Source organism: Paroedura picta, chromosome 4, assembly GCF_049243985.1.
Source record: "Paroedura picta isolate Pp20150507F chromosome 4, Ppicta_v3.0, whole genome shotgun sequence".
Taxonomy (NCBI): domain Eukaryota; kingdom Metazoa; phylum Chordata; class Lepidosauria; order Squamata; family Gekkonidae; genus Paroedura; species Paroedura picta.
In genome coordinates this window covers 115327753-115462870 of record NC_135372.1, presented here as the reverse complement: position 1 = coordinate 115462870, position 135118 = coordinate 115327753, and the positions used below count along the sequence as shown (strand labels likewise).

At 44.9% G+C, this 135118-nt stretch overlaps 3 protein-coding genes and 1 long non-coding RNA gene across 4 annotated transcripts; 1 reads left to right on the top strand and 3 right to left on the bottom strand.

The window, feature by feature from the left end:
- The first annotated feature begins 20222 nt into the window (after positions 1-20222).
- Positions 20223-114539, top strand: NECAB3 (N-terminal EF-hand calcium binding protein 3). Its single transcript, XM_077335286.1, has 13 exons — positions 20223-20544; positions 60408-60432; positions 62031-62139; positions 78047-78072; positions 78525-78622; positions 97805-97941; positions 98616-98725; positions 100199-100278; positions 102299-102352; positions 103440-103552; positions 107820-107897; positions 109836-109927; positions 110645-114539. Exons 1-13 carry the CDS (start codon positions 20428-20430, stop codon positions 110671-110673), a joined length of 1068 nt encoding a protein of 355 aa, XP_077191401.1. The 5' UTR covers positions 20223-20427; the 3' UTR covers positions 110674-114539.
- LOC143836859 (uncharacterized) lies at positions 87553-92705 on the bottom strand. Its single transcript, XR_013230789.1, has 2 exons — positions 92515-92705; positions 87553-87983 (listed from the first exon to the last, which is right to left on the bottom strand). It is a non-coding gene; the product is annotated as an uncharacterized LOC143836859 (long non-coding RNA).
- Positions 114540-118866: 4327 nt separating the features above from the next.
- Positions 118867-122443, bottom strand: LOC143836858 (BPI fold-containing family B member 3-like). The gene is made up of 5 exons (XM_077336342.1): positions 122301-122443; positions 120841-120883; positions 119701-119764; positions 119320-119396; positions 118867-119011 (listed from the first exon to the last, which is right to left on the bottom strand). Exons 1-5 carry the CDS (start codon positions 122390-122392, stop codon positions 118988-118990), a joined length of 300 nt encoding a protein of 99 aa, XP_077192457.1. The 5' UTR covers positions 122393-122443; the 3' UTR covers positions 118867-118987.
- A 535-nt stretch (positions 122444-122978) lies between these two features.
- LOC143836681 (uncharacterized) lies at positions 122979-129046 on the bottom strand. The gene is made up of 5 exons (XM_077336227.1): positions 128804-129046; positions 127986-128153; positions 124140-124181; positions 123274-123429; positions 122979-122990 (listed from the first exon to the last, which is right to left on the bottom strand). Exons 1-5 carry the CDS (start codon positions 129044-129046, stop codon positions 122979-122981), a joined length of 621 nt encoding a protein of 206 aa, XP_077192342.1.
- Between the last annotated feature and the right edge of the window lie 6072 nt (positions 129047-135118).

The following is a 135118-nucleotide window of genomic DNA, read 5'->3' as shown; positions in this document are numbered from 1 at the left end:
CTACCCCTGATCTAAAGAGCTGGAGGGATCCTTGTGGAATCTGAATCCTGGGGCAGGGCCGGATATTCTGCCTCCATGAGCATTCCAGCCTTTCTGCTGAGCTCTCACAGTCTGGTTGTGCCACTGCAGCCCCCTGCCTGCAAAACATGGATTTTTTGTGCCACTGCAAAACACCCTCTTGAGTAAGGATGTTCGACCACCTGCCAGCTTGGCTCGCATGCTGTTCCCCAGCCATGAACAAGGAGTTAATTTTTTGATCAGGTTGATAAATGTTTTGTTGTTGTGTGGCAGGTTCCTTCGCTGTATTCTTTCCTAAGCATGCAGTAGAGCAAACTGGCTTTCTGTGCATGTGCATTCCCATGCAGTTCAAGGGCATTCAACAACCCTCCTATTCTCTTAGCTTACTTCAGCAGCCAGTTTGGCGTAGTGGTTAGGAGTGCGGACTTCTAATCTGGTGAACCGGGTTCCATTCTGTGCTCCCCCACATGCAGCCAGCTGGGTGACCTTGGGCTCACCACGGCACTGATAAAGCTGTTCTGACTGAGCAGTGATATCAGGACTCTCTCAGCCTCACCCACCTCACAGGGTGTCTGTTGTGGGGAGAGGAAAGGGAAGGCGACTGTAAACCGCTTTGAGCCTTCTTCGGGTACAGAAAAGCGGCATATAAGAACCTTCTTCTTCTTCTTCAGTTGCTTAAATAGACCAGGCTCCCTCAACCAGGGTTTTGTGAAACCCTGCGGTTCCTCGATGGCCTTGGAAGGGTTTCCCAAATGGGTGGGAGTTAAGTTTTTATATATTTTTAAACATTTATCAGGTGATATGACCATGTATGGTCGTATCAGCCTGCCACCCCACCCCCAGTAGCCAATGATGGGCCTGGAGGGGGTGGGAAGGGGAGGTGTCCCAGGTGGGCATGTACACAGCTCTGCTTCCCAACCATATTCTGCATGTTCGCTCCACTTCTGGGGTTTCTCGAAGCCTGGAGAATGTTTCAACAATTTCTCAATGGTAAAAAAGTTGAAAAAGGCTGAAATAGACAGTCTGATCAGTCACAAATCAGTCATGAATAAACGCTGCTTTGAGAAAATCTTAGCCTTTGGTGTTTGTCTAAGTCAGGGGTAGTCAAACTGCGGCCCTCCAGACGTCCATGCACTCCAATTCCCACGAGCCCCTGCCAGCGAATGCTGGTGGGGGCTCATGGGAATTGTAGTCCATGGACATCTGGAGGGCCGCAGTTTGACTACCTCTGGTCTAAGTAGTCCTCAATGATACTGATGGCTGTCAATCAATTTGATGCGCAGCATCCTTGCAGAAGCCCGATGCAAACCTGCTCGGCAGGCATTCCTGAGTGTTCGGCAGCAGCGAAACCAGCTGAGCGATAGGCCCTCATCCAGTCCAGACTTACCATGAGGGTTTAATTTGCAACATTTTGACCATCAGGGCATCAGGTTTGGCTGCAGCTCCCCACTGAGCGTATGCTTTATGACAAATCTGATTTTATTGCTGCGTCACACATAAGTGAGAAGCTGCCCAGAGGGCCAAATAACCACCCAGCACAGCACTCCCCCCACCAGGATATCCTGCTCACCTATTGTGCGCATCCTCTTCTCTTGCCACAGTTTGCCTGACATCTGTGCTAATTACGGATTGTCAGTCTCCGGAGCCTGGAGTCTGACACTTTTCATCAGCACTCAATCCATTTAATGTCAGTTTCAAAAAATGTGTCTCAATTTTCTTCAGCTCATTGGACACAGTCGACAGAACCCAGTCTGTTTGCTAGAGGCTTAGCATGTAATTAAAACAGGAGAGAGAGATGGAAAGGGATTTGAGGGTTCACTTGGAATTAGGAGGAAGCAGCAGAGAGGCCAGCCAAAGCTACAGAGAGAAGATGTCTTTCGGTTTTTGTTGGCAATGCCATTCAGACTGGTAAAATTTTAAATCTTCTTTTCCTAGCTTGGTTACTTTGGCCACATGAGCTACACCTTGGGCTTAACAAACTTTGTTCTTTCTTCAGCTCTGTTTGCCTCATATTATAAACAGTATGCTCATGGCTCTGAAGGATTCATTATCTTGCGGTCCCTTTGGTATAGTGCCTGTCCAGAGAAGACAGAAGGCTTGTGTAGATGTTAGATTTGCAAAAACTGGAAGCCCACCACTTGCATGTATTGGAAGAAATACAAGAAGTTGGTTTTTATACTCTACTTTTCACTACTAAGAGTAGTCTCAAAGCAGCTTACAATTGCCCATGCTTCCTCTTCCCACAACAGACATCCTGTAAGGTGGGCTGAAAGAACTATGAGAGAACTGTAACTGGCCCAAGGTCACCCAGCTGGCTGCATAGCTAGTTCAATGCACCCAGGCCCTAGAAAGCAATATGGAATCAGTCCTCACCAGCCTGGATGGGTCACCACCATCTGGAAGAGGGATGAAGAATCACAGGTTGAAACTCAGGAATCCAATAAAACTTTCTGTTGGAATTCAACTCCCAGGCTAGTGCAAAAGACTTTAACAGGAAGTGAAATAAATGGCAATAGCAGAAGCACCTAGAGGTGTCACTAAGTACCACTCATGAGATTTTGGAGTTTTTTTTTTCCAGCAATGAGGTGGTGATTCTCCATGCAAGACACAAAACTCCATATTTGCCTAAGTATAATTGTTGGTGCAAGAGGAGAACTGATTCATTTGAACTCTGATGCTGGAGAAGGCTTCTGAAGATGCCATGGAAAGGAAAAGTCACAAACGAGGAAATACTAGAATGTATAAAACCTGGAAGGCAAAATCACAAAACTCCGGCTAACTTACTTTGGCCATATCATGCGATCCAACTCGATGAAGAAAGCAATTATGTTAGGATGGGTCAGTGGAAAAAGGAAACCAGACCGACAATGAACATGATGGTTACACATGATCACAATGGACACTGGCCATAGCATTATACAACTAAAAGAAACTATGCAAGATTGAAATTTGTGGGGACAGCTGAGCCATAGGATTGCCAAGATCCAACTGAATGGCTAATATCATTATCAATTGGACCGCTTATGCACTGGAGGTTTCATGCCAGGCTGCAGGATGGATTTTTAGTCATGGCAGGTTGTCCCACCTCTTCCTGCACTCACATGGGGGAGCATTTGGCCTGGTGCACCTCATCCGCCCCCGATTTGTGCTCCTGCACGGGAGCTGCGGCAATGAAGTCCTCAGTGCATAAACGGTCTTGTTGGTGCACAGAATATACACATTCAACTTCCAGAGCCTCCTTCCAATTGCCTTGTCCTCAAAGGTTATGGGACAAAGTAGCTATTTCCCCAGCTCACTCAGGTCATTGGAGACGGCCCATCTGTGGCTGTTCCTGCTGTAGAGACCAGAAATTTTTCAGCAGAGTTTGTAGAGTTTCTTGCCAGGATTTTAAATTGTGTGTTTGAATTCTACATTTAGGGGAGGGACCATGTTTTAGCCGTAGAGCATCTTCTTTGCCTGCAGAAAGTCCCTCCCTGGTTAAAATAAGCTGACAAATGATGTGAAAGACCTTTTCTTGAGACCCTGGAGAGATGCTGCCAGTCAGAGTCAAAGAACTATCCTTCAGTGACCAAGCCTGTCAGTGTATAACTGTTTTCCTGTGTTCACATGAGCCTCCCAAAGAGCCTTGCAGGAAACACAGTACTTGGGAAACCAGTTGGTTTAGTTAAATTTAGTTTTGCAACTGAGGCTAATCTGCATTGGGTATTCATTCTATATTAAAGTTTTGATCTAATTTGTATACTCTTAATCTGTCTGAAATGGCCTATGGCTGATCAATAAATTGGACTGATCTAATTTGCATTGGGGTTTTGCTTACTGATTATGTAGGTTGTACTTTGCAGAACATTCTTTACTTACTACAGTGCCTCTGTGGCATCATCTACACCAATTCTAGTGGCAAAAAGTTGCAAAGAATTGGCCATAGAACAAACCACGGGAAATATTCCTTGTGAAAAGAAATGACCTCCATCATTACAAACCCAGGCTCTGCGAAATAATATGGTTTGCCTCCAGCATGTGCTATAAATCAACTATTTAGACTGCCACGGCTGATTTGGTTGGACACTGATCTAGTTTAGTGCTGGTCTCCTGGGCTTCTAATAGAGGAGTTTAGAATTTGATTCCAAGCGCTGGTACGAAATGCTATAGCAATGCATGTATGTTGATTATATGGTGAATCAAGGCTCCTTTTCAGGTGGATATTTCTTGCTAGATAGATTCAGGTGAATAGCCATGTTGGTCTGAAGTAGCACAACAATATTTGAGTCCCATAGACAAACAAAATATTTATTCAAGGTGTGAGATTTTGTGTGCACTGTGCATGCACACGAAAGCTCACGTCTTGAATAAATCTTTGGACTCAAATTTCTTGCTATAGTTTTCTTCTTGTCAATTTGTTTTTCAACAATATTAGAGCTACTGTGGCTCCAAAGAAAGGAATAGTAGTGAATATGCTCATCCCTGACATTCATATGTTTCTCTCAGTCATTGAACTAGTAGTAGTAGTAGTGGTTGATTGCATGTAGCCAAAGGTCTTGCATACAAAGCTGGTCTAATAAATAAGACAGAAAAAACATAAGAATGTATAGAAGCAAAATGTCAAGTGCCTTCTTAGCATCCAAGAGCTATAGGAATGTTGGAGGCTACTGTTCCTTCCTGACCAGTGAGGACAGAGAAGAAAATTGAAAGGGGGAAAAAACACAGATCCATATGAAATGTGATGTTGGAGGAGAGTTTTATGCATAGAGCCAGTTTGGTGTAGTGGTTAGGAGTGTGGACTTCTAATCCGGCATGCCAGGTTCGATTCTGCATTCTCCCACATGCAACCAGCTGGGTGACCTTGGGCTTGCCACAGCACTGATAAAACTGTTCTGACCGAGCAGTGATATCAGGGCTCTCTCAGCCTCACCCACCTCACAGGGTGTCTCTTGTGGAGAGAGGAATGGGAAGGCAACTGTAAGCCGCTTTGAGCCTTCTTCGGGTAGGGAAAAGCGGCATATAAGAACCAACTCTTCTTCTTTTTCTATATAATCGACAGCCAAAGAGATAATAACTGGGTTCTAGATTGAATCAAGCCTAAATTCTCCCTGGAAGCTAAAATGATTAAACTGCGGCTATCACATGATAACCTGCTGGATCAGGCCAATGGTCCTAATTCAGCAGCCTGTCTCACACGGTGGCCAACCAATTCCTCTGGATGGCCAATGACAACAGAGGCTGAGGCCTTCCCCTGTTGCCTCTTGGCACAGGGGTTCAGAGGATTGGCGCCTCTGAATATAGAGGTTCCCCTCAGTCACTATGGCTGGTAGCCATTGATAAGTCAGGGGTAGTCAAACTGCGACCCTCCAGATGTCCACGGACTACAATTCCCATGAGCCCCTACAAGCAAACATTGGAAGGGGCTCATCAGAACTGTAGTCCACGGACATCTGGAGGGCCACAGTTTGACTACCCCTGGATCATAAGCTTATCCTCCATGAATCTATCTAATCCTTTTTTAATGTTATTTATTCCTGTGTCCATCTCTGCATCCCCTGGCAGCAAATTCTATGTTTTAATCACTCTCTGTGTAAAGTAGTACTTCCTTTTGTCCATCCTGAACCTACTTCCCATCAGTTTTGTTGGTTGTCCTTGAGTTCTAATATTTGGGGAGAGGGAGAACAATTTCTCTTTGTTAACTCTTTCCACTCCATGCATAATTTTATACACCTTTATTATGTCCCCCCCTTAGTCGTCTCTTTTCTAAACTGAAAAGTCCCAGACTCATAGGGAAAGTGCTCCAACCCCCTAATCATGGTCACATACATGAACAGACAAGAGCCACTGGAAAAAACAATAATGCCAGGAAAAGTTCAAAGCAGCAGGCAAAGAGGAAGACCCAACACAAGATGGGTTGATGCAATAAAGGAAGCCAAGGCCTTCAGTATGCAAGACCTGAGCAATCCGGTTAATGGCAGGGTGCTTTGAAGGTCATTCATACATAGGGACTCCATACTTTCGAAGTGGCTTGATGGTACTTAACATACACAAGGTGGTGGCAGTTGGTGTTGCTGACAATGCTTCTGGGTCTGGGCATCTGTTTTATTTAGTACTCTCATACTAGAAGTATATCTTGTTAGGGCTCATTGCCTTTTGTTTTGCCTCCTAGGCTGAAAAGGAATCTAGGACCTGTCTGGTTTTGAATGAAGGAATAGAGACAACTCTTGTTTTTCTAAAGGATGCTCTTTCCAGCTAATTCTTCTGTGGGGAAGCTGACTTCACTGCCCTTTTCAACTGTCTGAGGACAAAGAGCAGCTAAATTATTCTTGGGTCTTTCAGATTGCTTGCTTGAGGCCCAAGTCAAGATCAAATCCTCCAGGGAGGAAAAGACAGAGGAATGTCAGTGAATGAAGCGGGGAGATTCAGTTACTGTATTAATTGAAAGATTTTCTCCTTAACAGGACCCAAAGAGGTTTACAACAAATGAAAAGAAGTACAATTTAAATATGCAAAAAGACAACACAAGCAAATTGCACCCTGAGGACGGGGCTGGTTTGGAACCCAGTGAGCCCCTTGCCCAAGACCACAGGAGATGCCAAGAGCCCTTTGGCTCACACCCAAGGGCTCAAGCCTCCTAGCCATATCAAAGGTGTGCATACCTGAGACAGGAAGCGCAAACAAGCTTTCAATCAGAATAGCACAGCACAGAATAGCACAGAATAGCACAGCAGAAGGAAGTGCTGGTGGGAAATAATAGTTCAAAATATCTTTTGCTTGGAATCAATTTGCACAGGAGCATATGGCAAGACAGGTGTTCTGCTCAATGACTAACTGCATTACAGGTATTACATTTCATGCCGCAAGACATTGTATCCTTTGTAGGCATGCTGTGGTCTGATAAAAGTAGAATCCAAACAGAAGGTGCATGGAACATTACCAATTCCAAACTGCATTGTTTTCGATATCTTTGAACGTAGATACACACAGCCTCTTTGGCACCCCTTAATTTCAGGCAAAAACTGAGCGCACCAAGAACAATGTCTCCGTCTACCTAAAATATACCATTAATGAAGAGTTCTAACCAGGACTGGGCTTCTACCTACCCAAAATATGATTGTTGGTTCTTTCTTTAGTAATACCTCTATCCCCGGTCTGGGGACTGGTCCGTGGATCAGTCGGTACTGGGCCGTGGCTCCTGCTCCCCGGCTGCTTCCTCGGGGGCTGCTCTGCCACTCTGCCACCGGCTCACCTTTGGTGCTGCCCAGCGGCCGCCATGGCTGGGGCTCCCCCTTGGTGTGGCACTGCGCAGCTGCTGCTGGCAATGCCCCCCAGCGGGCAATGGGAAGTCAGGGGCGCCAGGGTTCAGGTGGTGGTGACGTCCCTCGGCAAAAGACTCCCCCCCCCCGGGCCTCAGTAAAATTGTCAAGCATTGACCGGTCCCCGATGATAAAAAGGTTGGGGACCACTGCTCTAGGTTATGGTAGGGCCTGCATTCTAAAGGAAGTGTTTCATACATAATATTTGGTGCCAGTTTGGACAACATGTTATCCCAGTGCATGGTGTGTCATTGGGGGTAGATTTTGCCATATTAATTGCAGCAGTTGTCTATATGTTGCTGCATCATACAGTTCAGCCCACACAGACTCCATGTGAATGAGTTCCTTGTGATGATGGAAAGGGTTATCAAGTCATAGCTGAATTATGGCAAACCTGTAGGGGTTTCAGGGTGAGAGATGTTTAGATGTGGTTAAGAGACCCACTGGTAGTCTTCAAGCAGTGGCTGGACAGATCCTTATCCTGGATGTTTCAGGCTGATCCTGTTTTGAGCAGAGGGTTAAACTTGATGACTTCTATGGCCCCTTTCAACTCTATGATTCTTTGAGTCTAGGTGGCTTGCCACTGCCTTCCTCTGCGTACTGAGCCTGGACCTCCTTGGTGGTCTCCCATCCAGATATTAACCAGGGCTGAGCCTGCTTAGTTGTTGAGATCTGAAAAGATTGGGCTAGAGAGCAAGCTTGGTGTAGTGGTTAGGAGTGCGGCCTTCAAATCTGGTGAGCCAGGTTTGATTCCCCACTTCTTCCCCACATGCAACCAGCTGGGTAACCTTGGGCTCGCCACAGCACTGATAAAGCTGTTCTGACCGAGTAGGTAAGCTGCTTTAAAACTCCTTCAGGTAGAAAAAAGCAGTATATAAGAACCAACTCTTCTTCTTCTTCTTCTTCTTCTTCTTCTTCTTCTTCTTCTTCTTCTTCTTCTTCTTCTTCTTCTTCTTCTTCTTCTTCAGTTTGGTGTAGTGGTTAGGAGTGCGGACTTCTAATCTGGCATGCCGGGTTCGATTCTGCGCTCCCCCACATGCAACCAGCTGGGTGACCTTGGGCTCATCACGGCACTGATAAAACTGTTCTGACCGGGCAGTGATATCAGGGCTCTCTCAGCCTCACCCACCCCACAGGGTGTCTGTTGTGGGGAGAAGAAATGGAAGGTGTCTGTAAGCCGCTTTGAGCCTCCTTTGGGTAGGGAAAAGCGGCATATAAGAACCAACTCTTCTTCTTCTTCTTCTTCTTAGAATCATAGAATCATAGAGTTGGAAGGGGCCATACAGGCCATCTAGTCCAACCCCCTGCTCAACGCAGGATCAGCCCTAAGCATCCTAAAGCATCCAAGAAAAGTGTGTATCCAACCTTTGCTTGAAGACTGCCAGTGAGGGGGAGCTCACCACCTCCTTAGGCAGCCTATTCCACTGCTGAACTACTCTGACTGTGAAAAACTTTTTCCTGATATCTAGCCTATATCGTTGTACTTGAAGTTTAAACCCATTACTGCGTGTCCTCTCCTCTGCAGCCAGCAGAAACAGCATCCTGCCCTCCTCCAAGTGACAACCTTTCAAATACTTAAAGAGGGCTATCATGTCCCCTCTCAACCTCCTTTTCTCCAGGCTGAACATTCCCAAGTCCCTCAACCTATCTTCATAGGTCTTGGTCCCTTGGCCCCAGATCATCTTCGTCGCTCTCCTCTGTACCCTTTCAATTTCTTCTGCTTCTTCTTCTGCTTCGGCTGCTTCTGCTGCTTTTGCTGCTTTTGCTGCTTTTGCTGCTTTTGCTGCTGCTGCTGCTGCTTCTAGCCTGAGCTTGCATGCATTGCGTTGCATGGTGATACGGCAACACGTGGATGTCTGCTGGTGCCTGAGACTGGCTTGGGGCACTGAGGATGCAATGCAATTGAAGCTGCCTTATGAACATAACCTTTGCTTCAAGGGAGCTGCAGGGCTAGAGATCAGTTCTAGTTCCAGGGCACCTCCTGGATGCACCTGAGCAGGCCATGATAATGCACAAATTTTCAATGCATTGTAAAGGAGAGATCTCTCATTGGGCCCTCAGCAGGCCGAGAATGTAAGTTGTGACTTGCTTCCTTTTATCTGTATCGATTTGTAATTTTGATGTGAGATATTGGTTTTCAAATTTATGTAAGCCTCTTGGAGTCCCATTGATCAGAATAAAAGTAGGATATAAATATTTGAAATAAATCTATAATGTTTCCTCTTTGTGCTGTTTTACATTCTAAGTGAAGGTAAGGAAGCATTCTGGGGAAAGGAAGCATGTCCCTCTCCTTGCAAGATGCTTCTTGTATCCCTGAAATATTACATCTCACTACACTCTTTTTGTTGTTGTGGTTTGATGCTAGCTTGGTAAGCCTCAGGCATGGGAGGGCAAGCTGAATCACAGCAGCAGTAGCTTGTTATTCTGCACCCGGAATTCCCCTTGGAAACATTCCAGTGTTCATTGTAAGTCTAGTCCTTACCCCATTGTCCTCTACTTCTGCGGCTCCATCTTCTGAATTGTCTGCGGTCTTTTACGTCTCATACATATTTTTCTTTTTTTCGTTGTTTTTTCTAACTTTATTGCACTGTCCAGTTGCGTTGCTGTTCTATTCTGTCAATCCACCTTGACTCTTAAGCAAGAAAGAGGGGCTATACCTGAAATAAATAAATAAATAAATAAATAAATAAATAAATAAATAAATAAATAAATAAATAAATGTACCACTTCAGGCATGCGGCTGTTCAGTTCCCTAGCTGGTCAGTGTTCCTCCTCGTTATGAGGAATGAACACCAGAGATTTGCAGCAACTATGATATCTATTTGTCCATGATGAGCAGGAAAACAAAACATCCAGATTTAGTCTTAAAGCAGCATTTCTATTTTCCACCAAAGAAAAGAGCTTCTGAGTGGAGCAAACCCCACCCCACCCCACCCCTGGCTACTTCGTTCCAGCCAGCTGCAATAGTCTGTTTCCTTTGCTCATTACCTTGGAAAAGGTCAAAATTATTTCCCCCAGCAAATCTGCCGGGAGTCTCACAACACATCCCCTAATGTCACCCTTTCCAGCCTATTGCCTTCAAGGGAGACAGCTGTATCTCTGCTTGGAGTTGCACTGTTAGGCTTCCAGCTCTGCCTATCGGGGAGGTATTTCTCCACTGCACAGTGCTTTCCTCGAGAATAAGGAGCTCTTTGAAAAACTCTGTTCTTGTGTGAGGGGAAGCTTAGAGAGCTGGAGCTGCTGGGAGAAAAGTATGATCATTGCCCTTAAGTATCAATAAGCTCCCAGGATGAAGCCCATATGAACCAGGACTGGATCAAATGTGTAACAGCAGTCGTTTTTGACATGAAATGGGTCAGGGAGGGACCGTTCCCTTGCTCTCTCATGCTAGCAGTCCTGATTGGATGGCTCATGATGCCATTTTCTTTGATCAAACCATCACTTTCCCCCCTGAAAACAGTGGGGTGAAGATAAGCAGTATGATGGGGCTATGTGCCTATCACTGTGGGCAAATGTAATGAATGCAGAATGCCCTTAGTGATGTCATCATGTAACTCAGTATCACTGACAATGGGATAATATCATTGTTCCCTGGAGGAGCAGACATGTTTTAATAAAAGAGAAGGGCACCAAGGTTATAGCTAAGGGAGGTGCTGCCACCTAAAGGTCTGGGATGGCTACTGCATTAAACTGTACCAGGATGCAGGCAGGGAAGATGGATTGATGCTGAGGAAGGGTTACCAATGGGGAGAGGAAGCACAGTGGTCTGAATGTGTGTGTTTTGTCATCAAGTTGCAGCCATAGGATTTTCAAGGCCAGAGACTTTCAGAGATGATTGCAACTGCCTGCCTCTACTTGCTTGGTAGTCTCCCATTCAAAAACTAATCGTGGCTGATCCTCCTTAGCTTCTGCAGTATGATGAAAATGGGCCAACTGAGGGTATCAAGGCCAGGGCTGAATGGATATGGGGTGATTAAATGGTCAATGAAGAGCAGGGGTGGATTTCATAGACCACAAAGAGGATTTGGGGGTAGGGTTGCCAGCTCTGGCTTGGGAAATACCTATAGACGCTGGGAATGGGCAAGATTTGGGGTGGGGAGGGACCTCAGTAGAATATGATGCTATGGAGTCCACGCTCCAAAATAGTCATTTTCTCCGGAGGAACTGAATTCTCTAGTCCAAAGACGAGCTATAATTCCAGGGCATCCACAGGTCCCACCTAGGCAGTGGCTTCCCTATTTTGGTGAAATATACCCCCCCACACACACACACACATTCAACCCTAATATAGACAATCACCCTGTCATCAGAAGCATCTTTTGATGCTGTTTCAGAATCTCTCTGGCTTGCAGCTATTTGTGCAATATCCCAGGACAGGGAAATGGTCTTTTTCAGTGATGAGCTTGCATTTCAAAAGAGTCAGACTTGCAGATGTATTCTATACATCTGAGATGTATTCTATACAGATGCATTCTGGCTGATGTCACTGGAAACCCTATTATTCATAGAAGCCATTACTGGGTTTCATTGAATAATAGAGCAATGTCATGTGGCACCGTGCTCTACTGGTTAAAGCGAACACCACCTGCCTTAAAATAGCATGGCTTTATTCTTGTTCTTTCAATCGCCTCTTCTTCAGACATTGCCCCTTTTGGTGCTTCATTTCAGTTTATCTCCTGCTCAGTGAAATCCACGGTATTTCCTTTAGAACTTTGCTTTAAGAGCAATTGAATTAAAGTAACATATTTGACCCAGCATGCAAGGAACTGTTTCGCTGGTTTGTGCTTCCAAAAGTAGGAAGAAAATCAGTGTGCTTTGGCACATGTGACAAACTCTGCTTTAGCAGGGATGGAGAGGTACAGCCACTTTTCTTTATTAGGTGGTGGAAATAGAAGAATATTTTTCCCTTCACAATGGCTGGATTTTTTACAATTAAAAACTGAACATTTTGAACATACAAATTGAAAACTTGATTACTTAATACATATGAAGCTGCCTTTTACTAAATCTGACCACTGATTCATCAAGGTCAGAATTATTTACACAGACTGGCAACAGTTTCAAGCAGAGGTCTTTTATACAATAAATTTTATATATCAATAATTTTTTAAGGACCAACCAAAACGGTTTCTAGATATACTCCGTTTTCACAATTTTTCTTCAGTGGTTGAGTCCTTATACTCTTATCAACCAATTTTTATATATAGATAGGCCACCGGCTCTGTAAAGTATTGTGGGGAATGTCAGTCAAAAAAAAATAAAAAACTTGATTACTTAATACATATGAAGCTCCCTTTTACTAAAACTGACCACTGATTCATTAAAGTCAGAATTATTTACACAGACTGGCAACAGTTTCAAGCAGAGGTCTTTTATACACCTGGTCCTTTTAAGTGGAAAAGCTGGGGATTGAACCTGGGACCTCCTGCATGCCAAGCAGATGCTCTACTACTGAAGTGCTCTCAACTCTCAGGTTCTCCAGAAGTGAAATTTTAAGTGAAATTTTCTTTCTTATTTTTCTTATTTCTTATTGACATTTTCTTTCAATACAAATTTTGAGATGTCCTAGCACTGTTGAAGAGCAATGTCAGCCCCGAGGATCTGGGTATTTTTGTGGAGCCAACCACAGCGTACCATATAGAATCATAGAGTAGGAGGGGCCATATGGTCCAGCTAGTCCAACCCCCTGCTCAATGCAGGATCAGCCTAAAGCACTCTTGAAAATATCTTTTACAGCCCTGTCCTAAGGAATCCTTCTTTGCATTGATGCAGCAGAGGCGTGGGCCTTTCAAAACAAGGTTTGATCCCAGGTGGAAAAAATTTACTCAGTTTTGCCCCTGAGTTCATCCTGAGATCCTTGTGTGGTAAAACACCCACTGTTATTTATGCCCTGATTATATCCAGCTTAGCACTGTGATGTGTACTGTCTGGTACTACTTTTGATGACTATTTGGAAGCAGCTACTAGGTTGCTAAGAGCCTCTTGTGGCGCAGAGTGGTAAGGCAGCCGCCTGAAAGCTTTGCCCATGAGGTTGGGAGTTCAATCCCAGCAGCCGGCTCAAGGTTGACTCAGCCTTCCATCCTTCCGAGGTCGGTAAAATGAGTACCCAGCTTGCTGGGGGGTAAACGGTAATGACTGGGGAAGGCACTGGCAAACCACCCCGTATTGAGTCTGCCATGAAAACGCTAGAGGGCGTCACCCCAAGGATCAGACATGACTCGGTGCTTGCACAGGGGATACCTTTACCTTTACTAGGTTGCTAGGGGATATAAGTTACAGGAACCACTTCCCACCAATTCATAACGTTCTGCACTATGTGACAGCTTACTTCTGGGCACAATTCAAAGGGGAAGTTGTTTCTCTAAAGTCAGTCTGAAACCAGGTGAGAAGGCGGCAATGGCTTATCTGTTTGGCACGCAGAAGATCCCATGTTCAATTCATGGCACTTTTATTTAAATGGATCAGATAGCAGGTGAGACCCTGAAGAGCTGCTGCAATTCTGAGTGGATAATACTGGCCTGGACAGGCCAATGGTCTGATTCAGTAAGTTACTTCATGTGGTACCTGAACAAAGGCATCTTGTCTAAGCCTACCCAGCTCTGAGTCTGAGGGCCAAACTTGATAAGCATGAGCCACACAAATCTGCTTCAATTTGTGGTTTGTGGGTGAACCACAAATTGAACTTTGAACCCCACAAACCTAGTTGGGTAATTTAAGAAGAGGAATAGGTGTAGGAGTTGGTTTTTATAGATCCTTGGTTCCTTCAGTTAAAAGCAGCATGTTTCCTTCCTGCCTGTCTCCAAAATGCGAGTCAGAGAGCGGCTGTAGGACTCTTGTTCTTCTCTCTATACAAAGTCGTTTCTCTCTTCACAACAAAACTGTTTTATTCTTTTAAGCAGCCTGCTATGTTGCTCCTCGTTGCAAATTTAACTCGGCCAGGTACCTAACACCAGCTGGTAAATAACAGCCAATTAAGCCTCTTATGAAAGGGACATGGCACTTTTCTTCCATGCTGTTGGCAACGTTATAAGCGGGGCAAGGAAGTAATGCCCCCCAGCCCATAAGGCATTCTGAGGTACGCTTTTTCCAAGTGTTACGTTTCCATCGCAACTAGAGGCCTCAGGCCTGACACAGCCCATTGCGAGTCATTCCCAGGTTGCTTAAGACGGACGATACCAAGAGCTGCTGGCATCGCTTCCCAATGGGATCAATGGAAGAGTCAGTTTGTCTTCTGATATTGTCTCAAACTGTACTGCCAGGAAGCCCAGGCACCAGGAGTACCTCACTGAATTGTTTTGGGATCTGGCCAGGCAGGCAATATGTTTGACACCTGTGGGCTAAAGGGAGCACAGGCTATGGGAGCCAGCACAGCCGACAGGCTAGCGGAGTGAACACAGATCAGTCAGGCTGCAAAAAATATTCCAGTTTGATGTGACTGGATGCTCTCCAAAAGGCTACATAAAATGGTATGCAAGCTCTGCTCAGTGGGGATGGGGAAACTGTGGCCTATTTTGAGACTTAGCCACAGGGCTCTGTAATAAAAAAAGACAATGAGCATTCTAGAAATGTGAAATTACCTTTCCCTGTGAATGACCAAAACAATTACGGAAAGGGGGAGTTGCCACACAAAAGGAAAGGTTTGGCCCTTGTTGATCTAGCTCCTGCCAAGATGACCAAGGTGTTTCTGGACCTTGGGACAGTTGCTTTCTTTCTCTTATATGGTGGGTGTTATTATGAGAATAAAATGGAGCAGCGAAGAACAGTATTGTCAACTGCTTTATTCTCCATGGGGGAGAAAAGAGGGACATAATCTGGCGTCCCCCCCTGCTCCAAGCAAGGAGAAAGGAGCCTGTATTTCTGTATGGGTATTATGTTGCTTTGCCTTTTGAGGGTCCTCACCATCTTTGTTCCTGCTCCCCTCTGCAGGGCGGCTAGTCTGTATCACAAGCACAAGTTGCTGACTGTGATTGCGGTCTTGTGCCCATTTACTTGGGAGCTATCTTAATGCGACAGTGTGGTGTAGAGGTTAGAGTGCTAAGATCTGGGAGAACCAAGTCTGAATTTTTGCTCCAGCATCGAGGCAGTTGCTCTCAGCCTCACCTACCTCACAAATGGGTAGCAACGTTGGTCTGAAGTAGCACAATAAAATCAGAGTCCAGTAGCACCAGGCACAAAAAAGCTCATGGCTTAGATAAATCTATGTTGGTCTTAAAGATGCTACTGGACTCTGATTTTATTGTGCTACCTCACAAAGTTACTGTTGTGATAATAAAATGGAGGAGGGAAGAGTTATGATGTCAACCACTCTGAATCCCATTCAGGAGAAAAACAGGGTCTGAAATAAGAGCCCAGGGTTGGGCTGTGAATGACTTGTAGCCCAATCTTCCATGATGTATCAGTGGCAGCAATGTGGTGCCATTCCTCTCAGCTGTGAATTGGGTTGAATAGCCGACATCATGTTATCTGAGAAAAACATGTCCTATTGTACTTTGTGTTCAGTGTTTTATTGATGATTTCTGGGGGAGAGAGAAGTGCACTTCTTTCACCCAAATGCTTTTTCTGGCAAATGGAAATAGCAGTGTAATCCTAAATAGAGCTACTGTCTTCTAGAGCCATTGAAATAATTGCACATTATTCTGATGGGTGTCATCTCTGCGTAGATACTTTGGGTGTAGTAGTTAAGCTTGGTGTGGTCTGGAGACTTGGGTTTGATTGCCTGTTCCTCCACATGCAGCCAACTGGGTAACCTTGGACTAATCACAGTCCTGCTAGAGCTGTTCTCACAGAACAGTTTTATCTGCTTCACAGGGTGTATGTTGTGGGGAGAGGAAGGAAAGGGGATTGTAAGCTGCTTTGAGGATCCTTCAGGTAGTGAAAAGTGGGGTATAAAAATCAACACTTCTTCGTCTTCTTTACTCCAGGTTTCTTAGCTGCTTGCTGGGATTATTACAGCAAGATTTTTACTTTATCAGTAGTGCTTAAGAGTTAATTGTTATCTATAAACACCCAAAGATCTGTTGGAAAAGCCAGTGTCTGGTGTTCAAAGAAGTTTAGAAGACCTTGCAGTGGGCAGCAAGAAGACAATTAGATAGCATAGTGAGGTCAGGACCTTCTCTCCTGTTAAGTGTCAGGGAATGGTGGGTAAGGTTGGTTGGTTCTGGTTTTAAATTGTTTTTATCTGTTGTAGACCACCCCAAGCACAAACAAACAAACAAACAAACCCCTTGCCTCTTTCCAGATTGGTACTAGTAGGGCAATTTCCCCCTTCTTCTCTGAAGTACCACACTTCACTCTGATTTATAGTTAGGAGCCTGTCTCTGTCTCTCCTCTTTCCTATCAAGTATGTTTATTCCTAAGCAAACCTTTAATCTTTAATCAGAATGTGCACTGTTGTTAATTACCCGGCCAACATGGTCCCGTAGTCATTATGAACACCCCATTGGAAACAGCATTAGATGCACAGGTTGCTGTTCTTGTGATGGCAAAAACAAATGCTTTAGGTTGCTGTGAGTAAAAAACACCCCCCCCCCCCAATTAGGAAACAACCGCCAGTTTCCTGTAGTCAGTCCATATGGCTGCTGCTTCAAGGACAGCAGGAGACAAAACTGTGAAAAAAAGGTTAAGTGTTTATCAAGGCCCTCTGGTCCATGCAAACAACTTGCCAATAATCAAATGGTTCACCTTGTCATTCCTATTTGTATTTAGAAACATTTAAATTGTTATTTCTTCTTGCAGAAATAAAGCACGGTGAAAGATCTCCACTACCATAACTTCAGTGCATCTCGAGTCTTTCGTGGTAATTTTCACAAATGTTGTTGATAATTAGAGCATTCCAGGTCAATTTATCTAGAACAGCATGTAAACGAGGAGTAATGCTGATCCATGAAAAAAGATGTGCATTTTTAAAGGGAAAAAGCTATTGGGCAGAAGCATGATTCATACCTGTGCCAGCAGAAGGTGGGTGGGTGGTCTTCTTCAACCAAAACAAACCCTCCCAGGCTGTATACCTGGGAAGAGAAATAAACAGGCCAGCAGAGGTTCACAGTCTTTCCCCTTATACCTAATAATAGTGGAGGGGGGATTTTCAATGGGGAAAACTCCATGGGGTGGAGGAGTTAAAGTGCCAAATCATAACTCTGCTCCTAATAAATACTGGCTGCTATTTTCTTTTTAAAACAATCCATTCACAGCTTACATCTCATCTAGTTTTCCCATAAGAATAACAGTTTAATAAGATATCCTGAATACCCTCCAATGAGAATGTTAGAAACTATTTATAAACTAGGGGTAAAAAATTTTAAAAAATTTCTGAAGCCCGAATGCTACAATGTTGAGTGGTATGTCGTAAAGATCGGGGGCAATCTATTTTGAAAAATAGCTGTCCTACTTCCATAGTGTAGGATTCATTTTTAAGCAGGAATATATTTGTTTGTTTGTCAATTGGATACCCCTCTCCCCCTTGGGGAGGCTAACAGTGTATAGAACACACCTAATAAAAATAATACAAAAGATACAATAAATAAACCTTTAAAATATAACATAAAATATAACATGATTATCCCCATTAAAAATCTGTCAGCGCAGGATGTATGGATGGTGATCTGAGGCATACCAGCTGCCTGGTGGATCATAATCACCCAAAGGTTCTCCCCAAAAAGAGCAGCCTTGCATGCCCTGAGGAACCAAGGGAGGAGGTCCCGTAAGGCATGTGTCTCTTTGGGCTGCTTGTTCCGTAGGATGAGAGCCACTACTAAGACGGTCTCACCCTTGATAACCCAACGTGGACAGCTTGTGTACCAGGGACCTTCAATAAATGCCACATGAAGAGTGAAGAACATGAGATGCATCAGGGCAGGAGAAGCAAATATTTCTATGGAGCACTGCATCTTGTTTCGCTATAAAACACTAGAGAACTAGGAGCATACTCACTCTGAATGCCATTTGTGTAGAAGACTACTACTGAGAAATGAAGAGCTTTTCCAAGTACACTTTTATCCATTCATTGGGGATAAACTTGAGGAAATGGGAGTGTTCCCACATTTAAGGCCCCACTTAAGTTGTTTTGTTTTTTAGAAACAGGATACTAAATTTATGACATAAAAAGCTTCTATTAAGGAATGTTCGAAGATGGGTGCCTTTTAACAATAGCAATTGTGGGCACCCTGCCCACCCCCAAGATTCCCATTGGTGGATTTTTCAAGATCGTCATCACCACCCCCCAGTACCACATGCATGGATTTCTACCACATCCACCTTTTCCCCAACAGTCCCTTTTCATTCCCTGAAAGATGAGGCTTGACTAGGATCTGGCGCAGAGTGGTAAGGCAGCAGTCATGCAGTCTGAAAGCTCTGCCCATGAGGCTGGGAGTTCGATCCCAGCAGCCTGCTCAAGGTTGACTCAGCCTGCCATCCTTCCGAGGTCGGTAAAATGAGTACCCAGCTTGCTGAGGGGTACACGGTAATGACTGGGAAAGGCACTGGCAAACCACCCCGTATTGAGTCTGCCATGAAAACGCTAGAGGGTGTCACCCCAAGGGTCAGACATGACTCGGTGCTTGCACAGGGGATACCTTTACTTTTAGGATCTACATACACAGAAACACATAGGGGGCAGGGGCTTGCAGTGACAAGGGGGGTCTACCATACTCCTCGTCTTTGGCTTCTGCTTACAGAAGATGGAGATGATTTATCCTAATCATCCCTCCTCTCTGAAGCCCCCACCCAAGGAGGTCCTACAAAGACTGCCATGATTTTTCCTGCTGATAAAAGGCACTTTTCCAGAAGGGGATTGAGGGGGAAACCTGCCCCCACCAGTGACGTCCACTGGCAGTTGTCAGGATATATGCCCATCATGTATAAGCCATCCTCAAAATATCAGCTAGGAATGGGTAAATGAAAGGAAATTATTAATTTTTGCAAGAACGGTGTTCCTTACAACTCTACAATAGCTTTCAAAGTGGTTTGGTTTTGCATTTTTTTACAAAACAACATACATTAAATGCTAAGAAATATAGTCATTTGAATTTGGAAAAAGGATTCCAGAAACTTATTTTGGCTATGTAAACATTTTGATTCACATATTTGAACTCCTCCCCCCTCCCCAAACTGTGACATCCATGCCTTGCAATGAAGGCTATCAGCCCTGGGCTAGATGCTCTTGGCAGCCTTGCCAGAACTCAGTGGAAGACATGACTCACAAGCCCTGCACCCCATAACCAAGTAGGCACAGGGGAGCAATATTCCAGTTTCACATGGGCACCCCTCCATCCTCCATGTCCCCAATTGGGTTACCAACTGGATTCACTGGCTGTCTTTAAACAGCGGCTGGAGAGATCCTTATCCTGGATGTTTTAGGCTGATCTGCATTGAGCAGGGGGTTGGACTAGATGGTCTCTATGGCCCCTTCCGACTCTAGGATTCTACGGAGAAGAAAGGTCCTGCCCCTTTGACTCAAGCTTAATGAGAAGTTTTTTTATCTTCATGCCATGCCAAGCTTCCACTGCCCATGGGGGAGGGCGTTTTCTCCAGCCCAGCTGGCAACCCTCGCCTCCAGAGCTTCAAGCCATGCCTCCGCAGCCCTCTATCTCCCCAGCTCATCCATCTTTTTCGGGGGGACGGGGACGCCAGCTTTTCCCCACTCCGCGGTCAACCGAGTGCCCCCCTCGTCTGCCCTCCAGATGTTAATTCTCCTTAGAAAAACGACACGCGGCCTGTTTCCCGAGTCCTTGCCCTTGCTCGTTGGCACCCCGTTCAGACGTGAGCGGCCGCCAGCGCTCTTTGGCGACCGCGACCCTCGGCGCGAGCTCTCCTCTCTCCAGGCATCTCTCCGGCGGAGTCCGCGGCCGGCCGGGGCCAATGGCGAGCTCCAGGCGGGAAGCCGCTCCTGCCAGTCAAACAGCGCCGGACCAATGAGCGCCCCTCGAAGGCGGGCTTGAGGCGGGCCGCGAAAGTTGCCTGGCGGCTGCCCGGAGCTTCGCGCAGTGCCGCCGCTTTCGCCGACTGCAGAGCGGAGAGCAGCGAGGAAGACGCCGCGGACTGGCTGGCTGGCTGGCTGGCTGGGACCCGCCGCGCCGTGTGAGAGCGAGTGTGCCTGCGGCAGGCAGAGCACGCGAAGATGCTGGCGTGCACGGAGATGCTGACGAGGTGCCTGCTCTCGGCCAAGCACGCCTACAGCGCCCAGGCGACGGAGCCCGCGCCACACTTGGCCCAGGGGTTGCCCATCTTCCACGACGTGAGTAGGTCCCGCCCGGCTCGGGGCGCGCAGAAGGGGTGGGCGTGGGGGGCCTGCGCGCAGCAGGGGCTCCCGTCTTCGGGGCTGCCGAACTCGTCCCGTCCCTCGGCTGCGCTAAGAAACTTACTCGCGTCCCGGGACGCCGGGCAAATGGAAATCAGGGGCGGGGGGGGGGGTGTCCTGGCAGTGAGGGACGCGGGGAATGTGGCTTTGGAGAGCCTCGGAGATGGGGGCGGGGAGAGTGGACAGAAGGTAGAGATGGGGCGGGGAGGGGGGCATACTTAGGGGATCTTGTCCCGCCGGTGGCCGGAAGTCATTTATGTGGACGACGACAAAACAGGTCTTTCCAGATGGGAGGCTAATGTCGTCTCTAGACCAGCACTCTTGTTCTGTTTAAGTTGGGGTTACTCTTGTTCCATACGGAAACCTTGCCTAGGATTGTACTGTAATAGTTGGAATTACTGAAACCACATTGGCTTCATAGCACCAATTTAGTGGGTGTTCCCCTCTCCCCCTCCCCCCCAAAACTGGATCATTGTGCCCCAAACTGTCCCAAATACTAATCTCAATTTTCATCCTGGAATTTTGAGGTTGGGAGTTCAATCTTTGTTTTCTGAAACAAGGGTGAAATCATACATTCAGTCTGTTCACCCATGTGAACACCAGTCAATGTGGTGCAATGTGTAAAGCAGAAGGACCTTGAGACTGATCCTGGCACGCTCAGGATTAGTTTGCGCTAAAATAATCTAGCCATAGAGCCCTGTGCAGAAACTGTTCCAGTCTCAGCCCATCAAATTGGACAGGCATAAGTGAGCACAGGAGTGCCGTTGGAATTTTCAACATCGATGGCCATATGGGTTAAATGGCATAAACAGAGCATTTTTCAAAAAGTCTCCTTCGACAGAACAGGTAGAGCAAGAAAAGGGCAGCAAAGAAGAATAAAGCAAGATTTCTAGAGCAAGAACAGTATGGCTTGTACCCAGAGCTGCCAGCTCCAGCTTAGGAAATACCTGGAGATTTTGGGGGTGGGGCCCAAGGAGGATGGGGCTTGGACAAGGGAGGGAATTCAGTAACCCAGAGTTGCCACTCAAGGTGGCCATTTTCTCTAGGTGAGCTGATCTCTATTGCCTGAAGATCAGTTGTAATCCCAGGAGATCTCCAGCCACCACCTGGAGGTTGGCAACCATGTAGTCCACTTTCACAACTATCAGTCGGTTGTAGGAGAGAAAACCATGTTGATCTGAATGCCGTCCCAGCAGAACATCATATCTTGGAATCAGTTGCTTATGCTTACAAGGATGGTAAAGTCATGAGAACTCAAGATGGGTGTGGTAGTCTGTAGAAGCAAAAGTGAAGATTCGTAATGTGTAGGGAGACGGGATGCTGTGCAATGACAGTTCCCTCTGGGGATAGGAAAGTACATTTGCAAGTCCTGTCATTACTGGACATTACTGTCATAAGGCAGCACATGCAGCAACACAAATTCCCATCCGGCATGCTACGGTTCTCTCATACCTTGTCAAATTGGCCCTCATTGAGACCTTCCTTGCAAACTGTTGTGAAAGTAAGTGCAATAAGGATGGTTTGACTTTTAGACAATTTTCTGAGCACTAGTTTTGACATTTTGGAAATAATTTATTAGTATTATTTATTAAATTTTCAGGTACTTGTGTGGTGTCTTTTTTTAAAAAAATGCATCCAAGGCAGTTCATAAAAGAAAATTTGCAATTGAAAGCAACTGAAAATTCCCCCACTTAAAAATATAAAGCCGTAAATCAAGCCACTTAAATTTACTGATTAAAGTAATAATGCCAGGAAGCATTTGTCACCTCTAAATCTTTTTGTTCCTGAAGGATACCCAATGGCATGATTTTCGTGAGACTGGAGTGAACATTTAAATTCTGGAAAAACAAAATGAAGTATCTGTGAACTTGGGGAAATTACTTTTTATTTCCCCCCATTTAAGAGATGGTATTCATCTGTTAAATGTACCCCCTGAGACCAGGGCTGTACGCACATTTATGTGTGCATGCTGAAATAGCATTTGAGGAGGCAGGATCATACCTTCTGACCACACTTCCCACCTCTGTGTACATCTGTCATAACTTCTGAACCAGTCTGTGAACAGTTACGCTGAACACAGCAATGGGCTTAGAGCTAGCAGGACTGATCCCTTTCCTTGCTGTGTACATTCTGTTTCTCAGCAGTGCAATTTAGTTCTAAATCACTGAGACAAGTCTCACTTTTCTTTTTTTTTTGAAAAGCAACCAAAATTTCACTTCTTTTATCAGTCATCATTGTCAACAAAGGATAAGCTGTTAACATGTTATGCCTGGGCAGGAAAATTTTCATTACTAGATTGTACGGGTTTTGAAATTCTAACAAAATGAGGCAGAAGTCTTAGATTTAAAGTGAGTAATTAAGTTTCCCCATTTCCCCACTGTAGTTATGGGGGCAGGGAAGAGGGGAAGACTGCCAGATGGGAAACATTTCAAAATGGGTGTGTTTTAACATGCATAATTTGTCACATTTGCATTATTTTCTAACCCTTATGCACATCATGATCGTTTTTTATAATCTCAAGAAATCCAAACAGCTCTAAATAATGGCCTTTACATGTCTGAGAGAGCAGGACCACTCATTTGTATCTCTAATACAATAGTTGCAATATTATTTATTAAGGGATGTTATGAGATGTTCTATGAGCCTCTTGTGGCGCAGAGTGGTAAGGCAGCGATATGCTGTCTGGAGCTGTCTGCCCATGAGGTTGGGAGTTCGATCCCAGCAGCCGGCTCAAGGTCGACTCAGCCTTCCATCCTTCCGAGGTCGGTAAAATGAGTACCCAGCTTGCTGGGGGGTAAATGGTAATGACTGGGGAAGGCACTGGCAAACCACCCCGTATTGAGTCTGCCATGAAAACGCTGGAGGGCGTCACCCCAAGGGTCAGACATGACTCGGTGCTTGCACAGGGGATACCTTTACCTTTACCTTTATGAGATGTTATTGTGTTTTATCTTTTTATTATTGTAAACTGTGAGCCCACCAGGGAATGGCTGTATATAAAACCAATTATAAATAAATACATACATACATATAGGGAGGGGTGGCATAAATATGAAATGAATGACTAAATAAATGTTATTAAGTGGGGCTTATTCCCAGGAAAGTTTCCTTATAATTACAGTTTTAGACTCATTAAAAAGAACAAATGATACAGACAGCTCAGAGTATTGGTCAATATTTCTTGCACCTGTGGGTACAGGAAATAAATCTTCTCCTGATATGTTTAATTCTTATAATAAAAGCCTTTATTTGTGTTTGATTCTCTGCTCTCTTCAGTGCACTTTTATAATTCAGGCACCAGTTGTTATAGCCTTGTTGACTGCATGTATGAAAGCAAATATATAAGGATCCAAAGATTGCAGGCTACTTTTATCGATATGGCAATGAAACACAGATCTCATTCTAGGATGGCTGTCCTTGAAACAAGCTCTAGTATAGTTAAACTAACTAGTCAGCTATCAATTGCTAAAAAGATGTTATCAGAGCATGATCCCTTAGAAGTGATGTGCCTGGGGAAATTAAATACAGGGATATTCTCATAGTGAATGAATGGGATACTGATAAAATCAAGAAAAAAATAACAATTTTACTTTCAGACTGATGTTAAGAGAAAAAAAGAGTTGAATTCTCAGTAGAAAATGACACAACAAATTACATTATTGTTCTGTCGCATCTCCAGATATTTAATAAAATAAAGCTTATGTACATTTTGTACTCTTTATAATATCTTCTCCTTGTTGCGTTAACGTTTTATCATTTTTTGTATTTTTCCTGTTCATTTTATATCCTGAGAAAGATCTGAATTCTTCAATGTGCTCCTTTATATACTGTAACGATTTTTGTGGGTCCAAAATGGTTAAAACAACCTTGTCTCCATAGCTTTACATTTTGAATTCTGTGTCACTTACATTTATTCCATTCATTCTTGTATCTATTCTTATCTTCATAGCTAGAATCTATGTCACTAAAATAAAAGAGGTGACAGGGGACAGCCCTGGCATGTTCCTTTTTCAATCAATATCATTTCTGTTTCAAAATCTTCAATATCGTTTCTGTTTCAAATATATGTTTTGCATCCAAGACAGTATTCCAAGTCACAGTCTATATTCCAAAGTATATTCAGCAAGAAAGGCCAAATTACACTATGAAATACTTTTTATGGATCCAAAAACTAGAAATGCCGATATTTCTTTCTTATTCACAAATTCAATTGCATTTATTATAAATCATATGTTATCTTTCTTCTATCTCTTTGGTACAAAGCCTGTTTGATCAATATGTAGGAAGCCTGATATGCATTTTCTTAATCTTTTTGCCATTATTGTAGTGAAGATGTTATAGTCTACATTCTGTATGGGTATCAGTCCATATGACTGTGGTAGTGTTGCTTCACTGCCTTCTTCATATTATAATGTTATATATGCCTCATGCCGTGTTATTACATCATCAGTCAGTTTCAGTATTAAAGAAAACAATATGGAAGGTGGAACTCTAAGAGAAAATAGTTTCAACAGTTGATTATAAAACAAAGAGATGATTGATTATGATTGATATATAAGTTATTCAGTTTTGAAACAGAAGAACAAGTGAAATAAATCGTCCTGACAGTCTGACTCTCAGAGGGTATGTGGGATACATACCTGCTCTGGAGCAACGTGGTCAGGGCCCCCTCACACAGACAGACAGACAGACAGACAGACAGACAGACAGACAGACAGACAGACAGACAGACAGACAGACAGAGACTCCCTTCCCTCCCCACCTTACCTGTTGGTTTCCCAAACTTCTCCTTGCTTCCTCTCCCCTCCCTCACTTGCACACACAGATGGAGACTCCCTCCCCTCCCCCCCCATTTTCCTCTTTACCTACTGGGTTCCCAACCTCCCTCCCTCCAAGCAAGCAAGGAAACTCATGCGTGCGTGCACACGCACATGCATACACTCCCTCCCCCATCCTGCTTACCTGCTTGTCTGCTGCTGCCTTGGCCCACATGGCTTGCTCAATGGCTGCCTAGGCCCTTGGGGCGGGGCAACAACTGCCTTGGACCCTGCAGGTTGTACAGCAGCTGCCCAAGCCCCAGGGGGCACAGCAGCTGCTGGCTGGGCCCTCCTTATCTTCTGGTGCTCTTCATGCGTGAGACGGCACATGTCATGTCCATCTATATTTCTGTTTCCTGAGATGTGGCAGAAGATGCATCCCACATCAAAAATGTATGATTAAATGGATGCAGAATTTTAGAGTACAAATACCTATGTATCAATGGGAACAATTATGGCAAAAAGAAATTAAGTTCACAGCTAGCCAGGTGTTACAAGAAAATTGGTATAAAATGTTCTCCATATTGTATATTACTCTAAAGGGCATTGAGAAAATAAATAAAAACTATAAACAGAAATGTTGGAAACGTCAAGAAATAGATGGAATCTTTTTATCATATGTGGTAGTTTGGCGTAGTGGTTAGGAGAGCGGACTTCTAATCAGGCGAGTGGGGTTCAATTCTGCACTCCCCCACATGCAGCCAGCTGGGTGACCTTGGGCTTACCACAGCACTGATAAAACTGTTCTGACCGAGCAGTGATATCAGGGCTCTCTCAGCCTCACCTACCTCACAGGGTGTTTGTTGTGGGGAGAGGAAAGGGGAGGCAACTTGTAAGCCGCTTTGAGCCTCCTTTGGGTAGAGAAAAACTCCTTCAGGTAGAGAAAAACCAACTCTCCTTCTTCTTCTTCTTCAAAAAAGCAAAACAATCCTGGAAGGAAAAATGCAAAATGTACTGAAATTTAAATTTCCTATGCAAGCCAAGAATATTATAGAATCATAGAGTTGAAAGGGGCCATCTAGTCCAACCCCCTGATCAATGCAGGGTCAGCCTAAAGAATCCTTGATATCTGTCCAGGTGCTACTTGAAGACTGCCAGGTAATGGGAATTCACCACCTCTTTAGGCAGCTGATTCCACTCCTGAACTACTCTGACTGTAAATCCCCTCCCCCCGCTGACATCTAACCACAGTTTAAAACCATTACTGTGGGACCTATCCTCTGCTGCCAACAGGAACTATTCCCTGTACTCCTCCAAATGACAACCTTTCAAATACTTAGACAGCAATCATGTCCTCTCTCAACCTCCTCTTCTCCATAGTGAACATTCCCCAGGCCCTCAGCCTTCCCTCGTAGGGCTTGGTCCCCAGGCCCTGGATCATCCTCATCGCTCTCCGCTGAACCCTCTCTGTTTTGTCTACCTCCTTTTTGAATGTTCTCAGAAATATTGGCTGACAAATTACTAAAAACTTTGGAAGAGATATTTGAATATATATTGACATTGGCTAGAATTATCTATGCAGCAAATTGTAAATCTGATGTCTTTCCAAGCTTAGAAGAATGGAGTAACAAACTGGCCAACTATGCAGTAATTGCAAAACTAATACCATACCTGAAAAATAAGATCAATTGCAGAATTTGAGGAGATATGGAGAATTAATTATGAAAGTAGGAGATGATTCTGGAATGAGAAGCTATCTAAAACAGTATATGAATATATAGCAACTACAGCAAAGCCCATTTATAAAAAATGGGCTTTGAAAGGGGAGAAGGGGGAAGGATAAGGGAAGAAGGAAGGGCTCCCCTCCCCCAAGCTTACCTGGTCGTCGGCTGTCTGTGGTGGAGAGCTGGCCCCCTGGCAGGAGCAGGCTGATAGGCGTCTGGTGGGGCGGGAAGGCCTCTTGCCACATCTGCGATGTGGCAAAAGGCCTTCCAGGGCCAAGGGGCTGCGGAGAGGCTCCCTCCTGCCGGGCACACCGGTGGAGAGCGACCCCTTGATATATGAAGAAGAAGAAGAGTTGGTTCTTATATGCCGCTTTTCCCTACCCGAAGGAGGCTCAAAGCGGCTTACAGTCGCCCTCCCATTCCTCTCCCCACAACAGACACCCTGTGGGGTGGGTGAGGCTGAGAGAGTCCTGATATCACTGCTCGGTCAGAACAGTTTTATCAGTGCCGTGGCTAGCCCAAGGTCACCCAGCTGGTTGCATGTGGGGGAGCGCAGAATCGAACCCGGCATGCCAGATTAGAAGTCCGCACTCCTAACCACTACACCAATATGGAGCATATTGAAGACCCAAAGTTGTGAAGTATTTGGCCTAAGGGCTTCATATAGGGAGGGATATAAAAGCATGGGAGATAAAATTGAGCTCAACATGATTTACTTGTGAATAGACATATTTAGGATTACATTGTGAGACTGATGCTAAGAATACCTCCTTAGGAATAAATCCCACTGAAATAAATGGGACTTTGTTCTGAGTAGATTTACATTGGGTTGCTCCCTAAATGTACTTATGGAAAACATGTTTAAAGGAGATACATGGAAATCTAAATCAGATTGAGCCCTACTAAGCGAAACAATATTCAACTACAATTGAAAGTATGGATTGTTTTCTAGTTCAGAAGCCCCATGGTTTGGAAGATAAATAACTATGGAAAGCTGGCAATTTTGGATTCCTTCCCTCTAGGTGGGGCCTGGAGTTCTGCTGGAATTAGTGTGATCTCCAGATTACAGAGATCAGTTCCCCTGGAGGAAATGGCCATTCTGGGGTGACATCCCCCTCGTCCCCAGACTCCATCACCCCCAATATCCAGGGAATTCTCAAGCTGGTGTTGCCAACCCTAGCTGTCATAGACCTGTCAAGTTACCTGTTAAACCACTGGACTGGGGTTTAAGACGAAGAGCTGTTTTTTTTTATATTAAAAGCTTTATGCTACCCCGTAAATTGGGGTGGAACCCGGGGAGAGCAAGATTTGGGGAAGGACCTTGGCAGGGTGTAATGCAACAGAGCCCATTCTCCCAAACAGCCATTGGGAACTAATCTCTGTAGTATGGAATTCCACTTTAATTTTGGTCTCCACACCCCGGTTGCAGATTGACAATTCTAGTGACACCCATGTTGCATTCATCACAGACTCCCTCCTCCTCATACGTTTACCTTCTGAGGTGAAGTTGAAGGGCAAGAGACATGGGATCTTTCCCACTGTGGCACCAAACCTCTAGAACTTCTTCCCCGCAGTCATCTGCTTGGCACCAAGCCCAGCAAGGTTTTCTGTGCCAGGTAAAACTCTTCCTGTCCCTCCTAGGCTTTTTGGCTGATTTCCCCATTCCCTTTCTATATTGCTATCATACTCTGGTCACATTATGAGGAGACAGGAGTCATGGGGAATGGGAAGACAGGAGTCACGGGGGAAGAGCCTGCTAAGAAAAGTTGAAGGAAGCAGGAAAAGAGAAGGACCCAACAAGAGATGGATTGACTCAATCAAGGAAGCCAGGGCCCTCAACTTGCAACACCTGTGCAGAATTATTAACAACAGGACATTTTGGAGGTCATTAATTAATAAGATCACCATAAGTTGGAAGCAACTTGACAGCACAATGCACATGTTGATTGATATGGACTTTAATATTTTGCTGCTACCAGTCCTTTCAAAAAGTATTTTAGTGCTGTTTATTCTGTTATTTTTTTGTTTCTGATCCTTCAATTCCTTCTGTTTGCTATGTTTGTTTTAATTATGTTGAAAGCTGTGGGACTGATACAAAGGTGATATGTATGCTGATGTAAGGCTGCATGTATGTGTATATCATCATCATCATCATCATCACTCATAAAAAGCATCTGGTCCTTTCAATGACATGCTAGGGCCTCTGGCCCTCACTGGGGGGCATGCCCCCAATACAGTGGTTGAGGGCCAATTAGAGGCTCTTCATTCCTGTTGTTGTTGTCGTTGTCCTCCTCCTCCTCCATGCTACTTCGCAGCATTTGGAGTGAGGAGAAAGAGCTGGCAGGAGGTAAGCCAGGGAGCTGGGTACAGCTATCCAGGTGTGCTCTGCCACAGCTACCCCATGCCTTCTCCCCTCCTGGGTTCACTGTGCCAGCCCAGGTTGCCAGCCTTGATACCTGGACTGCTCAGGTGGGCCTTTCCACCCTCCCTCTGTCTCTCTATGCCCCATTTTTAAAAAGGGCTTTGTTCATGTTCCTATATCTTTAAACCGCCCGTGGCGCCATGGGCGCCACGGACTAAATAAATGGTTAAGGGCTGCCGAGGTGGGATGTGTCCGTGATGAGGAAGGGTCTGGATTGGACCCTTCCTCACGACAGACAATTGGAGGGACCAATCGGCAGGTGCGAAGCGCCTTCCGATTGGTCCCTCCGATTCCCAGCCTCAGCAACTGCGAGCCGCACACAGCGCGGCTCGCAGTTGCTCCTGGCCTGATGCAGCTAGAAGCGCGAAGCGCCTCTCGCCGCATCAGGCCACCGCCCGAGGGAACCCCCGGCAGTCGCGCGGAGCGCGGCTGCTGGGGGCTCCCTGCCAGGCGGCCTGACGCGGCGAGAGGCGCGACGCGCCTCTCGCCGCGTCAGGCCGCCGCCGCTGAAGAACGCCGCCCAGGGCGAAGCGCGGCTGCCGGGGGCTCCCTGCATCGGGCCGCCACCGCTGAAGAACGCCGCCCAGGGCAGCCACCGCCCCATCGGACCGCCGCCGCCGGAAGAACGCCACCGAGGGAGCCCCCACCCACAGTGAGTCCCTAGCGCCCGCTGCATTTAGCTGCAGTGGGCTTGATTTCTAGTATATATTTAAAAGCACACCTGATCAGGAGAAAAGAGGGTTGTAAATGTTTTAAATAAACACATTTAAATAAGATAGTTGAAGTGTTCTCAAGCCTTTCTATTGATACAGCAAACGTTGCCTCCCACCAGGGACAAACACATTCATAAAATAAGTATGACACAGGCAGTGACTGAACTAAAAACATCTTGTGGTGAATTCACTGAAATGAGCAACATCTGCATTGGTACCAGCTTCCATTCCCATGCTTACTTCCACACAAGGTTCTTTTTGTGCTTCTCCAGTCAAGGAGGGTTGCCCACTGTGAAAAACGGTCCTGTCCCTTTAATAGATGCCTAATGGACGTCATTACCGGATGATGTTATTTACCTCCATGCCATGAAAAAGCTCCGGCAGCCCATTTCCGCACTGTAGGCCTTTATTAAAGAGACAGGACATTTTTTCTACAAGCCTGTGGGTAACCTTAGCAATCGACTGGGAGAGGAATTATCACAACAGATTGCTGGTCTTTCTATAAAGACTGAAGGACAACAGCAGGAACATTGGAGAAGAATGTTTTAACAGCAGCATAGTCTGTGTTCTGAATAATAACTGAATGGACAAATAATATGGAAGAATCATAGAATTATAGAGTTGGAAGGGATCTCCAGGGTCATCTAGTCCAACCCCCCCCCGTGCACAAATCAGGAACTCACAACTACCTGCCCACCCACCCACAATGACCCCAATTTCACACCCAAGTTCAGTAGGCATTTCCAGATGTTCCCCATGTCAGGACTGGCCTGCAAAGGAGCCTTCCTTAGAGAGCCCCCTCCAGATTCCACTTCAGGTTGCCCATAAGTCTGTAGGAAAATGTCCCTTTAGACTGAGGCTTGGGTTGGGGGGGGGTGTGCATGGGGGAGAGGCAGCTGAAGCTTTTCAGTATTTATATTTTGACTTTCATACCACCCCTCGGACTGGCTGTCTCAGGGCAGTGTAGAGCATGAATCTAAAACACTGATTACAAAGATAAAACAATTAAATATATTAATAATTTGAAATTAACATGTGAAAACAGATAACAAAATATCAGCACCAATAGGTGTTAGGTTCTGGTCTGCTGATGGTACAATGATATGAAGAAGCAGGTGGGGGGGAGGCCCAATCTCTGCTGACCTTAACCATAAGCCTGGTGGAAGAGGACCATGTTGCATGCCCAGTGGAACTTAGTAAGTTCCATCAGGGCTTTGATCTCCCCTGGGAGCCTGTCCATCAGCCCAAGGCAACTCATAGGTGTATTTGGCAGAAGGAGGTTGAATACTGAGATCTTGTCAAGATCGGGGTCTAGTAAGGGAAACGGGAAGGATGGGACAGCTGGGCCCATTATGAGACTGTTCAATGGAGGCCTGATATTCATTGCTGTGACACATCTGGAGAGTAGCTTATTCTTCAATCCCCTGGCTAGACAGATTCCCTACTGTACTATATTTAGCTCTCCACCCAACTTACAAACTTCTGGGCAGTTGTGCCTTGGATGATAGTTGACCCACGTGTGAGAATTGCCTGCCCTGAATATATCATTGTACTTGTAGTTTGAACCCATTACTGCGTGTCCTTTCCTATGCAGCCAATGGGAACAGCATCCTGCCCTCCTCCAAATGACAACCTTTCAAATACTTAAAGAGGGCTATCATGTCCCCTCTCAACCTCCTTTTCTCCAGGCTGAACATTCCCAAGTCCCTCAACCTATCTTCATAGGGCTTGGTCCCTTGGCCCCAGATCATCCTCATCGCTCTCCTCTGTACCCTTTCAATTTTATCTACGTCCTTCTTGAAGTGAGGCCTTCAGAACTGCACACAGTACTCCAGGTGTGGTCTGACCAGTGCCGTATACAATGGGACTATGACATCTTGTGATTTTGATGTGATGCCCCTGTTGATACAGCCCAAAATGGCATTTGCCTTTTTTACCGCTGCATCACACTGCCTGCTCATGTTTAGTTTACAATCCACAAGTACCCCAAGGTCTCGTTCACACACAGTGTTACCTAGAAGTGTATCCCCCATCCAGTAGGCATGCTTTGCATTTTTATGATCCAGATGCAGAACTTTACACTTATCTTTATTAAATTGCATCTTGTTCTCATTTGCCCATTTTTCCATTGTGTTCAGATCTTGTTGAACTCTGTCTCTATCTTCCGGAGTATTTGCCAGTCCTCCCAATTTGGTGTCATCTGCAAACTTGATCAGTAGTCCCTTCACCCCCTCATCTAGATCATTAATAAATATGTTAAAAAGTACCGGACCGAGCACCGAGCCTTGAGGTACCCCGCTACTCACCTCCCTCTAGCCTGATGAAACACCATTGACAACAACTCTTTGAGTGCGGTTTTCTAACCAATTCCCTATCCACCTAACTATCTGAAAATCCAGATTGCAGTCCTGCAATTTATCCATCAGAACATCATGGGGAACCTTATCAAAGGTATTTCAGGGGGGCCTGATCAGGACTGGATAGCCGGAATGTCTCATTCTGTAAACCTGAGGGTCAGAACCTTGAGGGCCACAGCTAATGTAGCAACATCATCTATAGTAAAAACAACACATATCTAACTGTACATGACAGAATGGACCAAACGGGTTTTGACGGGTGGTGAGCTCCCCCTCACTGGCAGTCTTCAAGCAAAGGTTGGCTACACACTTTTCTTGGATGCTTTAGGATGCTTAGGGCTGATCCTGCATTGAGCAGGGGGTTGGGCTAAATGGCCTGTATGGCCCCTTCCAACTCTATGATTCTATGATTTTATGACCCCAAAGGGTCTTCCTCAGTGATCAGATTATTGTGTGAAATGCTCTTTTGTACAAGATCAAAATCTAAAGGCTTGCTGGGTGGCAAAGAAAAATCTGTTAGATATGTGTTTTTACTATGTTTTAAATCACTGAATCAGTGCACTTTGTATAATAAATATTTTTAAATATTTCTTAATATTGTTGTTACAGCTCAGCCTTTGGGTTCCTGACTTTCTGTTCAGGTTGTGTTTCAGTTTCCTTTTTTGGTTTTGCAACATCGTATATAACCATCTATGCTGCCTGTGTTTTAGGGGTATATATTAAATGAGGTTAAAATTGTTGAAGTACTGGTGGATGTCAGATGGGATGGGGCTCTCTGCCCGGTACCTATAGTAAGAATCTGAACAATAGAGACAGATGGTCAAGGCTATGGGGATTTTAAGAAAACATTTGCTAGGGTTTCAATTTCAAACCCTATAGTTTTGCAAGTTGTATAGAAGGGAGACTTTAACAAGATATGGATTTACTGTCTTAGCAGAGAAGGAAAAATCTTTATTTTCTGGAACACTACTTCTATATAACTCTTTGAGGTACAGGACACCTCTCAGGAGACAGCAGCTTCTGATCTTGGAATATCAGGCCACAGAGCCAAAGGTGATGCCATCTTTAGACAGGCTCAGTACTTGGTAGTTCAGAGGCAAAAAATATAACTGAAGGAGAAACAGCATCGTTTTAATGTCTCATAGAATCATAGACTTGGTCATCCAGTCCAGGGGTAGTCAACCTGTGGTCCTCCAGATGTCCATGGACTACAATTCCCATGAGCCACTGCCAGTGTTTGCTGGCAGGGACTCATGGAAATTGTAGTCCATGAACATCTGGAGGACCACAGGTTGACTACCCCTGATGGTCCACTCCCTTGCAGAATGCAGGAAACTCACTATTACCTGGCTACCCACACTGTCGTCAAAACACATACAAATACATAAGCTAGTAAGTTATGAATGAATTATGCTAAAGGCTTTTGTTGAATACACTCCAAGAGCAAAGCATAATACTAATTAACTCTTCTGTTAACACTGTTCAAGACCCTTCCTTGACTATCCCCCTGGTGTGTTCAATGGCCCATTTTGGCTAACAGAGAGCCAGTTTGGTGTAGTGGTTAGGAGTGCGGACTTCTAATCTGGCATGCCGGGTTCGATTCTGCACTCCCCCACATGCAACCAGCTGGGTGACCTTGGGCTCGCCACGGCACTGATTAAACTGTTCTGACCAGGCAGTGATATCAGGGCTCTCTCAGCCTCACCCACCTCACAGGGTGTCTGTTGTGGGGAGAGGAATGGGAAGGCGACTGTAAGCCGCTTTGAGCCTCCTTCGGGTAGGGAAAAGCGGCATATAAGAACCAACTCTTCTTCTTCTTCTTCTTCTCCCCCATGTACCATGCCCCTCCTGTTTCTGTTGACAATGGCCTGCACTCGGAGCTGAAGAAGACCTAGATTTTTGTACCCCTCTTTTTATGACCCGAAGGATTCTCAGAGTGGTTTACAGTCACCTACCCTTCCTCTCCCCACAACAGACACCCTGAGAGGTAGATGAGGCTGAGAGAGCTCTGAGAGAACTGTGACTAGCCCAAGGTCACCCAGCTGGAGGAGGAGAGAGGAATCAAACCTGGCTCTCCAGATTAGAGGCTGGTGCTCTTAACCACTGCACCATGTTGATTAGGTGCTTCAGCTTGAAGTGACTGAGCAGGTTGCATTGCATTGCACTGACATGTACAGCAGGCATCAAAGTTGATAGGAAATGCAAGCACTCAAGTCATGAGACTGCAGCACAGCTCGTCAGTATGGCTCAGTCATAGTGAATGAAGCCTGTACAATGAAGGCACTCTGTTTGTGGCAATTAATCAGTCTACACAATTATCGGTAATTAGCTCTGAACATCTTGAATTTTGGCTAACATCCCTGCTATCATGTAAATTACATTTGCCTCCCTAGCAGTTAGAGATTCTAGGGGAGTGTGCATTATTTTGGGCTAAATTTTGAGACTGAGTGTCTTCTGTTGTGAGGACATGTATATTTTTATGGAAGGGGTTGTTGTGGCTGAAGGACTGTGCACTGTGCATGCAGGAGGTCCTGCCTCCAATTCCTGGGATCTCAGGCTGTAGATGCTAGGAAGCATATTTCTTGGGACTATCCTGGCTGTCAGTGGATAATATTGAGCTATGGACCAGTGATCTTAAAAGGGCAGCATTTGTTAATGAGAGTAAGATGGCACAGTGTTTTGCATGGTAAAATAACAAGATTTAATGTGTGAGGCTTAATGCATATCCTCAGTATCGGTGTCAGTGATTAATGAAGTCGTGTCCAAGGACAATGAAACATGCATTTGCCCACCATATCAATGAAATTACAAATGTAAAGCAACATGTCAGATCTCCAAGCTCAGCAAAATTAAGTGGTGTAACCAGAGTGACAAAAGATGAATATTTTAAAGTGATACCTATGGGTTTTTTTTACAGAGCTGAGATGCTCAAATATTTGCATCTTGCCTGTTTGTCCACTCCAGTTGCAGCATGGTTGAAACACACTGAAATGGATAGAGACAGATGATAATATTTTTCCAGCTGCAGAATGCTCTGAACTCAAAGTAATGAAACCACCACTCTAAAGGTTCTGCTAATTTTGTAGGGCTTAAAAAACTGCAAGGGAATAGTGTGATTATATTTCTTCATTTACATGTATAGTCTGCTTTTATTACTGAGACTCAAGGCAGATTATTAAGGAGATACATTATTAGAATCCCGCAGTGCCAAAAATTGTGTGTGTGTATGTGTGGTAATCTAAATCATGCTTGTGATGCTAGAGAGGATTGTTGGTTTTGCAATTTGAATCTCACCCCAGTTGTTATTTGTCGAGCCTGGCCAATTATTTGAATGGGAGACCACCAAGGAATATTTGCAGATAATAACAAACCACCTCTGAGTGTCTCTTGCCATGAGTGTCTCTTGCCACCCTGCACGGTTGCCAGAAGTCAGCTGTGACTTGACAGAAGCAGCAGCAACAACAAAATTGGTCATTTTCCCCATCTAGGGGAAAGACGTCTCCCATACCTCATGCTGCTACCTCAAGTGGCTGATCTTGTTGTTGTTGTTGTTAGGTGCGAAGTCATTTCCGACCCATCGTGACCCCATGGACAATGATCCTCCAGGCCTTCCTGTCCTCTCCCATTCCCCAGAGTCCATTTAAGCTCACATGACTGCTTCAGTGACTCCATCCAGCTACCTCATTCTCTGTCGTCCCCTTCTTCTTTTGCCCTCGATCGCTCCCAGCATTAGGCTCTTCTCCAGGGAGTCCTTCCTTCTCATGAGGTGGCCAAAGTATTTCAGTTTCATCTTCAGGATCTGGCCTTCTAAGGAGCAGTCAGGGCTGATCTCCTCTACGACTGACCGGTTTGTTCGCCTTGCAGTCCAAGGGATTCGCAAGAGTCTTCTCCAGCACCAGAGTTCAAAAGCCTCAATTCTTTGATGGCCTTCCTTATGGTCCAGCTTTCACAGCCATACATTGCAACTGGGAATACCATAGCCTTGACTAAACGCACTTTTGACTAGGCTGATCTTAGCACTTTGAAAAACCCAACGGTGATTTGATCACAGATCTCCAGCAGTTCTCAGGTGTTGACCCTGGACTTGACAAATGAAATGTGTGGGCATTGAACCAAAAATGTCTTCCCTGATGTAACATTCTTGCGATAACCAGTGTTGGTTTGGATCCTGCGGATCTATTTGCCTGGTGCTGGAGTCTTCCTCCTATGTGAGGAGCCTTCCCGTATGTAAGAGATTCTTTTGCTGCTGGAAGAAGCAGGAGGTTCTAGCTAAATTGATCTGAAGAACTCAACTCCCTATGCTGGAGGAAACCTATTGGGTTTAAATCACATCCATTAAACCTGCCTTTACCCAAATGACCACGTCTGTCCTTTCAAAACCATCTGTGTGGAGATCTAGGCACATGGATATCACCCAGGATGACTGTGGTCAGCTCTAATTTATTTTAGCTGTGACCTTCAAATATCCAGAAGGCTATGAAGATGAGCAACATCTTTTCCTGGACAACAGAGTTCTAAAAAGATTAAAAATTCAGGGTCCTCATCTCAAACGAATGCAAGATATTAAAATCTTTAATTGCTACTTTACACTTAACATTGGATTGCTCTCATTAGGCTTAGGTAACATTTTCTATGTGATTATTGAGAGAGAGAGAGTGAGGGAGGGAGGGAGGAAGGAAGGAAGGAAGGAAGGAAGGAAGGAAGGAAGGAAGGAAGGAAGGAAGGAAGGAAGGAAGGAAGGAAGGAAGGAAGGAAGGAAGGTGGGGATATTCTTGGAGGTCTGGAACTGACAACACAAATATCAGGCTATGGACTATTCTGAATACTTCCATTGCAAGATAATGAACCTAAAAACTAGGAGTGCCCACAGACGCTTCTTTCTAGTTGTATTCCAGTTGCTTTATTTTTCAATATTTGTACTTATTTTCTTTATAATAACACCAGATTCTTTATTCTATTATTTATTAGTTCTCATGTATTTAAATGGGAGAATCATTTCCATCTATGATTTTTTTCATATTCATCCAACTGGGATGAAATTATCTGTGCTTGTACTCTACTCCTGAAGAATTCTCCTTGCCTGATCTCAGGCATCATTTGAGATACGGTACAATGATTGGCAGAAAGTGGGAACACTATGCACATAAACAGCAATTGGAATAAGTTAGTTCAGCAAAAATGCCAACAGAGACTTCTGGTTGGACAAAACCCCTGGGAATATCTGCTAAGACAACCTTTCCCCTTTACCCTTTGCCCTCTTGTGAACTCAGCAGGGATTGGGTGCCATAGAGTCCACCCTCTGAAGCTGCTGCTTTCTCCTGGGGAACTGACCTCTGTAGGCTGGACATCAGTTGCAATTCTCAGAGAACTCAAATTGGCAACTCTATCATACACCCCTGGCATAGTGCCTAATGAAATGGAAACAGAAATGGCACCAGCAATATACAGGAGGATTAATGACCTTCCATCATTATTTCAGAATGCAGCTAGCTTTCCTGTTTAGACTAGCATCACAAAACAGGACCTACCGTTTAATTAGCAATGCCCTGCTCCAACCACCTCCCACTGCCAGCTCGGTATAGTGCTTAAGAGCAGCGGCGCCTAATCTGGAGAACCCTGTTCCCCATTCCTTCACATGCAGCCAGCTGGGGGACCTTGGCCAAGTCACTGCTCTCTAGGAGCTCTCTGTTCTCATAGAGCTTTCTCACCTACCTCACGGGGTTTCATGGGGAGACGAAGGCGATTGGAAGCCACTCTTACTCCTTTGGATATTGAAAAGCGGGATATAAAAAAACAACTCTCCTTCTTCTTCGTAGTTCCTGCTTTCGCTCCATGACTCCAGTTGACCTTGCTTGGCTGTCCTCTTCCATGGCAACTGTCCTATTCAGAGGGAACACGATGCTTTTTATGTGCAGAAGCCACCTGCCTGTCATCCCTTGATGCATTTGTGCTTTTTCACAAAGATCACTAAACAAGGCAGACAAAACAGCCTTACTAGAAAAAAAAGAGAAACAGTTGGCTGCAGGTGTTACTACTAAGCAGCTGGAAGGAGGTAGAGGGGAGGCGGCTGGGCTGCCAGGGGACAAAGGAGCAGGCAGAGAGGTTGGATTGTTTAAGCCTAATTTGCCTTGTTTTTGCTGCTCCCGCACTTTTAGAGTGCAAAATATTTCCCAGTCTCCTTGATGCTGTAATGGGAGCAGGGCTAGAAGGGGCGGGGGGGGGGGGGGGGGCTCTGGCAGTGCAATGCTAACAACACTTTCCTTGGCGTAAGACCTGAGTAGGAATCTGAGTAGACCTGCTTAGGGTTGTACTCTGAGTATGGGATAGTGTGTCTGTGTCCTTGATTAGGAATGCCAGTTCACAGGTGGGGCCTGGGGATCCCGCAAAATTACAGATAATCTCCAGACTAAAGAGATCAGTTCCTCTGGAGAAAATGCTTTGACATTATACAACAATTAAGTTCTTCCCTGCCCCAAATCTCCACCCACTCCCGACTCCACCCCAAAGTATGTAGGTATCTTTCAACCCAGAGCCGGCAATCCTATCCTTAATACTTGTGCTGGAAAACAAATATGTATGGGTTTCCCCCCCGTCCTGCTAAACAGATTTCAACTTTGAGGGTGGGTAGATTGACACCTGAAACAGTGTGGCAGAAACAGGCTGTATACGTCCCTCCCCAGGTCGGGTTTTGTGAACTTCAAGGGAGCTTTTCAGGGCTCCTAGTTAGTAAAAACGACACAAAAAAGTACCTTGCAGGAAATAAGTCTTGGGAGTCCTGTGCCTTAGCTTAGGCATGAAAATACTGGGTGACTCTAAGCAAGCTGCTGTCTTTCAAGCTCCATCCCCACCTCTTCTCCCAGTCTGTAGTATCAACATACAAATATCATTGGCCTACCTTACAGAGTTGTTGTCAGGATTACATGCAGTATGTGTCAGATGCTTCAAGTACCCTGGGACTATTTTCTTAATGCCGAATAGCAAGGCTGGATAGGTCAGTTGGCTGAAAAACCTGTTTGGATTGATGAAACTCGGCTTTCAGCTAATCAGAGAGCAGAGCTATAACCTTATAGAAACCATTTTTATCGAAGTCCTTTTAATAGCCACAGAAGACTAAAGCTGACTTAGAGGTGTTTTTCCTCCTCTCTGGCACAAATGATAATGTTACCTCTAAGATGAGGACTTTGACAAATATGTGCATCTGGTCAAAACAAGCTATGCCACTATCAAAGCAACTGGTTTTGCTCCCATCAAAATGAATATAGATTTGATTGGATTGCAAATGGCAAAATTTTATTGGCCAAACGGCATCTTTGGGGAACTGTGATAGTAATTGCAATCCCCCCCCCATTTATATTGTGGACATAGCACCTGGTCAGGAAGTCAACCTAGTAGTCTTAATCCTATTAGGGAAAAATATATACAATCCTATATTCCTCCCTGGTCCAGGACAAATATCAGCTGAGGAGGGCCCCGATTTCTATTGGGGGAAACGTGGCGGGAGAAAAAGTTTAACCTTTCTGTCCAGGGCTCTGCCTCCAATCATTATCAGACCCCCATGGCTTCTTTGGAAGGTTAAAATCAAGAAAACCAACCACAGACTCCGGTCCCCACCCCCATGGAATGAATGGTCCGTCTCTTGGACATGTTTTATTTGTGTGACACTTAATAACAGAAATGCATTCAGCAAACATGGCAAATGATAGATGGCCCCCATTTATATGTGCATAAAAATGAAGTGCAACACTTGGCATTCATGCTATCAGATCATACTTCCAACAGCTAAAACTGTTGCTGCCGATAGCCCTCTGCAGATGTTACAGTAGTGTTCCATTCGTGCACTGCAAGAACCTACCAGCTGCATATTTCAGGACCATGATGTGCATGAACTTGAAACGGATGAAGAGAACTTTGACCCTCAAAAGCTTAAAGCCTGGAAATCTTGTTGGTCTTTTAAGGAGATGCAGGTCTCATATCTTGCTTTTCTACTGCTCACGGGCACAGCTATTTAGCTGAATTTATGAGCTTATTTCACACCATGTGAAATCGGCATGGTGTGGATTTTCCATGTACGTATAGCTTCCATTCATGTGAACTGATTTGTGTAAATGAAAGTTGTACCGGCATGGAAAATCTACACAGTGTCCAATTCACACACTGCAGGATTGCACATGTCAGGTACATCACAGAAGCTTGCAAATTTTTGAGATGTGAGATTGGTAAGCTCCCACAACATAAGAACAGAACATCACCATAATATCTACTTAAAGCTCTAATCTTTTGAAGATTTATCACCTTGTTAAGCTACCGCGGTCTGAATATAACCTTTGGGTTCACTGTATGGTGTCAGTTCAGGCTGAGGTGATTGTGTGAGTAATCTAAGATGATGCACCACAGAGTGACAGGGGAACAAATGTTCTGGTACAAAGCTCAGTTTTCACAGACTCCCTTTTCTGATCATCTCTGCATCTTAAGGTCAGCCTTCAGGTAGCCCTGGTGTTCACTTTGTAGTTCTTAGAAGCTAAATAAGAAAAATATAAAAAGATATATCATACCGAATGTTCTGCCTCATCCTTTGAATGCCTTCAGGGTTTTGAAGTTTTTAGTACATTTCTGCTAAGAAGGTAGAGCTTTGAGGATGAAAATAATCATGTCAGGGATCTTGTATTTTGTAACAATACAGCAAATGGTGGGTGTAAAGGGCTTCCCTCTGTAGAAAATGGGAGAAAAATTAGAGAAACGCCTACCAGTACATCTTGCTGATACCCTGGAACAGCTGAAACGAGTATCCTAAGAAATTCACCATTCATTCTTTATTATTTGCTTGTTTTAGATTCTCTGTTTTCTGCTCTTCAGAATGCTGTTGTGGGTGGCATTCAAAATAGAATGATAAGATTAATCAAACTTCCTTCATGATTAAGATAGTTACAGATAGCACACTTGGCACAACAGAACAAACTAGCATAACACAATAAAAGCATATTCAAAACTACAGCAGTAATGCTGGCCTTTAAAAAAAAGCATTTATGCCAGCATTTAAATACCATTTAAAAAGCAGCATTGAATTGAGACAAAAGGGGAAGTTCTGGAAAACAGTTGCAGATAATACCATTATGGCAAATAAAGCTTAGAGAGCTAGGCCTATTCTGCACACAATAGATAATGCACTTTAGAAGTAGATTTTCCTGTTCCGCACAGGCAAATCCAGCACATTGAAAGTGCATTATCCTATGTGTGCGGAATGGGCCCTGTTCTGGGAGAGACTCAGGTTTAAATCTCTCATCAGAAAGTTGGCTGGGTGACCTTGGGCCAAACATTCTCCTTCATCCTAACCTATTTAACAGGGTTAATGTGAGGATAAAATGGGGAGAAGATAATCAAACCTTGAACTCCCGAGGATGCAAATTGCATAAAAGAAAACAAGAAAAGAAATGCTGATGTAGCAATCAAAATCTGAATATGTTAAATGTCCTGAAAATATAATTGATTTAACCTTGCAGAATGGAACTTTCCTACCTCCTACAACAGAGTCCATCACTCATTCTCTCTCCTGACCCAAATGTTGCTCCTGCAAAGAACATGGGAGGACTGCATTGAGTGGCAAACTGGCAAAACTTACCTTTTCACCTCTACTGTATCAGTGGAACATCACAGTTGGAGCCGGCCCCATGAAAAGCGATAGCTAGCAAATATGTTTCCTAGCTGGGCTCCCTTCTTTATGAAAGGAAAGCGTTAATATTTGCGATGAAGAAGGAATCAGTGGAGCTTTTTCAGGACAGAGGGGCTAAGATTCTAGTGGTTTGATGAGGTTTAGGTAACCTGCTGTCATCCACATGTACTAACTTTAGGAGTCAGGAGACATTACAGGATTTCTGTCTCGAAGACCAATCAACTAGAGAGGCTAGTTCTTGTATATATGTCTCTCTCTCTCTCCAGGGTTTCTACATTTGAGATTTTGCCAGGCATCCTTTAACATCTGCTTTATTTACAGCTGGAGAAATCAAATGTTTAATGCATGGAGCACAATTCAAGATTTGCTTAGTACTCCATGTTGTTTGCCACAAGAATATAAAAGTAACATGGAAAGGATGGGATGCCAGTTGCAGCTTGTTTCCCAGAAAAAAGGCCTCTCAAAAGGGAACAAGGCTGGAGGTGAGAGGAAATCATGACTGTGCCTTAAGGTACTTTGAGGCTGTGTGCAGACAATGGCTTTTCATTGGGGGGGGTATTGTACAGCTGTCCATGCCCTGTGGCATACAAATTCATTTTTGAGCCTCACTAAACTGTTAAATTAGTTACCATTTCTAAACTACACAGTCATTTGACTGTCTTGGCAGCCATAACAAACAACATTCCTTCCCACTGTGTGTATGGTTTAGTTTTGGAAATAGCACTCCATTTATTTAGTATATGAAATGATGAACCCATCCGCACACGTAGCATTTAAGAAAATGTCTCTTTCTCTCCCCCCCCCCCCAGTGGGACTTTCTCGCATAAAGAATTTTTGCAGCAGGGCACTACTGAATTGTCCCGGGGTTGAGCTTAAAGATTCTTCTCTGGCTGTTAACTTGGCAAACTCATCCTGGGAATGAAGCTTCATGCTGTGTTCTCTCTGACTCACCCACTATTATCTGTAAAATAATTCTGCCTTCGGAGCAACATTATGGATGATGAAGGGGCCTGAATAGAATCTGGCTCATCATCTCAGGGCTGTGTTGGCACCATGGGGACACGGGGGGCTGGGGGTGGAGGAGAAGCTGGAGCCATCTTCCCTTGGGAAATGAAAACATTGGACTCAGCCTAGGCAGGGAAGCGGAACTTTTCTGACCTACTCCCACATCAAAAGAAGCCGATGACTGCTTTCCCAAACTAATGAGTATGAGGATGGCGAGGAAGTGTCCACCCACAGAACTGATCAGAACAAAGGAAAAAGGGCTTATGCCAGTGAATGGGGGACAACCAACAGGTCCCTGCTTTGCTTCCAGGGACAACATACAAGAAATTCCAAGGACAATGTGCAAGTAATTTTAAGAGCTAGCACAGTGTAGTGGTTAACAGTGGTGGCCTCTAATCTGGAGAACTGGGTTTGATCCCCCACTCTGCCTCCACATGCAGCCAGCTGGGTGACACTAGGCTAGTCACAGTTCTCTTAGGGCTGTTCTCACAGAGCAGTTGTGTTAGAGCTCTCTCAGCCCCTCCTAACTCACAGCTTGTCTGTTGTGGGGAGAGAAAGGGAAAGCAATTGTAAGCATTTTGAGACTTCTTCGGGCAGTGAACAGTGAGGTATAAGGACCAGCTCTTCTTCTTAACAAGGGACGTCTCCTCAAAGCTCAGTCAAGTAGGACGGAAAGTTAACAGAATATGGCTAGGATCCCGTCAAAAGGGACTTGGTTAAGGGTGGCAGCCTCTCATCAGGAGAACTGGGTTTGGTCCCCCCTCCACACGCAGCCAGCTGGGTGACCTTGGGCCAGTCACAGTTTCTCTCAGAGCTTTCTCAGCCTCACCTACCTCACAGGGTGTCTGCTCTGAAGAGAGGAAAAGTAGGTGATTGTAAACCACTATGAGACTCCTTCAGGTAGTGAAAAGCAGGATACAACTCCCCCGCCCAGCTCTTCTTCCTTGGAACAATAAGAAGGCTCCTTTTCCATAAAGAGCATTTACAAAAATCTTTCAATTGGAATTAAGTATGAAGATCAGAATCTGCCTTGCAAGGCTTCATTTTGTTATACTATTTCTTCCTGTTGTCTTTCAGATCTCCATGGGAGAATCTAAAATGATACGAGGGTTGTTTTTCCCCACACTGATCTCAGACAGACAGCCTGGAATCAGAGCAGGCCCTCTGCTTTGTGAATCCAAATGAAGCAGTCCCTTTTCATGCTCTTGCATTGGGCAGAGTCTGGTAGATAAGAGATGTGTGCAGTGAAATGATGTGAGAAGCATGTAGGGTTTGTGTTGTGGGTCTCGGACAGAATTAGAATCAGAGAATCATGGAAGGAGACATATAAGCTATCTAGTAATCCATCTCCCATCAGGTAATGAAGGGTCAGGATTAGATGCCTTCATGTGGCTCGGTCATTAGGGTTCTCAGCTCTGGGTTGGGACATCCCTTCAGATTTGGGATGGACCTCAATGGAATGCAATCCCATAGTATCTACTCTCCCAAGCTGCCAATTTCTCCAGGGGAACTGATCTCTGTAGTCTGGAAATAAATTGTAATTCCAATAGATCTCCAGACACCACATGAAGTTTCGCAACCCTAGAAGTCATTAAGAGAGCATTTCCTGGTAGAGTTTAGAGGCAGGTTCAGAAACTAAACCCAGTATCTTGTCTTTCCCATCTGATGCATTGTTCCCGTTAGCCTGCCTTACCAAACCTGATTCATTTTGACATTCTCTTGCTGCCATATATCACTGCCATCTTTTTTTGTGATGCTGTTTATTTGTTCTTTTCGTACATTTTATCCTGCCATTCCTCCAAGGAGCTGAGGGCAGCATATTTGTGCCTTAATCAAGTCTGCTTCAGGTACTTTCCCACTGATCTGAATCGAATTGCACATTCCTACCAGTTTCCTTTCATCACCCATCCTAATTGATTCATTGTCTCCCTCCCCATTCAGCTTTTTTCCCTCCTCTGTTTCCTTTCCTTTTCTGTCCCAGACTGATGTTGTCCAAGTTCAAACATGCAAAGATAGTGCAGCTCCAAGCTGCTTAAAGGAATAAAATAGTTTCATTTAAAGAAGATAAACAACTTTTTATAGAAAGAGGAGAGAGAAGAGGCCTAACTTTCTAACTGTTCTGATGTCTCTTCATTCTAGCTGTTTTGGAGACAAGCAGGGAGGAGTCTTTAGTGGAACCAATCATGATGGGAGATAATTTGAAAATACCAGGAAGTTCCTAGGCTAAATATGCTCACTATATTTGCCTTTCTCAACCTTTTTACAGTTGAGAATCCCCTGAAACATTCTTCAGGCTTTGGGAGACCCTGGAAGTGGTGTGATCATGCAGAATATGGTTGGGAAGCATAATTGAGTACATGCCCACCTGGGGCCCCTCCCCTCCCCACCCCCTCCAGGCCCATCATCAGCCATTTTGGGAGGGAATGTAGGTCAACATGACCATATATGGCTATATCACCCAATAAATTTTTAACAAATTAAAAAAAAAAATTAAGTCCCATCCAATTGGAGAAACCCTTTCAGGGCTGTCAAGAAACTTCAGGGTTTCATGAAGCCCTGGTTGAGAAAGCCTGAACTATACATATCCTCCAATGTCCCCTTTTGAATCATGCACACTACAGATCTTACATATTCCAACCACTGATAGCTACAGTGTGATTTTTTAAAATCTTACACAGAGATAAGATAATATCAATTGTGTCATGCTTCTTCTGAGTGCCATGTTCAAATTCCAGTTCCCTTCTAGCTTCCAATCCCCTTCAGAGCTTCTCTCTCTTTCCACCTTCCTGAACTTTGTCACGTCTGATTTGGCCTAGGTTGACGTTCCCCATTATTCACTCCTCCATTAAGGCCAGGCCTCATATGTCTAGACAGGAACTGCCACAGAAAATTACTCTCCAGAGGTACCTTGCCTGGAAATTCACTTAGGGCTCAGCTGATATAAATTATTATGGTCAGCACTGGAGGTAATCTGAGGTGGTGGTCAGCGGCATGTATGGGAGCTAAGACAGGGGAAAGAACATAAGAATAGCCCTGCTGGATCAGACCAATGTTCAGCCTAGTTCCTGTCTTCCACAGTAGGCAACCAGTTCCCCTGGAGGGCCAACAATAGGGCATAGATCTCGAGGCCTTTCCCTGATGTTGCCTCCTGGTTCTGGGATTCAGAGGATTGGTGCCTCTGAATGTGTAGATTCCCCTCAGTCAGCTAGTATCCATCCATAAATTTATCCTTCATGAATCTATCTAATCCCTTTGGAAGCTGTTTATTCCTGTGGCCATCACTGTATCTTCTGGCAGTGAATTCCATATTTTGTGTAAAGCAGCATTTCCTTTGGTCTGCCCTGAACCTACTGTTCTTGCTTTGTGGGAATGATCCAGTTTCACTCCCCCTGTTTACAATTTGTTCTGTACTTATTTATTTAGAATATATTTATGACCTGCTTAGCAACCAGATGGGGACCCAAAATGGCTCATGTCATTGTTTTTGCCCCCAGCCTTCTATCCTCACAACAACAGTGAGGCCGGTTAGAGAGAGAGAAGCTGGCTCAAGGTTTCCCAGCAGGTTTCAGTGGCAGTGCAGAGATTCAAACTTGGATTCCTCAGACCCAAGTCAACAATCAACAATCAATTTATTTACAGTCATAGACCAGCCAGTAAAAAACATAAAATTACAAATATAACATCAATTATAAATGGGTAAAAACTAAGAAATAAGAACAGTTGTATATGGATCCAATATAAAAGCACTAGGGAACAGGGTTGGTCCAGCTCTGCCTTATTTTTATAGCTACCCAAGCAAATCTAGCAATAATTTTTGTTAGATCTTTATTTGTGTCTGAAAGTAGTAGCTTAAGGCGCTGTTTCCTCAAATCTCTGGGGCATTCTGCGAGCAATGAGGCCAGTGTATTTATACGGAGGTGACGATAGAGCCTGCACTCAAATAGGACATGTTCAGCTGTCTCTATTTGACCTTCGCCACAGACACACTTACGTGCTTCTATCGGTAGCCCCTTGAACTTTCCTTCCAGGAAAGCGGAAGGGAGGGCATTATAGCGGAGAAGAGTAAAAGATCTTCTTTGTTCAGAATTTAGAAGATCAGTTAAATATGGCATTGAGACAGCCTTGTTAAGAAGGTCTTTCCCAAAAAGTGGGTCCAATATCTTATTGATATCATGCTGTCTTTCTACATCTATTACTCTGTTCCTTATTAGTTCTTTCGCTTTGTCATGTCCCAGGCCCAGAATAAATTGATAGGACAGACCATAGGAGCACAGCTTCTCTAATAGTGCTTTTAACCAGGGTGCGACAAATGAATCTGTCAGTAGGAGGCTGATAAGACCCCTCTGCCGAAATACCAGTTTAAGCCAGAACATAAGGGTTGCCATCCAGAGCCTAGTCTGAACATTAACCATTCCAGTCTCTATCCTAATTGCGATATTGGAGATGTTATTTGGCAATTGGAGAATAGTTCTCAGAAATTTAGACTGGACCTTCTCTAGGTTAGATAGATTACCAGAGATGCTTATTGGGGCCCCATAGGTTAGTTGTGCAAGAGCTTTGGCCTTAAAGATGTTGATGGCCGCTTGTATGCATCTTCCACCTTTTTGCCAAAAAAATTTCTGAATTGCACTTGAGCTTTTCTGCGCATTTGATGAGATATAATTTATATGTGCAGTTCTAGCTTGTGTGGCCTGAATTATGACTCCCAAATATTTGTATTGTTTTACTTGCTCTATCAGGGTCCCATTTATTCTCGAAATGTGAGATTATGGCCTCTTTCCACAAACCATCACCTGAGTTTTATTGTGGTTCACTTCAAGGTAGTTTGCTTGGCAGTACAAGTTTAAGGCACTCAAAGCTCTTCTCATTCCTATGGGAGTCCTAGAGAATAAGGCTAGATCATCGGCATAAAGCAAAAATGAAATGTGTTTTCCACTGATTTTTGGAGGATGGAAATTTGGATTTTTGAGATAGCTGCCAATGTCATTAATAAAGTAATTAAATAGAAGGGGGGCCAATATGCATCCCTGCTTAACTCCCTTTGTTGTCTTGATTAAATCTGTGAGATGTCCTTGAGGGCTACATTTAACTCTTATGGCAGTATTTTCATGTAGTTTTTTAATAAGCACAAGTAGCCTCCTGTCTATGGAGGTCCTGCCTAATTTGGCCCATAACAGATCTCTTGGAATAGAGTCAAATGCAGATTTAAAATCAATAAATGAGATATAAAGGGAGGTTGATTTCTTTGAGGAGTATTTAGCTATTAGGTGATCTACCAGCATACAATGATCCAGTGTGGAATGTCCTTCCCTAAAGCCTCCTTGTTCCTCTGCTAGGATGTTCTCTTCTTCTAGCCAGTCTCTATATTTCCAGCATAGGTGCCTAGCATAGAGCTTACTTATGGTGCTGAGGAGGCTTATTGGTCTGTAGTTTTGGGGTTCCTTCCTATTTCCTCTCTTGTATATGGGTACCACCACTGCTACTTCCCAACCTTTTGGAAGGATACCTGTTCTATCAATTGTTGTAAACAACTTAGCCAATACTGGCACCCACCATTCTATGTTCCTTCTAATTAGTTCAGGAGGTACTAAATCATAGCCAGGGGCTTTCCCTGATTTAAGGGTACCAATGAGCTTCCTGACTTCAGAGTGATTAACTTGTGGCCATTCCGGTATCCTGGTCAGCTCTCCCACATCTGTTGCCTGAATTAGCTTTATCTCTAATGAAGAGTATAGCGCCTTATAATGTGCTTCCCATATTCCCGGTGGGATGGTTGAAGCTGAAACTGATTTTACTTTACAATCAGACACTAGTTTCCAGAACCAAGATGAGTTTTTATCGAGAACAGCTTGCCTGATTTGTTCCCAGGCTTGTTCCCAAGTCCAATACTCTAACTCAGGGGTAGTCAAACTGCAGCCCTCCAGATGTCCATGGACTACAATTCCCAGAAGCCCCTGCCAGCGAATGCTGGCAGGGGCTTCTGGGAATTGTAGTGCATGGACATCTGGAGGGCCGCAGTTTGACTACCCCTGCTCTAACCACTATACCATGGCCTTCATTTGTTCCTCAGCGCTGCTCTCTTGTCCCTTGCAGGGTAGTTTGGTGTAGCCCTCCCCCGCCCCCCAAAAAAGGTGTGGGGAAAAGATCAGTAGTGCAGACCTAAGCTGCATCACGCCTATGGTTGCCAACCTCCAGGTGAAGCCTGGAGATCTTCTGCAATTACGTCTGGTCATTTCCTGACAACATAAATCTGCCCCCCTAGAGAATATGACTGCTTTCAATGGTGGATTCTGTGGCATTATACCCCATCAAGTTCTCTTCCATCCCCAAACTCCACCCTTGCCAGGTTCCATCCTCCAAATCTCTGAGAATTTAATGATCCAGAGTTGGCAACCATTCCCTTAAATCTATTTAGAAGGGTGTAAGACTGTTTGGGATTATGCTGGAGGGTTACCAGCTCTGGGTTGGGAAATACCTGGAGATTTTGGTGCCAGCGTGGTGTAGTGGTTAAGAGCGGTGGACTCTGGAGAACTGGGTTTTATTTCCCACTTCTCCATATGGCGCCTGCTGGGTGACCTTGGGCCAATCATAACTCTGTCAGCTCCACTTAGCTCACAAAGGGTCTGTTGTGGGGAGAAGAAGGGAAGGTGATTGCAAGCCACTTTGAGACTCCTTAAGGTAAAAAAATGGGGTATAAAAATGTGCTCTTCTTCTGGCACTGGAGCCTGGGAAAGATGTGGTTTGGGAGGAGAGGGGCCTCAGTAGGCCATAATACCACAGAGTCCACCCTCCAAATTAGTCATTTTCTCCAGGGGCACTGAACTCTGTTGTCTGGAGAGCAAGTGTAATATCAGAAGAAGAAGAGTTGTTTTTATACCCCGCTTTTCACTGCCCAAAGGAGTCTCAAAGTGGCTTACCTCCGCCTTTCCTCCCTCTCCCCACAACAGACGCCCTGTGAGGTAGGCGGGGCTGAGAGAGCTTTGACAAGCCTGCTTGGTCAGAACTGCTCTATGAGGGCTGTGACGAGCCCAAGGTCACCCTGTTGGCTGCATGTGGAGGAGGAGCAGGGAATTAAACCCAGTTTGCCAGATTAGAAGCTGCCACTCTTAACCATTATACCCTGCAGGAGATCTACAGGCCCTGCCTGGGGGTTGGCAACCACATGTAAGTAGCCTGTCCTCCCTTTCTTGGTTGCTATTATTTGAAACAGGATGTTTAGCATTTGCATTAGGTCTTCTGGCCTATGGCGCTTTGATTTAAAAAAAAAACACGCATTAGCCAGGTGCTAAGGGGGAAATGATTGCTGCAAAATAGCAACTTGCCTGTACAAGCCTTGAATCTATAAATAAGGGTCCCACAACTGTGATGTTAGTCGTGCAATGCAATGGCTTCCCTGTGGATGTCCAAGAGCCAGCCTGGTGTGGCAGTAAAGAGGGGCGGTCTCCAGTCTGGGGAACCGGGCTTGATTCCCCGCTCCTCCACAGGCAGCCAGCTGGGTGACCTTGGGCTAGTCACAGTCCCCTCTCAGCCTCACCTGTCTCACAGAGTGTCTGTTGCGCGGAGAGGAAGAGTAGGCAGTCGTAAGTCACTTTGAGATGCTTTTGGGTAATAAGAAGTGGGGTACAAAAAACAGCCCTTCTTCTTCTTTCACTGAAGAGTTAAACGTGAATTCCTCTCTTGGCAAATGGGACTGACAAGGCCTTTTGGATTACATATTGCTGTGCTTCTATTGGCCTCTTGTGCAGGGGTAGTCAAACTGCGGCCCTCCAGATGTCCATGGACTACAATTCCCAGGAGCCCCCTGCCAGCGAATGCTGGCAGGGGCTCATGGGAATTGTAGTCCATGGACATCTGGAGGGCCGCAGTTTGACTACCCCTGCTCTTGCGTATGAAATCATCCAATAGGAATTACAGAGATTGCTGTTGGCTGGAGCCGGTAACTCTCCTCCCCATCTTATCCTAAATTCAACTGCCTCAGCTAATTTATTTACTTATTTCAAAACTTTTACCCTGCCTGTCGGCCCTCATAAGACCACCGAGGCAGCTGATTAAAATTAAAATGCCCACAATAAATATCTCATCTTAAAAGTCACTAAAACCAACAGCCACATCATTAAAACAATTAAAACCTGAGCTCAGTTAATGCAAAACATAATAACAACCCTTTGGGAGAGGGAGGAAGGATCACTGAAGGAATGCCCAACAGAACCCAAAAAATCTTCACTCATTAATGAGTATTTAAAGAAAGGAATCAAATGTTGGGAATAAAAGTACCTGCTCTGTGCATTTTTAAAATATATTTATATATTTCCATCTGCACAAAATTTGATTCTCACTGACAATATAAAATGATACAGTGCTTCTATATGGGACTATTTAACTGCATAGCCAGGGGCTAATCCTGGCTGCTGCAGAGAGGGCTGCAGCTGCTATTCAGTAGTCCATTCTTAGACATCAAGATGGTGCTAATTAAGATTACTATTCTTAGCATGCTTTGTTCTATGGAATCTAGATGAGACGGGGTGGCAGGTTATCATTTCACACGTCAGAATTTATGCTGGCACTAACTCAAGCTGTGACAGCTTCCTTCTGGTTGAATTCTTTTCTCCCCACAACCCTTAGGAAGTAATCAAACACAACTGGCCATCAATCCGTGCAGAAATGGGAAAGGACGTGGGATAGGCAGAGCTTCCTCCGAATTGTCTGGTCAGTGCCGTCCTCAAAGCACACCAACCAGAAAGCTGAGCTTGCATCCTTATGCAGACATGCTGTTCTGCAGAAAGTGGGTTACAAAAGTGGAAGACGATGAATTAAAAGCAACAGAAAAACAATTCAACCAGGAAACATGAAATATCCAACCCAGTAGATCTAGGATTACAGAACTGAAGGCAATGCTGCATAGTCACTTTACATACAACAATGCTGCTAAATGATCAGACCTCAGGCTCCTAGCCATGTTCTGGACAGGCTCCTAGCCATGTTCTGGACAGGCTCCTAGCCATGTTCTGTTAACTTGTTGCTTGGTGGCTCCAGGTTTCCTATACATGCGCAGAAGCATCTGGGACCTTGGTAAAGGTTGTGTACTGCACAGCAGAATAAGCGTTACTCATTTCCATGACTGCTTAGCAGGAGGGAGAAAACCCATTGATGGACAATGTTGGGCATCTATGGGAATAGATGTGCAAGTGACTTTGGACTTTTGTCACACTCAAAAAGAAGCAAAGACGGTTCTTCACAGTTGTGTCGCATGTGAACCAGGCCAAAGACCGTTTCCCATGAGGTCTTCTTCATTTCAAGCCATTTTGGCCTGGTCTGTAGCTTGAAGGGGGGTGTTCCCCCAAGAACTAGCAGTGCAGGGCAGAGGGCTTTTCCAATGAGATGCAGGCTCTCAGCACAACCCTGACTAGTTGCATTGCTATTTGAAGGCTTGCAAATCAAAAGAAAGAGCAGCTGTCAGAGCAATTCATATTTAATAACAGGACAACATGCTGTGAATGCAAAGGACAAGTGAGAATGTGTAAGGAAATGCCATCTCCCTGCCTCATACAGCTGCAAGCGGTTACTTTTGTGCATCTGTGTTGCTCTGAAACATTTCGGCTAGCAGACGGTGTACAATAGGAAAGGGCTTTTGTTTTGTTTTTCTAGTAGCAGTCGAGGGATAATACATCCCACCCGCCGTCTGCACCCTTCCTGGATGCACACAGAGGATGCAAAATGCCAGCACACTGTGAGATTTGATTATGGACCTGCCAACAGCTGGTCTTGCGGAGAAACTGATGAGCGGTCATTGTGTCCAGGAAGGCAGCAACAATTCAGGGTGCGAAAAATTTCTTGTTGGGGGAGGACTATTATTTCCCGCCTTTTGTATTTCTGTTTCTCCTTATTTACCAGGGACCATATTGCACTAGGAGGTACCTGGAATGGCAATTGAATCACAGTTATTCAATCAATTGACCTTCCAGGCTACGGGACAACATTTGTAAACAGTTCTGGGAGCAGTCATTGTGTTGTGCCAATGTAGGGGTTCTGACCTTGCCTAAGCACCTGGCAGATAAGGAAGGCCCTGTGTGTGTGTGTGTGGGGGGGGGGGAATTGGCCTGCTGTCTAACTACCTCAGCCATTTTGTGAGGGCTTTAAGAGAACAAATTTCCATTTCCCTCACAAAATCAAGGTCACATAGGCTCCAAACGTTTAGCACAGGGGTGGGCAAACTGTGGCCCACCAGATGGCCCTCCATGGACTACAATTCCCATGAGCCCCTCCCATGGATGCCCACTGATCTCCCCCAAATGCTGCACCTTAGAGATGGGAAATCCACAGGAAAAACATGAGGGACAAACCTGAGGTCTGCCATAGGAGTGGAGAATCAGCAAAAATCATCTCCCATCTATTAAAATACATAATTGATGGCATGCAACCCCCCTTTCTATGTGGGCTTGTGTTTTATCCCCTTTATTCAGTCCTGCCCCTACCCATAGTTTGTTGTAGGGGAGATCTAGTCCTGCACATGGGCATGCAAGGCCAGGTAATGTGTCAGCCAGACATGTTTACATTTGTGCATTGCTCGACATCTTGAGAGCAAAGCATTAAGAAATAAGCACACTAGAAAGAAAGCCCACCGGGATTGTTTTCCTTTAAAACCCAGGAAACAAATCCCCAGTGGGTGAAAAATGCAAGTTTCTTTATTTAGATGAAATCTGGCTAATGGACTCTTAGAGAAGGCAGCACAGTATTTTCGTGCTAAGATAGCATCTCCATCTGACAACATCTGTCTCCCACAGGCACCCATTACCTAACACTGGTAAGATGAGAGCAGGTTTGTTTTCCTGCACCAGTGCTAGAGGGGGTGTGGAAATCTTTGTCTATCAGAAGATTCTTTTAATAATGTCTGAGTATTCTGTAAGAGGAAGGAAGTTGGAAATGGTTTAAAGTCAGGAGTTTTGAAGTATGATCATCCCAGCCAAGAGTCTGACACCCAAAGGTAGAGTAAAAGATGCCCAGGGTTTCCTGTGAGCTAAAGATTGATCTAGAGCTGGCCTGTAAAACTGGGATGCACCAAGGCAGACAGAATCTTCCCGCCAGATGCGTTGCCCTCCATAGAGCAGGGGTAGTCAACCTGTGGTCCTCCAGATGTTTATGGACTATAATTCCCATGAGCCCCTGCCAGTGAATGCATTGGCTGGCAGGGGCTCATGGGAATTGGAGTCCATGGACATCTGGAGGACCACAGGTTGACTACCCCTGCCTTAGAGGCCCAATCAATGTCCTGTTTTTTTATTTCCTGCCAGAAATGACAAAAAAACAATACATTGTTGGTGTGTGGCATCCAGTTTAGATGACCACAAGTTCTGTAGGCACATACATCAGATATGTGGGTGGAGAGACGTGTCTGTAGGGTTGATACAGATTTCAGAGTTATGATGATTGTGGCAAAATGTTTGGCTGTAGTGGCTTCAGCACGAGGCTAGGATTAGAGGGTGGTATCAGTTCGATTTGTGTTGCCCAAGACAACTGGGTCATCATAATATTTGGCAATAAAGATACTTGTGTGGGGAATGCAGTATCTTTGAGACTGGACTGCTGCTTGGAATGCAGATCCTTCGCCAGAAATGGTAGCAGCTGCAGATTTATTTCTATGCAAATGATACTCAGTTTCTACTAATCCTAGACAAACCAAACAAGCAGCTTGGATTTTTGCTCATTATCCTTCCGATGCAGACTGCAGACTCTGATGATGCATGTCAAGATAATCTACTCTTCCTTAGCAGTTAAAAAGAAAACAATTGTATCTTTGTTCCAAGGATCAAGCTGGGCAGTGACCCTAATGGCATCTATCTCTTGACGTTGCTGTGACACAAACTTCTGGCACACCTGCCCCCCCTCCCCCGGTGCCAGCCTCCAGATGGGACTTGGGGATGCCCCAAAGTTACAGCTCATCTCCAGGCATCAAAGAACTGTTCCCCTGGAGAAAATGGCTGCCTAGAGGGTGGATTGTAGGACATTATGCCCCATTGAAGTGCTTCCCCTCCCCAAACTACACCCTCTGCAGGCTCCACCCCAGGTTTCCAGGTTTTCCCCAACCCTGAGCTGGCAACCCTACTCTTTTCCCTGGTGTGCTTGGTCAGAGGTGCTTCAGATACAACCACAATTGCATGGATTCTTCCCCTCCCCACCATGGCCCAGCAACACCCCTTTCCCCTCCCTTTCGCATTCCTCTGCTCATCTGCACTATAGTGCTATCACAGCGAAATGGGGGAATAAACAGGGATAAAACAGGTTCAAGGGATAAAACAGGCTTGCCAAACTCCAGGTGGTGGCTGGAGGCCTCCCACTCTTACAGCTGCTCTCCAAGTGACAGATCAGTTCACCTGTAGAGAATGGACATTGTGAAGGTGGATTCTGTGGCACTGAAGTCCCTACCTTCCCAAACCCAGCCCTCCTCAGGATCTACCCCCAAAATCTCCAGGCATTTCCCAACCCAGAGCAGGCGACCCAAGCTAGAAAGGGGGCAAGGATGCCCGATGATGTCCAGTAACACCTTGGAGAGCAACACGATTTTTTTTTGGGGGGGGGGTATAAGCTTTCAAAAGGCAAAGCTCCCTTTGCCATACCATGAAGGCAGCTTTGACTTTCAAAACCTCCTACCTCCAAATCTTGTTGGTGTCTGTGGTACAACTGCACTCTACTCAAGCTGTTCTCATCAGACCAGCACCACTACCTTCTGAAACTAGCTTCACGGGCAAGTGAAGGTCTCCTTTCTCCATTACATACCCCTACTTGAAGACCACAGCCTGTAGATGAACCTTTCTCAATTTCTTTACCCTTAAGAAACCCTGGAAACATTCTTCAGGTTTTGAGAGCTCCCAGAAATGGTGTGATCATGAAGAATATTGCTGGGAAACATAGTTGTGCATAGGTCCAACTGTGACCCCTCCCCTTCCCACCCCCTCCAGGGCATCAGTGGCCATTTCAGAAGGGGGGGAGGGTTGACATGACCATACATGATCATATCACCCAATAAATGTTTAACAACTTAAATATATATATATATTAAAATTAATTAACTCCTACCCATTCAGGAAAGCCTTCTAGGACCTTCAAGAAATGAAACCCTGGTTGAGAAAGCCTGCTGTAGAATGACTCCTGATCCAAGAATGAAGTTACATCTTCATTTTGACTTGAACATGATGGCATAGTCTACCAGGCAGGCACCACAGCAAACCTCTGACTTCTGAACGTATGACACTTGCAAAGCAACTTGAAGCTTCGCCCACTAGAACATGGCAGTATCTGGGTCAGCTTTTACAAATGCATAGGGTATATCACCATCTTCTCACTGCAAATAAAGCCAACCCAACCAAGCATGTTCTAATGATCAGCTCATGCCAGTGAATGGTGAGAGGTGGCTATGTTCACCCATGTGTTTTGAAGATGAGCAAAGGGGAGAGCAAGCAGCAAATAATTTTTCAATTCCAGTGTCTAATAGTTCTCATTCTTCGGACTGCCACAGAAGGCATCATTATAGATTACAGCATTGCAAAAACCAGATGTAGAGCTGGGTTCTTCAGTTATCTAATTTCCCCAGAAAATTGGCTTCCTTTGTTGATTGAGTACTTTCTGCCATACTGAGGAAGGTTTATAAAGATGCTCTGGACACAACTGGTGAAAATGCAGATATTAGCATGACCTCCCAAGAGGGAAAAAGAGTTACTAATGAGACAGAGAGCTTGTCTGAACTGCATAGATATGTCAAGGGTGGCCCAGAATGATGCATTTTGAATCATGGAATCATAGAATAATAGAGTTGTATGGTCTACTAAGGCTCCTAGATCCTTTTCGCACATATTACTGCCAAGACAAGTCTCCCCCATCCTATATAGGTTTTCATACCTAAATGTCATCTTAAGGGCCTGTTGTATTATGGATATTTTTTGTGTCAGATTTTTCTTCTCCCTCTTTTTCTCTGCATTAAAAACAGGCATAGACGAAAGTGGGATATCTGACCTAGATAGGACAATATCAGTTTGGGAGAAGTCCTTGCTTTCACTGCTGGTGTTTAATGGGCCACCAGATATAGGATCAGAAATGAAGCTTCTCCCAGATTCATCTGGGTTGCCATAATTATCAGTCAATCATATTATATTAGTTCCACAAGCAAGTCATTACAACGACATACCATGAATAAATAATAACTAGTCTGAATTAAGTGTAAAGGTAAAGATATCCCCTGTGCAAGCACCACTGACCCTTGGGGTGATGCCCTCTAGCGTTTTCATGGCAGACTCAATACGGGGTGGTTTGCCAGTGCCTTCCCCAGTCATTACCGAATTAAGTGTACCCAACCACAAAAATGAATTCATATGTATGTATGTTACATGTCTATCTAGAGCTGTACCATTCTGTGCATCTGAAGTATTGACAAAATAGGCACTAGTTCACAGTCATATTACCCTCTAAGATGCCATGGGACTTTTGTTTTGGTCATTGTCAAGGAGCCATAGAAACAGTGGCAAAGTGCACAGCAGTACTCTGCAGTGCCAAATTTACAAATTTACAAGCACCACTATCACAACCAGATTGACCCACTGCATGTGCCAGCTTTCCTTTTTTTGCGGGGGGGTAGAGGCTGATGGGTTTCCCAAAGCAAAGCTGAAAACAAGGGGAGCATGTTAGTCAAGAATGTGTGACTCTTAATAGTCCTGTCTTTACATGTGCTCCCATGCTTTGGAGCCATGCCATGCCCAGACCCTAGTTGACAGTAGCCCAGTTCCTAGGCATGAATATTGGCCCAATCAATTTAAGCAGTTGTTCTATGTGCAAATAAAGATTTCATAAAGGTAGAAACAATCCTCTTTTTAGTGAAGGTATGTACAAGGATTTCCCCCCTGATGATAGAACACAGGAGTAATTGTACTTAATGTTTTATTCTGGTGTTTTTAAAGCTAAACCCACTTTGCTTAAAGCTATTGAAAAATTAAAGACACGAGAGTAACAGTAATGTAGTGAAGATGCCACTTGAGTTTTTCTCAGCAATTTTCTTCATGAAGGAAGAGAATGCTTTCTGTAGGCTCTTTGTGTTCCCAGGCCTCCATGGTAGCCTTTCCGATTAAAGGACAAGGGCAACTCTTTGCACTTTTGAAAGAAATCCACCCCCTCCCCTCCACCCAGTTAGATTGTTTCTAGCTAGCCAATGTGTGTTCATGTTCTTACCGGATAAATCATTCCACAATGGAATGCACCAGTTTAGAATGGCCCTATTTCAAGAGAAAAATAATGCGGAGTAAGAAAAGCCTAGTGCTTTATTTTAACATGCACCAAACCTAATTTGCCAAGGATGTGTTTTTTTTGTGATGATGGGGACATGATATTTAATAAGGAGCTAAGTTGTTTAAAAAAAATAAATAGGCAAAAAAGAAGATTAGGTGAAATATAATCAAGAATCATAGAATGTAGAGTTGGAAGGGGCCATACAGAACATCTAATCCAACACCTGCTTAATGCAAGATCAGCCTAAAGCAGGGGTAGTCAACCTGTGGTCCTCCAGATGTTCATGGACTACAATTCCCATGAGCCCCTGCCAGCAAACGATCCAGGATAAGTACCTGTCAGCTGCTTCTTAAAGACTGCCAGTGAGGGGGAGCTCATCCTTAGGCAGCCGATTCCACTGCTGAACTACTTTGGTTGTGAATATTTTTTCTGATATTTAGCCAATACCATTCTCCATGCAGTTTAAAGCCATTACTGCAGGTCCTATCCTCTGCTGCCAACAGGAACTGCTCTCTGTCCTCTTCCAAGTGACAGCCTTTCAAATACTTAAAGACAGCAATCACGTCTCAACCTCCTGTTCTCTAGGCTGAACATTCCCGTCCCTCAGCCTTTCCTCATAGGGCTTGGTCCCCTACTCCAACTGAACCTTTGGACCAGGCATGCCAGGGATTGGAACTGGGACCATCTGTATGCCAAGCAGATGCTCTGTCATTGAGTCCCAGCCTCTTCTGGGGTGTAGCTTTTTTTGTTGTTGTTTTTCGTTCCTTCTGATTACAAAAGCTTTGTTGTTGTGATTGCTCACAGACTGGGGAAAGGATGCTGCAGTGGCAGATTTTTCGGTCAAATCAGTGATACCATCTAGTCCAGTATACTGTTTGTACAGTAGAAAAAGAGGAAGAACAGCTGTTGGTTCTTATATGCCGCTTTTCTCTACCAGAAGTCATCTCAATGTCTTCCCCTTCCTTTCCTCACAATAGACCCCTGTGAGGGAGGTGAGGCTGAGAGAGCCCTGATTTTACTGCTCAGTCAGAACAGCTTTATCAGTGCTGTGGCGAGCCCAAGGCCCCCCAGCTGGCTGCATGTGGAGGAGCAGGGATTCAGGCCCAGCTTGCTGGATTCCAAGCCGCCACTGTTATCCACCACACCAAGTGGCCAGCCAGTTGACCTGGAGAGCCAAACAAGCAATACAATAAATCCTGAGAAAAATCCAGCACCAAGACGACTCCTGACGCAGTCAAATTATTATGGCTTCCTATGATATGATTATGTCCAGCAGTGCTGATCTCAGGGGTCTCTCAGTTCAGTGGGTTTTTAATGGTGCATGGAACCATTCATGGAAGCTCTGCACGCTCAGAGCCTTAGCTTCCATAGAGGTATTAGCTTTTTTTCAAAGCCATGTACTCCCCTCCATTGAAATTACTTTCCTCCCACATCTTATCACAATATGTATAGTGCTCCAGCTCCCATGAGAATTGAACCCTCACATTTGTATTTACAAGGTATACACACATATTTGGGACTTCAAATCATTGTTTTCTGTGCAGCCAATATGCGTATTGCCATGTCTAATTCCAAAGTGCTAGCTCATTTGCAGATAGCAGTATCTGTACAGTGGGGTCAGATGTGGGGGGGGAGAGTTTTGCATCTCTAAGAGAACTGCAATATGCAGCAAAGTGCAACTTTCCCATAACCTCCAAATCTGGACAACCCCTAAAAAGGGGCACTCCTACAATCTGATGCATCTGGGATGTAATGTAAGAACAATAAGTTTGCCAAGACGGTATTTTTATTTATTTATTACTTATATTTCTATACCAGTCTCCCCTGAGGGACATATACCCCCAAGATTATTCCGAATAAAACCTATTTATATTTTCCTCATTTTCAGATTTTTCGACGAGCCGACAAGAATGGTGAGCAACCTGTGTGATTTCTTGTTCCTCTTTCTTATGGTATTCATGACGCATGACTGAATGGCATATCTGTCTCATCCCAGAGGTTTGAGGTGGGCAACAGAATAGTGAGTGGAACATTAAAACCTCAGCAGTATCCGGCTCCAAACAAAACAGCAACCCACATCTCCAAACTTCTCTTTGTGAATATGAAACTTCTGGGTGCTTCTTCCTAAATGAAAGCTAAGCCCGCCAGGCTTCCAAAATATTCCTTATCCAGTGACGAACTCTATCCATCAAGGGGGTCTGCGGTACATGCAGCCTGTTCTGTAGAATTGCTGACCCAAGCTGTAGGCCATGAGTCATTTTTAATCCCATATGACTCTGTTCATCCCTGCCCGTCTCTATGACAACTGCTGTCTGTCATCTCCCATATTCATAAGAATCGGTGCCCTTGCTGCGCCTCTGTCAAGCAAACTCACATGTCAGTCTTTTGTTCTGCTTGTGTCAGCTTTACCTGCGAATCCCGACCCCTTCGCTGTTATTTTGGCATCTGCTCTAACCTTTCTATCCCCTGTGGCTATTGTGTTCGTACTCCCATCACTCTTCAAAAACTGGTCTTCTTTTTTTGTGTGTGTTGTAGTTTTGAGTACCCTCGGCTGATGTTAAATTCCAACTTTGCTCCACATTTTGTGTACTTGGCAGTCTCCTGAGGCAGTGCCTTGCAGTGCTGGTTATTTTTAATTCCCATTTTGCAGTAAGGCTGTTCCATATTAATTTAGCCCTTTTGGGTCTCTGGCTAGATTTTAGTCCAGTTTTGCTAGAGGAAGCAGTGCAAATGAGCTACTAGCAGCTGGCACAGACCACTGATGGGGCTGGTTCTGTTTGAGGCCTCTGTGCAAACTCAGAAAGAGCACCAACTTCACTACTACGCCCCCATCTAAGATGCCACTTAGTAATGGAGGCCACTAAATGCACCTTCTCCCATAGATGTCTGTTCTAGTAACTAGGGTAATAGTTGAGCCAAGAACTCATGGATCTCACCTACAACTGCCCCCTTTCAGAATTGCTAGGGCTGCACAGGTGTGACTTGACAGCACTTCCCACCACCACCCAAGGCTGCATGACAGGGAGCTGTGAGCTCTTGGGTCCTTGTGCTATGCTTTATTTTTTGTTAGGGTAGAAGCGTGTATGGTACTAGACAGTGTGCAGCCCATTTTGGGCCCATGTTGGTCTTGTTGCAATATGTCACATCCTTAGTGTGCATCATTCAACAGCATCTGAAGTGTATCCTACAGGAGGCACTGAGGAAGATGTATAGTCAGCTTATTTAGATTAGGAACTTCCTGGTATTTTCAGATAACTCCTCCTGAGTCCTGATTGGCTCAGCTGGAGACCTGCTCCTGTGAGCACATCTCTTCTCTGCATCCCTTCCACAACAGTACGGCAGTTAGACAGTACGAACTATCTCTCTCCTCTCTTCTTTACTAAGTGATTACTCTTAGGTAAACTATCCTTTAAGCTTTCAGTGTTTTGCGCCTCCTTTGCATATTTAAACTCTGCCAACAAATCTCTCCCTGCTGTGGTGTAATTACTCCTCTCCTGTGATTCACATGCAGATGATGGGAAGCTGTCATTTGAAGAGTTTAAGAACTGTTGTGCTGACGGTATCCTGAGCTCTGAAGAACTGTGGGAGTTGTTCAGCGGGATTGACAGGCGTCATTCAGAGTAAGTGCTAGTCTGTCACAGACAAGGATAATTAAATTTAAATTCTTGCCTTTCTCTCCCACCACCCCAATTATTTGGGAGACGGGAGTACAAAAGGGACCCAAAATAAGTGAGTGCCCTACATTTTTACTGAAGAGATTTGTTTGTTTTATAACACAGAAGCCCTTGTCAGATATGGGATCGTATCAGACAGTAGGAAAGAATTCAAAGACAGAAGGAATGTGAAAAAGAAATCTGGGTGAAACAAGGCATAATCAACATGTAATTTTGAAAACCTTGTCAGTGCAAGGGATGTTGTGATAAGATCAAAAGATGGCCAGGTAGCTTGAGAGCTAAAGTAGCACTGTGGCCAAAAATGCAATCTTAAGCATATATTCTTAGAAGTAAATCCCATTGAATTCACTGGGACCTCCTCACTAGTAATTGTGCTTAGGGTTGCAGCCTCAGAGTTCAAATCTTGCCTTTGCTAAGAAGTTTCTAAGTGATCTTAGACAAACCACTTCCTCAGTCTCTGTCTTCCTTTTCTGCAATATGAACATATTAATAGTCACCTAATTCATATGAGTGATGTAAGGATTGCAGCAGGATAACTTAGGTGACATGAACAAAATTGGAGTCCAGTGGCACCTTTAGGACCAACAAAGTTTTATTCCAGGTATAAGCTTTCATGTGCACAAACACTTCTTCAGATACAAACACTTCTGAAGTGTACATACACATGAAGGCTTATGCCTTGGATAAAACTTTGTCGGTCTTAAAGGTGCCACTGGATTCTAAATTTGTTCTGCTGCTTCAGACCAATATGGCAACCCACCTGAATCTTATGCAACATGGACATTCTTATTTTCTTCCTTCTACATGAGCAGTGTGATGTAGTAGTTAGAATGTGGGAATGAGATCTGGGGACTAAGGTTTGAATCCTCATTCTGGCAAGGAAGCTTACCGGGTGACATTCTCTCAGCCTAACCTACCTCACAGGGTTGTTGTGAAGATAAATTTATCAGTTTATTATTCTCTGATTTATAATGCACCAGAACTTCACTACAGCTTGCCTACAAGCCACACATCGCTACTTTGTGCCAATGAGTGAGCACGGAGAGCTGGAAGATGGAATTTGATAGGCCTGGAAATTCAAGCTGTTTTTCAAAATAGTCTAGATCAGGGGTATTCAAACTGCGGCCCTCCAGATGTCCATGGACTACAATTCCCATGAGCCCCTGCCAGCAAATGCTAGCAAGGGCTCATGGGAATTGTAGTCCTTGAACATCTGTGTGATCATAATTAAGATGGTGTGTTACCTTCACAGCAGTAGGCCTGCGTTGCACAGAATAAAAACAAATCCACATTGCTATTTTTGCACACATGCCGGTTAAAATAGCATGACATCCTTATAAAATATGCAGGTAAAAAAGTTTTTTTTTAATTTTGTTTTCCGTCAACAGTGCCACCTTGCCCCCTGCACAGTCAGAGGGATTAAAAGAACCTAACTCCATTTAGGATGGCACCGTAAGGGTTGCAACTCAGTGTGATCCCTCAGTGCATAAGTTGGGGTCAGTTGCAGACCTGCCGGGGAAGGAAGGCTGGCCTGTTCGCTGCGGGGCTGAGCTTGGCTCCTTGTCCTGTATTGAATGAGAAAGCATCTCGACCAGAAAAGGGCTTTGCAAAGCAAAACATCTTGGAAATTCAAACAGCCTGTAAGCATTTATCTCATTACAGCATTTTGTACTGAGTGTCCCAGAATGGAGGCTTTTTCTTGTGGGTGACTTTTATTAGCAATTTCTACATAGAAGTAGGTCTGTCTTCCTTGGAAGCTTGGCAAGACATGAACTAGAGTCTACCTCCAGACATTCAGAGACAGTAAACCTCTGGATCCAAGTGCCAGGACTCAACATCAGGGAATGGTTTCGTATTCTATGCTCTGTTGTTGGTCATGAAGAAGAACTGGTAGGCCACTGTGTGAGACAGGATGCTGGTGGACCACTGGACTGATCCAGCAGTGCTCTTCTTATATTCTTGTGATAGAGGAAGCCTTGCAAAATTGATCTGTATAAGCCCTGCCTGGAGAGCAAGGAGAAGGCATAGGCCAGTATTTAGGGCACCTTCCAGTCCCTTGATGAGAAGAAACCCCCATGGTAAGTGCAATGTTTCAGTTCAGCTGGTATCATTCAACAGCTTCCAGCACAGTTCTTTTTTTGGCAATTGATTATGACTTCTCAAAAAGCTGCTCTTGCCATTGTTTTCCCAAAGACAATTGCTGTGCATGACTTGCAAGTGCAGTAGTGGCCACAGACAAGAAGAGATGTGTTTGTGAAACGGCCCTGAGGAACCACAAGAGAACTGGTGTAATGACTAGAGCATGATAGGCCTGGGACATAATTGCACATAACATTTTTTACCGCCTTGATGTGGCCCCATGTCGCATCATATACACACATTCGGGGAGTTCTGAGCTTCCCACCCAAAGAAAATAAAAATGTGGATTGGGACCATGACCAAGCCTCTCCCAACTCCTGTCCTTTCCCTGACCTGCAGTGGCCCTGGAGAACTGCTATTTGCTCCATTTGGAAATCTGACATGCACCCATACTGATCACATACAGGTCCTATAGTGGCTCCATGGGGCTGTTTCAGGTCAGGCCAGTTATGCAGTTGGGAGGCTTCAGTCCCTCCTCCCCCGTGGGCCACTGATCAGTTGTAGAAGTCAGATCAAAACCTTCATTCCGTATTTACCAATGTCCAGTAGCAATCCCTTTCCCAAACCACAATCGTGTTTTTTGGACAGTGGGACACGTCTCTTGTTTGTCCCCCTCCGGCCAGAGACTACAAAACACCATGCAGCTGTATTCCATCCTCTGGGTTCCTCTATTCTGCAGTGTGTTTCACACCAGCTTCCAAGCAGCCCCACCCCCCTACTCAGGCTGTCATTTGCTGCAGGTGAAGCCCTAGTAACCAAGTTGTGCCAGGTTTAGCAGCGTACATCCCATAACATCCATCTGCAGGAGTCGCAGTCATCCGTATACAGCTCAATATGGGCTGTCAGCAAGCTAGCAAACAGGAGCGCAGACCCTTGGCTTTGGGGACAGGCGAGGTGCTCAGAATTCAGCAGGAAAGCTGCCATCTGTCTTTCCTGATCTGAATCTCACGGCCTGCTCTAATGTAATAACAACCAGTTATGGCTCTCGGGCATCTGTTGTTGCAAAATAGCAGCTGGGCCTCTGGAGCTCAGACAATTGATTTTCTCAGCTCTGGTATCTGCATGTTGCAGACATGTTAGGAGCCCGTTGTTGGCGTTAACTGAGTTGTGTGTCGGAGCACTGCTAATATCCCTGGTAGCACCTTGTTTGTGTACATATATGTTACAAACTCAGAGGCGTCCAGTTTGAGGCAAGGAAGGAGGACCCTCTGTTTTCACTGGCGGTCTTTTAGTGGCTGGACAGATCCTCATCCCGGATGCTAAAAGCCAGGGGTAGTCAACCTGTGGTCCTCCAGAAGTTCATGGACTACAATTCCCATGAGCCCCTGCCAGCAAACGCTGGCAGGGGTTCATGGGAATCATAGTCCATGAACATCTGGAGGACCACAGGTTGACTACCCCTGCTTTAAGCTGATCCTGCATTGAGCAGGGGGTTGGATTCAATGGCCTGTATGGCTCCTTCCAACTCTATGGTCCTATAAGGAGTGTTTGGAGTGATCTCTGTGCTTTCAAAGCTGAAAAAGACTGGCTGGAAAGGCCTCAGCCTCCAAGCCTGAGTTCAGTGGCAGAGTGAAATCCTTGGAGGTGAAGTCATAATAGTGTGCCTGGAGCTCTGTGCATAATGCCAAGGGCTGCCTCCATGTGGTGGCTGTAGATCTCCCACCGTTGAAACTGATCTCCAGGTGACAGAAATCAGTTCCCCTGGAGAAAATGGCCACATCATGCCCTAAAGCCTGTCTTCATCAGGCTACACCCCCTAAATTTCCAGGTTTTCTTCAACCTGGAGCTGGCAACCCTAATATTGTCACCTTTTCACCTCTACTGAAACTCTCTAACCATTGAGTATACCTTTACCTTATGAAGATAGGTTGAGGTTGAGGGACTTGGGAATGTTCAGCCTGGAGACAAGGAGGTTGAGAGGGGACATGATAGCCCTCTTTAAGTATTTGAAAGGTCGTCACTTGGAGGAGGGCAGGATGCTGTTTCCATTGGCTGCAGAGGAAAGGACACACAGTAATGGGTTTAAACTTCAAGTACAACGATATAGGCTAGATATCAGGAAAAAAATTTTAACAGTCAGAGTAGTTCAGCAGTGGAATAGGCTGCCTAAGAAGGTGGTGAGCTCCCCCTCACTGGCAGTCTTCAAGCAAAGGTTGGATACATGCTTTTCTTGGATGCTTTAGGATGCTTAGGGCTGATCCTGTGTTGAGCAGGGGGTTGGACTAGATGGCCTGTGTAGCCCCTTCCAACTCTATGATTCTATGATTCTACCCTCCCCACCTTCAGAGTGGCGGACACAATTCTTTGTTTCTCACTGATCCCTTTGATGTTGATTAGGCTGAGAGACAATGAGCCTTGTGATGCAGTGAAGGTTGGACCGGGGTCTCCGAAATCTTAGTTGGAGACTGTAAACAGTATTGCCCTCCCTCTGTTGGGCTTAACAACATATTTTTAGAAATGCACTGCTCATTTGAACAGCCCTTCTCCAGGGAAATAATTAGCCAGCGCTTTGTAAAGGAAAGGAGACCCCCAGATGCCTTTGATACACTAAAGACTTTCCTGGTAACAGCTGACTGCTGCTGTTAGGGTCGACCACATTGGCTTAGGAGATTGTTGGAAATTGGGGTTGGTGCTTGGGGAGGCAGGGTTTGGAGTGGGAAGTGAGCTCAGCGGGGCTGGGATGCCACAGAGCCTGTCCTCCAGAGCTGCTATTTCCTCCAATGGGACTGATCTCTGTAGTCTGAAGTTGCAGTGCTTGAGAAATCCCTGGCCCCTCCTCAGGGCTGATTACCCTCCTTGCTGAGTCGGTTCTGTCTAGCGGCAGTTTCCCAAATGCCCAGGGAGTTCCACAACCTCCCGAAGTGTTTCTGTTGTTGCTGCTCATTAGCCATCTCCTGCTGGATTTTCCTTCTTCCGCTTGGATACAGAAAAGCACTGTCAGCAGGCACCGCTCAGGGTGCTCTTTGAGTGCCCTTAACTCTGCCTCCCTTTGCCTGCAGCCACTGGCCGATGAAATGAATGGACAGAAGAGGGTAGGGCTAAGAGGGAGACAGGATATGAGACGGTGAAAAGTCCCAGGAAAGCAAGAGGCAGAGGATGCTTGAAGAAGCAGCTGGAAAGTGAAGCTGGTGGAAAGAGGAGTGGTGTGATAGGAACATAAATGCCTGTCACAATACAGATCTAAATTTAGTGAGAATAACAGGAGCTGGGAATGCTCCTTTGTACGTGAAGAGGAAGCGTGTGCCTCTAATGGTTCATCCACTAAAGGATCATGGAGGTGGGGACAGGTGGAAATAGCACATTGTGTTCTATGCATATTTCAGAGCTGGGCTTCACCCCCCCCCCCCACCCTGTCGGTGAGGCCGTCTATGGAAACATTGCGTTTCATGTTCAGATATATGACACTGCAGATGCTGGTGGCCCCACCTCCTTTCCAAGGATGCCTTAACTCTGATCCAGAGCAATTTTACAAAAGAGATTAGATTAAGCCAGATTACTCTCAAGCAGCAAAAGGTGATTGAAACAGCGGTGGGGGTGGGCGTGGATGCAACAGGACATGCAGGCGTTTTGATATATGTGAACATCTATTATGGCCTTCGCCTGCAGGACTTGGAGGTCTTGAGGGCAGGCTGACTCCCTGGGAAGTTGCAGGAACCCTAAGGGCATGGGATTGTCTTTGTGCAATGAAAACAGATCTTAAGAAATGTCTAGAGATGGCAGGTTGCTGATTTCCCAGAAAGGGAACTCTCTCTCAGTGTTTGAGTGACTTTTCAGTGTCCTTGCCAAATGTGAAAGAAAGCTATGCAAAAGGGAACAAAGAGTGCATCTTGCCAGGGAACTGTTTGGCACTGAGGCCTTCAAGATTAGCAATCTTTACAATTAGGTTGGCCAAGAAAACTGACTAGGTCTGGTCTGATGAGGTCCATCTTTAAACCGCCCGTGGCGCCGCGGGCGCCACGGACTAAATAAATGGTTAAGGGGCCTTGAGGTGGGCTCTGTCCGTGATGAGGAAGGGTCCAGATTGGACCCTTCCTCACGACAGACAATCGGAGGGACCAATCGGCAGGTGCAAAGCGCCTGCCGATTGGTCCCTCCGATTCCCAGCCCCAGCAACTGCGAGCCGCGCGCAGTGCGGCTCGCAGTTGCTCCTGGCCTGACGTGGCGAGAGGCGCGAAGCGCCTCTCGCCGCGTCAGGCTGCCCCCCGAGGGAGCCCCCGGCAGTCGCGCGAAGCGGGGCTGCCGGGGGCTCCCTGCCTGGCCACCTGGCGTCTCACCTGTGGCCCGGATCCTCCCGCTGCGCCTGCATCTGGATGGTGGGCGCCATCGCGATCCTGGGACCGTCGCCGGCGCTACGGGGCACTTCCGGCCGCGGTGCTGGCCCTCCTGGGAAATGGAGTTCGCCGCTACCAGGCCACTTCCGCTCCGCACGACTGGAGCGTCCCAACCGGCATACTCCTCTTCCAAAGCAGCATGGCGGTGGCGGCGCCTCAGCACCAGCAGCAGCAACAGCTGGCCCAGGCCGCGCCTCCCGCTGCCCCCGGGGTGCCTCCCGGCCAGCAGCAAACCGCCCACGCCTCCGCGGCGGTCGCCGCCGCTCAACTAAAGGCCCCATCCGGCCTCCAGGTGGCCGCGCAGCCGCAGGTCTTCGACCCCGTCCAGTGATTCCTGAAGGAGAGACTCCAGGTGAGGGGCGGGCCCTGGTTTCCAGGCAGACGATGGCAAGGGGTTGCCATGGCGGCCTCGACTGGGGGGAGGTGGAGGGTTACTCAGGTAGACTCAAGCTCTGGCCCTACAGATCTCCATCGAATACAAATCCCATGACCCACCCACAGTAACTGCCTAGTGCCCGCTGCATTTAGCTACAGCGGGCATGATTACTAGTCTCCTATAAAACTCAAAGAAGAATCTGGCAATGATTATTTTTTTAAGGTTAATGTCTCCAGGAGATGAGATGCACAGTTCTTTTATTTTAATCACAACGGAGAAGGTAGGAAGCCGGAAGCCACCCAGACAGATTGCCTTAGTCCTAAAGCCATATCATCTCCGAAGAGCAACAACATTCTGCCACTAGATGTAGAAGAAAGAAACAAAAGAGCATTTTGCCAAAAGGCCAAGGGTTCTGTTCCATAGAAAACCTTCTTTCCTAATTGTGGACAATGACACCCCCCCTCCTGGTCATCATCAGAAGCGGGAAGTCAATTCTTACATCAAAAGAAGAAGAAGAGTTGGTTCTTATATGCCACTTTTCTCTACCCGAAAGAGTCACTTCCTCTACCTGAAAGAGTCAAAGAGACAACACTTCCCAGCACCAGAGGAAAACATCAGCCTTTCCAGTTGCGCTTGTATTTTATACACCAGGTGCAGCATTTCATGCCATAGTGAGCTCAGCTTTAACCATGGGAGATTAAGAAAAAGAGTTGATTCTTATATGCTGCTTTTCTCTACCCAAAGAAGCTTCAAAGCAGCTTACAGTCACCTTCCCTTTACTCTCCCCACAACAGACACCCTGTGGGGTGGGTGAGGCTGAGAGCCCTGATATCACTGCTTGGTCAGAACAGTTTTATCAGTGCCGTGGCGAGCCCAAGGTCACGCAGCTGGTTGCATGTGGGGGAGCGCAGAATTGAACCCCACTCGCCTGATTAGAAGTCTGTGCTCCTAACCACTACACCAAGCTGGCTTTTGTGAGGCTGTGGATGAAGTTAAGCCAAGAACTGCCCATGTGTAATTATGTGTAGGAATGTTTTTCATTTTAATTTTTATGAACAAGGTGAACACCTGCATATTGGTCCATGTCAGGAAGTTGGCTTGTTTGGAAATGGAAGTGACCTGCGGAGATCATTCAGAATGTGTGTGGCCAATCTGTGATGCAGATGCTGCAAATGGCAGAGGCCTTGGTGGCTGGAAGTACATCTGTGTTGATATGAAAGGGCTCGTGGACCTGGCTTCTCCAGTGCTCTCTGTTATCTCACTCTAATTAAACTAGAGCAGGAGTGGCCAAACTGTGGCTCTCCAGATGTCCAGCGACATCTGCATGCTAGCAGTGGCTCCTGGTAATTGTAGTTCATGGACATCTGGAGAGCCACAGTTTGGCTACCCTTGAACTAGAGCACGGGTCCCCATCTGGCTGAACCTGGAGGTATTTTTGGAATTTGGAGAACTTTGAGTGGGCATCACCCAAAAATGGATGGCCTGGGGTTAAGGCCAGTTACAAAATATCATGAGGATCTTAGCCAAGAGTCTTCTACGACAACTGTGGTTAGCTGTTTCTGAACTAATATTCCCTACAAACCAAAAAGCAGATGCTTCCTGACCTCTTCTAAAGCACCTCCTGCTCCAGTGAAGTGGAGGAAATCTGGATTTGGCTCTTTGCTTTAGGGGAGGAGGACGTGGGTGCAAGGAAACATGTTCACAGGCACCACAGCGAACTAGAACTACATCAAGGCTCAGTGGATAGTGTGTGTGTTGTCAGCCCCTTCCGTTTAGAACATATGAAAAGTCAGCCAGGCTGAAAATCTGGGGAGAGACATATCACATGACATCTCTCTGTTTGGAACACATCCAGCCCGAAGGCACAACAAACCATAGTGGCTGCTTGGGGAAACCATATTTACAAGGACAACTATTCACAAGCTCCTTTGCAATGTTGCAGGTGGGTTTGAGGTGCATCTCTCAGATCCACACTCTACTGGAACAGCCCAGTCCTAAAGAGAGCAAGTTGCTTGGGTTTTTTCCCCTTCAGAGCAGATAAACCTTGTAGAATGTCATGGAAACAATGGCATGACAGAGCCTGGCTCCTTGCCCCCCTTTTCTTCCACCTTCCCTTTTTCAATCGCCTTTGGGACACTCCAGCTCTGGAATTTAACCCAGAGTGGCCAGTAGCACTGCAGCGTTGCCTGGATCAGGCCGTGGCCATACCGCTCTCTGATTGAGTCCTCAGTCTCCTCTTCTTGAGGGCCAGCTGCCTGACGGTGGGGTGGGAGGATGCCCTCAGTGAGCCTCACTTGCTGGCTGGGTCTGAGCTGTGTGGCTCCTGCAGGGCTGGCACCCTGAGCAGCAGCTCCCCCAAGCGGACTCTTGGGCTGTTTGACTTCCCAGCCCTGGCATTGCTTCAGCTTTTGCAGTACCTCTGTGAAGGAAGCATAGTGGGTTTTTGAAATCAGCTTGGTTTGTTCATCCCCAAATGAAAAATAAGAAACTAGAGGGACATCCCCCCCTCCTTGCATGGGACAGGCATCACAGGGGTGTCATTTTTGCTAGTCCAGGTAGAAATGCAACCGTGGATTCTTAGACAAAGCAGGTTCCTTGGCTGAACAAAGGGGTGCAGAGACGGTAGCAGAGAGGCTGGGTCTCCTGCTTCCTGGTGTTTTTCCATTCCCCTGGGAGGAGAGCTGACATCTGGGAAGATGAATATTTTAGAGCCTTCATTTATTATTTTGCCTTCTTTTTGCGCACCCACAGAGAGTCTCTCACACACCTTCTGCCTTTGATTGGTTGCTGCAGCGGCGATTGCAGGCAAGCTTGATATCCTGGCTAAATGGACTGGATCTGAAAGAGGAAACGCTTAGAAGCTTTGTCCTGAAAATTTCTCTGGAATCTACTCTTGATTTACAGAGTTTGTACAGCTAGGTTGATTTGCAGAGCCTGATTCCATCTGCAGAACAAATCTTGGCGTAGTGGTTAGGAGCGCGGACTTCTAATCTGGTGAGATGGGTTTGATGCCCTGCTCCCCCACATGCAGCCAGCTGGGTGACCTTGGGCTCGCCACAGCACTGATAAAGCTGTTCTGACCAAGCAGTGATATCAGGGCTCTCTCAGCCTCACCTCCCTCACAGGGTGCCTGTTGTGGGGAGAGGAAAGGGAAGGCGACTGTAAGCCTCTTTGAGACTCCTTTGGATAGAGAAATGTGGCATATAAGCACCAACTCTTTTTCTTCTTCATAGAGCATCTTCTGGTTTTCCTTGGAATTCTTCCCTGACTATGCATACAACTGGACATCCCCGTCCCCTGCCCTTACTCTGCATCTTCATGGAAAATTCTCCATCCTTAATGCAGCACTTCAGGATATAGGCGTTTCCCCTGCTTTTCTCTACCCGAAGGAGTCTCAAAGCGACTTATAGTCACCTTCACTTTCCTCACAACAGGCACCCTGTGAGGGAGGTGAGGCTGAGAGAGCCCTGGTATTACTGCTTGGTCAGAACAGCTTTATCAGTGCTGTGGCGAGCCCAAGGTCACCCAGCTGGCTGCATATGAAGGAGTGGAGAATCAAACCTGGCTCGCTTAATCACTACATCAAGCTGGCTCTGCAAATTAGATGTCGCCAGATTAGAAGTCCACACTCCTAACCACTACACCAAGCTGACTCTATGGGTTCTGCAAACTGGGAAGACCAGATTGTCATCCGCTGGGAATATGGCCTCCTTGGTGGTGTCTCCGAAGGCAATCCTTGGTTTCATTGGCCATCGACACCATTAAAAGCCAGTTTCATAAAAATACCGATGGCAATTCAACCACTAAACATCGAAATGGCCGCAGGGGATCATTTGACACGTGGTGGAATGGCTGCAAGATTGGTGTGAAGAGGCTCTTGGTTGTGTGGATGTTCCAAAGTTTTGGCAGCGCTGCGGAGACAGCCTTCTGTCTTGTAGCCACCAAAGAATACAGGTACTAGGAAATACCTGGAGATTTGGGGGGTGGAGTCTGGGGAGGGGAGGGTTTCGAGGGGGAGATACCTCAGCAGGGTATAATGCTGTAGAATCCAGCCTCCAAAGCCACCTCCCCCCCCCCCCTGGGAAACTGATCTCTGTTATCTGGAGACATCTGGGAGATCTTCAGCTCCCACCTGGAGGTTGGCAGCTTTACTCAGGAGCTGCTCTGCCTATGTTGGTGGGTAAAATAGGGGCTAAGCGTCTACAAATCAAAGAGCCTTCAGTTTTGATCTTGCCTTAAGCAAGTGACTCTCTTTCTGCCTCTGCCTCCGTCATCTAGACTTGGCAGGATTATAAAAGAATCCCTCTGAAGACTCTAAAATGCTAGGTAAATGCTAAACATTGTTATTTTTATCCAGCGTTGTATGTTGCTGTTTCCAAGAAGTCAGCAGAAGGAACACAGCTTGCTGGGCATGCAGCAGCTCTGGTATAGCCGTTAGCATTGCAGGTGACGATGAGGCTTCTGCAGGTGCTTCCAGGCAAATCTGGCAGATTTGTGAGAATAATGCCCTTGTGAAACACCCGGCACACGGAAACAGATTATCATGATAACCCCCTAAGTCCAAATGGAAGAGGCAAAATTAAATGAAAACCATGTTTTCATTTGAGAGCGCCAGGCCTACGTAGGCCAGGATGTCTGATTTGTCTTGAGGTTTGTCTCTGCATTAAATTATTCAGCGTTTAAATTATTAATTGGCTAATGTTTGTTACACATTCAGGAAGGGCTAGCTAAGTACCAAACGCAGCGGGCTGCCTTGGGGAAGTGGGACTGGGGTTTCCTGGTCAGGGTGAGGTGATTGCTCCAGCGTTTCGTTCTCTTTAGGGACTAAACGGAAGCCACCCAAGGCAACAGGGAGAGGAAACATTCCTTGAAATGCCCTTTGAGCTCACAGGCCGTGCTGAAGTAATAGCTCACAGGGTATTTAGGAGGCAGAGAAGATTTTGTAAAAACAGCAGCTGTGTTACATAACGGAAAAAAAATTAATTATCCACTGCCCTGAATGGAAATTAATTCCCCTAAAGCTGGAATGCCCCCAAGGAGACTGCCAGGTTGCACTAATGATCAGAGGGAACAGCTGGGCAGCTACACAGTGCCAGCGAATTTTAAAAATGGCTTTTATATTATTTTTTCAGTACAACATTGTTCTTTTTTTTTTTTTAACACCAACCCTGCAAAGAAAGTCAGTTTTATTTGCCTCACATTGTTGATTGGGCTACAGTCAGGTGGCAATAATACTAGCTTCTAGAAGGCCAACTCAAGAGTTTAGTCAATGTGAAATTTGAGTAGGAATTTCCTGGCAACAGGAGGCATTCCTTACATTATGGTGATGTTCAGTTGTTATCATCAGTAAGAAATTGGTTGTGCTGCTCTTTTGATCCTCAAAATATTGCTGTATTAAGGGCTTTGGCTTTTTGCTGTGACAAAGCCAAGCTGGGAAGACACAGTCCTTTACTTGGAGTGATGAAATGACTCCCCCGAAATGCTTGAGCAGCACATCATTATTGGGCAAAGGGTACGGAGTGGGGGGGGGAGAGCCTTGAGGTTCATATTTTACTTTAGAAAATGAAGTGAGGTGACAGGTACTGACCACTAAGGCCTGCAACAGTCCCTAAGCAAGACTATGCACACCTTAGCAGTGTCACTTGCTGCAACAAGAGGGAAGACTGGGGTGTGGCTGCACTCTAGTACAGGGGTAGTCAACCTGTGGTCCTCCAGATGTTCATGGACTACATGGACGACAGCGTTTGCTGGCAGGGGCTCATGGGAATTGTAGTCCATGAACATCTGGATGACCACAGGCTGACTGCCCCTGCTCTAGTATGAATGCTTGGGTAGAAGAGACAAATCATTTATCCTGCAAAACGGAGGCATGATCTGTATACCCAATAGCTGATGATTCCTGATTTTCTGCTTATATTACTCTCTCGTGTGGCTGTTCTTCTGGATACACAGAAATAGGTTCTCTTAATTTTTAGTGGGAGAAATTCTGTAGCTATACAGCTAATGTGCCACAATACAATGCAGTTATAAGCACAAGGAGATGCTAAAGACTTATGGGGATTTCTCATCACAACTTAAGAGTGTCCTGTAAAATCTGGTTGTGTAAATTCTTTCTTTGTGGAATGAGCTCTTAACATATTCTTGTATCCCAAGACATCTAATCAGCTCTTCCTCTCTGGGACTCCTAAAAGGCTTGATGAGTAATGTGTGTACATGTCATGTTTTATCAGTTTGTTTTGCTAAGAATGCATCAATCTGAGGACAACAGGCTCTTTTCTCGGTGGGGGGGGGGAGGGTTTTTCTGAATGCTTCTTTGCAGAGGTTTGATTCCCTAAAGTTGTTTTCTGTAATCTGTTTTCTTTAATCATAAGATGCCTGCCCTATATTGTAGAGAATAATAGATGTGCATCAGCATAGGATTAAGCTGCCTTCCGCTGAATCCAAACTGTAGCCAGTGCTTATGCTTATCTCCAATGTGCATTACAGAGGAAGATTATTACCTCCTTTCCCTCATTGCAATGATGCTGGTAGTGCAGGTCATAGAGTCATAGAGTTTGAAGGTACTTCCAGGGTCATCTAGTCCAACCTCCTGCACTATGCATGAACTCACAACTGCCTGCCCACCCACAGTGACCCCAAATTCATGCCCCAGTGATCCCCCACCAAAAATCTCCAGAATCCAGCCTGGTCTGGAGGAAATTCACCTCCCATCCCGCAGTGGCAATCAGCAAGTCCCTGGGTATGCAAGGAAGGGCCACAAGAGACAAACACTGGCACATCTCCTCCTGCCCGCCCACTCACAATCTGCCTAAGTTAATAATCTATGAACTATCCAGCCTCTGCTTAAAAACGTCCAAAGAAGGATAACTCACCACCTCCCAAGGAAACCTGTTCCACTGAGGAACCGCTCTGAGGTCATGTCTTACAAATATACCTATGAAGTTGCCTTAAACTGAATCAGATCCTTGGTCCATCAGGTTCAGCATCATCTGCTCCAGCTGACAGTGGCTCTCTGGGGTCTCAGACAGAGGCCCTTCACATTTCCTGCTTCCTTTTCCTTCTAACTGGAGACACAAGGGGGTGAATCCAGGACTTCCTGTCTGCCCAGCTGATGCACTAACAATGACCCACAGACCCTTGCCCTTTAACGCACCTTTTCTCTAGTTCATTTTTGCCTAGAAGTATCATTGCTGAGAGATGCATTATTAGACATCTAAAATAATGAGGCTGGAAGCTAAAAGAAGAACAGATGGGGCTTCCTTGCATGGCATCATTGTGCATATGTTTTGTAGAGCTATGAAAATCTCACTCTCAATTCCCCCTCTCATAAATATTAAATGGACACCCCCCAAAAAAACATTTCACAGATGACAGTCAGGGCTCCCTTAGAACCCCCTAATGTTTTGTGAAGGACCCTGCCTGAGCTCCCCACATTGCTGAAGACCCTGTCCTAGTTGTCTTATACTGTGTTCATTTATTCTGCAGTATAAAATCCTGCAAGGAGTGTGTTCTTTCGGTTAAAGATATACGAGGAGAAACATTGCAATGCACCAGCTTACCAATAGTTCTGAATGTGCCTCAATACGTATTTAGTGGGTCTTCATGCCAGCCTTCATCCCGATGGCTCAAGATGGTACATATTGTAGTCTCACAACAACCTTGTGAAGTAGGTTAGCTTGCGACAAATGACTGGCACAGCAAGCATCCATGGCAGAGTGGAAAGTCAAACCTGGGTCTCCTAGATCCTAGTTCTGCACTGTAACCCACTCCTTGTCCATACTGTGGGATATGTGAGGCTGCACCAAATCAGCACATAGCGCCTTCTGATTCAGTTTTAACTCATGGTGGTTCTCCAGTATGTCAGGCCAAGAGGGATCTTTCTGTGGCTTGAGATGCTTTCAGTGGCAATATTGGGGAGTGAACCTGGGACTGTCTGCATGCAAAGCATGTGCCCTAGCACTGAGCTGTGATGGCTGTTCCCCCCTCAATCAGGATCCCTAGCCAAGAGTTTCAGTCTTCTCATGTAAAGCAGTGGTCCCCAACCTTTTTATCACCGGGGACCACTCAAGGCTTGACAATTTTACTGAGGCCTGGGAGGGGGGGATTGCTGTCAACAATCAAGTGAGCGCTCCTAAGCGCTGGGACTCTGGGGGGGGGGCGGGGAAGCTGAGGCGGCGCTTCTGCTCAGGGAGGCGGGGTGGCTGGGGCGGGGGAGGGAGGCACAGCCGTCGGCATGCCAGCGATTGCAGGCACGGAGCTCTGAGCCTGCACATGTGCGTCTGCCGGATCGCTGATGAAGTAAAGGGCTGAGGAGGGGGGGGGAGAGAAGGCGTCCTTCGCGGCCCACCTCCAATTAGTCGACGGACCACATGTGGTCCACAGCCCACAGGTTGGGGATCGCTAATGTAAAGTATCTGTTTGGAATATAAGAATATAAGAATGTCCCTGCTGGACCAGGCCAAAGGCCCCTCCAGTCCAGCATTCTGTTCCCACGGAGGCCAACCAGCTACTACCTCTCTAGGCAGCCCACAAGCAGGCGAGACCGGGAGAGCATTATCCTGCCAGTGCTCCCCAGCACCTGATTTAAAGGGGCATACTACCTCTGGTACTGGAGGAAGAAATAGCCATCATCATGATTCATAACCACTGACAGCCCATCCATCCATTAGTTGATTCACTTCCCTTTCAAAGCCTCCCGAGAAGGCAGCCCTGACCACACCCAGTGGCAGCAAGAAGTATTATCTGCCGAATATTCTGCCTTTCAGCTCCAGTGCTTGGCCAGGGGTTCTAGTATTATGGGAGAGGGAGAAAAGTTGCCCCTTGTCCATCCTCTGCTGACCACACATAATACTACGAACCACTGTCATGCTTTTCTAAACCTCTCTCCTTACTTGCCTTCCCCCCCCTAGACTAAGCAGCCCAAAGCATTTTAACTCATCCTCCTTGGGCAGCTGCTCCTGCCCCTGATCACCATCTCATAAGACTATTTTTTCTTTGTTTCTTGCAGCAATTTGGAGACTGAAAAGTTGTGTGGTAAGTATGCCATTAACTTCCAAGCTAAGGAAAAAAAATAATTAGTTGTGTTGTTCTGTAATTGTTGGGAATTATGGTGTGGTGTGTGTGTGGCACTATGCTTGGTCCGTTCTTGAAGGGCCTTTATCTATTGAAAAATAATTGGGGTGGCCTTAGGTCCATCAAAAAAGAAGTGTCATGGCACCCCACACACTAATTACGTCCTGATCCTGAGAGGGAGAGGTGCCAGCTGAATAGTCCCCAGATGAGAGGGATTTCTGCAAATGAGGGGCCACCCTGGAAAAGGCCCTGCCATTTTACGTGAGACCAAGGGACACAATGCTGAAGATTTTTATAGAAGCTTCTAAAAATGCCCACAGCGATGAAACTTGTATGCGGTAATACCTAAAAAGGCAAGCTCTGAGCAAGCTCTGTTTGGAAATCTTAACCATGAACATTTTCTCCTGCTACAGATTATTTCTCAAAACATCTTGGAGAGTACAGGCATGTTCTGTCTGCTTTGGAACAGCTCAACATTGCTGTCCTGTCAGCCATGGATAAAACCAAAATGGTAAGTGTGTAATTTCCGGTGGAGCAAGAATACACCACTATTACAGAAGGGGCCGCAATTTGTCTCCGGTTCCTTGGTAGGCCCAAGGCCACCCAGCTGGCTACATGTGGAGGAGGGGGGGGGGAGAATGAAACCCAGTTCTCCAGATCAGAGGCCACTGCTCTGAACCACTGCACCAAGCTGGTGTAAAAGCAGATCCCGTTCATTGATTTTCTCACTTCATGTTGCTTTTGGCTCATGTCTTCTAATATGGTTATTTTCTAGCTAGGGAAGATGATGAGGAGGATGATAATGTCAGAGTAGTTCAGCAGTGGAATAGGCTGCCTAAGGAGGTGGTGAGCTCCCCCTCAATGGCAGTCTTCAAGCAAAGGTTGGATACACACTTTTCTCGGATGCTTTAGGATGCTTAGGGCTGATCCTGCGTTGAGCAGGGGGTTGGACTAGATGGCCTGTATGGCCCCTTCCACCTTTATGATTCTGTGATTCTGTCAGTGCAGTGACCCCTGTTGTTCATCATTATTCTCTCAAACCTCTCAGTGACTCAGACAGATACATCATCAGTGCAGAAATACCTGTCTGTTAGCCTGAAGGTGCAAATCCTAGTGCAGGGATGGGCAAACTGTGGCCCTCTAGCTGTCCATGGACTACAAGTCCCATGAGCCCCTGCCAGCATTCGCTGGCAGGGGCTCATGGGACTTGTAGTCTATGGACAGCTGGAGGGCCACAATTTGCCCACCCCTGTCCCAGTGGTTCTCAGGGTGAAAGCTGTTAACACTTTGGGTTAGCAGTGCTGCTTGAGGTAGGTCAGGCTGTCAGGAACAACGTGTAAATGTGTGACTGGGTAACTGTTTAAAGGGATATTATCCTGGCGGTGGAAAAGGCTGTCAAGTCACAGCTAACTTATGGTGACCCCCATAGATTTTCAAAGGCAAGAGACGTCCAGAGGTAGTTTGCTATCGCTTGCCTCTGGACTTCCAAGCACTAACTGGAGTCAACCCTGCTTAGATTCCAAGTTCTGCCCAGCCTGAATCATCCAGGTCAGAGCTATTCTCCTAGCTGGGAATTAATTGTTATGCTAAGGTAGCATGTTATTGCCTTCCCCTTGTAAGTTCCTTTTCTGAAGTTAAAGCACAAATGTGTGCAACCTACCAGAGAGCGGAAGCCTTTTTAAAACTTTCAACCAGTGCATTTGTAGTAAGAGTTCCTCCCATGTACAGACCAATTGCTCTGAGAAACCCTTAGTGAATAATGCATGATACACCTTCCTGGGAATACTTTGTATGTTAAATGTGCAGAACAACTTCACTTCTGAGCTTCACCGCGGATTCCATTTACAGCTGTCTAAGTGGATGGGAATTCCAGGGGACTTGACTTTGCAGATGAAAGTTTTCAAACTTGGCATGAAGCAGATGAAGAAGTGGGAGAAAGGAATATGAGGGCATTTCTGGACTGCTGTTCAAAATATTTTAGGAAAGAGTAATTGGCAGCCATTCATTAAATTTGGGGTGTTTGTGTGAATGAATACTCTTCTATGACACTGTTATCATTTAGTGGTCCCCAACCCCCAAGCCGGAGACCGGTACCGGTCCACGGATCAGTTGGTACCGGGCCACGGCTCCTCCTCGTCCTCCTCCCCGGCTGCTGCCTCAGGGGCTGCCCTGCTGCCGGCTCACCTTTGGTGCTCTCCAGTGGCCGCCATGCCTGGGGCTCCCCCTGGGCGTGGCATTGTGCAGCTGCTGCTGGCAGCGTCCCCCAGCGGGCAGCAGGAAGTCAGCGGGGTGCCAGCGGGAAAGCAAGTGGAGCAGGGGCTCAGGCAGCGGTGACGTCCCTCGGCAAAAGACTACCCCCTCCCAGGCCTTAGTAAAATTGTCAAGCGTTGACCGGTTGCCGGTGATAAAAAGGTTGGGGACCACAGATCTAGGTTAATCTGACCTCGGAGAATTCCAGTTTTGGAGGATGGAAAGACTTTGCCACTCCCACAACCTTCCAGCCAATCACTGAATCAAACTTGTTCTTTATTAATGCCCTCTTGTTTCTTGGTGTATGTGTGTCTGTGTCTGTGTTTCTTTAACTTTTACTTGAGATTCAGCCTATGAAGCTCTTCTTGTCACTTCACCCCCATCCAATGATAACTTATCAGTTGCTAAATTCCTCCCTCCTATAACCTGCAGGCTCAAAGTTGGCTGCACATGCTGGGGCCTTCCTAATGTTAGTGTGCCAGACCCAGGCTTCTAGGAATGTGCATGTAAATAACAGATAGGACTAACATTTCCCGTGCAAAGGAAAGAGGCATTTGTACTTAAGTGGATTGACTTTATTGACTGCAAAGAGATGGAGTCAAGATGAGAAGGGGGGAAAACGGTTTAATGGCACTTAACAGGAAGAGTACTTTATCAAACTCAAATAGGAATAAGCAGTAAAATGCTTTGGCAAATTCTGATAGGAGCTAGCAATAAAACACTTCCTGAAATCCAAGCCAAGCAAAAGTCTACGCAGTTCCTAGTTAGGTAATGGTGCGATCCTAAACAGCATTACACTCACCTAAGTCCCGTGACATCTTTTATGTAGAATATAACACCCACACCAACCCGTCTCTCTATGTCCTGCCTATAGACCTTATACCTAGGACTGACTGAATCCACTACATTTTCCCCATTCCACCATGTGTCTGAGGTATCTACTATATCTAAACAATGTTTGAGGCCAATGGTACGTTTAAGACCAGAATATGAAAGCCAGGAACTAAATTTTTCCTCCAGAATCACAGGACTATTTCCCAATGTAATTGATGCCATCATGCATCATGACTGCTGACTCCTCCCCAGCACTATGTATTGATCTATCTAGACCACTATACTATACTACTATCTAGACAGTGTTTGATGTCTGCAACCTTCACATCAGGCAGGCAAGTCACTGTGTAATCAAAACACCTGTCACAATCTCACCCTCTATATTCCTAATGACCAAATCATCCACTACTATAAGTCTACCTCCCCCCAGCCCTCCCCCCAGAGGTATCCTTGATATGAGGATAGTAGTCCGTTGCCCAAGAAGGAGGTCCCTTCTAAAGGATCAGATCCCTCCTCCACAATTGGATGCCCCCCTGACCTTAAGACTTGCATTCTCCACAACAGCAGAAGAGCTGTCAGCACAGGAGTGGGACTCTTCTGGTCAGTCCTTGAAGGTCCCTTCCCCAAACCTCTCTCTCTGCCTCATCTTCTCCAGGTTGGCAACTCTAGCCTCAAGGGACAAACCTGCTCCCTGAGAGCCATGAGCTCCATGCAGCGATCACACACACCATGATCTAAGAATCATATAAGCAGCATATAAGAATCAACCTTTGGGTTGTTAATCATGTATGCAGCACTCTTTGCGAAACACCGGCTAGCCCCCATTCCCCTGCTGGCTTTCTACCTTCATAACCGGTTAGCTGCTTAGGGGCATCTTAGTGATGTGGGGTCCCCAGGCCAAGAGCCCTTTGGCTCTCAGCATTCAGCTTGCACCTCATATGAGGAGGAGCCTTGAAGTTCAAAGGCCCTCCCAGCAGCAACAGTAGAGGGTAGGCCCTGCATTCAGCCCCAGGCAAACAGGTTTTGCTCAGTCAGTAACATGCCAGACAAAAGATCCAAACAGACCCAGACAAAACACCACGCTCCAGCAGGTGACAAGCACTCACTCACCGTCAAGCTCTGTGCTTTCACAAAGCAGCCACAGTTAATGCTCCCCAGTAGCTTATCAGTTCAGGGAAGGGAAGGGGGATTTTATCTTCTCTGTAGGTCTCTCCTGATCTCCTTCTCCCAGCCCAGCTGGCTCGGATCTCAAGAGCTCCAGAGTTATCACTCTTAATTCCTAGTGTCTCCGAGTTTTATGAACTGGGCCAATGTGTATTCTGAACCAGTTAATTATGAACTTCAGGGCCCCCATTAATGATAGATATCAATTGAACAGGCCTAGCTTTCCTCACATAGAGCTGCCTTATGCGAGGAAAGCTTTAAGAGGCCAAGGTCATCTGGGCTTCAGATAGACTCAGTAGGAGTCTCAATAGAAACAGGAAGAGGGAGGAATTTGTCTCCTTAGTTACTTCAGGTTGTGTGGATGTAAAGGTTGCTCAACATGTGAAAAACTCCCAGTGCTGACGGAGAAGGGGAGACATTTGGATCCTGGAATGATTCCATCCCTGAGAGAAAATGTTGCTGTCTCAACAATGCAGCAGCAAATTAATAATGTATGTTACCTACTATGGGGCCCAAGTGGAGTGCTGTTATGTCAGCCTGCCACACATTTCCTTCTTCCGATAGTCCGGGAGTCTTTGAATAAGAAGTATTTTAAGTGGCTTCCACATGAGTGTCCCCTCTGGTTATGCAAATGTATTTAAATTGAAAGACTGATCTACCTAAGGGATATGAAGAAAACCAGAGGGAGCATGATCCAAAATTCCTTAGGCATCCATTCTCCAGTTTATAGTCTGAAAAGTGTCTGATATTGGCGTTATTCATGTTGAGTCACTTTTGATAACAGAATGGATAGCACGCTCACAGTGTCCAGATTCAGTATGATGGAACTTTGGATGGTACATTTCTTCCAGATGTGGAGAGCTGTTCTGATGGAGCAGTAATATGAGGGCTCTCTCAGCCTCACCTCCCTCACTGGGTGTCTCTTGTGGGGAGAGGAAAGGGACTCCTTCGGGTAGAGTAAAGCTGCATATAAGAACCAACTCTTCTTCTTCAATATTATCAGGGCTCTCTCAGCCTCACCTCCCTCACAGGGTGTCTATTGGGGGGAGAGGAAAGGGAAGGTGACTGTAAGCCGCTTTGAGGCTTCTTTGGGTAGAGAAAAGCAGCATATAAGAATCAACTCTTCTTCTTAATCTCCCAAGGTTAAAGCTGAGCTCAATATGGCATGAAAAGCTGCACCTGGTGTATAAAATACAAGCGCAACTGGAAAGGCTGATGTTTTCCTCTGGTGCTGGGAAGTGTTGTCAAGTCACTGCCAACTTATGGCAGCCCCATAGGGTTCTCAAGGCAAGAGATGTACAGGAGTCCAGGAGCCCCTTAGAGCCCCTTAAGATTTTGGGGATATTTGTTTTCGAGAGTCAAAGCTCCTTTTGACTCTATAATGCTCTTGGGCTCAAATTTAGCTGCCTCTGCGTAGAACGCTTCTGTGGTGGCCTCCTCTCCAAGTACTAAGAGCAGACCCTGTGTAGCTCCTGAGATCTGACAAGATCTGGCTATGCTGGGTCATCCAGGTCAGGGTTTACAAGCCCTCTAGTCACCAAGCAATCTATCTACATGTTACCTGGGCAATGGAAATCATCTTTACCTAGTCTCATGCTTCCTGCCTGTTTTCCTGCATCAACATTCTTGTTTACTCCCTGTTCCAACCATGCACAAAAGAGAAACCATTCTCTTTTTATCCTGCTCTCCCCCTGGAATGAGGGAGGCATGCCCCTGCATTTTGGGGGAATCTCCACGGCATGGCATGCTCTTTTTAAGCATGACTCATTATGTTCCCAGAACGTTCTCCTTTGTGTTGAAGCAAAGAAAAACCTCCTTTGCTCTAATTCCAAGGAGGGAATGCATACTGGTTGTGGATGATGCGTCTGTGTGGAGTCAATCCAAGGGGATGGGTGGAGATAAACTTCATGTTTCTCTACTTTTAATGGGCTTTTTTATAGCAGTGTCCCTTCAACTGTAGCACAGTGGTGAAGAAGGAACGGAGGTTGCCAGGCTGCAGGAGGCCTAATATGGCTGGTGATCCCTGGCCCCAAGGAAGCTTGCTTGACCTCAACCAGGGCCAGAGCCTTCTCTGTCCTGGCCCCCACCTGGTGGAATGAGCTCCCGGAAGAGATCAGGGTCCTCACTGAACAAGAGCAGTTCTGCAGGGCCTGCAAAAGGGAGCTCTTCTGCCAGCCATTTGGTTGAGGTCGACCTGAACCAACGCTTTCCACTGGGCCCCCGAGCCTCCCTCCCATGAGACCCTCTGCATGAACCAACCAACCACGGATCCATCAGTATGCTTCAGTTGGGAATTGCTGTTATTACTGTCCTATTGTTCAACTGTGCTATTTGTTCTATTGTTTTTAATGTTATTAATATTACTTATGGCTACCAATTCTCTGTATTGTTCCATTCTCCTGTGTTTCATGTAAACCACCCTGAGCCTCAGGGGAGGGCAGTATATAAATGTAATAAATAAATAAAACACTCCAGCACCAATACAGTGGATGGACACAGGTGTGGGACTGTTGGCAGCATAGGACCCGCAGTAATGGCTATAAACTACATGCTGGACGGTACTGGCTAGATATCAGGGGGAAAACTTCACAATTAGAGTAGTTCAACAGTGGAATCAGCTGCCCAAGGAGGTGGTAAGATCCCCCTCACTGGTGCTCTTCAAGCAGCAGCTGGACAATGCTTGCCAGGAATGCTTTAGGCTGATCCTGCATTGAGCAGGGGGTTAGACTAGATGGCCTGTATGGCCCCTCCCAACTCTATGACAGCAGTGCGCAGAGTAGGGATTGAGAATGTAGATACCATCTCCACTAGCCTCCACCCCACTTGCGAATCTTTTGGCAGTGGGAGATGACTTTTCCAGCCTCTCTGTGGAAGTAGCCCATCTCCGCTAGCTCAGCAGTAACTTCAAAAATAGTGACTATGAACAGCTCCCTTCTATTTCAGCAACCTTGTCCTAGATTCTGCTCCTTGCTCTGCTGAACAGCTCCCCAGCCTCCCCAATGGATGGGGAAATCACAGCGACAGGACTGATGGAAATGGCCCATCTAGGCAAGCTGGGTAGTGGCCAGGCAGGAGGGCTAGGAGTGCCATTACTGCCTCTCCCACTCCATCCGTCTCTAGAGCACCTAAATGGGTCATGGTAGGTTAAGTTAGCAGAATTCCTTTAGTGACTGGTTTGCTGATGCTGATCTGAATTGAGCATGAAGGATAATCTACAATAGGTGACCTTCTGCCACAAGAGTCACAGCCAGGCTTCTTCTTGTCAGTCTGAATGTTGAAGTTTTGCAGTGATCACTTCTGAGGGTCTCTCTCCGCATAGTATGGCTGTATGTCCAACGTAACCAAGAAGTTTTTAAAATGATAAAACAATAAATACAATTGTCTTTCTTTGATTTCCCCATTCTGTGTGTGGAGGGGTAGAAAAACAGACGATTGGCAACTCTTCTTGTGACATATGCCTATTCATCTGCTTCTTGATAGACTAGGAAAGTCTTGGATCAGATGGCTTATGGGGGAAATTGCAGTCTTGTTGGGAATTCTAAGAACTGTTGTTTATCTATTGTAGGTTGTCTTCCCAGCAAGCGTTTGTTTCTGTGACTGCCCAGCTTTCTATTATGTGTAGTTCCATGGCAACGGGGTGCTCAGGGCAGTGTGCCCATAGGAAGACTCTTATTCAGGTGCTGGCCAGCCCCCCACCTTAGCTTCAGCTTTTGATTCTCATTGTGAGCCTTCATGCCTTTGTTGTGGTTATGTAGGCTCAGCCACACTGTGATGCTTTATTTTTCCCTACATGGTTATCATTTTTGCATGTAAAAAGTGCTGTATATATGCATGTGAAAATGGTGGTTTTTATTTTTCCGCAATTGTGTTTTGACAACTTCACAGTCTATACCAATTGTGCTCCCACCCGGCATTCACACAGGCATTACCTCCCTGTAGGGAACACTTTCTGAAAATTCAGAGAGCCCCAAGCACTGCCTACCTAGAAGATATAAAATGTCCATCTAGTCTAGCATTCTGCCAACTGGACAATTTGGAAAACTGATAGGCAGGGAATGTAGCATGGCCATGCTCTCTTGGTTGCTCTCAGCAACCAGAGCTCTGCTGACTCTAATAATAGAGGGCAGGATCCAATGGCTTGCTTCCACTAAGTTGTATCCAAGGATCCTTTTGTATCCAAGGACTCATTCCTCTATGAATACAAAACTTAGAGCTAGGCAGTCATTGAAAAGGTCATGGTCAAAAAGGAGCCATGGATCCAACTGAGAGATTCCATTTGGCTAATGATTTACTTCTCTTCTGTCAACTTGATCAAAATTCCTAACCCATGAAATATATTGGTGAGTAAAGTGAGGAGGGATGCATGATGAAATACTGGGTTACCATATCACATTTTCCAAAGCACATTGTTTTATCAATGTACACAGTAACAAGCTCATGTGGGAGAAAGGCATCCTCTCAAAATGCCTGCCAGGTTCAAAAGCTTTCATCACTGTGGAGTTCTCAGTGCTAACAGAAGAGATGGAGGCCATCTTCAACAAATAATTCTTCTAACCTTCTGCTATTGCTCTGTTTTCCAAGAACTTGCCCCTGAATTTAGGCTCCAGAATTGGCCACCGGGATCAATTCTCTTGCTAGGCATCATTATAATGGCCACCATGAAACCCACAGAAGGAATCAAAGTTCTCACCTGGCTAGAAGGCTTGGATGCCTTCTGGATATGATTTGTATTGGATCAAGGGTTTCAATCACTATTGTGAACAGAGAATATCCATGTTATGCAACAATCAGTATCTGAACAGCAATTGTGGCCTGCCCACTCCCTTCTGTGCCTGGTCTTACAGCCACCATTACAGACTTGATTAATTATTTCTCTGGTGAACTCTCCAGACTGTTTAATACTTTGCCTGCTTGATTTCCTAGCAAGGTGCCTGCCACCCTTTGACTAGGGATCCAGGGAAGCACCTCAGCAATCAGCAATCATAGGCTTCATTGCCTGAGTGGACAGCCATTGAAATTTAAATCCTGAGTATGCAATGGGGTTCTTTGATTTTGTGACCCACTGGCTGAATTTAAATTGGTCTCAGATTAAACCTGTTTCCATCCCAGCATGAGGGTTGTTAATGACCACCCTTCAACATGACATCTTAATATGCTCTTCCCACCACCAAGCAGACACTACATGTAACCAGCTTTCTGAGATGCTTGCATTGGTTTATTGCCTCCTGGAGGTTTTTTTTTTTTTACTCCAGTGCTTGATTTAGGAGGTTGCAGCGGTCAGCTGATCACAGGTCAGCTTGTCCTTGCATGCTTATTGGACGAATGGTGTACCAGTTGTTGGTTTTATTTTTGAGAACTGGGGAGTCTCCATCGGCCGGCTTCTCCGGCTCAACCAGGAAAAACAACCTTAGGCCCTTCTGCTTCCTTGGTGGTTCTCCATCTCCTGCTCCTCGGCGTGCTGCTGATGGAAGTGGCAAGGAGGGGCTAGAACTGTCTCCATGGTAGCCCCTCTGCTCTTGTCTGCCATAAATGTTTACCCCGCTTCCCAGAGGGAGAGAGAACAAGTGTAGAACTTTTGATCCATGGGAAGGTTTTCCAAGAGGAGGTAGCAGCACTACTTTGATCTGTAAGCAAAAGAGAGTCTTTCTACTAACAGGTAGCATTTCTTCCCCACATAAATGAGAATTTTTGACAATGTTTTAATGGAGCACACTTGCCCCGCAATTACTGTACCAAACAGCTTCCTTGGGACATCTCTATTGTCCATCGTGCAGTGTTATGTAACATCGGGGCCATCTGGCCCTCCTTCCTCCCCCCTCTAGCGTTAGGGTTGGGAATGAGATTTATTTTGCCATGTTCTTAATTTTGTTGAGATTGTAATGGAATTTTTGTGTCTTTTAATGGGGTTTTTAATTTGGTTTTATGGACTTGTGTAACCCGCCACAAGCCAGCTTCGGGAGTAGCAGGGAATAAATATTATAATAATAATTATAATCATCATCATCATCTCAGAGTCAAATCTCTCATTCCTAACCTTTTTTTCAAACGTTGCTGCCTTCCACCTGGCTTGCTAACTTCTCTCAGAAGTAGTGATATTATTTCAGTCAGGAATATGAGTCTACTAAAATTGGATTTTACTCTAATTTTGTTTGGTGCCAGTTTGGTGTAGTGGTTAGGAGTGCGGACTTCTAATATAGCATGCCAGGTTCGTTTCTGTGCTCCCCCACATGCAGCCAGCTGTTCTGATAAAGCTGTTCTGATCGGGCAGTGATATCAGCGCTCTCTCAGCCTCACCCACCCCACAGGGTGTCTGTTGTGGGGAGAGGAATGGGAAGGCGACTGTAAGCCGCTTTGAGACTCCTTCGGGTAGGGAAAAGCGGCATATAAGAACCAACTCTTCTTCTTCTTCTTCTACTTGTAGATCTCAGACTGGAGATGTACAATTTTAGAAAATTCGGAAGCTTTTTCTGTTTTGTTTTCATTGTGGAAAAAAACACACAGAATTTTGGGGGGAGGTAATGGAAATATACTTGCTGTCATATCAAACCTAAACAGATTTTAGTGATTTAACGACAACCTGTAAAATTGCAATATTTGACATATTTCTGGAAATCAAAAGTTATAAATGCCCTAGTTTTGTGTACTTGAGGGAAAATACTGCAAGCTGATGCAGTCCTTGCTACCTTCGTACATGCAGTTTTATTTTAGCTTTCTGGAAAGTAGGGGAGAAATTGACATTAAACAGAAAATACCAGCTTTTGTGGTAAATAACATACAATACACTGTCAATCTACATCAGTTAAACTCATGGCTTATACAGATTTGTATTGAATGAACAATAAATCACAAAATGGTGTAGTCATTAACAGCAGCGGACTCTAACCTGGAGAACGGGGTTTGATTCCCTGCTCCTCCACCAGCATCCTGGTGGGTGACCTTTGGCCGGTCACAGTTCTTTCAGAACTCACTCAGCCCCACCTACCTTACAAGATGCCTAGTTTGGGGAGAGGAATGGAGGACAATTGTAAGCCACTTTGAGACTCCTTATAGTACAGAAAATTGGGTTATAAAAACCAATTCTTCCACTTCTTCAATAATAATTTGTGTACAGAAATAATAGTTCCAGCTAGGTACTGTCTTCATGGTTTTGTGGCTACTGGTTAAACCAATTGTCAGTGAAACTTGCAAAGATTTATTCTGAGACTTTGAAGCAGCATCTGCTCCATCTCCTTACGATGTTTTATGAGAGCCTTATGAGAGCCAGCTTGGAGTAGTGGTTAAGAGTGGCAACCTCTAATCTGGAGAACTGGGTTTCATTCCCTACTCCTCCACATGCAGCCAGCTGGTCACTTAGACCAGTAACAGTTCTCTTGGGACTGTTCTCATATAATAGTTCTGTTAGAGCTCTCTCAGCCCCTCCTACCTCACAGGAGTGAAGAAGGGGAAAGGTGCTTTAGGACTCCTTCAGGTAGTGAAAAGTGGGTTAATCACCCTCTCTGTTCCTCAACTACAACACAATAATGTTCGTTGCCTGCTTTTCAGCTACCATGCCACTGTGTAGTGTTTTTTAAGGATTTGATGTCAAGCTATATAAAAACTCAAGACACAAATTTGTAATGGGACAAGCAAGTACTCCAATGCATGATTCTTGCAAGTAATAGTGACTGGCTCCGCCCACTGGAGGTGCCATTTTGTAACTGGCTCTGCCTTTGGGGAAAGTCTTTTTGCATCTGGCTCCAGCTGGGGGCATGCAAAGTTATTACTTAGATCTCTGTAAAGTCTTCCGCATCTGATCAAAGATGATGTCAGAAATAGCTGTGAATAGGTACAAGAGAATCTTTGTATGACCAAAGGCAGGGGTCCCCAAATTGTGTCCATGGGCACCCAGCAACACCTTTCCTGAGACTCTCCAACTATTTTTAGCAAGTGGAGGGCCAGGGAAGATGACTCTTGCCCTCTCCTGTGCCAATTACATTCTTTCCTCCAAATGGGTTGATTCTGAATTATTCTTAAATTCAGCAGTTTGTAGGTGGTCCATGTGTTTCAGCTGCCATTTTAACATTAGGCTTCCAGAGACTTCCAGTATGGTCTCCCCCCACCTCTGCTCACTAAAGCATTAAAGTGAAAAAGGTTTGCAGAGCTTTAGGCTTCCCATCGCAGTGTCTCTTGTGGTCTACATCTCATGTCAATTTAGTTCCATGCTGATTACTCCCTCTCTTTATTTTGTTAGCATGCGGTACTGAAATCCTTTATTTTTTGTACAGGGTACACTGCCCTTTGCCTCCTCTCTGATCCCGCTTTCAAGTCGATACCAACAGGGAACTAAACCTTGTGCAATTCCTTTTAAACTTTCCCCTTGTCATTTTATTATTATTTAATTCAGTGATTCAAGACTAGTGGTAGTCTCATATCATTAGACTCATGCCACTTGTAAAAAAATAAGAATTTAAGACAAGGGCAAAAGTGATCAATCAAGCTTGTACATTGATGAAGAGGGGAAGATGGTGGAAGGTGCAGAGTGGACAGAATGACCTCGATGTGGCTGGGGGAGAGACCTTCAAGGGACGGCATATGGGTGGGAGGGACTCTGAGAATCGGTATGCTTTGAATTACCTTTGGCTTGGAAGCTGAAGGGAAAACTGGTACAAAAGCACTCTCAGAAAATATAGAAAAACAGCCCCTAGAAAAGCAAACTGCGCACTGAAAGGAGGAAAATCAGTGCAGAATAAAAAAGAAAGTCTGACAGACATGCATGGTGAAAGCAAAGAAAAACATCTGTGTATAATAGGCCCTTGACTGGGGGGGGGGCTTCTAATTACTTAATCATATAACTGTCTTCAGCTGCAGTAGAAGATATCAGAAACATCAACACATGGGATTGGAATATGAACAAAAATGAACAAAAATGTGTTTCTTACATATAGCGCACCTTAGTAGTCCATAGTGATCAGATGCTTCTTAGAGTGCATCTCTGAATTCATAGATACCTATGGGTTCCTATCAGCAGACTGATAGGCTAGGCAATCTCCATAGCTCCTGTAGCCAAGAGGCTGCTAAACTTCATTAGGAGCAAGCATTGTCATCTGTTGGATGAACGGCAGTAACGGGATCAGAGGATGGAAGGCACATTGTGTTAGTAATGATTACTTTTCTTGACCCCTCTTCCCTTTGAGTTATTTGCCATACTGCTTTCAAAGCCAAGAACACCTTCCTCTCAGCTTTTTACAAAAAAGAAAATCCTCTTACATCTCCTACCAGTTTCACACCCACCTTCTGTACAATCACAGATTCCTTTCCTGTGTGCTGGTTGGCAACAGACCTTCCCTGTGTCCCTTTCTTTTCATTCTTCTTTGTCTGCTTTCCCCTTGTCCTATGCATATCTCTTCGATTCCACCCCCACACACACACACACACATACAAGTCATTCAGGCAGGGGTTCACAAGGCAGACCTAAGCAAAGCATTGCACACTGACTTCAGGGGACTTTGAGGGGTGGAGCTCAGGACTTCATTGCAAATCACTTCCCAATGGTACTCCACTTGGCATACTGGTGGCATTAAAGCAATGCTCGTTTTTTCCCTTGGTAGTAATGTGGTAAAATACTTCTTGTAACTTTTTGTATCATACAAAATTCTGAATAATGCCAATACTAGGCAGGGTGAAGTGTATTCTGCAGCATCCATTACCCCAGCCTACTCCTGTTATTGAAATATGTGATACAGCAATGCCTACAACAACCAGTACTACTGCTGCTTTGGGCTATCCTAGTGGCATAAGCAACCTAATTAGTCCCTTGGTGCAGCCATATTTTTAGGGCCTCAGAGAAGTTATGAGTTGAAAGTTGTACCCATGGCAAGGGAACTAAGAGTGTACCTCTTTGTTTACGCTGCACAGCTGCTTGCAGTGGAAGAATAGCTTGGGCCAGTCCTGACCTTTCATACAAACACTAGATTTGCTCTGAGTTTCTCCCCAAATTATTTCCCAATAATATTATAAGCACTTTAGTGCCCAGTCAGAAAGAAATAGGAAACATACAGCAATGCATCTTGGGCAGGGAATGCTTGTGTGCTATGCAGCTGAACAAAGCTGAAGAAAAAGGATATGTGGGGAACAGACACTGAGAAATGGTGTGAGGTTGGTTGTATCTGTACTTACAGTCGCCTTGTCTTTTTTCAAGTAAATTAGGAGTCGCCCTCTCTCTTTGTCCCTTTCCTGGTCTGGGAACTTCTCGGGATTTGTTTTCTTAGTAGTTTTGTGGGAAGTATTATTTCCCATCATGCAACTTCGCATGAGTAGTCCCTCCTCCTTGTGAAGCAGTGATCGTAATGCTGTGCTACCAGCCCCTCCTAACCCTCCTGAGCTTGGTGAACTAACACAAGGGGCTATTGTGATGTCATCCAATATCATAGGGCAATCGTACAACGTTTTGCTTATGTTATTTAACCCTGACAGCTAGTATGGCAGGAATTTTCTCCCAGGCATCCTTGCCTGTCATTGAACAGCCATCACTAGGATTCCCAGGCATTTTAAAAGGTCAGTGTTAACCCGTCGGTATGGGTTCCAGTTATTTTCCCCAAAAACTGTAATCAACAGCACATTTTACTAAGGCCTTCTTTGGACCATACAAGATTGTACACTGACATGAAGTGGTGACCATTCTTTTTGAGGCATACAGGTACACTCATACATGTGCACACTGTTTTTGAATCTTTCATCTGGCTGACTTCTTTTATTGTTTCTACACCGTTTATAAGAAACAGATTCCACTGCATTCTTCTTCCCTAGAATTGCAGTGCAGAGATGGCTGGAAAGTGTGTTTATCATCTCTCTGACAAATGGAATTTTGAAAGGTGCATGCAGAGGAAAGAGACAATTAGCATATTTATACGGCTGAGTGTGTTTGGGGTGGGGGGACTCCTCCAACCAGAGATGATGAATGCTAGAGGTAGCTTTTATCTAATTTACATTGTTTTGGGGCTCCTAATGAATCATAAGCTCTCTTCCTCCCTCTTTTATCTGTCCCTTTCTTGATGGACATGCAAGGTTGTTAGGAGAGAAAATTTGAGAGCAGGTTGATGGCGCATCTCATAAGACTGACACAGGGATGCTACTTTCCCCTGTGGAATGCCCCCCTTGCTCATTTCTGTAATTGAATTGAGTGGCTCTGGCATCTTCTTTGTTCTTTAATTATGAGCATTTGTGGTACCTAATTTTGCATTGCTTTCTTGGTGCTGTTCAGTGATTCACATCCAGTGCAGCAACAGTTCTGTCTCCTTCATTTTGGCTTCACGGTGCTTTGTATAACCACGCTCATATTTTCAGATGATGATGCCAGACATGTAACAGTACAATGTTGAAAGGTGAATCTGATAAACTAGTTTTGTGGGAGCAGTGGGGTAGTAAAGAGCAAGGTGAGTGACGGTTTTGTACTACGTTGCTTAAAATAGGCTTTATAGAACATAGGCAAATAAAATCTTAATCCATGCTTTTGGACTTTAGTCTGCTGACCTGGGTCTGATTTGGTGAGAGCAGAACTGTTCCAGATAAAAGGCAACTTTTCCTTTTCCTGCTACACCCCCCCCCCCTTCTGCTTCTGTGGTCATTTGATCCCTGGGAACATCATGAAGTAGCAACAGCAGCAGTAGGGGGATCAGCCAAAATGCCTTCTCCTGCAAGCAGAGCAGATGTGTAGGATCTAAGCCACTGACACTAGAAGCACAGGGGGATGCAAGAGTTAGCATGAAATATTGGGTGGGAGGAGCTTCCAGTACCTCTTGGTACTTCTGTGATTCATCTCTGAGCATCTGTTTGTTTGTAAACAATCCTCTTGCTTTTTAAGGCAATGAATTAACAAATGAGAATGATGTTGCTTTCACTAAGTGCCCTTTTGGAACGCTCAGTCTTAACTGCATTGTCTGTTTCAAAAAATGCATTTCAGTGACTCAGTGGAGCTGCGACTGTTCTGATTTACTATTTATGCAGCAACTTAGATTAACTATTTACTGTGTAGCTTGAAACTTGCATTCGGCCCTCCACCACTCTTGTAAGATGTACCAGCCACCCCATTTAGCCATGAGCTGGCCCTGAAGGGAGGTATGCTGCAACTCCTGGCCACCAAAACTGAAGGGTAGCTAGTGGGGTTGCCAGCTCTGGATTGGGAAATACCTGGAGATTTGGGGGTGGAGCCTGGGGAGGGCAGGGTTTGAGGAAGGGAAGGAGTTAAGCAGAGTAAAAAGCTAGAGAGCCCACCCTCCAAAGCATCCATTTTCTCCAGCAGAACTGATCTTGGTTTTCTGGAGATCAATTGTGACAGTGGGAGATCTCCAGGTGCCACCTGGTGGTTGGTAACTAGCAGCTAGGGAGGCGGGGGAAGCTGGTATGGCCCTTTTGTACAGGGGCCTGTGCACTCATTGGATCCTAAAAAGCAATTGTGTGTCAGGGGTGGTAACTAGAATGCACAAATAGTTCCCTTAGGCTTCTGTTAACTAGGGTGGGCAGCAATGGAGGAGCAACATATGATGAAGGAAGTGTCCTTACACTGGAAGAATTTGCTCCAACTCAAGGGTAAGAATGTGCCATGTTTGGTTTCAACAGAAAGCCACTGTGGGTAGATGAGTGAAGGGGTTTGTTTGGCCTTAGCATCTGCTATGTAACAACTAGACAGGTCCTTATACAGGTACCTGCCTGAATCTGAGAAGTTGGTATTCAGTGGCCTGGTACACACACAGATATCTACCATTACACCACCGTGCAATCAGTGACCCCAGTAAAAATATATGGACCAACACCTTTGAAAAGCACTGGAATATTTGTGTTGTTTCACACCTGTGATGGCCCCTTTTCCAGTTACAATTTTTTCCCTACTGGATGTTGCAGTTATCCAATGATAGACATATTTATGTAATCAAGGCTGGTCCATAACCTACTGGGGGTAGAGTACCCCCAATAGCCCTAATGTGTCCCCTTTCCATTGTCAGACCTTAGGAAGCCCAGTTAGAGCCTGATTTCCTTTCTCCTGCCTTGACAAAGAGATCACAGAATGATTCCAGGTCTACCTGTATATACACATGGGATGTCACTTAACTGATACAAAGTATGTGTGCAGGAAGGGATTCCATATAGGGCAGCAATCAAAGAGGGTTGTGATAGATGCTTCCCCTTCAACTAGAGCTGGCAGCTCTGGGTTGGGAAATACCTGGAGACTTTGGGGGTGAAACCAGGAGTAGTCAGGATTTGGAGTAAGACGGGATCCCAGTGGAGTCCACCCAATAAAAAAGCCATTTTCTCCAAGGGAACTGATCTTTTTAGTCTGGAGATGAGCCATAATTCTAGGGAATCTCCAGGTCCCTCCTGGGGACTGGCATCCCTACAGCAGTCCTCCAGGACAATCACCTGTTGGAACCTTTCCTCTCTAGGTTGAAAGTCTGTCCCTTCTTGCAATTTCCCTCTTTAGTCTCGAGAGGACCTGTAGTTCCAGGGGACCTGGAGGCTGGCATCTCTACCTTCAAAGGTGCTGCTTTTCTCACCTGAAGTCTTATTTATTTTATTTATTCATATTTGTACTTGTTGACCACCACTCCCGGGTCTAGCTGGTGCGTGGTGGTTTACATAAAAATCTAAAACCCCCACATAAAAACAATACACAACAATCCAAGATGGCAGCAGAAATCTGATCTGCAGGACATCCCCACTCCCACCCACCCCCAACCCCCAATCACATAGCCGACAGCCTTCCAGGGGGCGATTTCAAGCAATATCTGGCTGAACAGGCCTTACCAGGCCTGCATAGAGAGGGAGCCACTCTTCCTAGCCCAGCCTCAACCAAATGTCTGGCAGACTAGCTCTGTTTTGCAGGTCCTGCGTAACGTCAACAGCTCTGTCAGGGCCCTCAGCTCTTCCAGGAGCTCGTTCCACCAGGTTGGGGCCAGCACCCAAAAGGCCCTGGCCCTGCTCGAGGCCAGGTGTACCTCCTGGAGGCTGGGGACAGCCAGCAAATTCCTACTTGCAAAGTGAAAAGCCCTACGAGGGGCATAAGGAGACAAGCAGTCCTCAGATAACTGGGGCTCAGGCCACGGATAGCCTTAAAGGTAAGAACCAAAACCTTGAACCTGATCCAGAAGCTGATCAGCAACCAATGCAGCTGCCTCAGCATAGGCTTGACGTAAGACCTCCAGGATGACTTCATGAGTACCCTAGCAGCTGCATTTTGCACCAGCTGCAATTTCCTGGTCAGAGACAAGGGAAGGCCTGCGTAGAGCGAGTTACAGAAGTCTAATCTGGACGTGACCATCGCATGGATCACTATCTTCTCACCTCTGTGTTTTTTTTCTCAATTGGGCTCTGAGATTGGATATAACCGGCTTCTAGGAGAAAATCAGCTATGGGGAAGGAGTTTTGGAGGGGAGAATGCTCAGGGAAAGATTCAGCGTTCTCTGCCTACCTGCTGCTTTCCCCTTTAAAGTCGTCTCTATCCAGATGGCCTGCGTACAAATACATCGTTTAGGTCATGCCACTGTGTTCTCTAGTTCGCCCTTGAATGTATTAATCGAAAGATGATCCCTCGACATAGATGTTTATGCCAGATCACTGAGACCGCAATTAGATAATCAGGTCAGGCCTAATAGGTGTGCATTCATAATCTGTGTTTTGTCTGGATGGATGAAAAGAGTCACTTGCGTGCAGAGATCATCTCTCTCGTTTGTTTGTTGTACAGGAAATTGTGGTGGGAAGCTTTACCTGCGCCCCAGTTGCATGGCTAAAAATGGAAGTCCCTTTGTTCCGTGTGCGAAAATAGTGAGCCTTTGCTTGCAGCTTTTAGCTTAGCTCGGTGGCTCCAATGCTTTAATTTATTAGTTGTAGGGCCCAGCGGTTAAAAATGAAATCTAGGGCTTTCAGTGGTTAAAGTAAAAATATCAAGCAAAGGGAAACAATAAATGTGCCAAGACTTGTGGGTTTCATTTTTTTTAATGTATTGTTGGCAGAAATACGTAGCCTGTTTACAGAATATGAGACTTCCCAAAGATATTCTATTTATATTTATTGATCAAATGGGCTTCTGGAACTAGTTTTACATGACAACTGGTTAACCTTTTTTTAAGTTGTAATTCTAATTTTAATTGCTGTTTAGTTATTTATGGATTGTATTGAATGTGTGATGATTGTCATCTGCACAAAAGACCTGAAAGGTTAATTTACTTTAAAAAAAAAACTATTTTCGTGGGATATGCACATTTTTTCCATCATGGCCTTGAATCTAGGTCAACCTTAGAGTAGTTTCTCCATAGCTACCTCCAACTCTGAGCCTTCTTCAGAAAGTGTGCTTTGGAGAAGGCTCTGCATGATGCACTGAACAAAGTGAGAGACTTTGTGATAGAACTTTGGAAGTTTGCCTATTAGTACTCAGCTGGTGCCCCATCTTCCCCCTTCCCATGTTCTTATCCTCCAGGAATATGAGAGTTCCTCTAAGATGGAACAGTTTATGACTCGCTTTCTGCTACGAGAGACAATGAACCAACTGCAATCTCTGCACGTTTCGCTGGAATGCGCTGCAGACACCATTGAAGAACAAGCTGGTCGAGAAAGGTAATGTACAGGTTGGGTTGAAGAAAAGCTGCAAAAGAAGCCAAAGTTATAGGTGATGCAACCTTGGGGAAGCATCCTTCTGCCCAGAGCATCCCCAGTATTACCCAATCCCAGGCGGATTTGTCTCGCCATACCAGCTGTGGGCCTCTGGCAACCATAAATTAAGGTATACTCGTTTATCTGGGGAGTCGAGTGTATTCAGTTTCCAAAGTTAAGTTCACATTGGTCTTTGTTCTCTGCTGTCCCCTTTACCTAGCTAGAGAGCTGATGAGGAAAAGACAGCAGTGGCATGAGCTATGCTGCTTCCAGTGTTGCATTTCTGTTGATGCAGGCACTTCCATTTAGACAAGGGCTGACTGAAAAAAACATGGTTCTTGTGCAAACGGAAGTCCCAGTGGAAGTATATTCCTCAGCACAGGCTGTCTAGCATGCCTGGAGTACAGTCATAGGATCCAAGCCATAGTGTTTAGATGCACTGGCTTGGATCCAGCCAAGTTTTTAACACAATCTCAGTCTTACCTTCCCCCCCCTCCTTGTTACACCTCCCAACCCTTATGGTTTTGATCCCATTGTAGCCTTTTTGCTCTTCAAAGGGGACCTCCTCCTCCTCTTTTCACCACTACAAAAGTTGGTTGGTTACAGTAGACATATCATGTTATTTGTGTGCTTTCTAGGACTGAAGTGTCTGTTGTTGGCCCACGTGCTGTGAAAAGATGTGGTCGTAGAGCCCAGAAGAACATCTGCTTGTCTCCTACAGATCCTTATTCAGGGATGCTGACCACAGGTATTGGCAGGTCCCCAATCATATCATCTGTGTTTGTAGCACTGAGAACCTGCAAGGCTCCTCTGATGGTGGGTCATGGAAATAGCTGGTTGGAATAAGCAATAGCAATGTCTTGTGCATCGTGCAACAGGAGGCTAGTTCCCATGTGCATAGGCATCACTGGACTTCTCGTCCTTGAGGACATGTTGACACAGAGTGGAGGTCTTCAATCATGCCTTTGGTAGCCCCGGAGTGAAGTTGGTGGCCAGCTTCCTTTTAGTTACATTTGCTGTCAACGTGATCCACGTATTGTTTCCTTTAAGCAGCTTTGAGTCTGGTTGCTCAGGAGAAAAGCAGGGGATAATATATTTATAAATATTCAGATACATTCATTAACTGATAGAGAGTTCTGTGTATAAATTTTAATCCGAAGAAGGCTGAATCACTCGAGCAAGTCTGCCACAGAGACCAAGTGATGAGGCTCCATACGTGAGCCTGCCCAGTGTCAGTCCCTAAGAGCACAGTTGCTTTCTTGCTCATGAGTTGCAGCAGATCAGGGCCTAGCAGAAATCCTCAGGTTGGCTCCAGCACATCTTCACAACAGCATCTAGTAGGGGAAAAAAGACATGTACAGTGTTCTCTCTGATCTTCTTGTTTGCTGCTTGCAGGGTAGTAATGCCCTTCACTAAGTTTTATCTAGTAAGTCTCTGCTTTGGTTATAAATGGAAGTCCTGGGAAAAACCCAAAGCAGCATTTCAGGTTTGCAAGGAGACACAGGCTCAAGGATCTCCCATTTGACAGATTTGTCAAAGGAGCAATTTAGGTGTCTGTGAATGAAAATGTAACATCTGAAGTGGGTGTGGCTGCTTTCCCAGCAGAGTTCCTGTCTTGCGAGAAAAGAGCAAACTGCGGTTCTATAACAGAATATTTCAGGATCATACTTTATAAAGGGCGGACTGTAAGTTATAGGACATTTTAACAGTCTGCAACACGTCTTGTCGCTTCATGTTTTCTACTAACATTATACCCCTTACCTCCATTATATCCACACCCTGTATCCTGCCTAATACACTCCTCTCATTTCAGATTTTAGTAATCCCACCCCTAGCACATTGCTAATTAGGAGTGTTCCCATACTGATTATATCCACCTGCTCCATGCTTAACAGATGTCTCTCTCTGTGTACTGTTATCGATTTATAATGTGCAATCCACTTTTAGTCTCAGTGAAAAAGGTGAGCTATAAATAACTATTAAATATTTGCAGGCACAAGGCAAATGGTGTAAGCATTGCCTGCCTTTGTGCAGCAGGGTGAGAATGAATAAAAAGTGAATGCGTCTTTCTAATTGGCACTAGAAGGGCAATAGTGCAGGCTTGCCATCCCATTGGCCTGCCTGTTGGCCCTTCCAAAGTCATCCTTATATCCCAAACTGCGGACGTGAGCTGCCTTGAGTGTGATTTCAGCTCAACCCTCTCTGCCCATGTTACCCGCAGGTGTTTGCGTGGAAGCTGACAGCCAGTGGACCACTGAGATGAATCGGCTACAGCAGCTTATTGGGAAGCTGGAATGTCAGGTGAGCCAGCCTGCCCAATCAGTGCGAGGCAAAATGTAGGTTCTTCCTGATCTTGATGCATTTCCCCTGTCATCACCCACATTCTGATTCCCAATTTGAGCCTTGGGCCAAAATACAACTGACTTGATCCCTGTTCTAGTTAGTTGAATGTTATACCTGAACTTTTCATGCTTTTATGGATAAAAACCTTAAGATGGGACTAGGGATGCATGAATATGGTATGTATTTCTTTGTTTACCCCCCCCCCCATATGATCCAGGATATTTGTGTTGCCAAATGGCTTTGATAGTTTTTTTTCATTTTCTTCACATGTTCATACTGGAATTTAAAACCTGCTCTGAAACGGTTTAGTGATCACTGCTCTCAGTAAAGGGACCCTGGGGGATTTTATAGTATAGGAAAAAGAGCCTACATACAAGACCAATGATGGTGATTTCATTAGCGGAAATAACAGTTATTGTGACATAGCTAACGTTGCCCGCAGGCCTGGAGAAAAATCTCCTGCCCCTTTCACACCGGCTGAATGGTATTTTTGTTCTTACTCCATGATATTATTTACCTCCATGCCATGAAAAGCATCAGCCACTGGTTTTTTTTCTTGACAACCATAACTGCGGCTGAAATGTACAGGAATAGCTTATATGAGTTAAGATTCCATATGTGCCTCAGAGGTATATGGACCCTCTATCTCATAGATTTTGTCTGTCCGATGTGTAGTATTGGATATTTCAAGAGTCAGCATGGTGTAGTGGTTAAAGAAGAAGAAGAGTTGGTTCTTATATGCCACTTTTTTCTACCCAAAGGAGTCTCAAAGTGGCTTACAATCTTCTTCCCTTTCCTCTCCCCACAACAGACACCCTGTGGGGTAGGTGAGCCTGAGAGAGCCCTGATATCACTGCTCGGTCAGAACAGCTTTATCAGTGCTGTGGCGAGCCCAAGGTCACCCAGCTGGCTGCATGTGGGGGAGCAGAGAATCAAAGCTGGCCAGCCAGCAGTGGCAGACTCTAATCTGGAGAACGGATTTTATTCTCCAGCCCTCCATTCCCAGGGACAGAGAAGGAGAAGCAGGAGGTTGGTCCTTCATGGACTTGGCTATGTTCCAGTAGGACTTCTGAGTAGAAGGACTCCGCTGGGTGTGCCCCAGACCTGGCTAGTTCCTTCAAAAAGGCTTGAGAGTGGAGTTCAAAGAGAACAGACCAGATGTGGCTCCCAGTTCAAAAGGGAGTTGAGCTGGGGGAGTAGAGGTGGAGTAGGGTGGCCCTCAACCCCTGTCCCTCTTCCTCTGAGTCCAAGGGAAAGCAGTTTAGCCAAATCAGACCCTAGGCCATGACAGTCATGTCCTGGGACCCATCATAAGACTTATTTTGGCAAAAGTGATTCCGTGAAATTAGATGTTAGGTTGTAGTGTTCATGGAAATCCTCAACTGATAGCCATTGGCTTCACTGCTCCTTCTGCCCTTCCCAGAGCGATCTGGTTGATGACTTGACTGTACTGTGCTGAGGACAGCCCTGGAAAATCAAACCAGGGTTAAAGTAGGAGGTGTCTATTCATACATTGCTCAAAAACAGAGCTACGACTAGATGCGGCTAAAAAACCAACTTTCAGTTTTGCCAGATCTTGGTATGACATGCCCTAAGTAACCATAGTCAGTAGAGAGTCCCACATTCAGACCTTCACATCCAACCACAATTCATTTCATAAACCTCTACTATTCATGATGTCTGAGCAGAGTCATTGGATACTTGTATGGAAAACTTTGCATTTTTATAAGAAACAGTTGCAGAAGAAGACTACAGTCCTTCCCAACAGAGGAATGGAGTTCCGACAAGCCTGTTCTGACCCTGCTGTATTATTTGTAGTGACCCTCCCATGGTGTCTGCTTTTATGTACTTTGTTTGGCACCTTAGTCTTGCTTTGTAATGACACTGGCTGCCCGCTAAGGATGCTAACAAAGCCATTAAATGTTTTAACCTTTTGAATAAAATGCTTCCCTTTGGCAACATTTTTGCATTTCTATAGAGCCCAAGGCTGGAGCCTCTGAAAGAGGACAATGTCTGCAAGGAAAGAGATTCTGTAAGTTCAAGACCAGGACTGTATTTTTTGTTTACTAATAATGGTGATGAATACAACTAGCCTGTAATAGCTGTAACTGTTTGTGACTTTCAGTAACTGCTTCCTCCTTGTAAGAAGTAGAGCCCTTAGTTCTTACCTAGACAATAAACTACTAGCTTTTTATGAAACCAGAGATTCAACAAGAAAGAGATTCCACCAGCCAAACTGGTTGAGATGCATTCCCAGTCATTTCCTCCATGCATAGGTGCCCTGTTCGCAAGCTGATGAAAACACAAGGTGCACTGTGCCCCTTGCCCACCCCTGCTGTAGATCTGCCAGCTGAATGAACAAAGGCATCATGTTCCCTGAATAATTCACCAAATTACAGAGCGTTGTCATTGGCACATCAGAGAAGAAATGAAGTTCTTTCGGCTTGCCTTTCCCCTTCTTCTCGTTCCCACTCCTACTCCCTCTTCCCCATGCCCAGCTTTCTAAATGGAACCTGGAACCTTTTGGGGACAGGAAGCCTGCCTTTCACGTACATCAGTCTGTCAACCATGTTGTACATAGATTGGTTGTAATGTGATATCGTGCCCATGTATTGGTCTCTCTGGCAAACTCCCTTATTGCATGCCAGCTGCTCCCTTTCCTTGCTTTGCCTTGATGCTTCACCTTTTGCCACAATTAAGAGGAGCCCAGTAGCACCACCTGGAATGCTGCCTCTTGCCCCTGGCAGTAGCAGTAAAGTCCTCTTTCTCAGCCATCACTCTCCATGTTAGCATGCTTGGTTGTAGCTTGCATAACGTTTACCCCCAGGGTAGTCAGCCTGTGGTCCTCCAGATGTTCATGGAGTACAATTCCCATGAGCCCCTGACAGCAAATGCTGGCAGGGGCTTATGGGAATTGTAGTTCATGAACATCTGGAGGACCACAGGTTGATTACCCCTGGTTTACCCTATAAAGCTACAGATGTTTGGGGGCATTTTGAAACACGGAGGAATCCTTAAATGCAAAGGGTCGCTTTCAGTGCCAGGGACATCAGGCCAGCTTGCATGTTGTCTGTCAAAGTGGGGAGCCTCACCCTCCCGTCTCGTCTCCCTCCCTGCAGCACATCCTGGTGGCACAGAGGGAGATCTCCGTGACGGAAAATGGATTAGCGGCATTTCGCCAAGCTCTCCAGTCCTACACAGAAATCACAGCCGAACAGAGCAGCTGCCTACAGTAAGTCTTCCAGAGCTTGACTTTTATAGGTTGCTTGGGAAGAGTGTTTAAGAACGGCCATTGTGGCTTTTGCTGAACTTCTCATCTTCAGCAAGCAAACCTTAATTCACTCTCTCAATAGCCAGGAATGAGCTATTTATAGCACACGGAGGGTATACAGTGCTGCTTTGTACTCAAGACCTGATCACCATCCACCAATGAATCTGTTGCCCTAACAGCAACCATAAAGCAAATAAGCATTGTGGTCCCGAGACAGACTCATTACAGAGAAATATGGCTGCTCCTCTCCCTACACAGATGGCAAAACAAACAGGGACAGAGTGTGCATTTGCTATTTATAATTACATGCTCAAAAGCTGGTGAGTTCAGACTCCCGTATCCCTCCTCCTGGTTCCATAATTATATTTGTTGTTGGAAAAAAGTTAGTAAATTCTTCTGTTCTCCAATGAAGAAACAGGTAGAATGCCTTATTTTGCTAATAGTCGTTGCCTATACAGAACTGAGTTGGGCTGAGGGTCTAACTCTCAAAATCCTCTAAGCATTTGTCAGCCACATTTTTCAATCATTGTCTGGTGATCCCAGCAATGTTTCTACATATTATTGGATATTTACTGGCAGTATTCCTTTAAGGAATCCTGTTTACTTATTTGCGTCATTTGTTACTTAGCTTTCTTGCTGACACTCAACAAACTTTCCACAATTAGAAACAGTGTAATAGAAACAGTATAATACATACAACGAGCAATCCCACATTTTTAAAAACTAGATCACAACATTTGAGACTGCATTGTGAGCTGTATAATACATGTAACAAACCAAGAATACAAAACTGCAAGAAAAAGTATAATCTATACAATTATGAGTACATTGAAGACTACTTAGAAATTCCCAGATGACTATGAAGCCTACCTAGAAATTCACCACAACTGAAGAAAGATGTAGAGAAACTGGTGTGTGTCCAGAGGAAGGCTACAAACATGGTGAGGGGTTTGGAGACCAAGTCATATGAGGAAAGGTTGAGGGAGCTTGGTCTGTTTAGCCTGGAGAGAAGATGACTAAGTGGTAATATGATAACCATCTTCAAAAACTTGAAGGGCTGTCATATAGAAGATGGAGCAGAGTAGTTTTTGGTTTCCCAGAGGGTCAGACCAGAACCAATGGGCTGAAATTAATTCAAAAGAATTTTCGGCTTAACACCCAGAAGAAGTTCCTGACAGAGCAGTTCCTTAGTAGAACAGGCTTCCTTGGAAGGTGCTGGGTTCTCCTCCTTTAGAGGTTTTTAAGCAGAGACCAGATCGCTGACAGGAATGCTGATTCTGTGGACTTAGGCAGATTGTAAGTGGGTGGGCAGAAGGGGTTGTGTGAGTGGTTGGCTCTTGTGGCCCTTTCTTGCATGTCCAGGGAAATGCCAGTCACCACCTTGTGGTTGGGAGGCAAATTTCCTCCAGGCCAGACTGGCCATGGATCCTGATTTGGGGGGGGGGCATCATTAGGGCATGAAATTGGGGTCACTGTGGGTGAGCGGGTAGTTGTGAATTTCCTGCATTCTACAGGGGGTTGGACTAGATGACCCTGGAGGTCCCTTCAAACTCTATGATTCTAGATGATAAAGGAATTAACAACAGATGTGAGGACTTGGTTTGTGTCTTGTGCCTCTCCCCTTTAAAATAAAAAGACCAACAAAGTTCAATTTCTGGGTATAAGTGAGAACTGAGTGACATTGCATGTATAGTGAGATAGGAAGCCAATACTCTGTTAAACCCAGGACCTTCCATTGTCCCAAGTGTTGTAATAACTTGTAATTCAGCAACCTCCCATTCCAGTCTGTTTCTGAAATTCCTTTGCAATAAAACAGCTACTTTGAGGTCACTCATTGTGTGCCCCAGAACACTGAAATCTTCTCCTTCCAGTTTCTCACTTTTGTGATTCTTGATGTCAGATCTGTGTCCATTATTATTATTATTATTATTATTATTATTATTATTATTATTATTATTATTATTATTATTATTATTATTATTATTATTATTATATTTCCTGCCACTCCCCACAGGCTCGTGGCAGATAACAACAGTCTCAAAATCCCCCATTAAACCCCCCATTAAAAGACTATAAAAATAACACGGCGGAAAATACCACTCTCCCCTACCCGAACAAGGGTATTGGGGGATGGAAGGTGATGATGACTACTTCAAACCCCCCTAGGGGGGCAATGTTCTTCCTTGCCAATCCCAGCCTCAACTATAGACCTGGCAGAAGAGGTCCGTTTTACAGGCCCTGTGGAATGCTGACAGCTCCCGCAGGGCCCGCAGCTCACCTGGGAGCTCATTCCATCAGGTGGGGGCCAGAACAGAGAAAGCCCTGGCCCTGGTTGAGGCTAGGCGCGCTTCTCTGGGGCCGGGAACGATCAGAAGGTTTTCTCCCGCAGAGCGTAGAGCCCTGCGGAGCACATAGGGCGACAGGCGGTCCCTCAGGTATATGGGTCCCAACCCGCGTAAAGCCTTAAAGGTTAAAACCAAAACCTTGAACCGGATCTGGACAGCTATTGGCAACCAGTGCAGCTGCCTCAGCACCGGCTGGATGTGGGCCCTCCAAGGTGTGGCAGTGAGGACCCTAGCAGCTGCATTTTGCACTAGCTGAAGTTTCTGGATCAAGGACAAGGGCAGGCCCACGTAGAGCGAGTTACAGAAATCTAATCTGGAGGTGACTGTTGCATGGATCACTGTAGCCAGGTGGTCAGGGGACAGGTAGGGCGCTAGTAGCCAGGCCTGGCGAAGGTGGAAGAATGCCTGGCCCGCTACTCTCTTGACCTGCGCCACCATAGTCAGGGAGGTGTTGATGGTCACCCCCAAATTCCTGGCTTAGGGCGCGATGGTAAGTTGCGCTCCCGCCAAGGTGGGTAAACGCGCTTCCTGTTCCTGCCCCTTTCTTCCCAGCCACAGGACCTCTGTCTTGGAGGGGTTGGGTTTCAGGTGACTCTGCTCGAACCATTCTATCACTGCTTCCAAACATCTGGCAAATGGTTCTGGGGGGGAGTTCGGATAGCTGTCCATTAGGAGATAGAGCTGGGTGTCATCAGCATACTGATGGCAACCCAGCCCGAAGTTCCGCACCAGCTGGGCCAGAGGACGCATAAAGATGTTGAACAAGGTGAGGGGAGAGAACCGCGCCCTGCGGGACCCCGCAAGGTGGGGTCCCTATGTAGTGAATGGAAGGACATAGTTGGCATTTAATGGCATGTACAATGTTAGATGTAGAAGTAGGTCCAGTGATTGTGTTGTCTGGATGTTTGTGGCAGCAAAGTAGGCATCTGGGTTTATTGCAAGCTCTAATATCAGTGTCCATGTTCAAATTAGATGTTGTATTGTTCTGGGTGAGCAGGAGTTGTTTGAGCTTGGGGGGATGTTTGTGGGCAAGGAAAGGTTTGCCCCCCCCCAGTACTTGTGAAAGAGAACTGTCATTATTTAGTAGAGGTTCTAAGTGCCTGATGATGCATTGAATTGTTTTGAGTTGGGATCTGTAAGTGGACACTAGTGGTCATCTCATCATGCAGTCCAGTGAGGAGTGACCCCCTCCTCTCCGCTGAAACTTTCCCCCTATACTATGACCATCAACACATCACATATGTCCCCACTCCAAATCATAAGTTGTCACTGTTGGGTTATCAGGAAAACAGTCTGTATGTATGTAAAAAACCTGACACAGGGCTGCCATTTTCAGTGGAAACTCCATGTGGAAGCATGTGAAAAGCATGATACAGGGCTGCCATTTTCAGTGGTAGATCCATGTAAATTTTATTTATTTATTAGAAGAAGATAGATTAATTTACCAAACTTAACATTTGCACACACCTTGAAATGCTGGAGGGAATGAGACCTCCTTATTGTCATGTGAGGTCTGGTACTGATTCATGTGAATGAAGAATGTTATCATGTTCAATCATTTCATTTGAACCAAGGAAATGTGGATGTACAGCAAATCAGATAAGCCTTGGTGTCTGCCGTTCTGTGTGCATGGGCTGTGAGATAACATAAGAAACCCATAGGTTCCTTTAAAAACCCTGGCAGTTCTTTAACGTCTGCATGAAGGCTATTAGCATTTCTATAAAAATAACAACAAAAGCCTATCCATGAGTCACTGTAGATAAGTAATTATGGTACAGGAGTCAGGCTGGCTGTACACACTGGAGTCTTATTTTTGTATACTATGCACAGCCTGGTGTGTAGTGATAACATTTTTCTTCCCGGCTGGTCTTCTTTCCCTGCAGTGTGTCTGCCCACAAACTGACAAGTGAGGCATGCTTCATCCTCTACGAGTTCTGGCAAGATGTGCCTTCATGGAAAAGGTTGGTGGTTTCCTACAATTCATGCTGTGTTTCTGTAGAGGCTGAGTTTAAACGTACATGGCCAGTTCATTAAGCCACTTTGGATTTGATCGTGTAGCCAGATCCCAGTTGTTCAAGTACAGTCAAGTTTAGAAATGCCATCATTCAGCTCATTTCTAAAAGTTTGTGGGGAGCAGTTCATTATCAACTAAGAGGCCTGCTGGATGTGAATAATGTCCATCTATCCTGGCACCCTTTATCTCACAGTGGACAACTAGAAGCCCCTGAGAAGCCCACAAGCAAGCAGACAATACCCCTCCCTCCAGCGTTGCTGCCCAGTAATTGGCACTCAGTAGTACATGAACTCTGAACATGGAAGTTCATTCTGTTATTATTGCTAATTACTAGGGCCCAAGCCTGTTGCATTCACAAATGCAATGAGCGCTAGATTAGGGGAGTGAAGTGAAAGAACTCTGCAGACAGCCTCCCCATCCTCCTGTAAAAGCTGCAAGCAGCTGTTATAGAACTCACCGGGGTGGGGGGGCGGAAGGCGATTGGCTGGCTGCTGGACAGATAGGCAAGCCAGTTGGAGGAGGTGGCACTCAGGGGCGGGACAGCCGCCCTGAGTGGATGTTAAGAGCTGAGTGGCACTTAAGCCATGAGACATGGCCTTAACAGAAATATTAAGTGGAACAAATAATTGCTAATCAAAAGAAGTGCCTTCCATGAATTTTGCCCAGTTTTGTGGCAGTGGATTTCCTATATTAATTGCATATTGTGCTGTGTGAGAAGTAGTTCATTTTTGGCTGTCCTGTACCTGCATGATTATCAGTTCTCTCCATCTGATTTTGCCATTCTTCAAAGATGTGGGTCCTAAATTCCATCTAAACATCCGGAAGAAGTTCCTGAGAGTTAGAGCGGTTTCTCAGTGGAGCAGGCTTCTTCGGGAGGTGGTGGATTCTCCATCTTTAGAAATTTTTAAACAGAGGCTGGATAGCCATCTGACGGAGAGGCTGATTCCGAGAAGGCAAAGGGGTGGCAGGTTACAGCAGATGAGCAATTGGGATGTGAGTGTCCTGCATAGTGCAGGGGGTTGGACTAGATGACCCATGAGGTCCAACTCTATTATTCTATGATTCTAAGCAATGGAAGTCTAGCTTACGTGAAGTTGATTGAAGGGAGTGATGAGATACCCCTCTACTCTCCTTCAGTCCAGCAGGATAGGCAGAGAGAAGTCCTAAAGAAATACCTATAAAGTATGCCTGGCATTGTAGCAAGGGAATCAACAAAGTTGGGACAAAGAAAAAAAATATTATTGCTTTAGATAGGTATACTGTGACAAGAGGGTCAAAGATAATAGGACAACACCTTATAAAAGTGCTTCTCACATCTCATATCAACACATCCTAATTCAGGGCTCTTCTGTATTCTCATTTTATGTTCCACCTGAGTTTTGCTCCCTCTGGCTTACATCACCCTTTGTCCATCCTAACAACCTGCAGTTTAAAACTGCAGGGAGATATGCCCGATCAACAGAGGTGTAATAGAGGGAGCCAAGTCAGAGTGCCTTTATTGGCATAAAAATAGAGGAAGCAAAACACATGCAGAAACAATAAATAAAAATCAAATCCTGAAGCAATAGGGACACATAAGCAACAAAAATGAGAATACAGAAGATTCCTCAGTGCGGGGGGATGCAGGAGCAAAGCAGTACTTCTTCCAGAGCGTGAGAAAGGTGAAGAATGGCAGAGGGCCGTCAGTTTGTTACAGAGGTGAAACTGGGATCAAATTCCCTGTAAGGTGAAAAACTGTTTGTGACATTCGTACATGGTAGAAAACTGTACAATTACTACTAAATTGTATTGAACGGGGCCTGCCCCCTTATTGCTTTTAGAAGTACAGGCTAGTCAAGGCACAGCTATTATATATACCGCTATAACTTTTCCAATTGCTTTGCAGCCATCTGCAGTCCAATTGCAGCAAGAAGTTCCAGCGGACTCTCGATGATTTATTGGATTCTCCAGAACTTTTGACTACCATGTTGTTTCCAAGTAAGTATGTTTCAGGACAAAACTGTGCTTTTGTTCCTATTTGTATTATTCCTTTTGAAAGAACTTAAAGAGCATAGAGCATTTTTCATACAGTGATCATAGTGCATATATAAAGTTGGTTGCAAATTTCAGAACTAACTTGCATGTAGCCTGGTTTTATACAGATTTACAAATGCCATGCCATTTAGTGTAATTTCCTCCTCCGTTTAATAAGAAAGGAAATAGAAACCGGTTGATTAAATAGCATTTGGAAATAACTCCACATAGATAAGGAGGGCTCCATTATATTCATTGCTCGTATTGTCACCTGTGAGAGATGAGGTTTGCATAGGCAATGGAGTTGTATTTCTTTGCCTTGTAGTCAGTGCAAAGCTGTCTTGGATCAAATTGTTGAAATCACAGATTGGAATGTCTGAGGTCCCAAATATGAATAAAAGTTTTTAAAAATCTTCTGCCAGCTAATTTCCTAAAATTAGATTCTTCAGACATTAAACTCAGGCTGCATAGCTCTGAAATTTGCAGCAAAATTTAGATATGCACCATGATCATGTCTAATGAAATGTTCTGTGCTCTTAAGCGCTTTCCAAAGGAAGGATATGAGTGTCTATTGTGCCCATTGCACATAGTTTGGAATTTCTGCCCAGGGTGGTTCTGTAGAGCAAACTGTCTCACTTTCTGCCTGTGTGAACTTTGAGAACATCTCGTTTGTTTTCTCAGCTTCCTGGTGGATCATGAACAACAACTGATCTCCTCTGGCATTTCTACAAAGCAACCAGCATGCTGATGGATCAAACGTTATCCTTCAAAGGCAGCCTCCCTTCCTGGGTTATTCTTCTCCATCCCCAACTGCTACCATGCCTCTTTCCTCCTCTATATTCTCGTGGAATGCTTTTTATCTTCTTTTCCTCAATTGCTGTAGGAATGGGAGAGCACTTCTGATTGCACCCTGCCATCATTCCTGATTGTTATTTGCACCCTTCTACAATTTCGACATAACCCTTTCACATGAATGATGTCATAGCCTTGCTAGGCTTTCTGGCTATGCAAACAGTGTATGACAGAAGCTCCGTGGGAGGGGGATACAAAACCATCTAGTGAAGTGTGATGGTACCTAAAGGGAGCATCATTCTGAAGGACAGAAGTTATAATGGAAGGTCCAAATTGAGAGTTTGTCTATTATTATTGTACAAACCTCCAGAGGTTAATTAAAGAGAAGTCAGAAAGATTTTGAGGGAGTTGTGACCAGTGTTTCCCTGCCTTGTGTCTCAATTTATCGTGTGCTTAGGAGATGTCTACCGATGAGAATTTTAAAAAAGGAGAGAAAAGATTTTCTAGAATAAATCCGTGCTTTGCATGGAGGCCTGTTTGTATCTGTGATTCTGTAAAAAATTGGAGAAACCATAAACATAACCTGCCTTGTAGGCTGAGAAACAGATACTGTGTCCATAGCTTGGGTGGTTTTAAAGGGGATTAGACAAATTCATGGAGGATACATCAACCTATATCTACAATGGCTAGACAAGAGTCTACTCATGCAGCCTGCTACTGAATTCCAGTTGATGGTGGGCAAACATCACCTTCATTCCATGTTTCTGAGCTACCTGGTTGGACTCTCTGGAAACAGGATATTAAATTAGCTGGGCCTTTAACTAATCAAGCAGCATACTGGTCTTATGCTAAACAGCAGCCACTTGCTTATGCGAAGCCCACCTTCCTTGCTAGTGAGACCCTTTCTTATTGTTGCAGACATACAATACCCTCAACAGCACATTCTTTATGAACCAGCTTTTAAAAAGAGATTCAGCTCTTGATTCCGAGAGATGAAATATCTGAGAAACAAACTCAGAAAATTCTTCCAGACTGGTGAGAATTGTCATCAGGGCCAAACTGAATTGGCCGACCACTCGCCTACTGATGGTTTCCCAGATTACTAATCAGTCTTCCCTCCTGGTTTCTGCTTCATTATATGTGATGAATCTCACTAATCAAAGCAGGGTAAGAATATTACTTAATTCATGACTAGCCTTGTATATTTGTTAGCATATTCTCAAAGAAACTCTGAGAATGTAGATGCATATAATTATTCTCATAAATTATATTCTGAAAACAAATATAATACCAATTTCTATGAGGAAAGGTTGAGAGAGCTTGGTCTGTTTAGCCTGGAGAGAAGAAAATTAAGAGGTGATATGATAACCATCTTCAAATACTTGAAGGGCTGTCATATAGTAGATAGAGTAGATATTTTATGTTGCTCCAGAAGGGCCGGCCAGAACCAATGGTTTGAAAATAATCCAAAAGAATTTTCAGCTAAGTATCTGGAAGAAGTTCCTGACTGTTAGAGTGGTTCCTCAGTGCAACAGGCTTCCTTGGGAGGTGGTGAATTCTCCTTCTCTGGAAGTTTTTAAGCAAGCAGCTAGACAGAAATCTCACAGAAATGCCAATTTTATTAACTAAGGCAAATTGTGAGTGGGTGGGCAGGAAGGGTTTGTCTCTTGTGGTCCTTCCTTGCATACCCAGGGAATTGCTAATTGCCACTGTGAGATAGTAGGTGAATTTCCTCCAGACCAGGCTGGATTCTGGAGATTTTTGGTGGAGGCATCACTTGGCCATGAAATTGGGATCACTGTGGGTGGGCATATAGTTGTAAGCTCCTGCACTGTGCAGGGTGGTTGGACTAAATGACTCTGGAAGTACCTTCCAACTCTGTGATTCTAATGATGGAGTTTTGAGCCATGGCTTTGAAGTGTCTCTGATATATCCAATGAAGTAATTTCATTTCTCTGATGAATACTGTTTCTTTATTGCTCTCCAAGGAGATCAAGGTCATTAAAAGGGATTTTCCAGTGTAAACCTCATAACAGTTGTTGTGCAAACCTAAACAGAGTTATATACTTATAAGGCCACTGAGTTTATTGGACCTAAAAAGGTGTAATTTGCTAAGGACAGCAGATAAATTATGAATATGAAAATTCCAAATGCAGAAAATCCATTGAAGGGCATTGTGTTGTTTTGGATCTCTATTTCTAGTCCATGTTTTTCACACATATATGGGAGCCTGCAAGTATAAAATGAGAATAATGGAAGTGAGTGCCAGATCAGAGTTTGGACTCTTAAAGAGTTGGGTCTAAGTTCCCTACAGCCACACAACAGCTGTGGGGAATGGCTTTTTTACAATAAAGAGCCTAAACGGACTTGGAAGACAACTGCAGAGGAGAAAAGAAAGGGCTCCTGCCACTCCCCATTTCTCTGTGCTGAAACAGTCCCGGGAAGTGATTTTTTCCATTTTTGCTGCTCCACTTGGAGTATTCTGTGCAGCAAAATTGGGGAAATAATCCCCCTCAACAATGTTTAGGCATGGAGGGAGAATAGAAATACCAGCCTCCAGGTCAGACCTGTGGGGCCCCTGGAATTACAGCTCATCTTCAACTTATCATTTCCTGGAGAAAAGGGATACTTTGGATGAAGGACTTTATGGCATAGTACCCCACTGAAGTCCCCGTCCTCCCTAGGCTCCAGCCCCAGATCTCCAAGAGCTTCCCAATCTGGATCTCCAAAGGTTTCCGAACCTAACACACTTGCACACACACATCTCCTGTTGGTGACCAGGGGGAACCTGACAACCCTAAAGGGGAGGGAGGTATTTCCACCCCCACTCCCACAGTGACCTTCTTAGCCCGTTTGAACGCTCCTTTATTTTTTAAAAGCCATTCCCCTGCAGCAGCTGTGGGGCTACAAGGAACTCATTGAAAGCCGAAGCATCTAGTTTGGATCTCAGCTTCAGAAGAATGACAATTGTCAGGGAAAGTGATAGCTGCTCCCTTTCCCTCTGGGGAAGGTTCAAGCTTTCTGCTAAAAGAAACAAACAAAAGGCAGTAGGAGCTTTATGGCTGCAATGTTATCTGTAATTTGGCTCTGAAAGAACAAAAGGACTGTTGCCTGCAACCTCTTAGGACATGTCTACACCACAGACCTCCTAAACTGGCTTCACAGTTATTCCATTTTCTGGGAAACTCTAGGAACTGTGGCTCTGTGACACGAAAGAATCGCTCACTGAGAATTCTTTGCACCGTCACTAAATATCGATTTCTAGAACATTCTGGGGACTCTAGGACAGTTAAACTAGTACAAAACTAGTATGTCTCTAGCTATTTGTCAATATCCAGTCAAGCAATACATTTTTCCTAGTTTTAAATAAAGCGGACCTTTCTGAGACACAGAAAATTTGCATGTTTACAAAAATAAGAAAATAAATTCTCCTAAATGGTGGCCTGATGCTTTGCATTATGCATATATTCTTATTATAGTAGTTCTCTTACAAATAGGGAAGAGCAAAAAAAAAAGTTCATTTTCAAACAACAGAAAGCTAAAGATCAGCCCAAGGAGAGAATAGTTATCAATTTTATGAATGCTTAGTTACTTATTTTTCTTTTTCGGTGTGTGCTAGGCTGTGTCTGTATTAAATAATCCAAACATGACTGTGTCTTCCAGGTTCCCTGTCTCTTTCTACACAGTCCACAGTGCTACTCTGATCTGGTTAGGTTTTGGCCTGTCTCCTCTGATTAATTCTCTTAATGTTCTTTGTTTGAATAATAAATGCTAAAGAGAGAACCACTTTTTTTGTTCTTACCTCTTTGGGTACTTTTCAAACGCATACATGCACGCACACATTGCACGATAAGAAGCCTGGCATGTTCCAGAAATTCTTTGAGGCTTCCCTGAAAGTTGGAGATGGCATGGTAGATCTGCCAGTGTCAGTGATTCATTCATTCACTTTGCAAGCTAATGGATTGTTAAAACTGACTAAAATCAGCTTGCGAGAAAATGGTGAGTCATTACTGAGATGGATATCTTCTCACTGTTTTCCTTTATGAATGAGTGCAGCCATGGATTAATGTTTATCAATTTACGTATTGTATTTAAAACTTTCTGAAAATGCTAAAAAGAATCCAAAGCCTACTTCAAGCATAAAAGGGGGGGGGGTGTCTTATGGGCATGTTCTAACAAGTTTCTAGAACACCAATGTTTACAGATGTGTTGCAGTTGTACCAGTGACATTTCTAGGACTAAATTTCTGATCAATCATATAACTTTCCCAACTCTCGCTGCTGCATCCCGCTGATCTCCATGAACTTGCTCACAGGGGACAGGGAAGGGGGAGCAATCTACAGCAGGAAGGATCTGACCCAATATGTTATCATGAATATTAAGTGGGTTCTTTCTCAGTAATAAAAATAATTGGATTTCCATTGTTCAAAAGGACTTCATGCATTGCTGTTGTTTCCTGAGGAAAATGGAGGGGGGGGGACAACATATTTATTATAATAAAACCAAATCAACAAGCTTCTCTTTCTACCTGGGTGTTGAATGTACCAGATGAGAATCCAAGGAGCAGTACTTTGTACAATTAAGGAAGGATATGGATTGTCTAAATAGAGACACTTAATCTTCCAGTACTTTTAAAGGTAAAGGTAAAGGTATCCCCTGTGCAAACACCGTGTCATGTCTGACCCTTGGGGTGATGCCCTCTAGCGTTTTCATGGCAGACTCAATACGGGGTGGTTTGCCAGTGCCTCCCCCAGTCATTACCGTTTACCCCCCAGCAAGCTGGGTACTCATTTTACCGACCTCGGAAGGATGGAAGGCTGAGTCAACCTTGAGCCGGCTGCTGGGATCGAATTCCCAGCCTCATGGGCAGACAGCTTCAGACAACATTTCTGCTGCCTTACCACTCTGTGCCACAAGAGGCTCTTCCAGTACTTTTACTCTCCCATTAAAAAAAAAAATCCACATTTTCCAAAATCACCACTGGAGTTAGAGCAAATTTGTGCCCCTAACCTTACCTCAGTACAAGCTAACTCTCAGCAAAATTCACTGTCCTCTTTTTTCCTTTTGGGTCTAAGAAATAGCTTGCACTATTCAGATGCCTTCACATGGAATATACTTTTACCACAGCCTTCACAGTTTAACGGTTTGCCATGTGGAAAAACTGCACTATGTGGTAAGTCTGTGTGCTATCACTGTGCATCTGGGGACACTGAAATTCCTTTATCATACCAATCCCAATGTGTTTTGCCATGCAGGCTTCGTCAAGGGGCATCAGAACAGTCACCTAGTGCTGGAACACAGCCATTGAATTATTTTACAGTGGAGAATAACATAATTGCTGTAACAGAATTTAATGGCTGTGGACAAGTCCAGCACTTGAGGAGTGTTCTGATCCCCCCTGACAAAGCCTTCCCAGAAAAACACATAGAGACTTTGTATAATAAATCAGTCATCCATCACCTGGCATTTCCCCTTTTTTGTGCTTTTGGCACATTGCTGAGTGCAGCCCAGTTCTGCATTACCACCAAAACTACTTGCCATCTGGACAATCCGTGTGGAAAAGAAAGAGTGACAGGGGTCTGTTGCTGGAGCAACTACTCCAGGAAACTTCCCTGTGGTATATAAATGAACAAACGAATGAATGAATGAATGAATGAACGAACGAACGAACGAACGAATGGAGTGGCCCTCTGTTGACTCTGAAAGAAGCTAGTAGAATCATCTACCTAGCCTATGGTCAGCCTCTTCTTCATAAAAAGAAGAGTTGGTTCTTATATGCTACTTTTTTCTACCTGAAGAAGTATCAAAGCAGCTTACAATCACCTCCCCTTTCCTCTCCCCACAACAGACATCCTGTGAGGTAGGTGTGGCTGAGAGAGCTCTGATATTACTGCTCGGTCTAAACAGCTCTTTCCGTGCTGTGTTGAGCCCAAGATCACCCATCTGGTTGCATGTGGAGGAGGAGCAGGGAATCAAACCCGGCTCACCAGATTAGAAATCTGCACTCCTATCCACTACACCAAGCTGGCTCTCAAATTATCCCAAAGAAGTCTCTCTGTGTTGGTTTGTGGCTAATCAAACTCTCCCTGTCCTACAGTGCTACAAATGTCACAGCTACAGGTTCAGACAAAGTGAGGAGTTATCAGAAAAACTATATTCATGCTCTTCGGGGGGCCCTTTATCAGTTGACTCACAACTTGTTAATATTTTTGGCTGCTTGTGGACCCTTCTCTGAGACTTGTCTTCCCAAAAATGTTCTTTTATTTTGGTCCTAGTTCCACAGCTGGCAGAAAAAAAATCAATAACATAGCATTTATTACCTGGTCTTACTTGACTAGGCTTCTTATGCTGCGACATTCTTCTTCATGGGACAAGGCTCTTGATGTTATGGAGTTTTGGAAGCACTGATGTACAAGGCCAGGAAAATGTGAACCAGCAAGCATGCATCTCTGATGCCTTCACCTGTTTTATTTGTCACCCTGTTGCATAAAGGGACTCTCATCTTTTTTTCACATTTTCTTTAGAAAAAACGACAGCAATAGATCTGGGTTTTTCCCCCCAAACAGGCTGCAACCCAAGGATGTAGCAGATGTATGTTCTGCATTAATGTCATTTAAAACTAGAAGGGCAGTGCTGAATGTTATTCTTTGTCAATTTCACCTGATTACACCTTTATCATAGCTGAACTTCTCCATGAGATTTAGTTATTTCAGAGTGACCTCAGCAGACACAGTTTTGATTAATTTCAAATCACCGCTGGATTAATTTTAATCTACTTGGATAATCCAAATTGATAAACTAGTTCCTTCTAGCACATATTTGAGAGCACTAGAAAGGGAAACTGAAATATTTGGATTGAAAAGGATCCCTGCCTTTATAATCTATACAAGAGGTTTCAAATCGTTAGGGAAACTTTTCCACAAAAGAAACCACTGCACATTTGCTGCCAAATGTTCATATTGTTGGGGATTCTAAGAGAGAAAGAAAGAAAGAGAAAAAGTCCAAGAAAATGGCGTGGACGTTCTCTTGCCTTGAAATGCTGACAGCCTGTAATCCGGGGAGATGAGCTCCCTAAAGGATTGGAGACGGCCCCAAGAACTCACTAGGACTTCCTGGCTAGAAAAAACGAGGGGGGGGGGTTGCATACCCTTCTTCTTTTCTGCCAATTGCTTCCATAACTGACCCCTGCTGGGCTCCAGTGATTGCTCTGCAATCCACTCAGGACACCATCTTTTGCCAAAAAAAAATATTGTAGGGAATTCTAAGGCATGTCCCTGGCTACATGGGTTGGCCCTCTTGCCCCACAGGAACTTATAGTGCACCTCATAATGGACTCTATACATCAGAGGAGAAAAGTCAGCATACTTTCATTCAAAGAATGTTGCTCACCCTTAATCGCCTCAGCTTTGACCCGATCAGTGAAAGAATCCCAGATTTTTACCAACTCCTTCCTAACCTGGAGAAGGAAGGATTTCTCCCTGCTACACTACAACTGCATAAGGCGACCCAACCTCTGGCATCTTTGAACTCCCTCCTGATGCCCAGGGAAGAGGCAGTCGAGTCAGCACAGGTGCTCATCACAGCTAGGAGAGTGAGGATTCTGAGTCAGAGCTGAGAATGCTCCAATGGCCAGCAACCCCAGGGTTCTTCCCTGCTGTGTGTTTGGCACTTGCCTCTCCAACAGAATGCTCCGAAGCAGGCGTTCCATCTGGAAAAGGCAGCAAGTGGGCTCTCGCTCTCCCCAACTGTGCAGCAGAAGGGCAAAATGTCAACACAGGATGAGTGGGGAAAGGTGCTTGGCATGCTCAATGAGGGAAGAAAGCTGCTGTGCTTCTTCAGAGACGGGACCCTGCAAGGTTTGAACATGGCTAGTTCACAGGGTCAGGCAGGTTTGTTCAACTCTTTGGGCAACAAGCTGAAAGGCTGATCCAGAAGCAAAAGGCATGATTATGGGCAAACAGGAAGTCAGGTCCAAGAAGGAGATGCAGGTCTCAGCATTCATACACATAGGGATTATATGATATCTTTAATACAGGATATACAAACTGTCAGGGCCCACAACAAACTGCATTAAGGACCATTACCTTGAAAGGAAGCAGCAGAAAAATGAGGCATTTCAGAGCATTAGGAGATACAATCTGATAGTATGGATTTTTTTTTTAATCAGATGACCTGTCTTAACATTCTGCTTCTTATTGGATGTTTTTCAAAGTTCAAGGCAGGCAGTGTCGATCACATTAAAATCACTAGGCCATCCTAAAGACAGAAGATGTAGAGATGTTTACCCCTTTGGAATATTGTTACCTATCCCCAAAGTCATATAAGGACATGTTAGAATAGCAATGTTGAATGTGCCCCCTCCCCAACTCACAAAGAGGCACAGCACAAACTAACTGAGCAGGACACCCAAGTCATCTTCTGAGTCCTAAACAGTGCCCTGTACCCAACCAGCTGCTCTTTCTAGAACTGTGGTGTTCACCCACTGCACCCATCAAGATAGTGCTTTGCTGGGTGAATGGTTGATCTGGGAAATGGCAAAATCACCTTCTGTGTCTTTGCAGTACCTGGGAAAAGGCAGTGTTGGCTTTGATCCACTTGTCATTCAGAATGGAAGGCAAGGTGATTCCTTTGCTGAGCATACCTAGGAGAAAGGGGCACATCCTTACATCTCTTGCTTAGCTAAACAGATATCCAAAATTTATATTGACGTCAATGGTCCTGCCAGCCTATGCGTGTAAAACAAAATTAGGAGAGGCCCACAGTTTCTCAGATAGCATTTGTAGACAATGAGAAGACTTGGAGAATTAAAAACATATATCCTCACTCTCTGCAAACTTCCCAGATTTTTGAGTCAGTCACATATATTTTCCATACACATCCACTCTAACAATCTATTTCCTTGGACTGAGTCCCTAGTTTTCTAAAAGGCCTCTGTCTGCTCTTACCATTCATGGCTGGTAGGTAGCTGTTCATGTAAATGCCACTGAGCCAGTCATGGAGCTTCTGGGCCTGGAAAAAGAAGAACATTCATTACAATCACAGATGGGCCTGAGCCCTAATTTAAAATAGGCACAGTTTAAATCCAAATTTACCATGCCGATGATCATGCCTTATTCTTTGAAGACTGGGGCAACATAAAGGGACGACAGTGAAAAGTGCATTTGAATGCCCTATCTAAATCTATTCACAGATGGTAACTTCACCAAGGGACACCTCTTTTTGCAGAATTCACATTATCCGTGTGCATAATGGTGAGGGTACATTCAGCTTTGGTTCTCACACACAAAACCACAAAGCTTTTCCTAGGGAAAGTAGAGGTGCTTGTGCAGAACAAAAGAAACAAAAAAGTCATGTAAGCAGAAATGAAGGAGGAGATGCCCTCAGGGGAAGAGGTATGGAAAGCTTTAAGACAGGCTTCCTCAACCGGGGTTTCTTGATGGCCTTGGAAGGGTTTCCTGAATGGTGGGAATTAATTTGTATATATAAATGTATTTTAAATTTGTTAAACATTTATTGAGTAAGATGACCATATATGGTCATGTCGGACCCACCCACCCACCAATGATGAGCCTGGAGGGGGTGGGAAAAGCAAGGGCCCTGGGTGGCACAGAGCTATGCTTCCCAATTATATTCTGCACAATCACACCACTTCTGAGGGGTCTTGAAGCCTGAAGGATGTGTCACGGGTTTCTCAATGGTAAAAAGATTGAGAAAGGCTGCTTTAAGTCCTTCTTCTACTTGAATATCCGACCATAATAATTTCAGTGTATCCAGCCCTTCAAGGTAACCAACCACCAGCTGGGGACTAAAGTTGTACTAGAATTACAACTGTTCTATAAAGATCAATTTCCCTGATGGAAATGGCAGCTTCAGAGGGCAGACTATGGCATCAGATCACTGCTAAGCTCCCTGCCTTCCCTAGTTACAGACCCCAAATATCAAGGAATATCCCAACCTAGGTGTAACAACCCTAGGTTATGCTCTTAGATTTTGTGGGCCACACACTGAGGAGTTGTGCAAATAATGTCATGCAAAATAGACTGATTGACCTATGATTTTGCTCAGTTGCTGGAGAGAAAACTTACATTGCTAGAGCCCATGGATGACGAAGCTTGAACAATGTCAAAGCTACAAGGAAAGGAACCAATGACAACAGGTTAGAAGGAACAAACTTGGGTGCTTTAGGATGCTTAGGGCTAATCCTGCGTTGAGCAGGGGGTTGGACTAGATGGCCTGTATGGCCCCTTCCAACTCTATGATTCGATGATTCGATGAACTATTAGTGACCCTCTTGAGAAATATAAAAATCAGGTAGGGCTGGGAGTTTGAGCAGATCCCCAGAAAGGTCATTCCTTTTCACACTAGAGTGATATTGCCACTCTATAATTTTCACAGCCTCTTCTTAAAACCTAATGTACATCAAGTGGGATGACAAATGATTTTATTTATTTATTTATTTATTTTTACATTTGTATTCCCCCTTCCCTAATGCCTCGGCAAATCATATCAAATTTGAAAACAATGTTAAAATCCTGATAAATGATACCACATAAATTAAATAGTGAAGATATATAATTTTACCAAAAAATTTTAAAAATAGAGATGTACACTACATTTTTCCTGTTTCAATATGACTTCCATGCAGGGAAAAACTTTGCCCACGCACTGTGTAAAGCAAAGAATAAAAAATAAAAGAAGAAAAGATCACTTGAATTGTCACTCACAATACTGTGTCAATGTAGTCAATGATTTCTCTTCTCATAAAGTAACAATATGTTGTTGGAAATGCTTTTATATTGAGTGCTCCTTGCAGATTATGCAGTAAATGTGTTTTTTGCCTGCTATGCACAGCTCTGATTATTTAAAGGTAAAGTTAAAGGTATCCCCTGTGCAAGCACCGAGTCATGTCTGACCCTTAGGGTGACGCCCTCCAGCGTTTTCAAATTTCCCCTCCAGCGTTTTCTGATTATTTAGGGGCAAATAAATATCTCAGTTGTTTTCCTGAGATTTACCAGAGGGCCGCACCAGCCTTGCATGTGGTTTAGCAGCCACCCTGGTGATTCTGAGTTGCCATGGCTGAGAAAAACCTCAGGAAAATTAGCTTAGAACCATCCTGTTCTGTTTGTGTTTGATGGCTGTTGCTTCATCCACAGTATCCGTGGCTTCATGGCATTAATTTTATCAGTTTGTATCTTTGTTTTTTGCACTTGCTAAACTGCAGTGCTGTAATTGTACTAAGAATCCACTAACTTCTAGAACAGGGGTAGTCAAACTGCGGCCCTCCAGATGTCCATGGACATCTGGAGGGCCACAGTTTAACTACCCCTGTTCTAGGCCATGCTTCTGAACAGAGAGGAGAGAACAGCTGAAACAAGGAGACATCTTTTTTTGTATTCCAAGGTAATACTGACGGGACCCATTCCTTAGTATTCTAAGCCTCAAGTCCTAGTTATAGTCCTTACTACTAGCATTCATTCATGATCGCTCCTTTCTCCCTGACCCATTATCCTAAAATAATCCAGAACAAAAACAGTAGTACAGGTACCGGTTTTGTGACAGAGATATGATTAGTTTTCCATTGGAAGCAGAGAACATTGCTTTGAAGATGCTGTTCTGTAATGAAAAGGAATAATTCATTGCAAAAGTTGGTATGGCGTATATATTTGTACGTGGAATTCACTGTAAATTATACAACCAGTTATGCTCTGAGCAGAAAAGCTAGAGACTGTTGGGATTCTAAATACAGGTGTTGAGTAACTTAGAGTAGTGGTCCCCAACCTTTTTATCACCAGGGACCACTCAATGCCGGGGACCACTCACCGGGGACCACTCAACGCCTTTTACTGAGGCCGGGGGGGGGTAGTTTACTCCTCTACTCTCAACCACTGCCCTAGAGCTCTCTGATCGCTATGGTAATGTTTAAACATCCCTTCAAAATGAGATACAGACACACCACAACAATGAAGTGTGTTGTAAAGGGCTGGGGGGGATCAAGTAAAGGACCAGGGGGGGAGAGAAGGCGTCCTTCGGGGCCCACCTCCAATTAGTCGAAGGACCACATGTGGTCCGCGGCCCACAGGTTGTGGATCACTAACTTAGAGGGCTTAACCTAGTTTAGCTTTTAATTAGATAGGCTAGGAGTGTTTAGGAGAGTAAGCTACTGGACATCCTATTGCTGGATTGTTTTTATTATTTCTTTTCACCATCCATGGGTTGGATCATGTCAGGTTTCCTGCTGAAAGGGGCCAAAGGAGATTCCCATTGATCACTAAAAGGGCCATGGAAATCACATGACCAAAAGGTACATAGGATAGAGGCTACAATGAAGAGGAGTTTCTTTCTCTCTCTCTCTCTCTCTCTCTCTCTCTCTCTCTCTCTCTCTCTCTCTCTCTCTCTCTCTCTCTCTCTCTCTCTCACATGTTTATATACTGCCACTCCTGGCCAACCAATATTCCCCAGTGAATATGAGAACTGGACCATAAATGGAAGAGATATAGATATTTAGGTTTTGTACTCACGGCTTGCAAGTCTAGGACATTTTGTCCAGGTGTGCACACCTCAATGAAAAGAGACTGCTTCACCATAGCACCCTGGCTATTCATGGAAACAAGTGGGAATTTTGAGTCTCTTATCTTTACCACCAAGGGTTGAGGGATAGAAAAGTGCTTAGAAATCTGCAAGAGAAGACACAGGTGAGCTTCATGCACATGTTTGTGCAGACTGGCTTTGCACTGTCCCAGGATTATATAAACAGTGTACTTATATTTAGTTCACATGGGTGTGTGGATGGCGCCCCCCCCCCTGGCCCAGCTGCTTGCCCTGCTGCGACCCCTGTGAAAGGGGTGTTCAACCCCAAAGGGGTCTCAACCCCCAGGTTGAGAACCACTGATCTATTCCATCCCTCTATTGTTAAGCAAGGGATATGCTCCCCATTCTATGGTTCTGAGTTCCCACCTGGAAAAGGCTAGGCCTTTTCTTTCCTACAAGAGAGTGATGAATCAATGAACTTTTAGTATGAATACTCTATGTTCAGTGGATTCTAATAAATAAGACTTTTGCCTAAGATTCTATATTCAACAGCATCCAGATTTAATGAGCAAATTTGTAGGCATGCAACACTCATATCCATGCAAATATCTCTGTGAAGATAATTATCATGAGTCTTTATGATGAATTTGTATGCAAGAATAGTAATTTGGGGCAGACTTTATTCATACAAATCTGTAAACTCCTCTTTACCAAAAAATAATGCCCCCGCTTAAACATTTGGGATGCAGAAGAGGTTAATAGAGTCATGGTGTGTCTTCAAAGTTGCCCATATATAGAAGGTGAAGATGAAATATTTGAGCAGCTCAAGAAATGTGTAAAAAGAAAAACAACAAACCTCGGGTATCACACTTGCCAAGTCAATTGTCAAGAATGGCTTCTGCAAGCAAAGAGAACAGCAATATGAATCTTCTGGGAACATCTGTATTTTGATTATATTCTGAAATTTACTCAGTGATTATTTTTTCTTAAGAGCCCCTATCACAAGTTACAGTGAAGGCATATATAGTGTGTGTAGATGGGGGATGATCAATTCATTAGGAAAAGCCAACACGTGTTCACTTTACAAATGAAACCCGGGCCCAGTGCGACCCGGGCCCAGTGCGATGAGGGTTAATTTACATGGCTGCCTTAGATGTTGAACTGTATGACATTAACCCCTACCAAGGTTGCTCCAATCCCTAACCTCCACTCTCCCAGTCTCCGTTCTCAAATCTGTTTCCAAACACAGAGTTGACAATCCTAGCCAGTGACGTACCAAGGGGGGGAGCAGTCCACCCCGGATGCAACTTGAGGAAGAACGTTGAAGGGGGGCTCATGCTCTGTCCAGCTGAACATATTTCCTTGTATTTTTAAATGTAGTTCTGGCTGCAGCCATTAGGGGTAGAGGGAAGTCTGAGCATGGCAAAAAGCACGCTAGGATCAGCTAGACTTCCTTTTCTCCAAGACTGAAGCAAACTTACTTAACAGATTGTACAACCAAGCCAGCAAGCTGGTCACTCCTACAGACTGCAGGTCATATTCTCCAAGAGTCCAGCCATTCTTGTTTCCTTTCTTTGCACTCAATCCAGCCAGATCTTACAAAGCTGTATTGCAGCAAGAAAAGACAACCTTTTCCTCACTTAATTTATCTCGCTATTTTCCCCACATTATTTATTTATTTGGTTTTTATACTGCCTATCCTGGAATGTTTCTCATTCATTTCTGTTAGCCTTCACCTAATTTTCCATTTCCTTCCCCTTTTTATTTTCTCTTCTTGATCTCGAGACCTTCTCATCCCTATCCTGCTTGGTGACAGAAAGAATATAAGAGGACTATAGTAGTAGTATAGAAGGCATGGGGTTTGCTGGCCATGGGATGTTGAACTGATTCTGTTGGGCTTCCAACACACACACACACACACACACTGCTTGGAATATGATTCTGCGCTTGATATCAGCTGGCATTGCCACAATGGCACTGGGCTTACTGGTCACTGAACATTACACTGGTTTTGCTGAGCTTCCAACCCCATTACTCTGAGCCCACCAAACAGGGTCAGCTGTGACTTAAGTGAGGCAGAATAGAGGAGTGGCAAATGGGCTAGCTATGCCACTGACCCTAGCTGTACATGCATTCTATATAACATGAAAATTACTCAAAACATTGAAAGAAAAATCAAGTGTGCCTTGTACACAAACTGTACATTTGTGCACTGTAAATTGCAGACAGGGCTTAGGTTACAACTCATGATTTTCCACAGCTCTAATAATCTTGAGCTGAAAAGAGATGCTGGGTCATCTAGTATACCTCCTCAAATTCCTTTCCCGCCATTTCTTTTAACTCATATTTGCCCTCAATGTCCCTGGGTTGAGGCCCAAACTGTGCTTGACATTGGATTTCCATCTTTGCATGTGGGTTTTTTTTTTTAGGCCCTAGACAGCAGCTGGGGCCCCTGACATAGAGTGGGACCGGTGTTGTGGAGGAAGAAATGTAAATCACCCCCTATTGAAAAAAGACCTGTGCTGTTTTTAGTCTCGACAGTGCAAAAAAGAGTGCCTGTATTTCTCCTTCCACAGCTTTAGTTGCTCCATCAGGACCATAGGAGCATTCAGATCTACAGATCCATACAATTTACCTTTTTAGGGTAATGTCACATGTCAGGAAAGCCTGCCAATGATGAGCTGTAAGCATTCTAAATAAAAGAGGAGGGGAAGAAATACTTCTGTGGGTTTGTTAAATGCACAGAGACTGTTCTCTCCCCCCACTTCCAAGGAATTAGTAAAAGAATCTAGTAAATCGGGAGGGGTGGTGGTGTTTGTTGTTTGTTTTTTGTAAGAAAAACAGTTCTGATAATGAAAGATGAGGATTGGGATAAGGGCCATTGCAAGACATATGTTTGAACTAATCACCAGAATGTTATTGCCTTCTTAATGAGATAGTAATTTTCAAAGGGAGACGCTGGTAAATGGAATTGTTAATCAGAGACAATCTGGAATACGGCATTGGACGAGGAGCAGACCACTCTGGTCCCTGAGAAGGTTTTCAGCCACAGGATGTTTGGAAATGATCTCATACAGACACAGCTAGAGGAGATAGACCCGCAGCACTTATGCATCACCATTACTGCTGACGTTCTAGAGGCCATGACGTTCTCACATTAGGAGGCAAAAATGGAAAACAGAAAATGTTTATGGTATGGAATTCAAATGAATGTACAGCTACAGTCCTGTCCTAAAGTTTTCTACCTCACAGAATGCCTGTGACAAAAGAAGGATACAGGCTGCAATTGTCCCAATAGCTTTGCTTGTATTCTTGAGAATTTGCAGAAATTGATCCCTTCCTACAAGGTTTAGGAGCAGGGACATAGAGAAGTGCATGGCATTCTGTGCCCCTCCTTCCTGGGAAAACCAAGAGTTTCTGGCTTTGTTTTACTTCTGTGTTTCCCCCAAACCTGCCTAGCAGCATACGGGATGGCAAGTTTAAATTAAAAATTCTCCCACTTCCACACCAAGCAGCAGTAGAAGGGTTGCCAACTCCAGGTGGGGAAATTCTTGGAGATTTGAGGGGTGGAGCCAAGGGAAGGCAGGGGTTGGGAAAGGCAGGGATCTCAACTGAGTATGGTGCCATGGAGTTCACCTTCTAAAGCTGCCATTTTTCTCCAGAGAAATTAATCTCTGTCCTTTGGAGATCAATCGTAGTTCTAAGAGATCTCCAGGCCCCACCTGGAAACTGTCAAGTTTGGTGTTTGGTTGAGGCCGCGTACCGGAACATTGACTGAGTCCCTCCTCCGAATCGCCCACCATATGGTTGGAAGTGTAGTGGGCGTTGCCCAATGAGCTGCAGGGAGGAGGGGGGAGGTTGGGAGGATTGTATTGTGTTTTCAAGCTGTGATTTCACTGTGATGTAAACTGTCACAAGACGGTCAACATATTCAAGTATAAATAACACAGGAGGTCTTGCTGCCCTACTTCCTGCTGAAGCAGGTGGTGTGAATGTGTGTGTGTGTGAGGGACAGAGGGGGGTAATTTGAATTTAAGTTAGACAGAGAAGCAGACAGAGTTTGCTGGAGCAGGAACACTCCCTCTGGGAATCTAATGCAGAGAGGCATATCTGCTGCCTTGTAGGAGTGGCAGTTTTGCTTCCATCTCGGTTTTATTTGAGCTACAAAAGTGCTATACACCTCAGGGCTTTCTCTCTCTTTCTTCTTTCCAGGGCTAATATTCGGAGTAGAGTTTTTCATTAGTGAGTGTTCGAGGGAGGAAGATGGAACAGATAAGATCCATCACTGCCAGTCTAGCATCCCAGAGTGTTTTTGCAATTTCCTAGACTCCAACCAACGAGAGGCTACGGATCCACTAAAAGAAGGTACAGAAAAGGAGTTAGAGGGGGGAAAGGGCAGTCAGTTCATCTGATAGGGTTCAGCCACAGATACAGTTTATCCAGGGATAGAAATAGGATTAACAATAGGCATCCTGTGTTTGGAGAGCATTCATTCATAGGGTCACAATAAGTGGGAAGTGATTTATTATAGATTGAATAGCTGGAGTCCTATAGGTCTGATTGTTCCATGATGCCGTTTCTCCCTTTCTTCTGGAAATTTGGTTCTTAACCCGGATTTTTTTCATTATGGGGTTTAAATTAAAGTAAGACAGAGAGGCATACAGCCGAAGGGAACACACTCATGCCGTTGGAATCCTTTTACCTTGGCTCCTTTGGTAAGATTGGCACTGCTGCTTCCAGTCATCACAGCTATCCCAATGCTGATGAAATCCTTGCTCAGGGCCAGCTGGAAGTTGACACCAGGCTGTGGATTCATTTGGAAGGATGTGGCACTGGGTGAGTCTCCTGGCAAAGAGGTCAGGAATGTAGCCTGGTGGATAGCCAAGAAGGAAATGTACAGTCTGCACTAATCTCTGAAGACAAAGTCAAGATCAAAGCTCCATGCACCAGATGCAAAAGATCTGCCTAATACCATTGTCCCGTCTATCCCTTTATTAGTCCTCCTTGTGCTGAGGCAGAGCACTGGCTCCCTGGCTGTCTTCTTTACTTTGGCTTCAGTGACTCAGATACTAAACCCTGTACTCATCCTTTTATATGTTCTTTACTTCATTGACATCTCTTGGAGTCAGCTTGTAGAATAAAAATATCTGAGAATCAGATTTTTGCAGATCATGTGGAATACATGACTGTGAAAATCTGGCCATTGCTGGTATCCATTGTGCCAGGGGCCACACGAGAGATGGGCAGGGCTGTTCCTGGCAAGGCCCGGTGCTGAACCCCGCTTGTGTTGCTGTCACCTCTGCCACCAATCAGGAGTGTGGGTAGATGAGGGATGGGTGGGGTGGCGGCTGGCCAGGAGGACCCCAGAAGATCAGTGGTAGCAGTGGCAGTGTGAGCAGAGCTCAGTGCCAGACCTCACCAGCTGCCACTGCACCCATTCCTCCTGCGGCCTCGGAAGATGAGCGGTGGCTGATCAGGGCCAGCACTGAACCCCTTTCACTCTACAGCCCCCTCTACCACCTGTGCAGGTAGACGAGGGCAAGGCTGGCCTAACGTGGCACTGAACTTCTCTGGCTCCACTTCCTCCTCCACTGCTGCAGCTGCTGCTACTTCAACCACAGCTGTCGCCTCCACTGCAGGCACTGCCACATGCTCCACCACTGCCATGGCCTTCACCATCACCTCAGCCTTCAATGCTGCTATGACCTCCATGGCCTGTCTTTTGTGCACTATGGTGGTGGGGCAAGCAGGGCTGATGGCCATCTCCCTGTCTGTTATGCCACACTCAGGGAGGGGGTGGGACAGAGGGGCATCATGTCTGTGAGTATTTCCATCCCACTCAAGCCCTGAGTGCGGCATAAGATGTGTTCCACTTCAACAGTTAATGGGAAGCGCTTTGCTTGAGACTGTGGAGAGCTGCTGCCAGTCTAGGTAGAAATCCTGATCCTGATGGATCAATGGTCAGATTCAGTATAAGGTATCTTCAAGTGAGCTCACATGCATGTGTGTTCAATAAGGCTCCAAGCTGCAGCTATAACTGCAGATGATGCACCAGGTATCACTGTCCTGGGACTATGAAACTTCAGAAAGCAGATTCAAGTGGATAGCTGTGTTGGTCTGAAGTAGTACAACAAAAATTGAGTCCAATGGCACCTTTGAAACCAAAACAGATTTATTCAAGGTGTGAGCTTTCATGTGCTTGCACACTTCCTCAGACAATGAAACAAGGATCATAAGAGTACAGATATAGGGAGAAAGTAAGTTAGTCTTGTTGGTCTGAAAGGTGCCATTGGACTCAAATTTTGTTGTACTTCAGAAAGCAGGCAGGATAATGACATTGGATACTCTCTTGTTCAATACTCATTCATGTGTGAATACTCTTATATGTTTACAACAAGGTCAGGTCATGGGAAAGGCTAGAACTGTTCTCTCTTCCATCAGTAGGGTCTGGCCTAACCTTTTCACCAACATGCCAGTTTGTGTGTGTGTTGTTAAATTTCTGTCGAACATGATAAAGTTCTGCAACCCTCTTTTTACATTCTAAAATGGTACCCTCCAGAATAGCTGTACCATGTGCCTCTCCTGAACATCCAGGCAGACTTTGAGACATATACAAGAATGACACTACCACAAATACCTCCATTACTAAGGCAGAAAAAGAGCTTATAAAAGTAATTGAGACATGAGGATTACCAGCAATTTCATAACACATTCTATTGACCTGATTTTCAGAAACCAAAGCCAAGAATAATACTTGCCTGATAAGGGATCAGGAAATACCTATCAGTTACTTTGGGGGAGCCAATTAGATTATACTGAATGTTTCCAAATGTCCCCACTGGAACTGCAGCTGCAGACAAAGATAAAGAGTTCTTTGAGTTAAGTGTGTGGGCAATGGGATCTCAGCCATTTCTTCTGTGCTGTTCCAATAAATCACAACCTGGGGCATTGTAAGGATGGAATGGCTCTGAAAAGCTCCTTTAGCTCAGCCCTCTGCATTGAACTTTAGAACAAGTCCAGACCACAACTAGGATCCAGCACTCATAGCAGCGCTCTTGTGCAAGCAGAAACAAAAGGAAGAGATCACACTACCTGCTTGCTCTAAGTCAAATTTACTGTATCCCCTCCCTGGGTTTCTTCTTGCGCAAGATCTTGCCCAAGCAGTGTTGGAGCTCTATAATACATAGGGAGGAAAGCACTAGGTACTGTACAAGATCTTGTGCAAGCAGAGTTTCACCAAGCCTGTTTGTGTTTCCACTTGCCTATCAGGGAATCTGAGCCCACCATATTGAGAAGGCAGCTGACATTCAAGCAGTTAAGTGGGGATAACCCCTTGGTTAGGAAATGGAGCCATCTGGATGCTCTGAACAGAAAAGCCTTCTGCTGAGGGCCTGCGTTAATAAAACATTTGAGAAAAACTTTGTACATACACTTGATTCAGGGAATTATCCATTGATGTCTACCCTTTTATTCCAAGACAAAATGACATTCGCCTCTGCTAGGCTGTCCTATAAAGGCTCTCCAGTAAAACTTATCCCAGCAAGGACAGGCAACAGTAACTTACCAACCAATGTGCTCAGAAGTGATGAATTAAGGATGTCCACTACCAGTCGAATGCACCGATTGATCTGTAATGCAGAATGAACAGACTGCGTGGCAATGAATCAAAACACAAAGCAAATTTGAGAATGGTTTTAGGTGAGGGGGAGGGAACGGTGCTCTGTGAAACAAGGTGCAGAGAATGCTTTTAAAAAATTAACATCAATGCAGACTTTAGGAAAGAGGTTTTCTTCAGGTCAGCTACGCAATGCAGTACATTTGATTCTGAACTTTACTCAGAGTGGTGCTCAGTATCTAGGATTTGTCTGTATGGGATTTTTAATGTAAGCCTCCTAACGGAACACCCAAATAAGAACACCTCTTGCCCACCGAATAAGAATCATGTATTTCTTGGTGGAATGTATGCACACATAGGGACTCATGCACAACCTACATGTTGATCCATGTGAATCCAAAAACTCTTCATATGTACAGATGGCCAGAAATACAAGGATGTGCTCCCAGCTATCTAACCACACTGGAAACTTATCTCACCAGTTTCTCACTAGGCCAGTAGTCAGATATACTAAATAGTTATTGAGCTAGTAATACTCTCCCCCTTCAAGTCGGTCTAATTTGAAGATGGACAGTTCAATATGCAATGCTTATTCTTGGCAATCTCTAAAGTGCACTTTCCCTAAAGCCACAATTGGGCACATCTGATCTCTTTTGCTAAACAAGCAGCTGCTGATCAGGTGATCAACTTACCACATCATTCAGTATTGTCCATATGATGGATCTTACATGTTTCCCATCTGAGCCAGTCACCCTGAGGCACAATACGTTATCATTGTCATAACTCATAATAGTATTGTCAGTGCATAACTAAGTTGTCATTGTTATTTAGCGCATGCAGAGCTTTTAATTATTTGCAATCCATATTTTGCACTCTGAAACTTAAACCTAGGCTAGCTGCCAAGTGCCAATAAACATACCGAAACAAGGTTTGATAAGAGAAAATGTGCTATTGGTAAAAAGTTGTATTTCTTCCACCACAAGGCTCAAATATAAATAAAAATTTGTTGCTTAAAAAATTGTTGATGGCCGCGAAGCTGCAAAACACACAATTTCCACATTGCGATCTTCGCTGTTCCAGCTCCCATGTGGGAGCACAAGTCTGGGGCAGACGAGGTGTACCAGGCCAAATGCTGCCCCATGTGGGAACAGGAAAAGGTGGGGCAATCTGCTCCAACTCAAACTCCAGCCTGAAGCCTGGTGCAATGCCTCCAGTGCAAAAATGGTCACAGAGGCACAACTGAAGATTAATCCATTCTGGAACGTAAATTCTCCATGGTGTTGTAGCAGACAATTAGATTGCAGCAGGGTAGACAAAAGTATTCCCAACAATCTAGATGAGACTTCTGCAGCCAAACATTGCAACATTGACTTGCAATTTTTGCCAAACTCTGCATATTAACCCATCTATGTTGGGTATACTTGGTACACTTAGGTCTTGATAACAATGTGGCTGCTTAACAAAGAAATTCTTGGCTTTATTTAGACAACTTCCTTGGCATCTATCATATTTTTACAAAGTAGGTGGGGCCAAGTGGGGCTCTTACCCCCTCCCCCCCCCCACACACACATTTCCCTTTAGCAACTGAACATCCAGTAAGCTACGCAGATTACAATATTGTTTCACAAGCTACTGCCACCACAGTATTTTAGCTTCTCTTACTACTTTTTTGGGAGTTTGATCCCAGCAACCGGCTCAAGGTTTACTCAGCCTTCCATCCTTCTGAGGTCGGTAAAATGAGTACCCAGCTTGCTGCTGGGGGGTAAACGGTAATGCCTGGGGAAGGCACTGGCAAGGCCACCCCATATTGAGTCTGCCAAGAAAACGCTAGAGGGCGTCACCCCAAGGGTCAGACATGACCAGTGCTTGAACAGGGGATACCTTTACCTTTACCTTTACCTTACTCCTTTTCCCCAGAGTATTTTTAATTACCCCTCTTCTTCCCAGTATTTAGGCTTTCTCTGCGTGTGTGGCTCTGCCTCTCATGACAGCCATTGTGTGGTTACATGAACTACCCTGTTTCAGAATTCCAAAGGTGTCCAAGGGCTCAGAAAATCCAGTAATGCAGTTTAAAGTCAATTATCTACTTCAGCTCATTTCCTTTTCCTCAGAACCTCCGTGTCTAATATGTCTATGAGTGACCTTTTCTGTGGAAGAGAAAAAATAATTCAATTCATCAAAGAGTGGAGTCAACATACACATCTGCCCTTTCCTCACTTTCTACTTTCCAAGTGAACATGTTTGATGATCCTTTCTTCTTTTGATTCCTTCTAAAAACATTAAAAAATATCTCATAGGGATGCTGATCTGATCACCTATTCATGAACTCATCTTTCTCTGCTCTTGGCCTGCTGCTGTCTCCAGCGTATGAATGATCCCCATCACTCACCTCTGCTTTTCTTTGACTTGAATATCATTGATAAAGATTTTGGAGGCTTCAATGATGAATATCTGGTCTTTGGAGGCATCCCAGAGCAGTTTGGCTACAATATCAATCTTGACTTTAGCTAAAGAACTGAAGGTGCCAGTCTTACTGCTTGGATTCATGTTTAACATTTCCAGAAATTTCAAAGCCAAGGGGGGAAACAACAACAGAGTTTATACGTTTAAGAAAAGCAAACACAGAAATAGAATGGAGGGTGGGGAGAAAAGGATGATGACAACAAGGGTTGTTCATGCTTATTTTTAACAAGCCCAATCATCATGTTTCAATGACAGGACTCAGAAAATAAATATTTCTATAAGCAAGGGTGACCACATGACAATTTTCAGGAAGATTGAGCCAGCTTGGTGCAGTGGTTAAGAGCAGCGGCTTCCAATCTGGTGAGCCGGGTTTGATTCCCTGCTCCTCCTCCGCATGCAGCCAGCTGAGTGACCTTGGGCTCATCACAGTCCTGATTATGCTCACAGAGCATCCCAGTCAGAGCTTTCTCGGCCCCACGTAATTCCAAGGGTGTCTGTTGTGGGGAAAGGAAGGTGAATGTAAGCCACTTTGAGACTTCTTTGTGTAAGTGAAAAGCAGAGTATAAAAACCAGCTCTTTCTTTTTCTTCTTGATAATGGTTTGAGAGAAGGCACTGTGTACAGTGGTGTTCATATACAGAACCTCAGCTTCTGTATATGTAGTCCTGAAGCTCAGAAACCAAGAACTGCTCTTGTCATCAGGCTCTTCATGGTAATTGACTCTAGAGCAGGGGTAGTCAAACTGCGGCCCTCAAGATGTCCATGGACCACAATTCCCAGAAGCCCCTGCCAGCATTTGCTGGCAGGGGCTTCTGGGAATTGTGGTCCATGGACATCTGGAGGGCCGCAGTTTGACTACCCCTGCTCTAGAGCTTTTCTGCTGTCCTGCTCCTTTGGATGCTTACCTTACAGCTTCTATGCCAATTTCAACAGGGAGAGATAGGTGGATGGTGTTGTCACCAGGTGAAAACTTCATGAAAGTTGGGAGAATAACAATTTTTGCAATGGCCAGGCTGTAAGACGAAAGCCAAGGAAATGGTGGGAGAAAGGAGGTAGCAGGTGGATTATTGTAAAAAAACTGAGCCCCCCCCAAGAAAAAAAGTGTAAGGAAGTAGTTTCTTAACAATTTTTCTTCCTTGAAATTCAGCCTTGTCTACCCTATAGTGCCCTCAATACAGAAATCTCAGAGAGAGATTAAAAGAAACATCAGACTTGTTTAGGAGAATTACTGAAAAGATCTATTACTCATTGTCTGATGTGACTGACCTTTAAGACAGTACTTTTTATTGTAACCTCTGGTAAAATCAGAACTAAGCACATACAATTGATTGTTCTTTGTAGGCATGATTTAAGCTTAGCATAGCAATGCTATGTATAGTTTTTGAATTTCTGTTGCAATTCTGGTCTGTAAATGAAGTGGTTGAAATTAGCTCATTTGGAGCATGAGGTTGTTATTTGTACATTCTCTGTGCAGAACAGCATTGTGTAATTATTTCTGATTTCAAGCAAATCAGCATAACTGAACTGAAATACAACCCAAGAGCCGTTATCGACTCTTGTACCCAGTGTCATCTGTAACTTGGGCCCATTCCGCACACATAGGATAATGCACTTTCAATGTGCTTTGGCAGCTGGATTTTCCTGTGCAGAAAAGGAAAATCTACTTATAAAGTGCATTGAAAGTGCATTATCTATTCTGTGCAGACTAGGCCAAGGTCTCTCTATAAAATCATCATCTACAAGTATCTTTCAGTGGTT

Coding starts and splice junctions, on each gene's coding strand:
- NECAB3 (XM_077335286.1), top strand. CDS start 20,428: ATGCTGGCGTGCACGGAGATGCTGACGAGGTGCCTGCTCTCGGCCAAG. Junction 102,353..103,439: donor TCTGCAAGGAAAGAGATTCT/GTAAGTTCAAGA, acceptor CCCTCCCTGCAG/CACATCCTGGTGGCACAGAG. Junction 109,928..110,644: donor GACTACCATGTTGTTTCCAA/GTAAGTATGTTT, acceptor TTGTTTTCTCAG/CTTCCTGGTGGATCATGAAC.
- LOC143836858 (XM_077336342.1), bottom strand. CDS start 122,392: ATGAATTATTCCTTTTCATTACAGAACAGCATCTTCAAAGCAATGTTC. Junction 120,884..122,300: donor ATATCTCTGTCACAAAACCG/GTACCTGTACTA, acceptor CTTTCCTTGTAG/CTTTGACATTGTTCAAGCTT. Junction 119,397..119,700: donor CTACCTACCAGCCATGAATG/GTAAGAGCAGAC, acceptor CCTTTCTCCTAG/GTATGCTCAGCAAAGGAATC.
- LOC143836681 (XM_077336227.1), bottom strand. CDS start 129,046: ATGGCCATCAGCCCTGCTTGCCCCACCACCATAGTGCACAAAAGACAG. Junction 124,182..127,985: donor ATCTTACCAAAGGAGCCAAG/GTAAAAGGATTC, acceptor CTTTGCTTGCAG/AAGCCATTCTTGACAATTGA. Junction 123,430..124,139: donor TGGCAAGTGTGATACCCGAG/GTTTGTTGTTTT, acceptor CTTCTCTTGCAG/ATTTCTAAGCACTTTTCTAT.